The sequence below is a fragment of the Mastigoproctus giganteus genome, chromosome 6, assembly GCF_048544385.1.
Source record: "Mastigoproctus giganteus isolate SK-2022 chromosome 6, ASM4854438v1, whole genome shotgun sequence".
In the NCBI taxonomy this organism is placed as follows: Eukaryota; Metazoa; Arthropoda; class Arachnida; order Uropygi; family Thelyphonidae; genus Mastigoproctus; species Mastigoproctus giganteus.
The window spans coordinates 172,253,029-172,385,734 of record NC_143580.1 but is presented as its reverse complement, the minus strand read 5'-3'; the positions used below and the strand labels follow the sequence as shown (position 1 = coordinate 172,385,734).

Sequence of the window (132,706 nt, the reverse complement as noted above, 5' to 3'; positions counted from 1 at the left end):
AAGCGGTTGTCCTACTCATAGCTTTCACGGCTATAACGTCATCATATTTTTTTAATTTTCGTCCGGTAAAGGAAATATAAGTTTTGGGGGGAAGATTCAGCGAATAAAGTGGGCGCAGCAGCAATTCACACTCATACTAATGCATTTCAGTCATTGCGATGATTTTTGAACGGAAGCATTGTCTTAACGAAACGACACTCTTTGTCAAATGTCAACATTACTTTTCTTTTAGACTTGATATCATCTCTTAATTGGCGTTACATGAGTAGTATACTCCTGATACAATTTGACTTTTCAAAACATACTCTGCTATTATTATTATTCCTTTGGAATCCCAAAAGTTTGCCATCACCCTTCCAGCAGATGGATCTGTTTCTCTCTTCTTTGGAGGCGGCGAACTCGGATGTTTCCATTTCGTACCAGTTCGTACTGGTACTTTGACACAGGCTGAGAGTAGTATATCCGCGCCTTCTTCATGGTTAGAAATCTTGCATAAATATTCTGGATCTGCTTTTTCAGCCCGCATGGGTAGCACAGTAGCTATAATAACCGTCCTCTCCATACCGAGTGGAAAATGTCTGGGTTCGAATCCCGTCACACCTGAGACCGACTAACTCAGCCACAGCTGAGTTAGTCGGTGTCAGGCGTAGATAGCAAGGTACTCCCCTCGCACGGAAACTCGGGTTTTTCGTCAGGCAAATCGACCAAAGAATACACACGATTTATGGACATTACACGTGGGCAGATGAGGTCGTTCTCGGATGGCTATAAATTGAGTTTTTTCTTCCCTATCTCTCTCTCTCTCTCTCTCTCTCTCTCTCTCTCTCTCTCTCTCTCTCTCTCTCCATTCCGTGTGAATTCTGCTGCCTAATTTTCACCATAGCATATGATGGAGCAGATATACCAACCAGTGTTTTCCAAGCAGAGAGCCGGAACTCTAATCTCTTCTTCCTACAAAATGTCCAGTTCGGTTCCAGGCATTGCCCTGCCAAACCCTCTCCCCAAATTAAAGAAAACATTATGATTGCTCGGATTATTCGTCCTTATTGGGGTTTAAAGGTTGAGCCCCTCAAAAGTAGAATGCTAATAAGTGAACTTTAACTTTAGCTGAGAATGCAACAAAGGTGGAAGTATATGTGTACAGAAGTTATGGGCAATAGTTTTCGGAAGATAACAGAAGGCTCAAATGCCACTTGGACAAGAAGCACGTTTTTTTTTTTCTTTCTGTTTATGGTCATTTGCTGATTAAAAATATTTGTACCCGATGGGTGCACTTTTTTATTATGCCAATCGTATAAATTGGTATAATCAATGTCCTCCCCACACCGCGTGGCAAAACCTTGAGTTCGAATCCCGCCAATGATGTCAGGAATTTTTATGGGTCGTTTTCATAATGTGGCATAATTTAGGATGAAAAACCCTTAAACTCGGGTTTTCATACAGAAAATAGCAAATCCCCTACAGAACACACTCAATTTACAGACATATATGTATATATATATATATGTCTGTAAATATGGCCTAAGTTGCTGATGCGTCTAGAACTCTACAATAACAAAACAGATGGCGGCCAAAGATAAACGTAAGGCTAGAGTGCTCGGCATTGCTCTGTCTACGGAACAGATGCGTCGATTTGAACAAGAGATAGACACATTTCACAGCTAATAATAGCTTGTGAACAACAAGCCGAACCATTTATTTTTTAATAAACTTTTTTGAAAAATTAGGAGTTTTATTTTTTTTTATTCCTAGTAATTACGACTAGTAACAAGCCTTTGTGCCTGATGGTGAAATTTTCCACCTGGGAAAGTCCTATCTAGATTGCACAGCCATAAAAGATTATCCAAGAAATTAAAAGTTCCGCTAATTTAATAAAGTTCTGTTTTTTACCATCAGCTAAGCCATCTGAATACATTGCAACCAATGGAATGCAGATAGGCCCAATCAAATCCACCACAGATGGACTTCTCCCAGAGACGATGCTAAAGTATGATCTGTCCATCGCTGGGTGGCATACCCATCTACCTAGCTGAATAACACAGTGATTTAGGAACTGTTTTTGACAGAAAGTTCACATTTAATAATCACTAAGATTTCGTCCCAGAACGAATGTAAAAGCTGAAATGGAAAGCAAAGCAACACCTGTTACATACGGATGTCTCTTGCATAACCAAGCGCCATATTTACACCATTATTTACTCCTCCATTCTATGTGGAATGGAACTTGGAGATTTGCCACTTCCACCATTCTGAAAAACAGGGGTTTCAGAATGGCGGAGTAGCAAATCCCCATAGTTTTGCAAGTGGGAGGTATTCGACCTCTTTTGCGGATTGCACGAACTGAGATCAATTACCTTCCAGGGCTCGTCGTAGCACTACTGATCTAGCAACCAGAATCAAAATCCATGACTGTCAACTACTCCTGGAATAAGAGACAGCTACTGTGAAACTTCTTGCTGGTACTATTGATGTACCCCAGGCATGGGACCTCTGCGACTGGAGGTCCCATTTATAGCCTAAAGTCATTCAGCCCTAATAGTCCACACAGATGGCACATTGGTTTTATCACCGTGTTTTTTTCATGGGGTGGAAAGCGCCTAGGTTCGAATCAAGTCAATGACGCGAGGAAATTTAAGGGACACTTTCAATTAGTCGGTTTAAGGCGTAGACAGCAAGGTTTTTCGTTCAGAAAAACAAACAAATCGATCAGAGAACACATGCAGATTAAATAGTTCTCGGGTGCCTTAAGATGACACTTTCCTTTCGTTAACCACATTTTTGCGCCCTAATAAACACTGACTGAATCTCACAGATAGGATTTAACTAATATGCTAAGTATGGTCCAACAACCAGATTTTCCATATCGCCTAGGTATCGCAAAAGCACCCTCGATCATTTCAAACATTAAACTCATCCACGAACTCAACATTTTGCCATATCCGCTATGCAAATTTCCCGGATGACTGCAACTTGTCACTTTACTGGTGAGGAAAATGTACGAGTTTAGTTAATATTATTATTATTATTAGCCATATGGTGCAAGGAAGCCTGAGGCTTATGCTGCAGCAGGAAAAAAAAAGTTCCTGAGTTACCCTGAGAGAGAGAGTCAAAAGTAGAAGGGAATCACCAAGGAAGAGAAGAATGATGATATCCAGCTCGGGACCCTGGGTGTGCCAAGCCCAAACTCACCAGATGTGAGCCCCCGGGGTTAAATATATTATACACAGATGAGCCAAAACCTTATGACTGCCTACCTAATACACCGATGAGTTAAAACATTACGACCAGCGAGTCGTTATGCAAATCGAAGCAACTGCAGGTGAACTACGGCGCGGGTCGGGACACAGTATAAAAAACACCTGATACTGAACTCCGTAAAGCAGTGTTACTCTTGTCCTTCAAATGGGAAAGGCAGCGGACTTAGCGAGTTTGACAAAGGCTAAATTGTAATGGCCAGACGACTGGGTCAAAGCATATCCGAAACAGCACGGCTGGTGGAGTGCTCACGGTCAGCCGTGGTTAGTACCTACCGAGAGTGGTCCGAAGATGGAAAACCCATCCTCGGACCACTCTCGGTAGGTACTAACCGCAGGCAAGGTGTTGGACGACCACGGCCCATTAATGCTCAAGGTGGGCATAGGCTCTCCCGGATTGTACGTGGCAACAGAAGAGCGACTGTGCAACTCACTGGTAATTTGAATTCTGGTGACGGGGAGTAATGTGTCACAACACACAGTACATCGAACCCTACTGAAAATGGGGCTGCGTAGCCGCAGGCTGCTCTGGGTGCCCATGCTAACCACGGTTGACCGGCGACAGCGCCTACAATGGGCACGTGAGCATCAAAACTGGACCTTGAGTGATTGGAAGAAAGTCGTCTGGTATGATGAATCAGATTTCCTGTTGCACCATGTGAACGGCCGGGTACGTGTGCATCGTTTACCTGGGAAAATGATGTCGCCTGGATGCACTATGTGGACGGCCGGGTAGGTGTGCGTCATTTACCTAAGGAAATGATGTTGCCTGGATTCGACAAACTCGGATCTAACCAATGGACCTGACTCAAGAAGACATGCAGCTGTCAGGCCATACGGCGACCTGTGCCGGCTCCCTTGCCGGGCACACTTTCCTCCCTCCCCTGGCAGAGGGAGAGGCGACAGTCTCCTTGTTGCCTCCCCCCTGCCATCCCACGTCTTTCTCTCTGATGGGGCATGGGCATGCCCCACTGGCACATGCTGGGGTCGTCTACTCTATTGACCCCAGTCTTTCCTAGCTATTCCCCCCCAGCTTTCAGTCTTCTCCACTCTCTATCTGTACACCAGCGCATGACCCACACCAAAATTCTAGCTTCTTTAAATTATTTCGCCCTCTCCTCGGCCATTAAATTCTCAAACGCAACCCCTTCAAATCAGGAAACATGTATGTGATCAAAATCCAATGTGCAAAAATAATTTTATTTTATTTTTTTTTCCATTTATTTATTTTATATTATTATTATTATTTTTAGGTTCTTGCCACTGAAATCTCAGGAAAATAGTTGGCAGGACCTGCCAGGGTAAATGGAAATTACTAGGTAGCTGGTCTGCCTCCATGGGGCGAAAGTGGGGCAACGTCAGGCCTCAGCAGGGGCCTGGCGGCTAAATGGCCAGAAGAACAACAGTACATGACACCACACATTTCAAGATCCATACACTTTTAAATCTCTGGTCTTTACAGTGAACTGTATCACCACACAAAGTAAACTACGTGGAGATGGGGGAAACCCCTGGTGCCGTTTAACCCTAGATACACTTTACACTTTACCCCGGTGGGACATGGGCATGCCCCACTGACATCTGTGATTGGGGTCGTTTTCAACATTGACTCCATCTTTCCCTTTCTCCCCCCCCCCAGCTTCAGTCTCCCTCCCCTCTCTACCTTCACGCTAGTGTACGCCCCATACATCAAAATCTAACTTTGTCCAAATTACTTTTTTCTCACATTTTGGCCTCTCAGAGTTCAAGCGCTCTCCCCACGCAATCGATTATTAAATGATCACTATATGTATATATAGATTTATTTATTTTTATTTATTTATTATTTTTTTTATTTATTTATTATTATTTTTTTTAAATTTACTTTTTTTTTTTCTCAAGGTCCTAGCCACTGAAATCTCAGGAATTTAGGTGACAGCACCTGCCAGAGTAAATACAAACTATTAGGTATCTGGTCTGCCTCCACGGGGCTAAGTGCGGGCAACGTCGAGCTTCAGTAGAGGTCTGGCGGCTAAATGGTCAGAAGAACAACGGTACATGACACCACACATTCCAAGATCCACACACTTTTAAATCTCTGGCCTTTACAGCGAACTGTATCACACCACAATGCAAACTACGCGATGGGGGGAAATCCCTGGTGCCATCTGACTCTAAATACACTTTACATTTACACTTACCTAAACATCATTTTCTAAACACCACCTACCTAAACATTCATTTTTAAATGCTTGTGAGTATGCCGCTTTCGTTTAGTCTTCATTGCTTAGAGCCCTCAGTTGTGCCTCAAGACAAGTTAAGAGGCGAGTTGTTAATTGGTGGTATGCGGAATTATCCAGGTTAAGGAAAGAAGTATTTTTATGTAGGAAGGCATATCAGAGGTATAGGCGGTGGGGGCTGAATGAGGCTAAATTTTATTATGCATGTTATAGGAATAAAAAGAAAATTTATTATAGGGCTATGTATGAGAGTAAATTAAAGGCTTGGAGAAGTCTAGTTACTAGTGTGGGCAATACAGATCCTTGGGGATTAATTTATAAACTAAGTATGAATAAAGTAAGACCTGCAGAAATAATAAATACAGTAATCGTTAATGGTGTGGAAACAACTGATTGGATTACAACGGTGCAGGCAATAACATCTGAGTTGTTTCTTCATGAGGAAGGAGAAGTGGAGGGGACAACAGAGCAAGAAGGTATCAGGGATTCTAATGTAACATACCTTGGGTCTGTCGATATTGGCTTATTTATTTTAGAGGAATTGAGAGCCATTTCTAAGCAAATTAACATTTCCAAAGCTCTGGGGATCGATTTAGTAGAGAATATCGCTGTTCTTAAAGTGATTGAGCTTTATCCTAACATCTTGTTAAACATATATAATAAATGCTTACTTCAAGGTACCTTTCCTGGGATCTGGAAAGTTGGTTTGATTAAGCTGTTAGTTAAGCGGGGTAAAAAATCAAATGACCCAAGAGGGTATAGACCAAATTCGTTATTGGCCAATCTTGCCAAAATTTTTGAAAGATTGTTATTTTTAAGACTGAACTAAGTCATGGATAAAAATGGTTCGACCCTGCCTTATCAGTATGGTTTCAAGAGAGGGCATTCTACGGAGGATGCTATTAATGATCTCATGAATTTCACCAACCAGGCAGAGGATAAATATGTGTTAGCCATCTTTATAGATTTTACTGCCGACTGGGCTAGCCGGGTGGGTAAAGTGCCTGCCTGGCAACCCAAGGTCGCGGGTTCGAATACCGCCTCGGGCTTGGATATCACGATGGTGCCGCACTATCCGGTTGGATCTCACGGCCACGATACACAAAGGAAGCAGGAAAAAACTGATTCCTTCTTGTATTACTCACATCATTCGTGTATTACTCACATAGCACTCTTGACAGTACTCGGCAAACTGCTGGAACACCTGCTAAAAATAGGATAGAAAACCACTGTCCAAATACAGGACTAGAGTCTTCGAATCACTTCGGCTTCCAGAAAGGAGAAAAAAACCCAAACTATTATTTTTAGGCCACCCGAATAATTAAATTCATCTGCCGTTCTGTGTCTTATGTCTGTTAATAGTATTTGTGTTCTATGGTCAATTTGTCTGTTTGCTGGGCGAAAAATCCCAGTTTCTGGGGAAAAAACCTTGCTATCTACTCCTGAGACAGACTAACTCAGCCACTGAGTGAAAAAAGCCATTAAAGTTCCTCGCGTCATCGACGAGGTTTGAATCCGGTGTGAGAAGGACGGTGACGCTACCACTGTGCTACCCACGCCGTCCGGAAAGGACATGTAGATATGTACAGCAGCTAGAAAAGTGTAGTGTTATGTTTGTGTATATTATGTGTTATTTAGTTGTTTTTGGTCTCTTTGCCACCGGGCAGGCGATCTCCTGGAAAACGTGCCGGTGCCCGTCTACACCACGAGGAGGTGGGCTCTGTTCTGTGCCCACTTCTTTGGAACGTGGTCCTGAACGGATTTCTAAATATCAATCTCAGAAATGTCATGCCTATGCAGACGACCTCATTTTGATGCTGGCTGAGGAGAGCAGAGCAAATTTGAAAATTACAGCAAACCGGGCACTTGCCACCCTCCAATGGGCTGATAGAAACAACCTAGAAATGTGTTCAGCAAAAACAAGCTCGCTCCTACTCCGGGGGACTCTGAACATCAGGAGACCACCTCCAAATCAAAGTAAATGGGACTACTATCAAGCTCACAACATAAATGAAGAACCTCGGTGTCATTCTAGACAGAAATTTATCCTTCACCTCCCCCTATATAAATTACCTCTGGAACAAAATTAGAAATTTCTTCTCTCTCTTTGCAAGAATCACCCGTAAGGACTGGGGTCTGAGGAAAAAGACCTTCGCCCCCTTCCACAAAACTGTCTTTCTGCCAGTCATCCTGTATGCGTCGGGAGTCTGGCACAAAAAAGCGACAAATGCAACAAACAGAAGATCTTGAAACTGTACAGAGATACATGCTGCTCACGATCTCCCGAGCCTGCAGCACAGTCAGCACCCATGCGCTCCAGGTACTTATGGGAGTCCTCCCCCACACCTCGAGATAGTTCGCTGTGGCCTCCTCTACAACCTTTCCAAAGGCAAAGCCGCTTCCTGTCAAGATTTCACACTGGACTTAACCAATGACCCCAAAATAGAGAAATTCGCCTTACATCTTCAACAAATCTGGCAAACACGCTGGGAGAACTCGTCAAAAGGACAAATTACACGAAAATTCGTGCCAACAATGCAAGTCGTCTACTTCCAATATCCGCACTTGTTCTCCACAGGACTGCTGGTTATGTACCTTCTTACCAGTCACAGCGCCATCAGACATAAACTATCAAATATTGGACTCAGTGACAACCCCCAATGCTATTGTGGAATGATATAAACATGGGGGGAGCATTTATGCACCACTGTCATTTATACGACGACTTTGATGCCACATTATCACTGAAATCCGATATGTATTACAGAACCAAAAGGACCGTATACTGGAGGAGGAGGGTAGTTACAGGGCACTAACAAAATATGCACAGGACCTCTTTGACAGAAGACGAACCTTCCCTGTGGCACAATCCCAGCAACCACAACCAACGTAAACCCTGGCTAACCCTCAATGAAACCACCAAAGATCAACGGAATCTACAGAACCTGATCATGAATAACCTGGCCATGTAAACCACTACACAATGTCCATGGACGGACACTCAGCCGACTGAACCAAACTACTTAGGATGGGACCACATCCCATGAAAGATAAACACTAATTGGGCTGGACCAGATGCTGGATGTGAAAACCACAGACAAGACCCATGGACTCGACCCAAGGAACTGACCCAAAGCAGACATATTGCTACTACGTGACCATCACGGACTGTACCAAACAACTCGATGTGATAACCACGAACTTGACCCACGGACTCGACCCAAAGAATTGACCAAATAACAAGCATATTGTCACCAAGCCTTATTGGCGATCTGTGCCAGCTCCCTTGCCTGTCCCACTTTAGCCTCCCTGGTGGGGGAGGAGAGTTGACGGTCCTCCTGTGCTCTCCTCGGAACCCCTCATTTTGGCCTCTCAGACTTCAAGCGCTCTCATCACGCAATCGATCAATTATTAAATAATAATTATATGTATACTGTATATAGATTTATTTTTTATTTTTTTATTGTTTTTATTTTATTTATTTATTTATTTTCTTATTTATTTTATTTTATTTATTTATTTATTTTCTTATTTATTTTATTTATTTATTTTCTTATTTATTTTATTTTATTTACTTATTTATTTTCTTATTTATTTTATTTATTTATTTATTTATTTTATTTATTTATTTATTTTCTTATTTATTTTATTTTTTATTTATTATTATTTTTATTTTATTTTTTATTTTCTTATTTATTTTATTTTTTATTTATTATTATTTTTATTATTTTTTTAAAGGTTCTAGCCACTGAAATCTCAGGAAATTAGGTGGCAGGACCTGCCAGAGTAAATGCAAACTATTAGGTACCTGGTCTGCCTCCACAGGGCGAAGTGCGGGCAAAGTCGGGTCTCAGTAGAGGTCTGGCGGCTAAATGGCCAGAAGAACAACAATACATGACACCAAATATTCCAAAATCCACACACTTTTAAATCTCTTTCCTTTACAGCGAATTGTATCACACCACAATGTAAATTACACGGAAATGAGTTAAACCCCTGGTACCGTCTGACCCTAAATAAACTTTACCTAAACGTCATAGCTGACCAGGAACACCCATTCATGGCAATGGTCTTCCCTTCTGGCGGTGCCGTCTTTCAGCAGGATAATGCGCCATGCAACACCGCCCGGATTGTTCGAGACTGGTTCTCAGAACATGAGGAAGACTTCCAGGTATTGCTCTGGCCTCCAAATTCCACAGACATCAATCCCATCGAGCATCTGTGGTTTGTGTTGGAACAGCAACTCCGATGTGCGGCGTCTCAAACACGGACCTTACAGAAGTTAAAGGATCTGCTAGTTACGTATTGGTACCCGATACCACAAAACACATTCAGAAATCTTGTAGCGTCCATGCCTCGCCGGGTACGAGCTGTTTTGGCTCCACGTGGAAGGCCAACATCATATTAGGTAGGTGGTCATAATGTTTTGGCTCATACCCAGTACTGACATACACAAGAAATCAGTCGATCCGGAAGTCCCACAATTAGAACCCCAGGAACAGGAAACATCCACAACTACTGGTACAACAAGTGGAGATTAGGTTAGGTTCAATTTGCATACACAAGCACATAGTGGAGAAGTTCACCTTGATAAACAACCATGACACAATCCCAGAATCTCTGACTCAAGGAAACACCTATTTGAAGCCTAAGGACAAAGACACCACAAAGCAAACTACAGACCAATCAAATGTCTTACAACAATGTATAACTAAGCTGCATAACTAAGAAGATGCCTGACTATTTGAGAAGACAGAATATCATGTACGAGCAGCAGATGGGGGATGTAAGCAGATGAGGAAAGGATGGAAAGGGAAATTGACCTTTGACACTGCCATTACAAGAAGCAGTGCAACCTACACAGCCAACATTGATTATAGCAAATGCCTTTCACTCTGTCCACTATAGCTGGCTGACAGAGACATTGAAGATCCACAGTTAACTCAACAGTGACACACTTCCTAGAAGCAAACATGGCGAAATCGAGGACCACCATTAAGAAAGAAAACGTCAAGACTAAACTGATCAGTATCAGCAGAAGACTATTTCAGGGAGATGCTTTAGCCCACTGTTGTTCTTTCTAGCACTGAACCCACTGTCCACCATGCTCAATAACAGCAAGTACGAATATACCCTAAAAGAAGGGAGGAAGAACCGGTACAACCTGTCTCACCTGATATACACGGATGGCAATGCCACAACCGAGAATCAATTCCAACAGCTACTTCCTGACCACTAAAGGGTTTAGCGCTGAGATCTAAATGCAGTTTGACTTAGACAAATGCAAGACCTATAGATTCAATCAAGGACATCCAAACAGCTGAAACTACCGGCTGAAGACTGGAAAAGAGATTGAAGTTATGAAGAATGGAAAGACCTACATATATCTGAAGATGATGCAGCCTCAGCAGTTAGAACATGAGGATATTAAGTTCCATCTGACTGAAAAATACTATCAGAGACTGAGAACCTTGTTGAAAGCAAAGCTGAATGATGGGAACATGGTCGAAGCTATAAATGTTTAAGCAGTCCCAGTACTGGCATACTCTTTTGGGATCATTGATTGGACCAACATAGAGATTGAGGAGATTATGAGAGTCACCATTATAATGACAACCAAGAGCCACCAACACCACCCAAAGTCAGCCATCGAAGGACTGACTACAGTCTGGGAAGAAGGAGGGAGGGGTTTGAAATAACTCATTGAACAACATACGAAGGCAATTAAGAGCCCGAGGGAGTACTTACAGAAAAACTATAAAAAGGTCTACCAAGCCATAAGGAAGATGAAAAATTGGCATAAGGCGTTCAACCTCAACAAAGCCAGCAGCTCACGTCCGGTGAGTATGTGCTTGGCACACCCACGGTCCTGAGCTGAATATCATCATTCTCATTCTTCTCTTCCTTGGTAATTTTCTCTCTCTCTCTCTCTCTCTCTCTCTCTCTCTCTCTCTCTCTCTCTCTCTCTCTCTCTCTCTCTCTCAGGGTAACTCAGAAATTTTCCTCATGCTTCCTGTACCATATGGCTTATAATAATAATAATAATAATAATAATAATGGAAGACAGCGATAGTTAACTTGAAGGATTACTTCCAGAAACACACAGCAGCATTCCCCCAGGCCATAAAGAAGGTAGACAAGCGGTATACCCCACTCAACGTAAGCGAGGAGTCCCCCCCCCAACCATGAGGCACAAACGAAGCTAGAAATATGGTCAGAGAAGACACTACAATGATCTCCATCAAGATCACATAGATAAAACTGCTTCCAATGCATGGCTCACGAGCGGACGCTCTACACAGAGGCTCAAGGATCCATGCTCGCCATCCAAGACCAGGTAATCAACACCAGAAATTATAGAAAATACATCGCCAAGGGGTCGGGAGTATCCGATGATACATGTCGACGATGCCACCTGGCCTCAGAAACGATCCAACACATCACCGGGCCTGCCAGGTGATCACCCAGACTGAGTACACTCATAGACACGACCCGGTAGCAAGGATAATACATCAGAAGCTAGCGAGGAAATTCCAGTTGATCAAAGAAAGTGTACCGTACTACAAGTACGAACCTCAGGCAGTACTAGAGACCTCAACCCACAAGCTGTACTGGGACCGCTCCATAATAACGGATAGGACAATCCCGCACAACAGACCGGAATAACCCTTGTAGACAAGAAGGAAAAGGCTACCTATCTGATTGATATAGCGGTACCCAACACTGGTAACCTGCAGAAAACCCATGGGGAGAAAATCAGGAAGTACACGAACCTAAGACGGGAGATCAAAGAGATGTGGCATATGCAACAAGTAACGACCATCCCGATCATCGTGTCAACCACAGGTATGGTGCCAAAGACCCTATATAACAGCCTAGCAACATCTCCCAGCGAACGCTTACAAAGAACTCCAGAAAGTCGTAATCCTGAACACCTGTAGGGTAGCCATATAGTTCTTCGACCAACAGTAACAGCAGACATAATAACAACCACCCTGTGTACTTAGTAGCAATACCCGTCACGAGGTGGAACTCCAATCAGGGAGAAATAATGTAAGAGCAATAATAATAATAATAATAATAATAATAATAATAATAAGTTTAGTTTAGTTTAATATGTTTACTGTCAGCTTAAAAGTAAGAAATATAGTGGAGGTGGTGTCGAATAATTAAACATTCTGGGTCGCGTGTGTGTCGAAATATTTGGCACGGTGAAGAGTGGACAAATTAATGGAAGCACCTGATATGAAAGTAATAGTTTCTGTGGTGGCCGCATAACGTATTTATGAATATGTAGTGATGATTTTTCTTTTTTTTTTTTTTTTGTTTCTTGCAGGTAGTATGTGAAGGAAAGAAGATAAAACTAATATATACAGGGTTATTCAAAATGAAGTCCGGGGTTTCAGAATTTTTTTTTTGGGAGAGCGCCTGTGTCATAATCATTTGTAGCCACCTCGAAAGAACGCATAATATCTCAAGTTTCGTTCCCACGTTCGCGATGTTCGGTATGCTGCACGGCTAACCACCAGATGGCGTTGGACGCATACCGCCGTGCAGTCGTTCGTTTGCCAGTGATGACAGTTCTGCTCTGTTGCGACATAGCTTCAGAATGTAACGAGAAAGCTTTTACTGTGTTGGAGTTTCATGTAAGTAAATCTGTTACCGTTGTGCAACGCCCATTTGCTGACAGAGTAATTTTTTCTGATGAATCGACCTTCCATTTGTCGGGGAAAGTGAATAAGCAGAATGTGCGATTTCACTAAAGGCTCTCATATTGAACATTTATGAGGTATGTAAAAAAACTTCATTACTATACTTGCATTCTGGAAATATTTCTTTCTTCCTATGTCTGCTCATGTGTGTACAGGAATTGTTTGAAACCCCGGACTTCATTTTGAATAACCCTGTATTTAGAGGTCATATAAAATAGAGAACATAAATAAAATGATTAACCTGTCTGAATTCTATAGAGATCACTTTTTAGGTGGAGGAGAACGTTTCGCAGGAGCATCGGTGACTAAAACTGCTTATTTGTATCCAGAGCAACTGTATCGAATGTGATGTCTGTATTTACCAAGAATTGAAAAGCAAGACTGATAGGGCGAATTGTGGCAGAAAATCGAAGCTAACTGAAAGACAAAGCCAGACACTAAAAGGAGAACCCCGATAACATAAAACTTCTGGCTCAAAAATAGCTGCAGAACTGAATGTGGGTCTCAACAATCCACTTTCCAGCAAAGCAGTAAGGCAAGAACTTAATAAAAGTAAAATTTATGGCAAAGCCGGTATTGGCAAGCCATTCATTATTCATAATAATGCTAGCAAAAGGATGCAATGGTGTAAGGATCACAAAAACGGGACACTTGATAATTGGAATAATGCCATATTCATCATTCATACCTTTTTCCAACATCCCGGAGAATTTATGATTGACGAATGCCAAAGGAAGCCATAGGCTTCTACTGCACCAGGCAAAACAAAAAAAAAAAAAAGTAATCAAGAAATTCTCTATTTCTGTATAGTCATGCATCAGTCTTATGAATTTCCCCGAGCTGTCAGCCTCAACTACCATGGTGGTAACGTCATCTAGTAAATAACAGCTCACCAGTTGGAACAAAACTTCTTCGTAATCTGTTTTGTGACTCATTATGCTGATGACAGGAGGCCTCATTTCAAGAAGGATGTAGAGCTGCTGGAATGAGTACTGAGAAGGGCAACAAGATTAGTGAATGGAACAAAGGGGTGCTCTTACAAAGAAAGGCTTAAGTTTTGCAAATTACAGTGTCTGGAGACTAGGCACCAGCGAGGTGATCTGATAGAGGTGTATAAAGCCTTGAATGGTTTGAGCATGCTCAATGCTGATGGGATTCTTCCTCTTGCTCAGAATAATCACCTGAGAGGGCATAAATTCAAATTGAGGAAAGACAGATGTAGGATAGATGTGCGGAAGTTTGCCTTTAGTCAGCGGGTGGAACAGTTGGTTGGTGGAACAGACTTCCATCCCTTGTCATGGAAGTTGATAGCCTAAATAAGTTTAAGGCTCAGCTGGACAGGTATTTCGAACGAACAGAGGGGTGAAGTGGAAGTGTTATTTTTTATTTATTTATTTATTTATTTTATTTTATTATTATTATTTTTTTTGGCTAATGCTGCATAAGCTTGCTTTCTTGCATCAGATCTCTCTATTAATGCTAATGACGTGTGCCGTCCATCAAACATAGAGGAGGATCAACAATCGTGTGGGTACCAATATCGTGGTATTCTTTAGGTCCTATCATCACCCGAAATGAGGGAATTACTGCCTCCAATTACTTTGCTATTCTGAGTAAATATCAAGTTCATCCCATGGTGCAAACATTTCTTCTCACAAATAGTGCCATGTTTCATGATGATAATGCTCTAATCGCAACCAGATGTGTCCAATCTTGGCTTTGGGAGCATGGAACTAAGGCTAAGTCTCCCATGGCCTGCAGAATCAGCAGATTTAAACATCTGGTGATTCTGCAGGCCACTGTGGGCATATTTCTAAAGGAGAATGAGAAACAGATTACCTCCAACTTCCTCACGCAAGGAGCTTGAAACGTTCCTCTATGAAGAATTGTCCAATGTTCCTCTTAAGTCATTTCAAGATTTATTTCAATCTATTCCACGTAGAATACAAGCTATTTTATAATAAATGTGTGGCCTAATACCATATTAGTGCACACCTGTAGCTCTTATCGCAGTTGTTTCAGTTATTTTGTCCATTGCCTTGTATACAGTCTGTTATCCTCAAAAATATTTTTAAAGCACCGGGCTAGATACTGTTATTTCATACTTAACGTTTGCGGGATGGAAAACCAGAATAACTGGTATATGTGAAAAGCAATGCAATTATCTCCGGAGAATTGATAACTACAACACCGTGTGGAAAAAGAAAATTAAATATAAACCCATGGTTAAGGCGGTAATCAAACTGAGGACATTTTTTACAAAATGTGGAAGAACAGAAGCAGCGATTACTGTGTTAGCCGTAAGGTAACTCTGTCGTAGTTAATTGTGAAACGGAGTCCTTTGGCGAGTTTTAGGCTCAGTTTCAAAGAAATATCCAAGTACCATCCAAGTACCTGGTTTCTTAGAAACGGTAGTGAGAGTAGTTTGTAATGTGTCACCATTTTATCGGTGAAAGTGTATTTTACGATTATACGTCACTCCGCTACGCTTTTCGTTCGATTGATTCATTGTTGTGAGTTTTTTGTAAGTAAAAATCATGAAATTTGGGACGTATTTAAAAATTAATACTTTGTATACAAATTTATTATTAGTGCTAAGGTGAATGCATCAAAATATTAACGATGGTAAATAAATTTTATCAGATGCATCATTTTCTATTGAAAGACTACGGATGTAACTTAGAGTTTGCAAAGACTGACTCTAAATAATGATGTCTTCCTTGGCAGTGCTGGGATCGGAAAAAAGTATAAAACATTTTTCAATGAAGGGAGAGATATATGAACCGGATAGCAAAATTACGCCATAATGTGTTATATATACACACACACACTAACGATATGAAATATGACTTATGAGTATTATTTCAGTAAAAATAATAAAGATCAAGCGTCTGTGATATATGAGGAGGTATCAAAAAGTTCATAACCTGCCCTAGATTATCTCCAGGTTTTATTTACTTTTAGCTTCAACAATTTCTCTTCTATTTTCATCTCAGTCATCACAAAATCATTCAGCTTACAATTATACTTCTGCTTTTGCCATCCATAAAAACTTCACTCATTAATTGGCCCGACCCTTTTTAATGTAGTACAAAATATTTATGATCAGAAGTTATCCCATTCATATCCAGTCAGTTCATGTGGTTTATCCCTTTCCTTTTAGTGTTAACATTAGCATTAGTAGAGACATCATCAGCCATTTTCCATCCACTGCAGGATTGAAGGGCCAACCGGGCTAGCTGGGCGAGTAAAATGCCTACCTGGCAACACAAAGCTCGTGGGTTCCAATCCCGTATTGGATCAGAGTACTTCAAAAACCTTGGGAGGTGCATTATGGCCACAGAAGCTGATGCGCCAACGACTAACAAAAATAAACAAGCAGGATGAAGGCCTCTCCAGCAACTTTCTGGTTCTTTCTGTTTTGTGCAGTGGCCATCCATTTACTACCCACAAACTCATGAATTTCATCTATCCATCTCCGTCGTTTTCTTCTAGCTCCTCTTGGGTACCATTCTGTTATTTTATTAGTCCATCTGCCATCATGTCTTCGAGTTGTGTGTCCTCCCCAAGACCATTTTAGTTCTTTATTTTTGAAAAGAATGTTCTTTATTTTTGAAAAGAATGTTCTTTATTTGAGTTTGCTGCCTAATCCATGTGTTTCTCTTCTTTTCTAAGAGTCTGATTCCCAATATAATTTGTTCCATTCTTCGCTATGTAGTTCTCAGCTTCTCTTCCATTCTTTTAGTGAGTGCCCAAGTTTAACTTCCATAAGTCATGGTGGGGAGTATACATTGGTTCATTATTTTACGTTTCAGACAAACTGGGATATTGCTCCTCAGTATTATTATTATTAGCCATATGGTGCAAGGAAGCCTGAGGCTTATGATGCACCAGCCAAAAAAAAAAAAAAAATCCCCAAGTTATCCGCGACAGAGAGAGTCAGAAGTAGAAGGCAATCACCAAGAAAGAGAAGAATGATGATATCCAGCTCAGGACCCTGGGTTTGCCAAGCCCATACTCACCAGATGTGAGCCCCTGGGGTTGTATGTGATTATAATTCCTGAATGCTATCCATCCAAAATTTATTCTTCTGTTTTCCAGCCATTTATCATTATTACAACTAATAACTTGTTCCAGATAAGTGTATGACTCCACCTGTTCAATTACTGCTCCTTCAATCATTATGTACCTTTCTGTGGCATACTTGTTCATCATTACTTTTGTTTTAGCCATATTCATCTTTAGTCCAAAATCCTTAATAACTATGCATAAGTGGAACAGGACCAGGGTATGTCTGCCAGGGGCAAAAAGCTACTAAAAGTTTCATACCTATTAAGAAATATTGTTCACGGTTTAGGCCTAAATGGTTAACTAATGGGACTCGTAATAGAGAAGAAACATGCATGGGATGCATATAAATTATCAAGCGACTCAGAAGCCTATGGCAGATATAAGCTAGTCTGTAATCAGGTGACAAAGGAGGTTAGGCAGGCGAAGGCAGATTACGAGAAATCCTTGACAAAAGATGCTAAGAAAAACAGCAAGGATTTCTTTACTTATATAAACTCTAAAAGGAAGGGGATGAATCTGATTGGTCCACTTGACATCGATGGATCGACTGTTGATGATCCTGCTCAGATAGCAAACAAACTGAATGAGTATTTTGCATCTACATTCACACATGAGGAGTTATTAAGGTTTGAAAATGGCAGAAGGTTATCAAATTGTAGCAGGATACTTAATGATTTTGGAATAACTGAAAACAAAGTGGAGGAGAAATTGTTGAAGTTAAACATAAGAAAAGCACCTGGGATGGATGGGATCTATCCAGTTATATTAAAGGAGGCGGCAAAGCAACTAAGCAAACCCTTAGCCATAATTATGAGAGCGTCCTTGGACTCAGGGGAGGTTCCCATGGATTGGAGATGTGCAAATGTATCCCCAATTCACAAAGGGGGATCGAAGGGTGACACGAGTAATTACAGATCTGTTAGTTTAACTTCTGTTCCGGGTAAAATAATGGAGTCACTGGTTAAAGATGCATTGCAGGATCATCTAGACAAGACTGCAGTAATAATTCAGACACAGCATGGGTTTGTTAAGGGAAAGTCTTGTCTGACCAATTTGATAGGATATTATGATGTGGTTACAAAGGAACTGGATGCAAAAAATAATTTTGATATCATATATTTGGATTTCAGGAAAGCTTTAGACACTGTTGTGCATGGAAGACTATTGTACAAATTGGAGCAGAATGGTATTAAGTTGCTACAATGGATAAAAGGATGGTTAAGTGGGAGAAGACAGAGGGTGGTAATCAGTGGGTGCTGATCTTCGTAGACTAATGTTATTAGTGGAGTCCCACAGGGTTCGGTGTTAGGTACACTGTTGTTTTGTATATTTATCAATGATATTGAAGAAGGTATATCAGGCTTAATGTCGAAGTTTGCAGATGATACAAAGGTTGGCAGGGTTGTTAATGACAGTAATGGCAGTGTGCTACTGCAACAGGATCTAGATAATTTGGGCAGATGGGCTAAGAAGTGGCAACTGAAGTTTAACCTTGACAAATGCAAAGTACTGCATACCCCAGAGAAACGTACCAACTGTGTGCTACTACACTTAAGGTGGTAGAAAATGAAAAAGACCTGGGAGTAATTGTGCAGTCAGATATGAAGTTTTCTGAGCAATGCAGACAGGCGCCGACCGGGCTAGCCAGGTGGGTAAAGTGCCAGCCTGGCAACCCAAAGGTCGTGGGTTCGAATCCCGCCTCGGGCTTGGATCAAAGTACTGCAAAATCCTTGGGAGGTGCAGTATGGTCACAGAAGCCGATGCGCCAACAACTACCAAAAAAAAAAAAAAAAAAAAAAAGCAGACAGGCTGCCAGGGCATGTCATGGGGTTTTGTCAGTGATATATAGGAATTTTGCTAGCAGGGAAAAGGAGGTGATTATCCCTCTGTATAAGGCAATGGTCAGACCATGCCTTGAGTACTGCGTACAGGTCTGGAGGCCTCATTTTAGGAAGGATGTAGATTTACTTGAGCGTGTATAGAGAAGGGCAACAAGATTTGTGAGGGGAATGAAGGGATCCTCTTACCAGGAGAGGCTTAAGTTCTGCAAATTGCAGTGGCTGGAGACTAGGCACCTGCGCGGTGATCTGATTGAGGTATATAACGCCTTGAATGGGTTGAGCACACTGAATTCTGATGGGATCCTTCCACTTATTCAGATTACGAACCTAAGGAGGCATAAATTCAAATTAAGAAGAGACAGATGTAGAATAGATGTGTGGAAATTTGCCCTTAGCCAGCGGGTGGTTAATTGCTGGAACAAACTTCCATCTGTTGTTGTGGAAGTTAATAGGTTGAATAAATTTAAGGAGGAACTGGACAGGCATTTGGAGGCAATGATGTGATTTTTTTTTTTTTTTGGCTGATGCTGCATAAGCTCATACACTTGCTTTCTTGCATCACATGCCACTACTACTACTACATAGAGCAGATATCATCTTTTCAGGGTACAAATGGTGATATTGTTGTACTCGTTGGAACTAATGACATTCAGTGTAAGAGATCTGCAGATTTACTCAACAAGTACAGGTCAATGTTGAAAAAAAGTCGCGAGTTAGGGTTGAAAGTGAAAGTTTCGCAATTCTGCCCAGACACGATAGGAGGGAGTATATGATGAGCGCCTTGTCAATCAATTTGGCCCTGAAGAGATTGTGCAAGGCTCAAGGGGTAGAAATTTTTTCAGCTTGGTCTGTGCTTGTTGACAGGAGAGACTGCTGCAGGGATGGGATACACTTAAATAGAAAGGGAGCAAGAATATTTGCTGATGCTATCAAGGCAGTGTTAGGATTGTTGGAAAACTGCTAGCGTGGGGGGATATACAGACTAAAAGGGTAACAGTGATCCTTGCACTGCTATTAGAATGAGCAGCAGACTGGAAAGCAAGGTAATGGACATTTCCAAAACTGCTGGGGGTCATAGTGGAACAAATAAAAAATGGTCTTTGGTAGGGTGGCTAGGAGCAGGAACAGGTGCATGTATACTTGCATGTACACCAATGCTAGGAGCATAGTTAATAAATTTGATGAGCTTGAAATGCGAGTCAAGACATCAAAGGCAGATATTGTTGGGATATCACAGACGTGGTGTCACGCATATATAGGCAGTGCAGAGTTGGAATTTGGGGAGTACAATGTGTATAGGAAGGGAGGAGTTATGCTGTTAGTTAAGAAACATAAAATCTAAGATAGTGCATCCAATTAATGCTGGTGGACAATGCAGTGTTGAGTCTTTTTGGTGTGAAATAAGCACTGGGAAAGGAAAAATGAGAGTAGGTGTGTGTTATAGGCCTAATGAATCTGATGAGTATAATGAGCAATTGTGCAGAGAAATAGAGCGGGCCAGTAAATCAGAATGTCTTATATTGGGAGACTTTAACTTTCCAGATATTGACTGGAACTTATGGGTTAGCATTAGTAGAGGCATATGATGCAAGAAAGCAATCAGCCAAAAAAAAAAAAAAAAAAAAAACCCACTCCCATAAGAGCAGCAGTGTTATTGGTGGAGTCCCATAGGACCCAATACCGAACTCTGTGGGACTCCACTAATAACATTGCTGCTGTTTGTGGACTAATGTTATTGCTGGAGTCCCACAGGGTTCGGTGTTGGGTCCACTGTTGTTTTGTATATTTATCAATGATATTGATGAAGAAATATAAGCCTTAGTATCGATGATACAAAGGCTTATATTCCTTTGTACAGATGATGCAAAGGTTGGCAGGGTTGTTAATGACAGTAATGGCAGTGTGTTACTGCAACAGGATCAAGAAAATTTGGGCAGATGGGCTGAGAAGTGGCAACTGAAGTTTAACATAGAAAAATGCAAAGTATTGCATATGGGTAGAAGTAATCCCAGAAAAATGTACCAACTGTGTGGTACTACACTTAAGGTGGTAGAAAATGAAAAGACCTGGGAGTAATTGTGCAGTCAGATATTAAGTTTTCTGAGCAGTGCAGACAGGCTGCCAGGGTGGGCCATGGGGTGTTGTCAATGAAATACAGGAATTTTGCTAGCAGGGAAAAGGAGGTGGTTGTCCCTCTGTATAAGGCAATGGTCAGGCCACGCCTTGAGTACTGTGTGCAGGTCTGGAGGCCTCATTCTAGGAAGGATGTAGATTTGCTTGAACGTGTACAGAGAAGGGCAACAAGATTGATGAGGGGAATGAAGGGATCCTCTTACATGAAGAGGATCCTGGTTCTGCAAATTGCAGCAGCTGGAGACTAGACACCTGCAAAGTGATGTGATTGAGGTGTATAAGGCCTTGAATGGCGTGAGTATGCTGAATTCTGATGGGATTCTTCCACTTGTTCAGATTACGAAACTAAGGGGGCATAAATTGAAATTGAGGAAGGACAGATGTAGAATAGATGTGCGGAAATTTGCCTTTAGCCAGCAGGTGGTTAATTAGCATTAGCATTAGTAGAGGCATATGATGCAAGAAAGCAAGCTTATTCAGCATCAGCCAAAAAAAAAAAAAAAAACAACCCTCTCCCATTTCACCCCTCCGTTCGTTCGAAATACCTGTCCAGTTGAGCTTTAAATTTGTTTAGGCTATCAACTTCAACAACAAGTGATGGAAGTCGGTTCCACCAACCAACCAACCACCCGCTGGCCAAAGGCAAATTTCCGCACATCTATCCGACATCCGTCCTTCCTCAATTTGAATTTATGCCCTCTGAGGTGATTATTCTGAGAAAGATGAAGAATCCCATTGGCATTGAGCATGCTCAAACCATTCAAAGCCTTATACACCTCTATCAGATCACCTCGCCGGTGCCTAGTCTCCAGACTCTGTAATTTGCAAAACTTAAGCCTTTCTTCGTAAGAGCAACCCTTTGTTCCATTTACTAATCTTGTTGCCCTTCTCTGTACCCGTTCCAGCAGCTCTACATCCTTCTTGAAATGAGGCCTCCAGACCTGTATACAGTACTCAAGATGTGGCCTAACCATTGCCTTATACAAGGGAATAATCACCTCCTTATCCCTGCTAGAAAAATTCCTGTATATCATTGACAAGACACCATGAGCTACTCTTGCAGCTTGTCTGCACTGCTCAGAGAACTTCATATCTGCCTGCACAATTACCCCCAGGTCCTTTTCATTCTCCACCACTGTCAGTGTAGTACCGCAGAGTTGATACATTGCTCTGGGGTTACTGTTACCCATATGTAGTACTTTACATTTGTCAATGTTAAACTTCATTTGCCACCTCTCAGCCCATCTGTTCAACCTTTCCAGATCCTGTTGCAGCAGCATAGCGTCAGTAGTGTCCTTAACGACTCTGCCAACCTTTGTATCATCTGCAAACTTAGACATTAAACTTGATATCCCATCATCAATATCATTCATAAACACCGAAAACAACAATGGACCCAACACTGAACCTTGAGGAACTCCACTAATAACATTAGTCCACGTTGAGCAGTGTCCATTGATTACCACTCTCTGTCTTCTGCCACTCAACCATCCCCTTATCCATAGCAGCAATTTGCCTCCAATGCCACACTGCTCCAATTTGTGCAGCAGTCTTCCATGTGCAACAGTATCAAAAGCCTTTCTAAGATCCAAATATATAATATCAAAGTTATTCCCTGCATCCAGTTCTTTTGTGACTACATCATAGTATCCAATCAAATTGGTCAGGCAAGACCTGCCCTTAACAAAACCATGCTGCGTCTGAGCTATAACTGAATTCTTGTCTAGATGATCCTGCAGTGCTTCTTTAACCAGTGCCTCCATTAATTTACCTGGAACAGAAGTTAAACTAACAGGTCTATAATTACTTGTGTCAGCCTTTGATCCTCCTTTGTGAATTGGGGTTACATTTGCACATCTCCAGTCTATGGGTACCTCCCCTGAGTCCAAAGAAGCTCTCATAATTATGGCTAGGGGTTTGCATACTTCCTTTGCTGCCTCCTTTAATATAACTGGATAGATCCCATCCACCCCAGGTGCCTTTTTTATGTTTATCCTCAACAATCTCTCCTCCACTTTCCTCTCAGTTATTACAAAATCATCCAGCTCACTGCCAATGTTTACTTTACCTACATCATTCTCCTTCCTGAATAACTCCTCATGCGTGAATGTAGATGCAAAATACTCGTTTAGATTGTTAGCCACCTGAGCAGGATCCTCAACTGTTGAACCATCAATATCCAGTGGACCAATCTGATTCATCCCTTTCCTTCTCGAGTTCAAGTATGTAAAGAACTCCTTTCTGTTTTTCTTTGCATCCTTTGCCAAGGATTTTTCGTAGTCTGCCTTTGCCTGCCTAATCTCCTTTGTGACTTGGTTACAGACCAACTTATATCTATCATAGGCTTCCATGTCACCCATTAATTTGTATGTATCCCATGCATTTTTCTTCTCTGCCACATGTCTCATTAGTCCATCTGACAACCATTTAGGCCTAAACCTTGAACAATATTTCTTAGTTGGTATGTAAAGCCTGGTAGCCACCAATATTAGTTCCTTGAATGCTTCCCATTTTGAGTTTGCTGTTGGTAACATCATCAGTTGGTCCCACTGTACAGAATTTAAATACTGTCTCAGACCATCATAGTCGCCTTTACGAAAACAAAAACCCTTCCCTTTACCTCTGATGGTAGTTACCTCCTTGAGTAAATCCCACTTCAACACACTGTGATCACTGCCACCTAGTGGTTCATTTATCTGCAGGTTCTTAATGCATGAAGAATCACTACTGATAATCAGATCAAGAGTATTGCTCCCTCTTGTTGCCTCACGAACATGCTGATGTAGAAAACAATCATCCAATAAATCCACAAAAGCCTTGCTAGTGTGCGAGTGACCAACCCACAAATTCCAGTCAATATCTAGGTAATTAAAATCCCCCATTATAAGACTCTCTGATTTACTGGCCCACTCTATTTCCCTGTACAATATATTATTATACTCACCAGAGTCATTAGGCCTATAGCACACTCCTACTCTCAATTTTGATTTCCCTATGCTTATGTCACACCAAACTGACTCGACACTGCCCTGTCCATCGATGTCAACTGGCTTCACTTCCTTTGACTTTATGTGTTTCTTAATTAATAGCATAACCCCTCCTCCCCTCCTGTCCTGTCTATCCTTTCTGTATACATTGTATTCCCCAAATTCCAGTTCCGCATTACTTATATCTGTGTGACACCACGTCTCTGATATCCCAGCAATATCTGCCTTTGATGTTTTGAGCAATACCTCAAATTCATCAAATTTATTTACGAAACTCCTAGCATTGGTGTACACGCAGGTATACATGCACCTGTTCCTATTCTTAGCTACCCTAACACAACCCATGTGTTTACTTGTAACGCAATGACTACCAGCAGTCTCTGAAATATCCTGCATCTTGTTTTTCAGACTTCTGCTCATTTGAATAGAAGCAGTGCAAGAATCACTTCCACCTCTGCCAGTGGCTACTGTTAATCTATTAGTCGTTGTATCCCCCCCAACTAGCAGTTTTCCGACCCACCTAACACTGCCTCGACAGCATCAGCAAAAATTCTTGCACCCTTTCTATTTAAGTGTATCCCATCCCTGTAGAAGCAATCTCTCCTGTTAACAAGTACAGTCCAGGCTGAAAAAAATTCTACCCCTTGAGCCTTGCACAATCCCTCCAGGGCCGAATTGATCGACAGGGCTCTCATCATATACTCCCTCCTATCGTGTCTGGGCAGAATTGCAGACACTTTCAAGTTCAACCCTAATTCACGGCTTTTTTTCAACAGTGACCTGTACTTGCTAAGTAATTCCGCCGGTCTCCTACTCTTAATATCATTAGTGCCAACGTGTACAACTATATCACCCTTTGTGCCCTTAAAAGATGATATCCGCTCTACAACGTCATCAACCTTTGCCCCTGGCAGACATACCCTTATCCTATTCCACCTATCCTTTTTACAATGTATGTTCCCCGTTTCCCTGACAATAGAGTCACCAACAACTACTAGTTCCTGTGGGACCAGTGCATTCTGCCTAGGGGGCTGCCCCTGTGTTGCCTGATGACCAAGTGCAAGCTCTGGCGTTGATGTGGGCAGCTGAGAGCTTGATGGGCCCCTCAATTTATTTCCTTCGAGGGCATCCACCCTCTCCTTCAAGGTCTCATAAAGGCCCATAACAACGCTGAGTATCGCCTGATTTCCTTGCACTCCTTACATCGTGCACACACAAAGACATCCCCCTTGGCAGTATCATGTCCCGTACCCGACTGCTCCGCAAACATCAAGCAAACAGTGCATTTTAATAGACTGTGATTCAGAGGGCAACTGCCCCCCTCAGTTCTCCCCTGAACCACAGCACTCCCATTAGCTTGAGCCTTTTGCATTGCTGCTCTGGTCAGAGTCATGATTCCAATTTAATTCAATAAAATTTAAAACAAAAATTAAATCCTTAAGTTATATCCCAAAACAGTTATGTTATATATATATATATATATATATATATATATATATATATATATATATATATATGTTTTTTTTTTTTTTTTTCTCGGTATCTAGTGTTCCCTTTATACAACTTCCGTATCACGTGTACCACTATAGTTATGTATTAATTATTTGTTACGATTAAGTCGTTATATATATTTATAGAGTTAAAAATACAATTTAATTGACAATAAAGTTTATCAAGATTAATAGATTTACTGATTAATTGACAATATTATATTATGCAGTATACTACACTAAGCTTATGCTATCGTGTAAAAATGGCGGGAAATCACGAACGGTATTTCTACGGACTCGTAAGTATTGATTAGCTTCGAAATCTCGCTATCTCAATTTAGACTAAACTAAGGATCCTGACTAGGTCTATAATCTACTTATAGAAGATAATTTGATATAACAATTGGTTAATAAATCGACTAAATTTGGTTAAAAGACCTCTCGTTCAATTTGTGACACGTGGATTTGATACCGTTACCGATACTAAGTAATATCTACGAAATCTCTGTCTAAGTTAAACTTTAAACTAAGTATCGTAACTAGGAATATAAAGCTACTCTAGAAAAAAGTTAATATGACAATTTAAACTAATAAAGCAGAAAATAAATCAGGAAAAACTTCTCTGTTTGAAGAGCTTTAAGGAGCAATGTCTGCACAGGCTAACCTCGCACCCAGAATTGCTGGAACAAACTTCCATCTGTCGTTGTGGAAGTTGATAGGTTAAATAAATTTAAGGAGGAGCTGGACAAATATTTAGAGGGGATTGTTTTGTAATTTTTTTTTTTTTTGCTGATGCTGCATACACTTGCTTTCTTGCATCACATGCCACTACTACTAGTACTATTTCACCCCTCCGTTCGTTCCAAATACCTGTCCAGCTTAGCCTTAAATTTATTTAGACTATCAACTTCCACAGCAAAAGATGGAAGTCTGTTCCATCACTCAACTGTCTGCTGGCTGAAGGCAAACTTTCGTACATTTATCCTACAACTGTCTTTCCTCAGTTTGAATTTATGCCCTCTCAGGTGATTATTCTGAGCAAGAGGAAGAAACCCATCAGAATTGAGTCTTTATTCAAGTCTTTATACACCTCAATCAGTTCACCTTGCAGGTGCCTAGTCTCCAAACACTGTAATTTGCAACATTTAACCCTTTATTCATAAGAGCAACCCTTTGTTCCATTCACTAATCTTGTTGCCCTTTTCTGTACTCGTTCCAACAACTCTACATCCTTCTTAAAATGAGGCCTCCAGACCTGTATACAGTACTCAAGGTGTGGTCTGACCATTGCCTTATACAAGGGGATAATCACCTCCTTATCCCTCCTGGAAAAATTCCTGTATATCATTGACAAGGCACTATGAGCTACTCTTGCAGACAGTGTGCACTGCTCAGAAAACTTCATATCTGCCTGCACAATTACCTCCAGGTTTTTTCTATGATATACAGGAACTTTGCTAGCAGAGATAAGGAAGTGATTATCCCATTGTATAAGGTAATGGTTAGGCGTATCTCAAGTATTGCATATAGGACTGGAGGCCTCATTTTGGGAAGGATGTAGATCTGTTGAAATGGGTGTAGAAAAGAGCAAAGAGATTATTGAGTGCAATAAAAGGGTGCTTTTACCAGAAAAGGCTTCAGGTCCTTTGAGAAGATCTGATTTAGGCATTCAGGGCTTTAAATGGACTGAGTAAATTCAATACTGATGGCATTGTGTCTCTTGTGTAGTCTGCACGCAGAGGCATCAGTTCAAATTGAAGGATTGTTGTAGGATGGATGTGAAAAGTTTCCTTCAAACAGCTGGTGGTTGATTGTAAGAACAAATTTCCATTTGGTGTTGTGGAAGTGGATAGTTTGAATAAATTTAACAAAAAAGGAGACTGTTAGTGGGGATGGACAGGTGATATGGAATGTTTTTTTTTTTTTTTTTGGTTGATGTGTAAGCTGTGTATGTTTGCATTCTGAAATTATTTTGCTACTAATAATACTAGTCTCTGCTCTTGTTTGCTTGTTATACTATACTGAAAGGCAGAAATTTTGAGTTAATTACTGTTTCATATCAAGGGGACATCAAAGAAAAACCTGTTTTGACTAATTTATATGATACCTGTGTTTCAGAATGACTAAAAATTAATGTAACCCAGTTGCTGAAACTGAAAAATTCAGCTGGCAGCCCAGAATTTATAGTGGGGGGATGGAAGTTTTATTATATTATTTTATTTTTCTTTATTTTATTATTCGCAATTTTGCAATTTTCTTCTTTACTTAACTAAATTTGAAATTCGCTGAACACCCTACTGACGTCTGTATCACCCCCACATACGCAAATCTGACTACAATTTTCTTGTGTAAAATGTAAACAATGTACACAAAAAAGACAATAGGATTAACAGAATTTAATTATATACATTTTTATCTATACTTTTTCTGTAAAAGAACTAGCACAACAGACAGATAATTTTTATTTTATATTTGCCTTTATACAGGTTACCCTTGTATAACACAATAGTTTGCTTCCTACAAAATCTCGTGTAATGAGAAACCGTGTTATATGGGACCAAGAACCAGTACAAAAAGGGGGGGAGGGTTACGTTCCAAAAGCTAACAAAAATACACTTTTTTTTTTTTTTAATAACTATCGAAAACTTAATTTTTATGCTAGTAATAACTTAATATTTTAACTTCATTTTTATAATAGTAGTAACTTAAATAGTAATAACTGAACAAATGTCTTACCATGCAAAATGTGATACTTTTATGTCAGATAATCTGCATTCCTTTAATTTTCTTCCTCTTCATTGCTGCTAAGCACAATCTCTTTTGCAGCGTCTAGATTTTGTGTACCTTCTGGATGCTTCGAAGTCACAATTTTTTATAGTCTTGAACAAGCACAGTTCACTAGCACAGAACCTAGCCTAGGGATCTCCCAACAAAATACAGTGGACCCCCTGCTTAGATATGAAGCACAAATTTAACTTTATTACCTTACTAATTAATAAAGTTAAATGATACTTGAAAATCAGAAGAATATTTTCCAATTAACAAATTAAAAATAAATTTATGCTTGAATTCAGAGCTTATTTAATATGTACTGTAATATGTATATACTAACTAATTGATATTTCTGCTCACTGACTTTTTTTTTTTATGTACAATTTAAAACAGTAAAAATTAATAACAAAGAACACGGCAGATACAAGTGAGATGTGGAGTAATGAGTTTCTGAAAACTTATTTATGTTTTTTATATGATTGAATATTTCATAGGAGAAGAAACACATTTCACCACAATAATGTGAAAACCCACAGAATTGTGGGTTTTCACATTATTGAATTTCACATTTCAGAATTGTTGGTATTATAGCAAATGCAAGATCAAGTTTACTTCCTGTTTAAAATTGATTACACTAACAGAAAAGACGAATAAACCAGAAACTGCAAATTGTTTTTATTGTTTAATGGTTGTGACCTCCAGAAATGTGCTTTGGAAAAATATCATGACGGTGATAACGACTAGCGAGTCAACAGCGAGGATTCACAAAAAGAAATGGAAACGTTGAAAATTACATCTAACATAATAGCAGGGTTTTTCCATCACAGAAGCTCAAAAATACTGTGTTATGTGAGATTTCCCACAATTCTCAAACCGTGTTAAAGCGAAACCATGTTATATAAGTACCATGTTGTGCAAGGATTGCCCCAATTCTCAAACTGTGTTGTAGAAGTACTGTGTTATACAGGAGTTACCTGTATAATAGTTGTCACCACCAGATCGACATCTTTGGGAATTTATTCCTTGAGCAATAAATTACAACATGTGGCAATAAAATTCCTGGGCTGGTGGTGTTGCGGTCAGTTTTGATAAGCTTCAAGATAAATTGAAGTGGTATGTGGTAGTTCACACTTTCTCCAAAGTTTGTTGCACAAAGGTTGTCCAGTAGGCTGACAGGTTGTAGGTAACAATCAGTTTCTTAGTAGCATTAATATTCTGTGTCACGATTTTACAATGGAGTAACAAACGATTATCAAATTTTCCTTTAAACTGGGAAAATCTGCAACAGAACTGTAGGAAATGTTAAAAACTGTTTATGGTGATGAATTGTTAAGTTGTGCCAGTGTGCTTGAATGGTATACGTTCAAAGACTGAATTGAGAATATTTGTGATGACCTAAGATCTGTGCAAAATTTGTGCCTCACTGATGAGGAGAAGCAATGAAGAGTGTTATCATTCAGACTTCATCCAGACTTATCAAGACAATCCTAATTTCCTCACTATTTTCACTGGAGATAAGTGTTGGCCGTTTGAGTATGACCCAGAGACGAAGGGTCACATGTAGCTTGCAATAGACTTCAAAATCATCATCAATGTCCAAAAAGTTTAATTTACAAAAGTCCAGGATCAATACGATGCTCGTGTTTTTTGACAAGTGGTGTGATTTACAAGGAATTTGTACCTGAAGGAGAGATAGTGAGTGCTACATTCTATGTGCAGGCACTTTAAAGTGTACTGAAACTCATTTCCTGCGTGAGGCTGTAACTTTGAGAAAAGGCAGCTGGTTCTTGTTGTACAACAATGCCCATTCACCCATTCCACACTTGTAAGATGTTTCTGATGAAACATGGCATTGTACAGGTCAACCATTCACCCTACTCTCCCGATCTAGGACTAATGGACTTCCTCTTTCCCAATTTGAAAACTTCCATCAAAGAAGAGATTTCAGAATGTTGAAGACATAAATAAAAAATATATAAATAAATAAAAAAAACATAACTACCGAACTGAGCATCATTCCTGTGGATGCATATTCTGACTCTTCATAAACTTTTAGAGTGTAATAAGTGCATTCAGTTAGGGAGTGATTACTCTGAATAAAAATAAAATTATTTTTGAGCCCCTTCACTTTTTGTTCTTTTTATTGCCACACCTCCTATGTTATTTTGTTTGGTTAATGCAAAGCTTGGTATAATCCCAGTTGAATAAAGTTTAATTTATTCCCAAACCAGGTTTCTGTTCCAGGAGAATTGTGCAGTGGCAGCAGATTAATTAAAGAAGCCATTATCTGTTTGGTGCAAAGCAGATGGCTGCACAAAACTGCACCCATTTGTGATTGGCAAATTTTCCAAGCCAAGATGGCTTAAAGTAGTTAATCTGACTTTAGGAATTTTTGTGAGAGTAAGGCCAATAGAAGTGGACTTGCAGTCAGAATTTTTTAGTCTTGGTTATTGGAAGTGTCCAGACAAATGGCTATAGAAAATAGGAATGTATTGATAACTCTGGATCATTGCACAGCATAATCTGTTGAGATAACATGAAAAACATATCTCTTAATAACACCAGTTTTATAGACTAATTTTATTATTGGAGTCTCCCATGGTTCAATGCTGGACCCATTGTTGTTTTCAATATTTGTTTATGCTATTGATGATGGTAACAGGCTTAATGTCTAAGTTTGCAGATGATACAAAGATTGGCACTGTGGTTAATGACAGTAATCAAGTTAAGCTACTGCAACAAGATCAAGAAAAATCAGGCCAGTGGACTGAGAAGTGGCAGTTGAAGTTTAACATTGACAAATGCTGGGATTACTGTACAGTAACTCCCCGACTTACGTAATACTTGACTTCGGAAATTCGACTTTACGTAAGTTTTTGCCGGCCGGTGCAAATTTAAAAAAATCGTGGAAACATATTTTGCATCCCGTAGGAATAAATGGAGATATCATGAAAATATTGTAATGTGAACCCAATAATATATATATATATATATATTTTTTTCTTGTAATTCATTCCAAGTCCTTGGAAATTGAAAATTTTGCTATATTACTAAACTATTTATCTCTCTAAAAGGTAATATTTATAATTGAAATTTCACTACCTTGCACTTTCTGTGGTTTATTGGGCTTTCTGTTAGTGCATCTAATTATAAACTGTAGTAAACTCGATCTTATTGCATTTGCGAATAACTGCAATTGTGTGGGTTTTTACGCTATTATGGTGAAATGTGTTCCCCTTCACTGAAATCTTCAATCATATAAAAACCAAATTTTCAGAAACTTCTCTTCATTCCTATTTACTTATTACAATGATGAAGGGAAAGCGATGAACAAAAAGTGCAAGTGGTGGTAGTGCCAGGAAACGAAACAAAATTGATTTAGAAATGAAGGTGAAAATGATTAAGAAGTATGAAGCAGGACAAAGTATGTCATCTATTGAAAGGGAATTAGGTCTCACTGCTTCAACATTGAATACTATTTTAAGGGACAGTGCACGTATAAAAGAACATGTTAAAGGATCAACACATTTAAGATCAACGGTGATCACAAAACAGCATTCAGGTACTATATCGAAGATGGAAAAGCTATTAATAATATGGATGGAAAATCAGATTCAGAAGCAAGTGCTCCGAGTCTTATGACCATTCAAGCAAAAGCAACAAGTATTTATAAAGATATTAAGAATAAGTACAGCGAACCCCAACCCAAGTTCGTGGCAAGCAACAGGTGGTTTAATAGGTTCAAGCATCGCGTTGGTTTTCGCAATGTTAAAGTATGCGGTGAAGTCGCCTGTGCCGATTCTGCAGCTGCAGAGAAATTGTGATGTATTGGAAAAAATTATTGATGAAGGTGGCTATTGAACGCAGCAAATTTTTAACGTTGACGAGACTGCTCTGTATTGGAAAAAAATGCCGGATCGAACATACATTGCCAAAGAGGAAAATACAATGCCAAGTTTCAAGGCATCAAGAGATAGGGCCACACTCTTGCTTGGGGCTAATGCAGCGGGGATTAGAGATTAAAACTACTGCTTGTGTACCATTCTGGAAATTCTCGTGCATTTAAGGGCTTCAATAAAGCCACCCTACCTGTGGATTTCTGATTGAACCAAAGAGAATGGATAACAATATCTCTCTTTGAGGATTGGTTTAAATGCTGCTTCATTCCCGAAGTTAAAAAATATTGTAAAGACAACAATGTTCCTTTCAAGATTTTGCTTCTATTAGATAATGCTCCTGGACAACTAATTAATTAAATTTATTGATCTTATTAATTTAAAATATCATGTCCCAGACTAGAGCAGCAAAGCAACGGGCACAAAGTGGCAGGAGTGCTGTGACTCGGGGGAGAACTGAGGGGGAGCAATTCTCCAACACATCACAACCTAAAAAAATGTGCAACTTGTGAAATGTTTGCCGAACTCTGGAACAGAACATGATCTAGCCAAGGAGGATGTCTTTGTGTGTGCCAGGTGCAGTGTACCTAGAAATTAGGCATCAACTTAGCGTTCTACTGGATGTCTATGAGAGCTTAAGGTGTGGGGTAGATGCTCTTGAAGAAATTAATATGAGGGGCCCCGTCAAGCTCTCAGTTGCCCAACTCAATGCCAGAGCTCATTCCTCGGCATCAGGTAACACAGGCAATCTCCAAGGCAGAATGCGCTGGTCCCAAAGGAACTAGTTATTGTTGGTGACTCAATTGTCAGGGAGACGGGGAATATATTGTGTAAAAAGGATAGATGGAACAGGACCGGGGTATGTCTGCCAGGGGCAAAAGTTGATGACGTTGTAAAGCATATATCATCTTTTAAGGGCACAAAAGGTGATATTGTTGTACATGTTGGCCCCAACGACGTTAAGAGTAGGAGATCTGCAGATTTACTTAACAAGTACAGGTCAATGTTGCAAAAAAGTCGCGAGTCAGGGTTAAATTTGAAAGTGTCTGCAATTCTGCCCAGACACGATAGGAGGGAATACATGATGAGAGCCTTGTCAATCAATTCGGCCCTGGAGGGAATGTGCAAGGCTCAATTGGTGGAATTTTTTTCAGCGTGGTCTGAGCTTGTTAACAGGAGAGACTGCTTCTACAGGGATGGGATACACTTAAATAGAAAGGGTGCAAGAATATTTGCTGATACTATCGAGGCAGTGTTAGGTGGGTCGGAAAACTGCCAGCTTGGGGGGGGGGGATTCACAGACTAAAAGTTTAAAAGTAGCCGCAGGCAGAGTTGAAGGTGATTCTTGCGCAACTTCTGTTAGAATAAGTAGCGACCTGGAGCGAGGGGTTTCAGGGATGGATGGCAGTCATCGTAAAATAGGTGGGTATATGGGATGTGTCAGGGTGAATTGGAATAGGTGCATGTATGCTTGCATGTACACCAATGCTAGAAGTATAGTAAATAAATTTGATGAATTTTAAGTGTTGGTCAAGACATCAAAGGCAGATATTGTTGGGAAATCAGAGACGTGGTGTCACACTGATATTAAGAATGTAGAATTGGAATTTCTGGAATACAATGTGTACAGAAAGGATAGACAGGATAGGAAGGGAGGAGGTATCATGCTGTTAATTAAGAAAAACATAAAATCAAAAGAAGTGCATCCAGTTGATATAGATGAACAGTGCACTGTTGAGTCAGTTTTGTGTGACATAAGCACTGCGAAAGCAAAAATAAAAGTAAAAATAAGTGTGTTATAGGCCTATTGACTCGAATGAGTACAATGAACAATTGTACAGAGAAATAGAGTGGGCTAGTAAATCAGATTGTCTTATAATGGAGGATTTTAACTTCCCAGGTATTGACTGGAACTTGTGGGTTGGTCACTCACACACGAGTAAGACTTTTGTGGATTTATTGGATGATTGTTTTCTGCAGCAGCATGTTTGAGAGGCAACCAGAGAGGGTAATACTCTTGATCTGGTTATCATCTGTGATCATTCCTGTATTCAGAATTTGGAGATAAAGAAACCACTAGGTGGCAGTGATCACAGAGTACTGATGTGGGATTTACCTAAAGATATAATTACCATCAGGGGTAAAGGAAAGGGTTTTTGCTTCCGTAAAGGTGAGTACAGTGGTCTCAAACAGTTTTTAAATTCTGTACAGTGGGATCAACAGATGATGTTACTAACAGTAAATTCTAAGTGGGAAGCATTCAAGGAATTAATTGTGGATGCTACTAAAAGTTTCATACCTATTAAGAAATATTGTTTAAGATTTAGGCCTAAATGGTTATCAAATGAACTAATGAAACTCGTGACAGAGAAGAAAAATGCATGGGATGCATATATATTATCAAGCGACTCAGAAGCCTATGGCAGATATAAGCTAGTCTGTAATCAGGTCACAAAGAGGTTAGGCAGGCGAAGGCGAATTACGACAAATCTTTGGCAAAAGATGCTAAGAAAAACAGCAAGGATTTCTTTACTTATATAAACTCTAAAAGGAAGGCGATGAATCTGATTTTTCCACTTGATATCAATGGTTCGACTGTTGATGATCCTGCCCAGATAGCAAACAAACTGAATGAGTATTTTGCATCTACATTCACACATGAGGAGTTATTAAGGTTTGAAAATGCAGAAAGTTATCAAATTGTAGCAGGATACTTAATGATTTTGTAATAACTGAGAGCAAAGTGGAGAAATTGTTGAAGTTAAACATAAGAAAGGCACCTGGGGTGGATGGGATCTATCCAGTTATATTAAAGGAGACGGCAAAGCAACTAAGCAAACCCTTAGCCATAATTATGAGAGCATCCTTGGACTCAGGGAGGTTCCCACGGACTGGAGATGTGCAAATGTATCCCCATTTCAAAAAGGGGGATCGAAGGGTGACACGAGTAATTACAGACCAGTTAGTTTATCTTCTGTTCTGGGTAAAATAATGGAGTCACTGGTTAAAGATGCATTGCAGGATCATCTAGACAAGACTGCAGTAATAATTCAGACACAGCATGGGTTTGTTAAGGAAAGTCTTGTCTGACCAATTTGATTGGATATTATGATGTGGTTACAAAGGAACTGGATGCAAAAAATAATTTTGATATCATATATTTGGATTTCAGGAAAGCTTTAGACACTGTTGCACATGGAAGACTATTGTACAAATTGGAGCAGAATGGTATTAAGGGTAAGTTGCTACAATGGATAAAAGGATGGTTGAGTGGGAGGAGACAGAGGGTGGTAATTAATGGGTGCTGCTCTTCGTAGACTAATGTTATTAGTGGAGTCCCACAGGGTTCTGTGTTGGGTCCTCTGTTGTTTTGTATATTTATCAATGATATTGATGAAGGTATATCAGGCTTAGTGTCGAAATTTGCAGATGATACAAAGGTTGGCAGGGTTGTTAATGACAGTAATGGCAGTGTGCTACTGCAACATGATCTAGAAAATTTGGACAGATTGCTAAGAAGTGGCAACTGAAGTTTAACCTTGACAAATGCAAAGTACTACATATGGGTAGAAGTAACCCCAGAGAAACATACCAACTGTGTGGTACTACACTTAAGGTGGTAGAAAATGAAAAAGACCTGGGAGTAATTGTGCAGTCAGATATGAAGTTTTCTGAGCAATGCAGACAGGCTGCCAGTGCAGGTCATGGGGTTTTGTCAGTTATATATAGGAATTTTGCTAGCAGGGAAAAGGAGGTGATTGTCTCTCTGTATAAGGCAATGGACAGGCCATGCCTTGAGTACTGCGTACAGGTCTGGAGGCCTCATTTTAGGAAGGATGTAGATTTGCTTGAACGTGTACAGAGAAGGGCAACAAGATTTGTGAGTGGAATGAAGGGATCCTCTTACCAAGAGAGGCTTAAGTTCTGCAAATTGCAGTGGGTGGAGACTAGGCACCTGCGCAGTGATCTGATTGAGGTGTATAAGGCCTTGAATGGGTTGAGCACGCTGAATTCTGATGGGATCCTTCCACTTGTTCAGATTACAAATCTAAGGGGCCATAAATTAAAATGAAGAAAAGACAGGTGTAGAATAGATGTGCGGAAAATTGCCTTTAACCAACAGGTGGTTAATTGCTGGAACAAACTTCCATCTGTCATGGAAGTTTGTTGTGATAGGTTAAATAAATTTAAAGAGGAACTGGACAGGCATTTGGAGGGAATGGTGTGATTTTTTTTTTTTTTTGGCCGATGCTTCATAAGCTCATACACTTGCTTTCTTGCATCACATTTCACTACTACTACTGAGATTCTGTCAGAAAAAGTACATGGGGTTTGGTAGACTGCAAGCGGAAATGGACATTGTTGAGATTGGAATTGAGACCACATGTATTTGTGAAATGAATTAGGAAGTGTTTGGGAGGTTTAGATCTTTTCGTGGATAAGCTTGCTCTATTAGTTTGACAATTCGTGGTGTATTCAATAGTAAGAAAAAGTGGGGGTGAGGACATGCTGTATGAAGTAATGAAATTTATGGAGACACATGGTAAGAATATACCCAGATCCTTGACATAACGTGGCCTTGACAGTGCCCACCATCTGCATACACATTACTCGGACTACGTCCAGTTACTATCTGGCAGAGTAGAGGTAGCAAGATTATACACTAGCTGATCTGGAAGCCTCCTAGAGAGTTACCAATAGGTTCGGTCTAGTGTACTAACTAGCGGCTGGCCTGTGAACACCGTTTTAGAGCTGTACCCTCGAAATGTAAGGAATATTGGATCTTGCCACGATGTTCATCATAACCTCAAAAGTCATCAATCATACTGCATGATGAAAGAGATAGGGAAGGGTTGACCGGAACTTGGCTCTATAGACTAAACATGGGTTCCACCACTTCAAGCCTCCAATAAGCAAATTGGTGGAACTGGTAACATAGAGGGGTGGCATTCCTCCATGTGGTGTGGATGCCACACCTCGACCCCTACTTACATTGGTTCGCACCTGGGTGGTCACCCATCATGTACTTGTGCATGGAGGTTATACTCAGGATTACTAACAGTCCCACCATCGTGAAGGTGCAAGCAGAGGATTTGGCTGTCACAGACCATCCGGACTTCACTGAAATTGGGTCCACTTGTTTTGAATGTCACCCGAATATCAGTTCCAACACCGTTTTAGACTCCCAGGTACCAAGTACAGCTTGTCTGGCATATCTAAGAGAATGTCTGTGACAACCTCAAGGACCTCCATGATTTTTCCTACTACTGAAGTTAGACTGGCCGGTCAGTAATTTCTCGTTACACTCCTAGAACCGCCTTTATGTTCCAGTTTACACCAATCCAATGGAATCTCTCCTGTCCAGTGATGCTCTCATAACTAGCCTTAATGGTTCAATGCACTCACTTGCCGCCTCCTTTAAGATTATAGGGTATATGCCATCAACCACAGGAGCCTTACTCGCCTGTAGGTGCAAAGGTTCTCATTAAATAATCATTTGAAATTTCAACATCATTAATTACATTTTTTTCAACTTGACTTTCATAATATCTCATTGACACAAGGGTTTTTTATGTAAATATCAATACAAAGTAACTGTTGAGTTCATCTGCAACTTCAGCTATGTTATCTAATACTGTCCCACATTCATTACATAAGGGTCCAGTCTGATTTGTCCTTCTGTTCTTTGCATTTATATATGAAGAATTCCTTAACTGCACTCGTTGCTTTCTGCCAGACTCAGTAAAGATACTATAATGAAAATTATACTTCGCTTAATAAAACGTCTTTCTCCTTCAGAAAATGAACATAATTCAACCATGGAAGACCAACATGGAACAGTACATCAGTGTTCCGCAAATTATTTCCAGAATAAGAAATTGCCTGACTCCAATGAGATTTTAAAAGATGAACTTGAGTTGGAAATTAATGAAATACTTTTAACTATTTTTGCTAAAAAAGTTCAAAGCCTATAAAATATGGACCGAGATCGTCTACAATTATCTCAGTACAATAGTACCAGAATAGAAACTGAAAGGGCGTTTTCTGCCACTAATCAAATATGTACCAAAATTAGATCCATTTTAAACGTTCATACTGTTGATTACTTATGTTTCTTAAGAGCTCACTTTATTCGGAGAGATGTTGCGAATGCTTAAACATGACTAAACTTTGCAGTAACAATATGTATTTTTGTTTTTAGAATAACTATATTTTAATGCTTTTTTTCAGAATATTTACTATTGCAATAAAAGTTTATTTAAAACATGAATAATTCAAGTAATTACAGTACTTGTTTTTTTTTTTACTTTATTGAGCCCAATTGTCATCAAAATTTATTGAGAAAAATGTTTGTTTTTGGAATACCAGTATTAATACCGGTATCCCTGTTTCATAAATTTCATAAATACCGGTATTAAGATTTTGACTGGTATTGTAAGCCCAAATCAGGGCGTTATTTCGAATTTAAAAACATACTATTTACGCACAAAATTTGCTCAGGCACTGTCTGCAGTAGACGATGAGAAAAATTTTATGTTAAGAGACTTTTGGAAATCTTACAATATTTACCACACCACCTTAAACATTAATAAGGCCTAGCCGGAAATTACTAAAAGTTGTTTAAATGGCACATGGAAGAAAATATGCCCATGGCACGTAAAAGGTTTCAAAGGATTTGAAAAATACAAATCATACGAAGAGGTTACATATAAGATTGTAAAGGTTGCAGAGCTACTTCAGATGTGCCACCTCCGTAGCCAAGTGGAAAGGAGCAGCAGTGCGTAGCACATGCTTCTTGATTAGACCGGGGTTCGAGCCCATCACCACCAAATACGGAGGATGCGGAAAGGTCAGGGAATGACCACCGCATATGCCGTAGCAATATGGCCTTAGTTGCTAATGCTCTTAAAAACCAAATAACAAACAATAACACAACAAACTTCAGATGTGGAGGAGTTAAGAGAAGGAAGAAAATGCTGAGTCAGTTTTGTGTGACATAAGCATTGGGAGATCAAAATTGAGAGTAGAAGTGTGTTATAGGCATAATGACTCTGATCAATATAATAAGAAACTGTACAAGGAAATAGAGTGGGCCAGCAAATCAGAGAGTCTTATAATGGGAGATTTTAATTTCCCGGATATTGACTGGAATTTGTGGATTGGTCACTCACACACTAGCAAGGCTTTTGTGGATTTATTGAATGACTGTTTTCTACAGCAACATGTTCGAGAGGCAACCAGAGGGAATAATACTCTTGATCTGATTATCAGTAGTGATTCGTCATGCATTAAGCATCTGCAGATAAAGGAACCACTGGGCGACAGTGATTACAATGTATTGATGTGGGAATTATTTATAGATGTAACTACCATCAAGGCTAAAGGGAAGGGATTTTGCTTTCGTAAAGGTGACCACAGAGGTCTCAGACAGTTTTTAAATTCTGTACAGTGGGATCAACTGATGATGTTACCAACAGTGAATTCTAAATGGGAAGCCTTCAGAGACTTAATTTTGGAGGCTACTAGGCTTTTCATTCCAACTAAGAAATACTGTTCAAGGTTTAGGCCTAAATGGATGTCAGATGAATTAATGAGGCTAGTGGCAGAGAAGAAGAATGTATGGGATGCATATAAAGTATCAGGCGGCACAAAAGCCTATGGCAGGTATAAACTAGTCTGTAATCAAGTCACAAAGAAGGTGAGGCAGGCAAAGGCAGATTATGAGAAATCTTTGGCAAAGGATGCAAAGAAAAACAGCAAGGAGTTCTTTACTTATGTAAACTCCAGAAGGAAAGGGATGAATCATATTGGACCACTTAGCATGGATGGGTTGACTATTGATGATCATGCTTAGGTAGCTTATAAACTGAATGAGTATTTTGCCTCTACATTCACACATGAGAAGTTATTCAGTGAGGGGAATGCCAGAAGTTTATCAAACTCTAACAGGGAGCTAAGTGATTTTGTAATAACTGGGAGCAAAGTGGAGGAGAAATTGTTGAAGTTAAACATAAGGAAGGCACCTGGGGTGGACAGGATCTATCCAGTTATATTAAAGGAGGCAACAAAGGATGTAAGCAAACCCTTAGCCATAATTATGAAAGCTTCCTTGGACTCGGGGGAAGTCGCCCATGGACTGGAGGTGTGTAAATGTATTACCAATTCACAAAGGGGGTTCAAAAGGTGACACAAGTAACTATAAACCTGTTAGTTTAACTTGTGTTCCAGGGAAAATGGAGTCACTGGTTAAAGAAGCTTTGCAGGATCATCTAGACAAGACTGCAGTAATATTAGCATTAGCATTAGCATTATTAGAGGCATTTGATGCAAGAAAGCAAGCTTATGCAGCATCAGCCAAAAAAAAAAAAAAAAAACACCACTTCCACTTCACCCCTCTGTTCGTTCAAAATACCTGTCCAGCTGAGCCTTAAACTTATTTAGGCTATCAACCTCCACCACAAGGGATGGAAGTCTGTTCCACCAACCAACCACCCGCTGGCTAAAGGCAAATTTCCGCACGTCTATCCTACATCTGTCTTTCCTCAATTTGAATTTATGCCCTCTCAGGTGATTATTCTGAGCTAGAGGAAGAATCCCATCAGCATTGAGCATGCTTAAACCATTCAAGGCTTTATACACCTCTATCAGATCACCTCGCTGGTGCCTAGTCTCCAGACACTGTAATTTGCAAAACTTAAGCCTTTCTTTGTAAGAGCACCCCTTTGTTCCATTCACTAATCTTGTTGCCCTTCTGTGTACTCGTTCCAGCAGCTCTACATCCTTCTTGAAATGAGGCCTCCAGACCTGTATACAGTACTCTAGGTGTGGCCTGACCATCGCCTTATACAATGGAATAATCACCTCCTTATCCCTGCTGGAAAAATTCCTGTATATCATTGACAATACTCCATGAGCTACTCTTGCAGCCCGTCTGCACTGCTCAGAGAACTTCATATCTGCCTGCACAACCACCCCCAAGTCCCTTTCATTCTCTACCACTGTCAGTGTTGTACCACAGAGTTGATACGTTGCTCTGGGGTTGCTGTTTCCCATGTGTAGTACTTTACATTTATCAATGTTAAACTTCATTTGCCACCTCTCAGCCCATCTGCTCAACCTTTCCAGATCCTGTTGCAGCAGCATAGTGTCAGTAGTGTCCTTGACAACCCTGCCAACCTTTGTATCGTCTGCAAACTTGGACATTAATCCCGATATACCATCATCAATATCATTTATAAATACAGAAAACAATAATGGACCCAACACTGAGCCCTGAGGGACTCCACTAATAACATCAGTCCATGATGAGCAGTGTCCATTGATTACCACTCTCTGTCTTCTCCCCCTCAACCACCCCTTTATCCATAGCAGCAATTTGCCTCCAATGTCACACTGCTCCAATTTGTGTAGCAGTCTTCCATGTGCAACAGTATCAAAAGCCTTTCTAAGATCCAAGTATATAATATCAAAGTTATTCCCTGCATCCAGTTCTTTTGTGACTGCATCATAGTATCCAATCAAGTTGGTCAGGCAAGACTTCCCCTTAACAAAACCATGCTGTGTCTGAGCTATAACTGAAGTCTTGTCTAAATGATCCTGCAGTGCTTCTTTAACCAGTGCCTCCATTAATTTTCCTGGAACAGAAGTTAAGCTCACAGGTCTATAATTACTTGTGTCAGCCTTTGATCCTCCTTTGTGAATTGGGGTCACATTTGCACATTTCCAGTCTATGGGTACCTCCCCAAGTTATATAGTTCAAGACAGCATGGGTTTATTAAAGAGAGGTCTTGTCTGACCAATTTGATTGGATACTATGATGTGGCCACAAGGTGCCTCCGTAGCCAGGTGGGCAGGAGCAGCAGTGCGTAGCACACGCTTTCTGATTAGACCGGGGTTTGAGCCCGTGACCACCAAATACGGAGGATGCGGAAAGGTCAGGGAAAGGGTTGGCGTCAGGAAGCGCATCCAGCCGTAAAAAGATTTCATGCCAAAACAGTAAAAACGCTGACCTCATATATAATGGGAAAAAGGCGAGGACAAAAAAAAAAAAACTATGATGTGGCCACAAAGGAACTGAATGTCAAAAATAATTTTAATATCGTATACTTGATTTTCAGGAAAGCTTTTGATACTGTTGCACATGGAAGACTTTTGTACAAAGTGGAGAGGCATTAAGGGTAATTTGCTACAATGGATAAATGAATGGTTGAGTGGGAGACGACAGAGAGTGGTAATCAGTGGATACTGCTATTCATGTACAAATGTTATTAGTGGAGTTCCCCAGGGTTCGGTGCTGGGCCCATTGTTGTTTTTTGTATTCATCAGTGGTATTGATGAGGGTATATCTGGATTAATGTCCAAGTTTGAAGATGATACAAAGGTTGGCAGGGTTGTTAGCGACAGTAAAGACAGAATGCTACTCCAACTGCATCTAGATAAGTTGGGCAGATGGGCTGAGAAGTGGCAGCTGAAGTTTAACACTGAAAAATGCAAAGTACTGCATATGGGTAGCAATAACCGAAGAGAAATGTACCAACTCTCTGGTATTACACTCAGAGAAGTGGAAAGTGAAAAAGACTTGGCGATAATTGTGCAGTCACATATGAAGTTTGTTGAGCAGTGCAGACAGGTGCCAGGGCAGGTCATGGAGTCTTGTCAATGATATATAGGAATTTTGCTAGCAGGGGCAGGGTGGTGATTATCCCGTTGTATAAGGCAATGGTCAGAACACACCTAGAGTACTCTGGAGGCCTCATTTCAGGAAGGATGTAGAGTTTGCTAGAACGAGCACAAAGAAGGGCAACAAGATTAGTGAGGGGAACAAAGGGGTGCTCTTACCAAGAAAGGCTTAAGTTCTGAAAATTAGCGCCCAGAGAGTAGGCACCTACGAGGTGATCTGCTTGAGGCATATAAGGCCTTGAATTGGGTTGAGCAAGCTTGAATGCTGATGATATTCTTCCTCTTGCTCAGATTAAGAACCTGAGGGGGTATGGATTTAAATTGAGGAAAGACAGTTGTAGAATGGATGTTTGCCTTTAACCAGCGGGTGGTTGATTGGTGGAACAGACCCATCTTTTGTTGTGGAAGTTGATAGCCTAAATAAATTTAAGGCCGAGCTGGTTAGGGGTAAAATGGGAGTGGTTTTTTTTTTTTGGCTGATGCTGCGTAGGCTTGCTTTCTTGCATTGTATGCCTCTACTAATGCTAATAAGTGCCAGAAAATTTAAACATTGCATATATTTCAGCTTATGTATATAAATAAAAAAAATCAAAGAACATTTATGTATATTCGATACTATTAGTTATTATTATTATTAGCCATATGGTGCAAGGAAGCCTGAAGCTTAATGCTGCTCAATAACCAAGAAAGAGAAGAATGATTTTATGTCCAGCTCGGAGCCTGGGTTTGCCAAGCCCATATTCACCAGATATGAGCCCCTGAGGTTAAGTTATTTCTGTTTTCAGGTTTATTTCAAAATTTAATTTATTTTGAATTTGGCACACTTCCCACAGTGTGGCATATCTCTTGAATATCAGGTTTCATGTTCTCATTTTTACTCTGTGAAAACAATAATAAATCTTTCAAATAGGGTAAGACTAGATATTTATTGAATGAGTGGGAGAATCAAAATATGCAACTTGAAACTATAAACAAACGGAGCATTGGCCTTGTCCAGTAGCATTCCATTTTCAAATAAAAAACCAAATACCTGACATGATGGTGGCAGGTCACCTGACAGTTTCTCATATGAAGTTCCTGTACAAAGAGTAAAAGAAATCACTTCGGAAACTGTTGCAGTAAAAATTGTGACTGTATTTAGGAAAGTAGAAAAAATTTCAGATTTTTAATTGTTGATGAATGGTTAGTGTGGGAATGTTATTTTTGAGGAAGCCTATTAAAAAATAACAAAAATATTTTTGTTATTTTTTAATAGGTGACTCACCACCACTGCAAGGTTAAGTATAAGCTAATGTGTGTGTTTTGAGCAAGTGGAGAGTCTTGTCAAGGTGGCTGCTAGATAGTGAATGGGGAAGAAAAAACCAGAGCTCATCAAAGAAATATGAAGAACTAAACATGAATAAAATGTGGATTTGTTTTTAATAAGAGTTAAGTTATTATTACTCACTTGGTAATAATGCAAATAACACATTACAGTTGTAGAAGTAGGATTTTTTTGTATACATAGAAAAATTATTATTGTCATCTAGTTTAAATATGTATGGCCAATGAACAGTAGTTGAATTAAAGCCAGTCTTAATCAAAAAAGAAATGCATAGTAAAGTGAGAGTGAAAGTTGAAATCCATTCTGAATTGATGAGTATTTTACAGTTGTAGGTAAATAGGGCAATTTATAGAATGAATTGTCTTATGCTATTGTTAATAGTGACCTGTGTCTGACATCGCTGCATTCAGGAATAGTATGCTTGAATACATTATTCATTTAAAACTCAAAGGCACTGCAGTGACTACTTTCAGAGTTATTGGCTTCTCATCAGATATCGGGTAACTTATTGTTTTCAGTAGGAAATTTTTATTCCGCACCCCACTTTGCTGTTTGTTTAAACAATATATTATTTACTGTAGCCGACCGGGCTAGCCGGGTGGGTAAAGTACCTGCCTGGCAACCCAAAGGTCGCGGGTTTGATTCCCGCCTCGGGCTTGGATCAAAGTACTGCAAAAACCTTGGGAGGTGCATTATGGCCACAGAAGCCTATGCGCCAACAACTACCAAAAAAAAAAAAAAAAAAAAACTATTGTTGTTGTTATTTGGTTTTTAGGAGCATTAGCAACTAAGGCCATATTGCTCCTGGGATATGTGGTGGACATTCCCTAACCTTTCCACATCCTCCGTGCTTGGTGGTCACAGGCTCGAACCCTGGCCTAATTAAGAAGCGTGTGCTACGCATGCTTCTCATGCCCACCTGGCTACGGAGATGCCATATTATTATTATTATTTACTGTTCATTCAATATAAGGGTACTAATTAAGGCTGCTTGCTATCTGATGAGGAGCCAATATCCCCAGAACTGATTGCAGTGGTGCCTATAATGAAAAACAAATTTGCCTATTTTGGTAATGTTATTCATTGAAAAACAGTATTAGTAATTTTAAGTTGGGATTGTGGTTAGTGATTGCCATATTTAAAGTAAACGTAAACTGAAGTCTGTTGCTGGAGGGAACAAAGTGACTTCAAGATAGTGAGTTAAATATACAAGATAGAGAAGCATTTATTATTAGATTTTTTTAACATCTGCATGAAATATGATCCCATTTCTTTACTAAAACTTTTGACATTTGATTAATTGGGGTGCGAGACTAAATATTTGGTTAAAAAATTAATGCAAATGGCTGAAAATGTTTGCAAGCAATAATTCTTCTTTTTTCTTAATACTGAATTTATTTTATTTTTTGTAGGTTATATTTCAGTAAGAAATGAGTGCTGACCTTGAAGATATTTTTGATCAGGAAGCTGATTTGAGTCACTTGGATGAGCTTTCATGGAATAAATTAAAAGAAGCAAGACTAAAGGTATGTATTAGAGAAAAAAAAACATTTGTATTTTCCAAGAAATAGCATAGCAAGTACTATGCTTATAAATGATTCTAGAACTAGGGACCATAATTTCAAGTTACTGGGGGAAGATGTTTAGACTGGATTGCAGGAAGTTTTATCTTAGCCAGTTAGTTATAAATTACTGGAATAGGTTACCTACACGGGTGGTAGAGGCTGACAGTTTGGGAAAATTCAGGGGTCATCTGGATGATTACCTATGGGAGGAGGGAAATGCATAGGTTGTCATTTTCTTTTCTCTTATTAATTATTTATTTTTTTTTTAATTTTCTTCTTATTGTTATTTTATTTTATTTTTATTTTTTTATTTTTTGGCTGAAGCAGCATAAACCCTAGACTTCCTTGCAACATGTGGTCATTGCTAATACTAATACTATTTTTCAGATTTGTTTTATTAATATTCCCTTGCCTGTTTAGATAATGAACAATTTATATTACCAAGCTATTACAGCTATGAAACCATTTATTTAGTGAGTTTGGGATAAGACAATCCAGTTTGCAGAATTTTTCAAACAATATTTTAACCTTGTAATGTACCATCAGCCTGCTGCACTTTCTGGAAATCATTGAGACAGAATACTATTCTCCAAAGCTGTGCAAGTGAAACATACTACTTATGAGAATGTAAAAGAGCTATATTAGCATTACCATTAGTAGAGGCATACGATGCAAGAAAGCAAGCTTATGCAGCATCAGCCAAAAAAAAAACACCCACTCCCATTTCACCCCTCCGTTCGTTCCAAATACCTGTCCAGCTCAGCCTTAAATTTATTTAGGCTATCAACTTCCACAACAAAAGATGGAAGTCTGTTCCATCAATCAACTGCCTGCTGGCTAAAGGCAAACTTTCGTACATCTATCGTACAACTGTCTTTCCTCAATTTGAATTTATGACCTCTCAGGTGATTATTCTGAGCAAGAGGAAGAATCCCATCAGCATTGAGCATGATCAAACCATTCAAGGCTTTATACACCTCGCAGGTGCCTAGTCTCCAGACACTGTAATCTGCAAAACTTAAGCTTTTCTTCATAAGAGCAACCCTTTGTTCTATTCACCAATCTTGTTGCCCTTCTCTGTACTTGAGAGGCAACCAGAGGGAATAATACTCTTGATTTGATTATCAGTAGTGATTTTTCATGCATTAAGAATCTGCAGATAAAGGAACCACTGGGCGACAGTGATCACAGTGTATTGATGTGGAAATTATTTAAAGATGTAAATACCATAAAGGCTAAAGGGAAGGGTTTTGCTTTCCTAAAGGTGACTACAACCCTTCACAAAAATTAAAGCTGTTGGAAAATTAATTTCCAACAGCTCTACATCCTTCTTAAAATGAGGCCTCTAGACCTGTATACAGTACTCAAGGTGTGGCCTGACCATTGCCTTATACAGGGGGATAATCACCTCCTTATCCCTGCTAGAAAAATTCCTGTATATCATTGACAAGACACCACAAGCCACTCTTGCAGACCGTCTCCACTGCTCAGAAATCTTCATATCTGCCTGTACAGTTACCCCCAGGTCCTTTTCATTCTCTACTACTGTCAGTGTAGTATTTCAGAGTTGATACATTACTCTGGGGTTACTGCTTCCCAAATGTAGTACAGTCAGTCCTCGTATAGCATGATAGTTGTGTTCCTAGAAACCCTCGTGCAATGCAAAGTCGTGCAATATGAACAACAGGCCCTATGGGAAAAATAGGGTTAGGTGCCGACCACCCAAGATTGAACACACATTTGTAACCAAAACATTACCAAACACAATAAATAATCGTAATAAAATACTTACGTATTTTATTACGACTATTACGTAATAAAATATTGCTAATGCTTTTGCTTCTATCTTAAGCAAACTTGTTTTTTGTTTGATTTTCTATCCAAACAGATGACAGCCGTTCCATCTCTTCCAATTCTTTCTGTCTTAATCTAATGGGTTTTAATTACACTTTGAGTTTTTCCTGCTATGGAAGTTGTTTTTATTTTCTCTGCATTCTTTGTAACTCGGCGTTGCCTCATTTAGGTCTGTAGCACGTGTAATATCACATGGTCTTTCATTTCGCTCAAAGCGTTTCACAATTTCATATTTTTTCTCTATCGACAGAGGCGGACTGGCCATAAGCCTTACCGGGGAAACCCCGGTGGGCCGGTGTGATTTTGGCCATAAACGCTAGTATGAGGCCACTATAAATTTTCCCGGGTAAGAATTTTTGATCCAGTCCGCCTCTGTTTATCGATATTGCTTTTCTTTTTCTCTCTGAATCTGTAGTGTCTTCACCAGGATGCTTCCTTTTCACACATTTTAAGTATTTTACTCATTTTTAGGGAATAAAGCAAAATTACAAAACGAGGAGGCACGCTTGATACACATAAACAAAGCTACGTGCGTGTAGCAACTGAATAATCAGATCAAGAGTATTACTCCCTCCAGTTGCCTTCCGAACATGCTGATGTAGAAAACAATTATCCAATAAATCCACAAAAGACTTGCTAGTGTGTGAATGGTACTTAACTCTTTGAGTAAATCCCACTTCAGCACACTGTGATCACTGCCACCTAGTGGTTCATTTATCTGCTGATTCTTAATGCATGAAGAATCACTGCTGATAATCAAATCAAGAATATTCTTCCCTCTAGTTGCCTCCCGAACATGCTGATGTAGAAAACAGTCATCCAATTAATCCACAAAAGCCTTGCTAGTGTGTGAGTGACCAACCCACAAATTCCAGTCAATATCCGGAAAATTAAAATTCCCCATTATAAGACTCTCTGATTTACTCGCTCACTCTATTTCCCTGTTCAGTTTTTTATTATATACTCATCAGAGTCATTAGGCCTATAACACACTCCTACTCTCAATTTTGATCTCCCAATGCTTATGTCACACCAAACTGACTCAACACTGCACTGTCCAGCGATGTCCACTGGCTTCACTTCCTTGGATTTTATGTATTTCTTAACTAATAGCATAACCCCTCCTCCCTTCCTATCCAGTATATCCTTTCTGTAGACATTGTACTCCCCAAATTCCAGTTCTGCAATCCTTATATCTGTGTGACACCACGTTTCTGATATCCCAACAATATCTGCCTTTGATATTTTGAGCAATACCTCAAATTTATTTACTAAACTCCTAGCATTGGTGTACACACAAGTATACATGCACCTATTTCTATTCTTAGCTACCCTAACACAACCCATGTGTTCACTTGTACCGCAAAGACTCCCGGCAGTCTCTGAAATATCCTGCATCTTGTTTTTCAGGCTTCTGCTCATTCCAATAGAAGCAGTGCAAGAATCTCTTTCACCTCTGCCAGTGGCTACCGTTAATCTATTCGTCTTTGTCTCCCTCCAAGCTAGCAGTTTTCCGACCCACCTAACACTGCCTCGATAGCATCAGCAAATATTCTCGCACCCTTTCTATTTAAGTGTATCCCATCCCTATAGAAGCAATCTCTCCTGTTAACAGGTACAGTCGAGGCTGAAAAAAATTCTACCCCTTGAGCCTTGCACAATCTTTCCAGGGCCGAATTGATCGACAAGGCTCTCATCATATACTCCCTCCTATCGTGTCTGGGCAGAATTGCAGACACTTTCAAATTCAACCCTATTTCACGGCTTTTTTTCAACAGTGACCTGTACTTGTTACGCAATTCTGCCGGTCTCCTACTCTTGATATCATTAGTGCCAACGTGTACAACTATATCACATTTTGTGCCCTTAAAAGATGATATCTGCTCTACAACGTCACCAACCTTTGCCCCTGGCAGACATACCCTGGTCCTGTTCCACCTATCCTTTTTACAAAGCATGTTCCCCATTTCCCTAACAATAGAGTCACCAACAACTACTAGTTCCTTTGGGACCAGCGCATTCTGCCTTGGGGGTTGCCGCTGTGTTGCGCGACGACCAATTGCAAGCTCTGGTGTTGATGTGGGCAGCTGAGAGCTTGATGGGCCCCTCAATTTAGTTCCTTCGCGGGAATCCACCCTGTCCTTCAAGCTCTCATATAGGCCCATAAGAATGTTGAGTTGTTGCCTGATTTCGATACACTTTTTGCATCGCGCACACACAAAGACATCCCCCATGGCAATATCATGTCCCGTACCTGAATGCTCCACAAACATCATGCAAGCTGTGCATTTTAGAAGGCTGTGATTCAGAAGGCAACTGCTCCCCTCAGTTCTCCTCTGAGCCACAGCACTTCCATTAGCTTGCGCCCTTTGTTTTGCTGCTCTGGTCTGAGTCATGTTTCTTTTAATTTAAATAAAATTTCAATTTCAATTTATAACCCTAAATTATCTCCCAACACAGTTATAACGGGATATATATTTTTTAGTGTCAAGTATTAATTATCTCCGAGTTCCCTTTATATAACTTCCATATCAGTTATGTATTAATTAATTATGTTACGTTTGTAATCTAAGTCGGTATATGTATTTAATTAAAAGTACAATTTAAATGCCAACGAAGTTCAAGAAATTTAATAGATTTTACTGATCACTGAAAATATTATAACCTATACTATACTAACGCTATCTAGGTTCTCGATATATGATGATCATATGACAAAGACAAAGGCGGAAGTTACGAACGGTAATCTATGGACACTTAAGTATTAATTAACTTTCAAATCTCGCTGTCTCAATTCAGAATAAACTAACGATCTTTACTAGGTCTATAAGCTACTTACAAAAAATAATTTGATGTAAAAAATATTCAATAAGCGGCTAAATATGGCTAAAAAAAAAAACTTCTCGTTCAGCGGAGTTGCTACTTGTAACACGTGTATACTCTTACCAATACTTTTATGCAATTGCAAGGCCGAGTAAAAAATAAATACACCAAATTAATCAGAAAATCTCAAAATAATGCTATACTGCTAAATTTAAATCAAAAGTTTTAGAAAAACAATAATTTGAAATCAATAAATAAGAAAAATCCACTTAGCGGCTTTGAACACGTCTGGCCCCTACAAAACAGATTGTGTAAAGGTTTTTCCAAAGATAGAATATGAAAAAATTTCCATGGTATAATTCATGTCAGGTGCAGACTGGCTAGGGACCCTGGGTGCTAAGTTATCCTGTGTGCCTATGTCTGAACATCACCTAGAACACCCCCCCCCCCCCATTTCAATTTCTGTCATTAAAAGAAATCTTAATTACTATTTTTACCATGTCCCCTCTTTATGGAGATATGCCCCTGAAAAAAAAATTTTTTCCCACTCTGCTTCTGATCCATGTAGTGCTACCCAGGAGTTATGGAAATCAAAACAAACAGAAATATAATTTTATAATGTTAGTAGACTGTGTATTTACTATGTTCAATACACTTTGCCATTTTATGCAAACAGTTAAACAGTTTGAATAAAGAGTTAATTTGTTCTAGGATGGATACAGGGATGGTCTCGCTGAAGGGAAGCAGAAAAACTTGCAAGATGGGTTTAATCTTGGTTATGCAGATGGTTATCAATATAACTTTCCTATTGCCATGGTGAGAGGAATTATGGGGTATGTAAAGATATTTATATAAATTAGTTAAGCTAGTGTTAATTTTAATTCTGTATATATTCAGAAATAGCCTCTTGTATGGTGAAAAATATATAAAATATGAAAGTTGTTTCAGCTTTCTTTCTATGATCAGTATATGTTACAGATAATAAGAAATCAAATACACCACTGCTGCTATGACAGTCTTTTATCAGGTAGCAGGTGGTAGTGACAACAATCGGACAAAATGGATAGCATTAAAGCTCTGATTTTGTATACTACATGGTAACCCATGTAGTGTACAAAATCAACCTCTTTACCATTGTGTCGTCTGAATTTTATTCCCAGATACACTTCCTGCTATCTGATGAGGGACTAGTTAGTTCTGAAATAGGTTGTCATGGCAGCATCTCATCTTTTAAACAGATGGCCAGTTAACATTTTTGTGAGGTCATATGTTTGAAGGTAGTGCAATACAGGGCAACTCATTGTAGAGGTGCCAAGTTTGTTCTTCTGTAAGAATTAAGACCATTGCATTATCTCTTGCTTCAAAAAACTGATGAAAGAACAAGACAGCCCTACAAACATGTTATGAAGAAATGTCACCCTTTGCGTGAATTCTTAAAAGACAAATGTAATTATTGATATGAGTGCCAGATTGCTTCTGAATTGTAAAACGTTGATTTTTTTTTGTAAAATGCACTAGATTTTTAAAAATTCCAGGTTCTACAGAGTTTACTGCGGCGCTGTCAGCACTACTTTTAATTGATTTTTTTCCAACATTGTTTTAGATAAACAGGTTTTGTTGCTGTCAGTGCAAATTTCAAAATGTTCTTGGAACATAGTCAGGGTCTCAACAGGCTCAGAGAGAAAGTTTGCTCACCTGAATATGCAAAAAAAGGGGAAAAAAAGTAAATTTTTTTTTACCTCACATACCTGTTCAAAGGGTTGAGAATGAACATAAAGATTGCATTGTCCTATTTCGAAGTTGACAGATATTTTTTATATATTGAAAATTTATTACAGAAACTAATAACACACCACATAACACTTTGTTTGATCTGTTATCGTCAAAATGGCATTTTTAGTACATTAATTTTTCACAGAAAATTTTAAATTAGCTGGATGCACGGTAAGTTTTATTGTATTTTAATTTATTACACAATTGAGCAGACCACTATAAGCTCAAAGATTCGTCAGTCTATTTGAGCTTTTATTCGTAAGCTGGTTTGCTGGGATGATAAACCTGGGAATATCTCACGAGGCAAATCCGTTGCTTCTGTCAGATTGGCTAATAAACATTGCCTGAACTTTTAGATGGTCTTCCAATCATTTACAGGATTTGAGTTCAGATCTTTCTAAATGAGTGGCAACTGTGAAACCACTGTGTGTGTGTGTGTTGCGGCTGGATGGTATTTAACTGTACAGTAGGTGCACTGTACATGTTGCTAACTTCATCACCCCTAACTTTGGATACAGTGGACCTCCCGCTTTACGATGGTTCACTTTACGATGGACTCTCCATAAAATACCATTCACTATATGATATGTAGTAAGTGCCAGTCATTGTGATCGCATTTGCGAATTGAATTTTAATTCTATTAAATGGCGATTCTAATAAGCAAAAATAGGAGGAATATTATATTAAGCACAAATTTATACTTTATTACCTTATCAATTAACAAAATTAAATGATACCTGAAAATCAGAAGAATATTTTCCACAGGTTAGCAAAATAAAAATAAATTTACGCTTACGTACATAGCTTAATTAAAACTGTAATATGTACACATTAACTAATTGTTATTTCTGTTCACTGACTTTTTTTTTTTTCTGGGTTGTAAAATTTAAAACAGTAAAAAAGATAAGCAATCAATAACAAAGAACACGATACATGTAAGTGAGATAAGCTTAAAAAATAGGAATGAAGAGAAGCTAATGAAAATTTATCTATGTTTTTTATATGATTATTGAAGATTTCATGGAAGGGGGAAATGCATTTCACCATAATAATGTAAAAACTCACAGAATTCCAGCTATCGGTATTATCGCAATGCAATAAGATCATGTTGACTACCTGTTAATACTATACTGTACCTATAATAGATTGCACTAACAGAAAAGCCAAATAAACTGGAAACTGCATATTGTTTTATGGTAGTGACCTCCAGAAATGTGCTTCAGAAAAATATCACAAAGGCATTCAAAATTTATTCTTACACTGGTGTGCAAAACTTAAGGACCAACACTATTTCTAAAGGTTACAACCACAAAATCTTCGTAGGGTACTCTTTACTGATTAGAGTAGATTCAGTCTCAGCAGCAATTCTGGACGTCAGCTAATCTGGTGAGAGGTTGACACGCAGTATCACCCCGCAAACATCACTGAAAGGGATCGATGTGGTGGTCGAGGTATTCTTGTCTGGGAGGCGTTATCTTGGATGGATATACACAACTCCAGATACTGGAAGGCGGTACTGTAACGAACCGGTGCATGCTACTGTACTGAAGTAATCCTTCCCCATGTGCATCTGTTCCGAGGTGCCATTGGCCCCGAGTTCGTGTTTATGGATGATAATGCCATACCCCATCGCACTGCAGCTATGATATGCTTTTGGAAAGTGAGGACATTGTTCATATGGATTGGCCTGCCCGTTTTCTCCGATCTAAATCCCATCAAACACATATGGGACGCTCTGGGGAGATGCCTAGTGGCACACCCATCAGAAAATGTTCACTAGCTGAAGATGGCACTGACAGAGGAATGGACATGTTACCACAAGAACTTATCAACAACATTGTTAAACATGGACAGGCGATGCAAAGCTTGTATCGTTGTTAGAGGGTTGCCATATCTCCTACTTAGGACCACCTCTTCCCTTTGTTCCGTCTTTGGCAGTGATGCATCTGTATCATGGCAGCCAGTGCTATGTTGCCATTTTTGAATAAAGTCCCTCTGTACCATTTTGTTTCTGTTGTTGTGTCGGTGTTGTTTCCTTCATCATTTCTGTACCTCACGAGGTTCCTTTGGTATTCTTTTCCCATATCCAGACCACTCCTATGAGAAGCTACAGGTGAAAACCTGACTGGTCCTTTAATTTTGCACACCGATATATAACCAAACATATGATAATGATGAAAGCATAGTGCATTTTAATGATTTGAATTGGTTTTTTGAAATTTGATTCTATAAAGCGGCTGATTCTACTAACCAGTGGTCATTTTAACCTGTGCCTACTTAATGTGTTATTGGGTTCACATTATGATATTTTCATGATACGATGGTATCTCTGGAATGGATTAATATCATAAAGTAGGGTTCCACTGAAATTCTTAAAAGTATGAATTTTAATGTGCCCAGTAATCTTTTCAGTTTTGATCAGTATCAGTTATTACTTTCTAATTGTTTTTTTTTTTTTTTTTTTTTTTTTATGAGAACCCCAAACACGAGAGGCATTATAACCTATAGTACTTAGTACCGTGCTTGGGTTGGAGGTTGAGAAGACGAAAGAAGATATTTGTTGATATTGGACTTGAACTTCTGTAGATTGTAATTTTCAGGAAATACGTATGAAGGAAGGTTGTTCCAGAAAACGGCAGTTGAATGAATAAATGAGGAAGATGAAAAGTTGGTTCTGTGGGTTTGAAGCTGGACAGTAAATGGATGTTGGCTGGTGGCGGCACGTGTTCGGACTGTTTTGAAAGAGAGAGCGGGAATTATAGAAGCCAATTCAGAAGAACAGTGCCCATGGAAGTATCTGTAGAAGAGGCATGCAGCAGAAACAGTGCATCTATGAGACAGCGAGTGGAGAGACTCTGTTAGAGATGAATCATTAATTAACCTAACTGCCCTCTTCTGAATGGAATCAAGAAGCCTGAGAGAGGTTTTGGGGGCACCACCCCAGATGTGAGAACAATATTCCATGGCAGGGCGGATTTGCGATTTATACAGAGTGAGCAGCTGTTTGGGAGAAAAGTAACGCCGAGAGCGAAAGAGAAAACCAAGTTTTTTAGATGCAGAGGAAGCAATATTTGTAATGTGCTTGTGCCAAGAGAGATTAGAAGTCAGGGTAATCCCCAAAAGAGATATATCATTTTGCCTAGAAATCGGAGTGCCACTAAAGATAAGCATAGGAGCAGAAGAATCCTTTTTGCGAGATATAAGACAAGATTGAATTTTAGAAGGGTTGAAATCAACTAAGTTGTCTTTGCCCCACTGGAGAATTACCTGAAGATCGGCATTTAAGGAATTGGCAGCAGATTTTCGAGAACTTGAAGCTGATTGAGCTGGACAAGGTTTCTCAAAATGGAAAGTTGAATGCAATGTGCTATCATCGGCAAAACTATGGATAGGATTTCCAGTCAATGGAAGAAGGTCATTGATATACAAGAGGAAAAGAGTGGGGGAAAGAACTGAACCTTGGGGGACACCGGCATTAGTGGAGAAGTTAGAAGACAGAGAGCCATCTACCATCACCCTCAGTGAGCGATCAGAGAGAAAACTGGATAACCAATTACTAAAAACAGTTGGCAAACCATAAGATGGAAGCTTGTTTAGAAGACCTTTATGCCAAACACGATCAAAAGCCTTTGAGATGTCTAGAGCAACTACTTGTGTTTCACCGAACCTTTCCATTGAATTAGTCCATAAATGGGTAACATAAGCCAGAATATCACCAGTGGATCGACACTGACGGAATCCATACTGGCGATCGTTGATCAGACGGAAGGTTTCTAGGTAGTTTAAGAGTTGGCGGTTAATTGATTTCTCCATTACTTTAGAAAGAGTAGAAGTAATTGCAATGGGACGATAATTGGATGGGCGGGATTTGTCACCCTTTTTAGGAACTGGCTGGATATGAGCAAATTTCCAAGCAGAAGGAAAAACACCTTTGGAATAAGAAAGTGAAAAAAGGCGGCAAAGAATAGGAGTAAGTTCAGGAGCACAGCTTTTGAGAACAAGAGGAGAAATACCATCAGGACCTGGAGCTTTCTTAGCATCAAGATTCATCAAAATCCTTCTGATATCCTTTTGACGGAAGACCACAGGAGGCATTGAATGGAGCGTGTTAGGAATGGTGGGAGGTGTTTTACCAAGATCATTAATACATGAGTTGGAAGAAAAATGGGATGCTAGCAGGTCAGCTTTATCCTTGGCTGAAGTGACAACAGAACCATCTGGTTTGGACAGAGGTGGGAGCAGAGATGGGCAAAAGTTGCGGCCAATAGCTTTGGCAAGAGACCAGAATGCTCGGCTACCATTAGGGCAAGAAGCAAGTTTTCTACTCTTAGCCTGTTCAAACTCTAGTTTCGACTGTTTAATAACTGCTTTACAATTGTTGCGAGCTTTGGTGTACGCAGAAAATGAAACTGAAGAATTAGAAACAAGCCAACTACGATATGCAACGTTCTTCTCTTGGACAGCCTTAGCACATTTATTGGAAAACCAAGGTTTAGATAAAAGACGAGATTTTAAAGTGGAGTGTGGGATAAAGGATTCCATTCCTGCAAGAATAATTTCACTGACACGATCTGAGCAAACGTTGACATCAGAAGTTTTGAAACAGTAATCAGACCAAGGAAAAGAAGTCTCGCAGGTCATCCCATTTTGCATTCTTGTAATGCCAAACAATACGAGGTTGGGAATAGCCATGAGATAAAGGTTCCATTGGAGAAGAGGCAATCACCAAGTTGTGATCTGAAGTGCCTAAAGGACCTCTCACTTCAACCTTGTACTTAGAAGGGTTGTTTGTGAGAAAAAGATCAAGCGTATTGGCTGTATGATTGGGATTGTCCGGTATTCTTGTAGGTAAATGAACAATCTGTGCTAGGTCATTAGTAATTGCAAAAGCCTCAGCATCTCGACCTGCTCAGTCGGTGTGACTAGAAAACGGAAGCCAGCTGGAGTTGTGAACGTTAAAATCACCAAGGAAAATTACCTCACTGTTAGGAAAGTTGGACTGGAGAAAGTCAAGTTGCAAAGAGAGGAAGTCAAAGAGCTCCAAGTGATTAGTGGAGTTGGGAGAACGGTAGAGACAACAGATGAATTTTACACAATGAGGTAGAGAGATTTTAAGCCAGAGAAGATCAAAGAGAGGAGATTCCAAATTGCCAAGTCTCTGACAGGGAATATCAGAACGGACATATGCACAAGTACCACCTTTGAGGCGAAAGGAATCATACAGCAAATAATTTGGACATCTGAGATGAGCAGTAGTTGAATCAACTGATAACTGAGATTCAGTCAGAAAAAGTACATGGGGTTTGGAAGACTGCAAGTGGAAATGGACATCGTTGAGATTAGAATTGAGACCACGTATATTTGTGAAATGAATTAGGAAGTCCTTGGGATGTTTAGATCTTTTCGCAGATAAGCTTGCTCTATTATTTTGACAATTCATGGTGTATTCAATAGTAAGAAAAAGTGGGTGGGACATGCTGTATGAAGTAATGAAATATTTGGATATGGCGTACATGTGGTAAGAATATACCCAGATCCTTGACATAACGTGGCCTCGACAGTGCTCCCTGCATACACACTACTCGGGCTCCCTCCAGTCACTATCTGGCAGAGTAGAGGTAGCAAGATTATACACTAGCTGATCCGGAAGCTTCCTAGAGAGTTACCAATAGGTTCAGTCCGGTGTACTAACTAGCGGCCGGCCTGCGAACACCGTTTTAGAGCTGTACCCTCGAAATGTAAGGAATATTGGATCTCGCCACAACATTCATCATAACCTCAAAAATCATCACTCATACTGCATGATGGAAGAGATAGGGAAGGGTTGGCCGGAACTTAGCTCTAGAGACTAAACATGGGTTCCACCACTTCAAGCCTCCAATAAGCAAAGTGGTGGTATTTCACCGGTTGATGAGAGTCATCTACCACCTAGTACTGCCTGGTAACATAGAGGGGCGGCGTTCCTCCATGTGGTGTGGGTGCCACACCTCGACCCCTGCTTACGTTGGTTCACACCTGGGTGGTCACCCACCATATACTTGTGCATGAAGGTTATACCCAGGATTACTAACAGTCCCACCATCGTGAAGGTGCAAGCAGAGGATTTGGCTGTCATAGACCGTCCGGACTTCACCGAAATTGGGTCCACTTTGGCTTGAGTGTCACCCGAATATCAGTTCCATCAGCGTTTTAGACTCCCAGGTAGCAAGAACAGCTTGTCTGGCATATCCGAGAGAATGTCTGTGACAACCTCAAGGACCAAGACTACCTGTAAAATGAGGCCTCTGTAGCCGAGTGGTCAGGAGCGGGAGTGCAGTAGCACACACTGGCTTCCATCCTGCAGTGGGTTTATAATGGTTACAGTTTACCTTTTTTTTTTTTTTTACCTATAAAAAATTCCTTTTTGGTGTACATGTGCTGTTATGCACCTACCCATGTGTAATTATCCTGTAGAGTTTGGTTTTTGCTTTGATTCTGCTTACTCCAAAACTGTGTTGGAAGTCATATTTGCAAAATAACTTATTTGGATAACAAGACTACTGTTTCTAAAGATTATTATTACTGGTTGGCAAAAAAAAAAAATTTTTTTTTCGCTCTGTTAAAATTTAGGGTGATTCTTGTAGATTTGACATTGCATCCGAATATGGTAACCATATTGCTGTAACACCCACCAATTTTAAGGGAGAAGGGATTAAAGTCAAAAAGTTTCTAATAAAAAAGATTTCATATATTTTAAGAAAATGTTACATACAGTACTAAATATTGAATGGGTCTATTAAACTTATTCTATTTACAAAAATGTTTATCTGAAAACAAAATGCACTTATTTTGTTGTATTTTGCTTTTTATAATCGTCTTTTGGTATCCCCTGTACAAGATTCCAACAGCAGTCTGCCAACATATTTGGCTTTAGACTCCATTTTTCCTGGTATCTTTTTTCCATTTGAAAAAATTTTCACTGTGTTCATTGGAGACTGATTCTGAAGTGTTCGAGAAAAAAAGTCTAAATGGGAATATAGGAAATAAAGCTTTAATGACAGCTCTTGGTTTTTGGTCATTAAGTTATTAACCTATGATATTTAAAAACTGAGGGTTGATGAGAACTTTTTAAGCACATATTTTTGAGTTTTTGAACATATTTCCTATGAGAATCTGTTGAAATTATTTCAGGGAGGAAATTGATGCTGCCCACTGTTATTTGTTCTTATTATCCATTAGAGCAGCGTTTCCCAAACTTTTTTAGTCATGGAACACTTACGAAACACAGGTTTAGCAGGAGCCAAAGAACTGTTTGCTAATATTTTATTACATAAGATGCACTGTGCATCAGGAGCATTTTTATTTCCAACACATGTAAAGCGGAATTCAAATAACTGTCATCATACTTTTGTTTTGGTCTTTTATTGGTTGGTTCCTGTTTTTTCACTCCTGATTTTTGGAGAACAAAATTCCCTGTGATTGTTCATCCTCACTTTGAAGTGTAATAATATTGTATTCATTTTCGTCAACTACAGTTGTAATACTAGAAGTACTTGCTTCTCGTTTTAAAGTTCTTTTTTTTAACCACAAATCCATTTATTTTAATAATAATATTTCTAAATACTGATAATTATCAAAATAAATTTATACAAGGAAGTGAGTTTAGTTATGATATCGGTTCGTTCCCCCCCTCTATCAATCCATGTACTCCAGGCTAAATCACATACGAATGTCATATTAGACCACTACATTGCTATTTTTTTTGTAGATGTCATTACCTCTTTGCATGTTTCTCTATGCCAAGCCTACCAACATAGTGTTCCGTGGTCTATTTGATTATTAGTCTATGCCACTATATTAATAGCTGAAAAAAAATTTTTTTAATATTTATAATGATACAAAAGTGGTGTACGCTATAAATGTGCAAAGGGTATTTATTTTGTTATTTTTTTAATTATTACAATTTTTCACGGAACACTAGTGTTCCGTGAAAAATTTGGATGAATAATAATAGTGGATGAATAAAAAGTATTTTATTAACAATTGAAAATCGTTAATAAAATACTTTTTATTCATCCACTCAAGTTCAAATAAATTTTTTTAAACTTGTAGTGGATGACACTTGATGTTAATACAGTTTTTTCAAATATTAATTCATTAATTAAATTTAATTAATTAATTTTAGTTTTATATGGGAGAAAAAAATTTCTCTTATATAAGATATTTAGCAGGATATAAATTTAGGAATAAATACCGTCAGTGGCGAAGCGTGTAGATCGCTGGAAAAAAATTTCTTTTTCAGATTTTTTTTTCATTCTGGGTTCTAGTCTGAGTCAAGGAGGGAACAAAATGGAAAATGAAACATGTGAATAAAAATAATAGTCCAACACCATATATAGAAAGGAAAATGGAAAATTGCAAGGAAATTTGCTTTCTATTTTGCCACTTAATATTGTGATTCTGTCATATGTATATACATATTTATATTAATTGTAGTTATTTAATAAAAAATAACTAAGATAAAATTTTTCTTTGTTGACCTAAGTAGGAATTGACTTTAAAAAATTTTTTTTTATATTACTTGTTTAATGTCAACAGTTCACCCTGAATTTTCATGATCCACTTTGAAAAAAATTTTTTTTTCCACTTAATGCTCATTGTCATTAAATCCCCCCCTTCCCCCTCTTTTCTTTTACACACATACACAGGCACAAGGTTTGATAACAACCAGTGTTATTTGTTCTTATTATCCAGTAGAATGTTAAAAGTAATTTTTAAGTTATGCAGTTTAAAGGATGTTTCTTGCCTTTTTTTTCCCCCCCAAAAATAGTGTTGCATTGTGCACCTGCTCATGTTCCTTTTTTTGTCACAGATAATAGTGTGGACTTGTCAGCTTACCTGAGTTTTGGTTTTTTGTGTTGTAGAAAAATAATTTTATTTAATGATCAGTGTTTGTTCTTCAATAGTATTAGTTAAATAACTGCAGTGCAAGAAATTTTTTTCACTATGTGAGAAAACAGATAATAGTTAAAATGTCTATTTGCTCCTGGGTGGTATTTACAGTGGCTAACAACTGAGCGACCTCCAAGTAATTGTTATGATATCTGCACACATTTTGTTTAATTTCATGTTTTAATTGTTGAACTTGGGCTGATTTTTTACTTCACACTAATGCTTCAGGTAATCCAAAGTAGAAATCGAGTGGGATTAAATTAGACGAATATGGAGGATATTTGACACTTCCTCATTGGCTTATCCCACCAGTCTGTGAAATGATTATCAAGGTAGGTCCTAACATTGCAGTAATAGTGTTGTGGAGTGCCCCATCATGTCGTTAGTAAATGACTTCATTCCCCCACACAGCTCATAAAAGGTAGGTGTGATGTACACATTAATGTGCAAGGAGGTACATATCACCAGTAATTTTCCCTTCACAAAAATAAGTTCCAGCGATTCTCCTGAATGAGACACCACACCAGATTAACTCCTTGGAAAGAGATTCACTGCCTTCTCTACACAAAAACCTGGATTATAAAAGGACCAGTAAAAAAAAAAATGTCAGTTTACTATACCACTGAACTTGCACATCACCTTGCCTGACCAAATGGTTTTGCATCCTTGTCCATTTTTGCATTAGCTCCATTCACAAAACATCTCAGTGATTGGAATGATCTTCATTCATATTGTGTAGCAATCTTGGCACTTAGATTGATTTCCATTTAGACCTTGCCTGACCAAATGGTTTTGCATCCTTGTCCATTTTTGCATTAGCTCCATTCACAAAACATCTCAGTGATTGGGATGATCTTCATTCATATTGTGTAGCAATCTTGGCACTTAGATTGATTTCCATTTAGAGCTGTTTTGAGAATGTAGTATACACTTGCTCTGCTGATTTTAGTCTCACAAGCAACTTGCCTTACCGATTTCTATGATGATTTTGGGGATCACTGTAATATCATATCAGGATTTTCCTCAGTGTTGATGAGTGAGCTTCTCGGGTCATTGTTTGCTCACATCTTGCATAGTATTGTGTGTGTGTCAAATTTATCACAGATTTTTGAAATTGATCTTCATGATGATGGTTTTGTAGTAAATTAGCATTGTTTTGGAACTTCACATTCTCAATTCCCAGGAACACTTAAAATTGCTTTATGTTGTTCATGTGTCTGACCGGCATATTTATGTTTTGCATTATTGGTATAATTTTGCTTTTGTTTTAGCAACTAATGCATCTTTTATCAGTAATACATGCTAATTAGAGATGACAAAATTTAAGTTCAACTCTAAATATGCGATTAAATATTTATAATGAAAATGTGTAATAATGTACGCCTTTTTGAGTCATCCAAAAATGATGTATATATGTTATGGACAAAGTGATTAATTGGGCATTATTCATACTGGCACTATATATAAGGACTGGAGATATTGGTCAGAGTGATAAAAATGTGTTAATTTATTACTTTGACCGGGCATTATAAATAATGTTTCCTGATCTACTGGCAATGTGATATCCTATGAAGTTACAAAATATTTTTAAATGATTTTAACTTACTATGTTGGTCTGAAGGTTTTGTTGCCTTCAGGAAAGGTTATGCGTGCTAATTAACAATGAAACAAACTATAAACTCTTAAAGTATTAAACAGTTATTTGTAAATTACCTGGTTAAAAATTTAAAAAATTCAAGTATGATATTTCGAATATTCAAACACAAAAAAAACAACACATTCTAATCCAGTATTTTTTTTTTTTTTTATATATAGAATTTGTTTTAGAAAATTGATATAAATAAAACACTATCCTAACATTTAAATTAACAAGTCTTCTTAAAATGAACACAAAAATAATACATAACAGTATTGAACAAAATAGCTTTAGTTACAAACAAAAAATCGAAAGCAAAATGAATTAAAAACAAATAAAGCTAATTTTTATTTTTAATGAATCGAGAAATTTGTAATATTTTTTTTCTATTTATTTGAACAATTGAGACTTTGGTGGCATTTGGAATTACATATGTTTTTTATCTTTCCGACATTTACATCTATCAGAATTACAGCCACCTTTGCAGTTGCATTTATTGTAACCTTGCCCTCCTGAAACCAACAACATTCTTGAGCATTCTCTCAGCAAAATTTCCATATCTGGTACATCTTCAATGGCCAAGAAATTTTCTTTGCAAATAGTAAATTCGTTTCTAGAATTTACTATTTGCAAAGATGATACAGTGTGCTTAATTTTCCATATTTGGTGCCCAATTTATAGAAATTTTGATTAGAAATTTCCAGAACAACAGCTAAAATATTTCTTCTATCACTGCATGCTCGGTCTACATCTGGTACCCGAATCCATAGTTTCACAAACATTTGCAGGAGGATATTTTGAATATGAGATGTTTAGCATTTTCTTTGATTATTTTTTAGATTTGAAAGAGCAGATTTTCTAGTTACAGATATATTTATCATTTTTTCTTCTATTTTTGAATCTTGAATTTCATTTTTGTCTTCATTATTCGTGACCTCTTCACTAGTCGCCAAATAATTTTTTAAAGATGAAATTTCATCCAAAGATGACGTTTGGGGGTGTTCAGCCGCACCATCAGTCGAGTGTAGCATTTCTAGACCTACGTCATTTGTTGCAGTATTGACTTCTTTAATATTACCTTCACTTTCCTCTGGATCATTCTGATTTCCATGATTTTCGTTACTGTTTAATAGTACCTCCAAATCCTCATCTGTTCTTATGTCATTCAATAATTCGGAAGGTAAGGAAGTTTTTAAGCCAATTTTCAACTATGTATAAGTATAGTGCGAAAGCATCAATAATACATAGCCAAATCTGAATGAACAGAATATTAGCAAAGCGGCATCGTTTTAAGTTATATCTCATTTTGTGAATACCTTCACAACGAGTTGCAATGATATTGCAACGAGTTTCAAAATCATGGCAACTCGTTGTGAAGGTATTCACAATATGAGATACCACCAAATACGGAGGATGCGGAAAGGTCAGAGAATGACCACCGCATATCCCCAGAGCAATATGGCCTTAGTTGCTAATGCTCCTAAAAACCAAATAACAACAACAACAGTATGAGATATAACTTAAAACGATGCCGCTTTGCTAATATTCTGTTCATTCAGATTTGACTATGTATTATTATTGATGCTTTCACACTATACTTATACATAGTCTAGACTTTTCCATAGCTTGAGTCTTACGCCCTAAACGCTTTATAGCCCAATTCTCAACTTACAACCAAACATGGCTTTGTAGGGACTGCAGTTAATACCAGTATGATTAGCTCAATTTTTCATGATTTGTACAAACTTTAAGCCTTCCAACCATTTGGTGGTATTTGTTAGTCTCTAGCCAAGAACTGGGGATGTTCTCGATATCTTGATTTGCCCTTTCTACTGAACCCTGACTCTGTGAATGTCTAGGTTTTCCATGAACCATTATATATATCTATATAAGTTTTAAGTTTCGTTTAAGTTTGTCCTACATACTGCACATTTCCTCAATAATTTTGTTTCAAAATTCCTTACCATTGTCATCACTCTGTAAAATATTTGGCGCTCCAAAAATTGTGAATATGTCTAAGAGAACATATGCTACTTCTTCAGCCCTTTTTGTTTTTAAAGGACTAAGCTGTACAAATTTTGTGAGATGATCCTGATAAACGAGAATAAATTTATATTCTCCATCTTCTTGACTTTGCATGTCTATCAGGTCAACTTGACATGTGGAATTCATTTCATTGCAGATAATTGACCTTACTACTAAAACCTTTTTGGAAACCTTCTGTTTCTTTCGACAAATTTCGCATAAATTTAGGTAAATCACAATCATTTCCCGCATTATGTTTTTATACTTTTTATTTAGTTGCAGTTAGAGTTCACATTGTTGGTATTGTTCCATGCGATTTCTACCACCATGACTGATCGAAATATGAGTTTCGTGAAGTATTTGAAATGCCTCATCTATATGCGCATAATATTTAATAGAAGAATTACCTTCCTTCACTGGAACAATCAACTTTTCCAAGTCTCCTATAGAAACAACGTCATATCTATGCAAACGTTGGTGTTCTTCGGGTGACTTTGATGATTTTTTCATTTTTGCCTCTAGCTTTTTTTGACGAGATTAAAGTATTTGGCTTTGGTGAGAATTTGGGTGTTGTAGTGTTTATTCGCTAACGACTCGTATAATCGGTTATTGAATCGGTTTTTCGTATCACTTGCAGAAAGCTCCATATCTCTAAAATTTTGAGGGTATTCGTCAAAAATTTAAATATTATTTCATGACAAAACAAAATCATGAGCAAAAATGCACACTAATTATGAGTTCATACTGACTGACACATGCATTTAAACAGACATCTCACTCCTACTACACAGAACTACACACATTGCCTGGAGATCATGAAACATTATTTATAATGCCCGGTCAAAGTAGTAAATTAATACATTATTATCACTGCCCAATATCTCCAGCCCTTATATATAGTGCCCGGCAGTATGACTAATGCCCAATTAATCACTTCATCCATAATATATACACTACTTGTGTGTGTGCGACATGCAGTCTATATGAAGTACTTGATCAACATAGGCATCTGATGGACTTTGAAAAAGGGATGATTGTTGGGTACTACTTGAAAGATGGCAGAATTATGGAAACTGCAAACCTTGTGGGCTGTTTCTGGAGTAAGGTGTTCCAAGAGTGGACAGAGCACAAGAAACTGGGCCAACGGTGGATGCCCACACCTCATTGATAGTTGTAGTGAATGTAGGCTGTCCTGCCTTGTGCAAGCCTGTAGATGGGAAAACTGTTGAGTGGCTGACCAGGAAAGTTGAGTGATGTTTCTAAGACCAGAAGCCAACAAACCTTTCTCCGTATGGGCCACTGGAGTAGGTGTATAGTCAAGGTACCCATGCTTATGGCCACCTATCACCAACAATGTCTAAAGTTTTGTATTTGAACAACATCATTAGACCATTGATAACTGGGAAAATGTTGCCTTTTCTGATGAATCATGTTTTATGTAGCGTACAATGACAGAACAGAAAGGAATCACCCCATTGCCCTAGTCCAACAGAAACAAGCAGGCGCCAACAGTGTTTTTGGTATGGAGAATGTTTTCTTGAGAATCTCTTGGATGCCTCATATTCCTGAACTGCACTCTGAATGCTGAAAACTATCTATCCATTGTGGCTGATCAGGTACACACCTTCATGGAGTGGCTCTCTTCTCAAACGGCACATGTGCGTTTCAGCAGGATATTCCACTCTGTTACATTGTTGGTATTGTTCATGAGTGGTTTGCCGAATGCAGAAGTGACTTCCAGGTGCTACCTTTGGCTGCTGAATTTGCCAGATGTGAATTCCATAGAACCTCTCTGGGATCACATGGATTGACAGATCTGGCATTTGGATCCTCCACCACAGTCTTTCCCAGATCTGTGGGATGCAATACTGGCAGCATGGTACAACATGCCTCCTGCAATGTTCAGAAGCCTTTTAGAATCCATGCCTCATCATGTGGCAGCAATATTGGTGACAAGAGGAAGACGTACCCACCATTAGATAAATGATTATAATGTTTTGACTGGGCAGTGTATATATATATATATATATATATATATATATATATATATAAATAGCAAACTCTAACTCTCGAAGTTGAAGGGAGACAAAAAAAAAACATCTTCAGTCATTGAAAATTTGACTTATTGAATTTTAATCTCTTATATTTAAAATAACTTGTGTATAAATAAAATTTATTGATACAGTTTTTTCAAAGAAATTTTAAATAAATTTTGTAACTGAACTATACTGTAATTTAAAGAACTATATTAAAAAATGCATACATAAACTTACTCTCTGTATTTAAAATATTTAGTAAGAAATCTGCTGCTGTTTCTTCAATTTTTATTCATAATATCCTTAGTATGATTTATTACAGTGAGATTTATTCTGATGCACCTGTGAAAAAAAAAAAAAAAAAATTCTTGTTTATACTCTGGAATGGTCGCTATGTCAGAGTAGATTACAATTTTGACATTGAATACATCATTAACTATATTTAACAGGCAAACATGTGTGCATCCGTTCACTCCCTTGCTTCACTTGGCTACAACACACTACATCTAACAGGTTCTCCCCCAGAAAATTTTGCGAGCCGGGTAGGGAAGTGTATTACTTTGCAATATTATAAAATTTTCTGTTATTTATTAATGTGACATAAGCAATCCAGAGCAAAAATTAATTACATAATTTAACATTATATGCTCCTATCACATTGACCTCGATTGCATAGTATGTTTGAATTAATATTTATTGAGATCAGTGAGTAGTATCAATATTCCATATATTGACTGGAATTTGGGGGGTGGTCACACACTAGCAAGGCTTTTGTGGATTTATTGGATGATTGTTTTCTACATCAGCATGTTCAGGAGGCAACTAGAGGGAGGAATACTCTTGATTTGATTATCAGCAGTGATTCTTCATGCATTAAGAATCTGCAGATAATGAACCACTAGGTGGCAGTGATCACAGTGTGCTGAAGTGGGATTTACTCAAAGAGGTAACTACCATCAGGGGTAAAGGGAAGGGTTATTGCTTTCGTAAAGGCGACTACGATGGACTGAGACAGTATTTAAATTCTATACAGTGGGACCAACTGATGATGTTACCAGCAGCAAATGCAAAATGGGAAGCATTCAAAGAACTTATCTTGGAAGCTACTAGGCTTTACATACCAACTAAGAAATATTGTCCAAGGTTTAGGCCTAAATGGATGTCAGATGAACTGATGAGGCATATGGCAGAGAAGAAACATGCATGGGATACATACAAATTAACACATGACACAGAAGCCTATGATAGATACAAGTTGATCTGTAACCAAGTTACAAAGGAGGTTAGGCAGGCGAAGGCAGATTACGAGAAATCTTTGGCAAGGGATGCAAAGAAAAACAGCAAAGAGTTCTTTACTTATGTAAACTCTAGAAGGAAGGGGATGAATCAGATTGGTCCACTTGATATCGATGGGTCAACTGTTGATGATCCTGCTCAGGTAGCTAACAAACTAAATGAATATTTTGCATCGACATTCACACATGAGGAGTTATTTAGCGAGGGGAAAGCCAGAGGTGTATTCAACTCTAGCAGTAAGCTAGAGAATCTTGTAATAACCAAGAGTAAAGTGGAGGAGAAATTGTTGAAGATAAACACAAGAAAGGCACCCGGGGTGGATGGGATCTATCCAGTTATATTAAAGGAGGCAGCAAAGGAAGTAAGCAAACCCTTGGCCATAATTATGAGAGGTTCCTTGGACTCAGGGGAGGTACCCACAGACTGGAGATGTGCAAATGTCACCCCAATTCACAAAGGAGGATCAAAGGCTGACACAAGTAATTATAGACCTGTGAGGTTAACTTCTGTTCCAGGAAAATTAATGGAGGCACTAGTTAAAGAAGCACTGCAGGATCATTTAGACAAGACTTCAGCTATAGCTCGGACACAGCATGGTTTTGTTAAGGGGAAGTCTTGCCTGACCCGGAGCAATATGGCCTTAGTTGCTAATGCTCCTAAAAACCAAATAACAACTTGCCTGACCAATTTGATTGGATACTATGATGCAGTCACAAAGGAACTGAGATGCAGGGAATAACTTTGATATTATATACTTGGATCTTAGAAAGGCTTTTGATACTGTTGCATATGGAAGACTGCTGCACAAATTGGAGCAGTGTGGCATTGGAGTCAAATTGCTGCTGTGGATAAAGGGGTGGCTGAGGGGGAGAAGACAGAGAGTGGTAATCAATGGACACTGCTCGTCGTGGACTAATGTTATTAGTGGAGTCCCTCAGGGCTCAGTGTTGGGTCCATTATTGTTTTCTGTATTCATAAATGATATTGATGAGGGTTATCAAGCTTAATGTCGAAGTTTGCAGCGATACAAAGGTAGGCAGGGTTGTCAAGGACACTACTGACACTATGCTGCTGCAACAGGATCTGGAAAGGTTGAGCAGATGGGCTGAGAGGTGTCAAATGAAGTTTAACATTGACAAATGTAAAGTACTACACATGGGAAACAGCAACCCCAGAGCAACGTATCAACTCTGTGGTACTACACTGACAGTGGTAGAGAATGAAAGGGACCTGGGTGTGGTTGTGCAGGCAGATATGAAGTTCTCTGAGCAGAGCAGACGGGCTGCAAGAATAGCTCATGGTGTATTGTCAATGATATATAGGAATTTTTCTATCAGGGATAAGGAGGTGATTATTCCCTTGTATAAGGCAATGGTCAGGCCACACCTAGAGTACTGTATACAGGTCTGAAGGCCTCATTTCAAGAAGGATGTAGAGCTGCTGGAACGAGTACAGAGAAGGGCAACAAGATTAGTGAATGGAACAAAGGGGTGCTCTTACGAAGAAAGGCTTAAGTTTTGCAAATTACAGTGTCTGGAGACTAGGCACCAGCGAGATGATCTGATAGAGGTGTATAAAGCCTTGAATGGTTTGAGCATGCTCAATGCTGATGGGATTCTTCCTCTCGCTCAGAATAATCACCTGAGAGGGCATAAATTCAAATTGAGGAAAGACAGATGTAGGATAGACGTGCGGAAATTTGCCTTTAGCCAGCGGGTTGTTGGTTGATGGAACAGACTTCCATCCCTTGTCGTGGAAGTTGATAGCCTAAATAAATTTAAGGCTCAGCTGGACAGGTATTTTGAACGAACAGAGGGGTGAAGTGGAAGTGGTGTTTTTTTTTTTTTTTTTTTTTTTTTTGGCTGATGCTGCATAAGCTTGCTTTCTTGCATCAAATGCCTCTACTAATGCTAGTACTATACAGTACCGCGAGAGTTGCTTAAATTTTAGCCCGGCGGTCAGTTAAATTCACTGGACGGTGTGCCCATTCAATAGGAGAGAACACTGTTTACATACACTCCAGACTTTCTGGCAGGTAGGTACATTAATTTCTTCTTCTTCTTCTTCATCTACCATTTAACCTGGCACCTCCGTAGCCAGGTGGGAAGGAGCAGCAGTGCATAGCACACCCTTCTTGATTAGACCGGGGTTTGAGCCCGTCACCACCAAATACGCAGGATGCGGAAAGGTCAGGGAATGACCACAGCATATCCCGGAGCAATATGGCCTTAGTTGCTAATGCTCCTAAAAACCAAATAACAAAAAAAAAAAAAAAAAACAAAACAACCATTTCACCTCCTTTTTCTTTTTGTTTGTATTCTGGGAATCTATCCCCATATCAGTTAAATGCAGTTCACTAATTTCAGTATTCACTATCATGGTTTACAAAATCATCAAATGAAACTGCCGCAGTTATTTGTTACACCCAAAAAACCTAAAATAATATATGTTTGTCTAGGTCTGGATAGCCTGTACATGTCATTCGTTTCTTATTGCTGAGGTTGATCTATTGTTTCTGTTGTTAAGTATGATCTGCTTGCATCTAAATTTCATCCTTATTTGCTAGGTAAGTTGAGAGTATATTAGGTAGAATCCCAAATTATTTTCGTTGACCTGACTGATTTTAATTGCCATTAACAGTCTTTAGCTTTCTCTTCGGTGCCGTCTGGCACAGTGCACTTTCACTTAAGCTGTGCGTGTGCATGCGTGCTCCAAAAATGAATAAAGCAGAAAGTGCCTCAGCAGCACTCATCACAACCATTCACATAAAACCATAAACCATATTATTTTCTCTTGTTCATATACGGTATTATACTCATCTGGATCTGACATAAAACTTGGAAACTGAACATGAACCAGAAACTGATGAAACATTATTCATTCTAAATACTGAATTATCACAGCTAAGTACATTTTATGCCAGATTTATTCACAGAAAATCATGTAATTTTTTTATCCACCATGATTATTATCATTAGTAAATTGTTTAGCATATTTAAATTTGTTTATTTATTCCTGACTGTTAGGATGCAATTAATTGTTGTTGTTTCCACATGAATTTGCTTTCACTATCTATTGATTTCATCAATTCATGAATATAATACAATGCCCATAAAATGAATGAATTAGTTTTCATATTGAATATATAATCTTTCTCTGATTAAGTTCCAGAAAATAAAGTTTCTTCTTCTTTTCCCATTAAGCATGTTTCTTGTTGGGTTAGGATAGATCATTCTTCCATCTTCTTGGCCTTCATCTACTTTATTTGCCAATGGGCCCCCATTTCTTTAATATTTTTGCCCACCTGTCATTATCCATCCTATTTATTTATTTATTTTTTCTCATTCTTTTTGTCTATTATATATATAATAGACAAAAAGGAAAGAGGTTTGATGTTATTTGGTTTTTAGGAGCATTAGCAACTAAGGCCATATTGCTCCGGGATATGCGGTTGGTCATTCTCTGACTGGAAAGAGGTTGGAGGTTGAGAAGACGAAAGAAGATATTTGTTGACATTAGACTTGAACTTCTGTAGACTGTAATTTTCAGGAAATGAAGGAAGATTGTTTCAGAAAACAGCAGTTGAATGAATAAACGAGGAAGTTGAAAAGTTGGTTCTGTGAGTTGGACAGTAAATGGATGTTGACTGGTGGCGGCACGTGTTCAGACTGTTTTGAAAGAGAGAGCGGGAATTATAAAAGCCAATTCAGAAGAACAGTGCCTATGGAAGTAAGTATCTGTAGAAAAGGGAAGCAGCAGAAACAGAACGGCTATGAGACAAAGAGTGGAGAGACTCTGTTAGAGAGGAGTCATTAATTAACTAACTGCCCTCTTCTGAATGGAATCTAGAAGCCTGAGAGAGAGATTTCGGGGGCACTACCCCAGATGTGGGAACAATATTCCATGGTAGGGCAGATTTGCAATTTGTACAGAGTGAACAGCTGTTTGGAAGAAAAGTAACACCAAGAGTGAAAGAGAAAACCAAGTTTTTTAGATGCAGAGGAAGCAATATTTGTAATGTGCTTGTGCCAAGAGAGATTAGAAATCAGGGTAATCCCCAAAAGAGATATATCATTTTGCCGAGAAATCAGAGTGTCACCAAAGGTAAGCATAGGAGCAGAAGAATCCTTTTTGCGAGATATAAGACAAGACTGAGTTTTAGAAGGATTGAAATCAACTAAGTTGTCTTTGCCCCACTGGAGAATTACCTGGAGATCGGCATTTAAGGAATCTGTAGTGGATATTCGAGAAGTTGAAGCTGATTGAGCAAGGGCAATGTTTTTCAAAATGGAAAGTGGAATGCAATGTGCTATCATTGGCAAAACTATGGATAGGATTTCCAGTCAATGGGAAAAGGTCATTAATATACATGAGGAAAGAACTGAACCTTGAGGGACACCAGCATTAGTGGAGAAGTAAGAAGACAGAGAGCTATCTACCATCACACTCAGTGAGTGATCAGAGAGAAAACTGGATAACCAATTACAAAAAACAGTTGGCAAACCATAAAATGGATCTCATTTAGAAGACCTTTATGCCAAACATGATCGAAAGCCTTTGAGATGTCAAGAGCAACTGCTTGTGTTTCACCAAACTTTTCCATTGAATTTGTCCATAAATGGGTAACATAAGCCAGAATATCACCAGTGGATCGCCACTGACGGAATCCATACTGGCGATCGTTGATCAGATGGAAGGTTTCTAGGTAGTTTAAGAGCTGGCGGTTAATTGATTTCTCCATTACTTTAGAAAGAGTAGAAGTAATTGCAATGGGACGATAATTGGATGGGAGGGACTTGTCACCTTTTTTAGGAACTGGCTGGATATGAGCAAATTTCCAAGAAGAAGGAAAAACACCTTTGGAATAAGAAACTGAAAAAAGGCGGCAAAGGAGTAAGTTCAGGAGCACAGGTTTTGAGAACAAATGAAGAAATACCATCAGGACCTGGACCTTTCTTAGCATCAAGATTCATCAAAATCCTTCTGACATCCTTTTGACGGAAGACCACAGGAGGCATAGAATGGAGCAAGTTGGGATTGGCGGGAGGTGTTTTACCAAGATCATTAATACATGAGTTGGAAGAAAAATGGGATGTTAGTAGGTCAGCTTTATTCTTGGCTGAAGTGACAACAGAACCATCTGGTTTTAACAGAGGTGGGAGCAGAGATGGGAAAAAGTTGCGGCCAATAGCTTTCCCAAGATACCAGAATGCTCGGCTACCATTAGGGCAAGAAGGAAGTTTTCTGCTCTTAGCCTGTTCAAAATCTAGTTTGGACTGATTAATGTCTGCTTTACAATTGTTGCGAGCTTTGGTGTAGGCAGAAAATGAAACGGAAGAATTGGAAACAAGCCAATTACGATATGCAACATTCTTCTCTTGAACAGCCTTAGCACATTTATTGTAGAACCAAGGTTTAGATAAAGGACAAGATTTTAAAGGGTAGTGTGGAATAAAGGATTTCATTCCTGCAAGAATAATTTCACTGACACGATCTGAGCAAACGTTGACGTTTTGAAACAGTAGTCCGACCAAGGAAAAGAAGAAAAGAAATCTCGCAGGTCATCCCATTTTGCATTCTTGTAATGCCAAACAATACGAGGTTGGGAATAGCCATGAGATAAAGGCTCCATTGGAGAAGAGACAATCACCAAGTTGTGATCTGAGGTACCTAAAGGACCACTCACTTTGACCGTGTACTTAGGAGAAAAAGATCAAGCATGTTGGCTGTATGGTTAGGATTGTCCGGTATTCTTGTAGGTAAATGAACAATCTGTGCAAGGTCATTAGAAATTGCAAAAAGCATCTTGACCAGCTGGGTCAGTGTGACTAGAAAACGGAAGCCAAATGGAGTTGTGAACATTAAAATTTCCAAGGAAAATTACCTCACTGTTAGGAAAGTTGGACTGGAGAAAGTCACATTGCAAAGAGAGGAAATCAAACAGCTCCAAGTTATTAGTGGAGTTGGGAGAATGGTAGAGACAACAGATGGATTTGACACAATGAGGTAGAGAGAGATTTTAAGCCAGAGAAAATCAAAGAGAGGAGATTACAAATTGCAATGTTTCTGACAGGGAATATCAGAACGGACATATGCACAAGTACCACCTTTGAGGCGAAAGGAATCATACAGCGAATAATTTGGGGATATGAGATGAGCAGTAATTGAATCAACCGATAACTGAGATTCTGTCAGAAAAAGTACATGTGGTTTGGCAGACTGCAAGTGGAAATGGACATCATTGAGATTAGAATTCAGACCACGTATATTTGTGAAATGAACTAGGAAATGTTTGGGAGGTTTAGATCTTTTCGCAGATAAGCTTACTCTATTAATTTGACAGTTCATGGTGTATTCAATAGTAAGGAAAAGTGGGGGGAGGGACATGCTGTATGAAGTAATGAAATTTATGGATATGGCATACACGTGGTAAGAATATACCCAGATCCTCCTCAAGTCACTATCTGGCAGAGTATAGGTAGCAAGATTATACACTAGCTGATCCAGAAGCCTCCTAAGAGTTACCAATACGTTCGGTCCGGTGTGTACTAACTAGTGGTTGGCTTGCGAACACCGTTTTAGAGCTGTACCCTCAAAATGTAAGGAAGAATGGATCTCGCCATGATGTTCGTCATAACCTCAAAAGTCATCAGTCATACTGCATGATGGAAGAGATGGGTTGACTGGAACTTAGCTCTGGAGACTAAACACTTCAAGCCTCCAATAAGCAAAGTTTTTATGGTGGTATTGCACCAGTTGATGAGTCATCTACCACCTAGTATTGCCTGGTAACACAGAGGGGCGGCATTCCTCCATGTGGTGTGGGTTCCACATTTAGGAATGCCAAGTCCATGCTCACCAGAGAAAGAAAGAAAGAAAGAGAGAGTATTTCATGAGTTGACGCAATTAAACATGTCACTGACATGCTTTCTGAACACTTGTGCTTTGATTCAGCTATATATTTGTTAATTGAGAGGCCGTATTTTACATGTAACCTTGATGTATAATCTACACATTGCTATTGTAATATATAATATAATATATATAATCTTGGTGTTATTGTTTAGTTTATTCAAAGTGATTCAGTTTTATTATTATTATTATTATTAGCCATATGATGCAAGGAAGCCTGAGGTTTTTGCTGCACCAGCCAAAAAAAAAAAAAAAAAATTCCCCCGTTACAGAGAGAGAGAAGGGAATCAGCAAGAAAGAAAAAGAATGATATTATCTAGCTCAGGATTTTGGGTTTGCCAAGTCCATACTCGCCAGAGAGAGTGAGAGTGAGTGTGCTGATGATGCAATAAACATGTCACTGACATGCTTCCTGAACACTTCTGCTTTCATTCAGCCCACACAGAAATATTTTGTTTACCTAGTTTTACAATACCAAATCACAAAATATATAAATTTCTGTATATTTATTCCTGATTTATAGGAAGCAAATAAATGTTAAATTTGCTTTTACTTTCACTATCCTGTTTATTTCATCAATTTATGAATATTATGCAGTACACATAAAGTGAATGAAACTTAGTTTTCACACCATGTATATAGTCTTTCTATGACAAAATTTAAGTTCCAGAAAATAAATTTCAGAGAAAATATAATCTTGGTGTTAATGTTTAACTTATTTTTGTTATATTCTTTAGTTAGACTTATTGCTATCATTATGGAGTCATTTAATGCATTTTAACTAGTATGTGAAATGTTTTCAGAGCTTTGAGAAGTTATTTGAAGAAACAGGATATGCCTGATGACAGAAGAATTAGTGTTATCACTAATGATCTTGCAGAATTTGAAAAGAAGGTTGTTGAAATTAGGAAATCTATAGCAGAAGGAAAGAAAATCAGAGAAGCTGCTGAAAATACAAGAAAACCAGTTGCTGCACTGAAAACCACTGATTGTTCTGTAAAAACCAATATTCAAGATGATGAAAATATGAGAGAAAATTGTGATAGCATGAGAGAATGTAGTCTCTCCCCAAAAGAAAAACGTATTGAAACACACGTTGCTGAAGTAGCTTGGCAGTGTAAAATGCTGGTTGATCAATTTCGCTCTATTAAGGAAAATTCCATGGTTGTTCTTGACGAATTTGGGTTAACCAAATTGTCAGAAGTTATTGCAGAGGTGTCTTGCAGTATATAAATTTCAACAAGTTTGCAAGCCTCTTTAAAAAGCCATTTGCTCAGCTGCTAGCATTATTTTTATTGAATTAATTTGTATTATCTACAACTGCTGGACAGTTGTATAAGTAGTTTTTAGTCATTCCTTTAATTAAATTAACTTTCATGTCTTCAGTTATGAATGTTATGAATTTCTGGTGAGCATTTTTATTTTACCATATGTTGATTTATTTGTTGTATGTCATAATGTGTTCCATCTCTTTCTGTACAGATTTAGAAATGTGAACGTTGAATTGTAGCATACATACTGGATAAAAATCAGTTTTAGTTCCAGAAAAGTTATAATACGTATACATAAAATTCTTAACTGGTATATAATATTTTTAAATTTGTGGTGGGGAGAGACCAAAATCATTCTTTTAAGTTAACTGTGATTCACTTGTCTTTTGCTTCTGTAATCATTTCTGACCACAGACTTAAGTGTTAATTAACAGTGAAGTAAGATTTAGTTTTTCTCTGGAAATATGCATGCACCATATATGAGAAGTTCTTAACCAAAGTTAAAACTGAAGTGAAAGAACTGTTTTAATTTTGTAAAAACAAAAAATGGAAAAAATTCCAGAATATAAAATTGCAGTCCAAGTATTAATTTTAAAATGTTATTTGTATCGAACTATCAAGAACTTGTATATAAAATTCACTCTACCTTTCTATTGAGAGAAGCTATTCTAAATTGCTGACTTATTCAGAGCTTTAAATTGTTCTGTCTCGTGACTTTGTTATAATTTTGAATATTTGTTTTTCAGTATGTTGAAGGAGTTTTATGATCATTAATCATATCTTTAAATGTGATTCACTTCATGCATTAGATCCATTCAGGAATATTATATAAAACATATATACACCACAGTAATGTAAATTTGGTTTATTTTGTTATCTACTGTTAAGTTTATTGTATGTGCTTTATAGAAATAAGTATCAGAACATAGGAACTTTCTCAATCCTCCCTAACTTACATGTGCACAAAGCAAACTGAATCACAACTTTGTATTCTTGATTTATTATCCTGTGGATAGTATACTGCCTGGATTCAATTTGTTTTCTGTATGTGAACAGAGGCCTGACTAAAGGTTGTACTGTGATGTTTTTTTCTTGATTGTAAAATGCAAAATAAACCTAATGTGTTATTGTAGTGCCTCTAATTTCTGCACTATTTCTGAGAAATAGTGCAGAAGGAAAATTTATTTCTAATTCTCTTTTATGATCAAAAAGAATTAGAAATAAATTACTTTTAGAACATTAGCATAGATCGGAGGTTCCCAAACTTTCTCGGTTCATGGCACCCTTAGTGTCTCTAATTTCTTTTGGCCCAGGGGACCTGGGCCAAAAGAAATACCTAACGTAGTGGTTTTCAACCTTTTAATAATCCGATTCTCTCTGTGTGTATATATAAAATTAAAAAAATATATATTATATGATAGTTATTATAATAATATAATTATAAAAAAATTACAATTCATAATACAAATTATATATAGTTATATAATAATTTTATTCTTTCTATAGAGGTCCTAAATAAATATCAGTTATAGATCACTACAAAATTAAAAAGATATGGTACAGTGAATACCATACACCTTTTTATAATGAAATAAATATATAAATTTCAAAAAACAAAAAGGGTTTAAGTAACTTAAACCCAAATTACATGGCACCTCTGGTGTGTTGTTGGGGGCACCCTGGTTAAAAACCACTGGCATAGATAATGGAACTGAGTGAATTTGGAGCAACCCCCCCCCTCCCCTAACACCAGTGACTGTCTCTGGTAAGTGTTATGCATTTCCAAAATAAGAACATTTGAATTTATTTAAAAGTTTATTATATAAAGGAATTTCTGAATAATGGAATGCATGTCATCAGAAAGGTAAAAAAGGAAAAGTTTCTTTGTATTTCGGCAGTTATTACTTGTAAAGAGACATATTATTACTTGGTATTTTAAGTAGCAGGAACTGTTTTAACATGAATAATTATTATTAAAGCATGCCCACTGTAGAGTATAATTAATTCACAGTTTTTAGTGTAACATCATAATATTGCATATATATTGGTCTCAAGTTTTTTTTTTTTTTTTTAACCCAGTGAAAAATCATGAAAATCTCCAAATAAAATAATGTTTTTTGATCATTTTGTATATATTTTGCATATATTTGTGTGTGTGTATTCTGTTGAATGTTTTGCATATTAACATGCAAAATGATCAACAGATTGATATTCTCATTCATTGTCCTTTCAGCTTATCAGTGCCCAACAGAAAAATTATTCCAAAATTCATGTGGAACTTCCCTTTCTTTTGTTTTTTCATCATATTCTTATGATAAAAAAATAGTTTTTTGTTACAAAAAGCTTTTCCATTAATTTTATAAATATTTGATTTTGTATGTAAATAAGGCATTATTGGACATCATCAGACACCTATATTTTCTGATGTCCTCTGATTCCACAAAAATCTTTCAGGTTCTGGAAATTATTTGTAATGTTTTATTATTGATTTTTTATTTTGTGTGTGTGTGAGAGAACCATGATTGCACTTCTTGAGCTACTGAATAAAGCATGTGCAGTGGCTTTATATATCTGTATAAACAACAGAAATTACATTGTTTATCCATCATTTTATTTGTACAGAAAAAAATGGAAACTTGTAGTATGTTGTTTTCACGAAGAATGTCATAGAGCCAAAGAATTAATTACATTCATAGATTATTTTTTTTTAATCTTTATTTGATCATAAAAATAGCAAACTTTAGTGAAAATATGTACATTTATATGGAAATCTGTTCATCTATTCTACCATTACATATAGTCAAATATTTGCTATAGTTTAAAGTGATAGTTTAAGTGTAGATTTATTGTCTTTCAATTATTACTATTTATCTGCATGCAGAAAGTCATATAGAAGTGTGATTAACTGTTGGATTTTACTATCTTTAAATTGTTACTGTTTATCTGCATGCAGAAAGTTGTTTAGATAAGTTTTGTGTCCTTCAGTAGTCAGTTCTGTCAATATTGTTATAGACAACAGAATTATTAAAATGGAAATGAGTGCTGTTAGTGGTATATTTAGCAGTTATAATAGTACCTTATATATTTAACCACTTTTTAAAGACTAGTATATCTTTCTAAGAATTGATACTGTTAGCTGTTGGGTATTGACTTAAACTGTCTTGTTACATGTTACTGTTAAATGTTTTATACTGAAAAGACCATGTTTTATTGAAGTACACTGAAAGCCGTTAAGGGAGTTGTAACCTTAACAACTGTTGAGCAAATTCATATTTTATGGGAAAATAATTATAAAGAAAAACTGGGTGTAAAACTCATATTTATATGGTTACAGTAGTGTGTGATATTAGTGCCAAAATATTCTTCTTTTACATTATGGTACATATTTTTTTATTAATTTCATCCCTTTTTTTTATATAATGATATTTTTGTCTTGATTCTCTTTATTTATTCAGAGATATAAAGTATGTTGGAAGATATTTTGAAATTTTCAGTGAAACTGTCATCATATGTAATCATAATAAAATATATGGTGTTCATTTGTGCTGTTTAGAAAGGATGAAAGCAGCTATCCTTTGATATTTTTAATTCATATGAGTCTTTTATTAGTGAGTGATTTGTGCATAATAATTCTCATTTTATTTCTCTGCTTTCATCCATTGCATTTATAAGAAATTCATATAAATGCTTTTTTACCCTTATGCATGAGATATTTCCCAGTTATTTTTCTTAGACATAATGAAAATAGCTTGCTGTAAAAGCAAGCACCAAGGAAATACTGCTCAATGGATGTATATTTCTCTAGTTTACACTGTTTTTATTCCAAACTAAGATAAGGAGAAATTTCTGCAATGAGAACTTCATTTAAAGTGTATCTCATGGTAGAAAGAGCAATACACCATGATGCATAAAACATTTTCATCACAAGCAATCATAAAAGTTAATTTTTTTTTATGAACAGCTGTTGAGCCATTTATTTATTTATTTTTATTATTGTTTTAACTTTGAATGTATCTTAATTCCCAATTTCTCACTCAGTCATGCTGCCTCTTGATTTGCAGTTTTTTCCAGGGTGTGGGGAACCAGGAATGAAGAAAATATGTGCTTTAAAATGAAATATCACAGTAATAAATTAAATGTTGTGGCTAAGTAATATATTGTTCTTTTTTTATATAAAATGACAAAATTATGTATAAAATCTTAATAATAATTTAAATTACCTTTAACTTTATAGAAAAAAAGCTCTTTTTTTTTTTTTTTTCACTTTATAGAGAAAAGCTCTGTTGTACTCATATTTTACTAATACACTAACTCATTTTATGAAACCTAAAATATTTTTTCATAACTATGTACATGTTATATTCTCTATGTACATGTTATTTTTTCAGTTGAGAAAATAACATGTATATAATGCAAACCTCAAGATTTACCTGATGTGGATTAATTGCTTGGTGAGGTAAGGTCTGTAAGGTTGTATATATTTGTCTGTATTACATTCTGGCAAATTTAAGTTATAGTTTTTTTATGTTAGTTGTTAAATCTGTGAAATTGCCTCAGATGTTATTTCAGTGGTTTTAACAGTTAAAAAAAAAAAAAAAACCTTGAAATTATGTTAAATGAGCAAATAATTATTACATTTGTCTCGTTAAATTTATTTTCTTCATTGTTATGGATACTCTCTGTACATATATATAGTGATTTGCGACATTAAACATACGTGTCACCATGAAATGGTGACATGCACATTTTCATACGTGTCAAAATGTCTCAAATCACTGTTTTATTAAATCTAAAGCAGTAATGTGATTTGCCAACACCCTGGTCCTTAGAAAAACTTGGGCATGACAAACATAATAAATTTAACCACTGTAGAGGTCATTTATTGCTTTTAAATGATGTACCAGGAAATTTTCAATTAAACTGTCAACATATGTAATCATAATAAAATATATGGTTTTCATTTTTGCTGTTTAGAAAGAAAGAAAGCAGCTATCCTTTGATATTTTTTACCCATATGAGTCCTATTAGTGGGTGATTTGCACATAATCATTTCTCCTCATTTTACTTTTCTGCTTTCATCCACTGAGTGTAAGAAATTCCAGTAAATGCTCTTTACCCTTATTCTGTTTTGGTAACGACTGCAACAGAGGTCCTCATTAATTGAACTGCACAGTGCTGTTCTTCTGAGTTGCATTGTGTCTTCTATTAGTAATGCAAATGAGAGAATGAAGCAAGCTTATATAGCATGAGTTACAAAACAAACAACTACCTATCTCATCTGTTCATCCTCTCTAATAATTTTTCTAATTCTTCCTTAAATTTATTTGAATTATCCACATACCAGAAGTTTGTTCCAACAGTTGATCAATCTGCCCAAAAGCAATTTTCACTCATATATCCTGCAATCATCCTTTTTCAAAGTATATTTATGTCCTCTTATGTATGTCATCTGAGCAAGAGTTAGGATGCCATCTGCATTTAATTTCCTCAATTCATTTAAGGCCTTACACATCAATTAGGTCTCCTTGCAGGTGCGAAGTTTCCAGACACCGCAGTTTTCAGAACTGAACTCTTTTATGCAGGCCCGTGCAAAGCTGGTAATAGGCCCAGGCCAAATGGGAAATGTAGGCTCCATTTCAAACTGCTCATTAAGTATTTTTGTAATCAGTGCTTAAATACAGATGATTTGTGTATGGGTATATACATGTACATGTAGTGTACATGATGTACTTACAAGTAACAGAACAGAATAAAAGAACCAGAACGATTTATAAAAAAGTAATGGCAAGCAATTTTATTCAAAATGTATATAAGACAGTAGAGTACAGTACGGTAATAAGAAGCAGTAAATACAATAGTACATCATGTTTATTCTGTATTCAGAATTTCAGATCAGAAATGGTCATCACTTCTTCACATTCAGAAATGCTTTCCATGCTTTTCTTTGGGCAAATTCATCTATTACACCAGAAAAATCAAGCAACTTTGCCTTGTCACTGTTGATGGTTGATATGCAAAATTGACAAAACGAATTAAATCATACTTGACTGAAAGTATGATTTAATTCGTTTTAAGACATTGAAGCTCCTCTTATTAGAGGCCACTGTTGCTGGCAATGACAGAAAAATGTGCAGCGTGATGAGGACATTTGGGAAAACATTGCTGAATCTCGAGTTCAATATTTGACCATAAATTTTCTTTGGTAACACAGTATCGAATTTGAAATTTACATCAAAAATTCTTTTAAAAGACGTGCTTCACTCTGATTATCACTTGAAATATGACTTGGATATCATAGCTGAAACTGTTTAGTTTTTTCTAACAACTCATTCTCATCTAACTGCTTAAAGTGCCACAAAAAGTGGCGCCTCCGTAGCCAGGTGGGAAGGAGCAGCAGTGAGTAGCACACGCTTCTTAATTAGACAGGGGTTCGAGCCCATCACCACCAAATACAGAAGATGCGGAAAGGTCAGGAATGACCACCGCATGTTCACGGAGCAATATGGCCTTAGTTGCTAATGCTCCTAAAAACCAAATAACAACAGCCACAAAAAGTCAAATGTCCCTGAGAAAAGTGGCATGAAAGGCCATCGATAACAAAGCCAATTATAGTGAAGAACACATTCACCCTGCAGTAATTTTCGGCATCCTTTTGAGTTGGGTACCCCGTGTGAGTAGCAAATCTATCTGGCACACCAATATTGATTGACACATGCCGTGCTTCTTTAAGTATATCATTCGATTTCTCTCTTAGTTTCAGGATATCTGCCCATAGTTGATCAATGTTGTCCCTTTGTAGAAAGTACTACTACTACTACTTTCTACATCTAATGTGGCATCATGAGATTCTATTACCAAGTTGACTTCATGGATCATTGTGAGAACTTTAATCCAAATGGCTGACATCATTACACATTCAAAGGTATCCAAGTATTTTTTTATACCCCAAAGATCAGGCTTACACTCTGCTGTCAAATTAGTAACTTTACTCAGCTCTTCCACTGCATTTCTAACACTATCCAAATGCTGTGCAATTGGTCTTACCCAGTCAGTTCTCACTGATCATCTTGTTTTTGACATTTTATGCAGTGAGACAGGAAGGTGTTCTTTCAGTATCTCCCACCGCTGAGGACTTGAACCGAAGACATTGAACATTTTCTTTATTGATTCCAAAGAATGTTATAGCTTCACTGCAGGCTTCAGCACAATCCGTACCGAGATTCAGAGTATGATTTGCACAATTGGAGAAAATGCAGTTCTCATTCTTCTCCTTTAAGATAGCCTGTGCATCACTGTACTTTCCTGCCATATTGGAGCCATTGTCATGTGTGCTTGACCCACACAGTCTTCAAAGTTCAGATTGAGACTTACTAATAAGTCTAAGATTTTCTCTGCAATTTCTTCACCCTTATTTTTGGAAAATTCATGAAATGCATGAGTTCTTCAATAGAAAAACTGGTATCTTCCCTCTTCACATATCTGATGATGAATGATAGCTGTTCTTTGTGAGAACAATCAGGCATTCCATCAACAGCAATTGCAAAATACTTTGCAGCTTTTATTTCTTCAATAATGCTCTTTTGCACAAATGATCCACAGATTTCAGTAAACTCATTTTGTATTTTATTTGATAGGTAGTGTACCTGGAGCAGTGTTTCATTCTCCTGTGCATTTCGTACACATGCTGCAACATGTTTGGCTAATACTGAATCACGTTTGCTCAGAAGCTCAACAATATTCCAAAAATTTCCATTATGGCTATCGTCAATTTGTTCAGAAGAACCACGGAAAGCAAGCCCCCTCTCTGACAAAAATAGGATGGTATCAAGAATGCGATGAAGAATTTTCTTCCATTTATTACTTTGAGCCTTGAGCTGGTCAATAATATAATTGTAAGTTGAAGTTGAAGCACCACTCATTGCTGCCTTACTTGCTTCTTTCCATGCAATATAGTTTTCCTTGTGTAAGTTAGAATTTTCATGACTTGGAATGTGATCCTTTAATTTTCTCCACCCTTTCTCAATACTCCATCCTGAATGACTGGTTAATACACTCACATTAGCAGAGACATCTCCCTTGGTAAACACAAAAAACAAGGTGCACAATACAGTGATTGCTTTGCTTGACTACACAGCCAGTCTCCTTTATATTTCTCTCCATTTGTCAATGTTACTGTAAAATGGCAAGTTGGAAATGAGTGATTATCCTTATCCTTGGGAACATCAGTTGGTACTTTAAAGTCCTGAACTTTTAGAAATGATTCAGTGTCAATTCTATTCCTCTTATCAATAAGTCCAATGTCGATTTGTGATGTGGAGGCTTTTACAGCTCCAGACCCTTTTTCGTTATTATCAGCATCAGCTTTATAAAAAAAAAGACAAAGTTGGTAATTGTGGTTACACTGTTTGCTCTTATCAGTTTATCATCAGTTTCTTTGGGAGTTTTACCTTCTGTATATGTAACTGGTCCTGGTCCAACAGCTTGGTTATCAAGATCAGTGTGGTCATTCTCTGATTCACATTGATGGTGATGTCTATTACAAAGTCAGTAATTGATTTGGATTTTTTGACAGCAGCTTCTTGCAATATGGCACGCTTTCTCTTTGCTGCACCACTTTCATATTTTTTCATTGTCCCACAAAACTGATATGAAGTGAAAAAAAAAAATGATATTAAGTAACACATCTTAATTTTATTCACCCTACCAGGGAGAGTAGGCCCCTCAAAATCATAGGGCCATGCCACCTGTCCCCCCCTAATATGGCCTGCTTTTATCGTAAGAGTACCCTTTGTGTTCTTGACTAATTTTGTTGACTAATCTCTGCCCTGTGTGAGGCAGTGCTCAAGGTGCTGCTTAACGTTGCCTTGTACAACAGGACAGTCACCCCCCGCTGTCTATTGTGCACAGACCTTGTTTGTTCTTGATATATCCCCCCATAAAAAATAATTACTTGTTTTTACAAAAATCGGCTGCGGGATGACTATGAATGGCTGCAGCAGTGGGCTTGAGGAAATCTGTGTGAGATTAAAAAATCCTGACGTCTCTTGGAGAATAACCAATACAGTTCTGCTAGTGCAGTGTCACCTGTTTTGCATAAACTGTTGCAATGTTTAAACCCTTTGTTCATTTCAAAAGCTTTAAGCAAAAGGAAAAATTCATTTCTCAGCATTTTGAGACATCTTGCATTCATTGCCATTCCAAAGAATATGAGACCAGTTAACCCATGTTATTATTTCTTATGGGAGGCTACATCAAGAAGTAGGTTTTTGCACATCAACTACAAGATACAATGCAATTCACAAAGAATTATGAAACTACTGGTCCATTAATGTTGATATTTGTCTCACAATTGTTACCAATCTGGTATGTTGTTTGCAAACTGTGCAGGATATCAGTGGTGACCACGTTGAAGATGTTTTTCATGTCTGAGTATTTCCTAAGGACCAGAGCTTTGGCAAATTCTATTGCTAATTTAATAAACTTGTCATTGTGACATCAAACAAATGTCATCATTCTGTGACTCATCCCTGTACACATACTCAAGGTGAGGCAGTAAAGTTCCTGGACTGGTGCAATAAAAAGAACACAAAGTTGAAGGAGCTCAAAAATTTTTTATTTTTTTTTTATTTAAAGTAATCACTATAATTGAATGTACTTATTACGCCATTCTGAAAGATTCTGTGAAGAGAGTCAGTGAAGGTGTCGAAACAGATGATGTTCAGTTTAGTGGTTACTTATTTCTTTACGGCCTCAACATCCTGAAATCTCTTTCTTTTGAGGGGCAGTTTCCATTTTGGGAAAGAGGAAGATGTCTGCTGGGGCTGGGTTGGGAGAGTAGAGTGGATGGTTGATCTGTACAATGCCATTTCATCAGAAATATCTTCACAGCAAGTGCAGAATGTGCAGGGGGCACTGTCATACAAGAACCAGCTACCTTCTCTTGAAATTGAGGCCTCACCTGGGAAATGTATTTCAGTTCTTTGAAGCACCTGTACATAAAACACATCAACCGTCTGAAAATTTCCCTAACTTTTGCAACTCTGTCCGCATTTCAAGAGGTTGATGGATGCCCACTTCTTGGGCCATCATGAACATCCCACATCCATCTTTGAAGTGCTTATACCATTCAAACACACTGGTATGACAACATTTTGTCGCCATAAACAGTTTTTAACATTATATACATTTTTGTTTCAGCTTTTCCTAGTTTAAAAACAAAATTTGATATTCATTCATTGCTCCATTTCAAAGTCATGACATGGAACATTAACACTACTAATAAAACTGTTACTTGCAATTTGCAACCTGTCAGCGTACTGGACAGTCTCTGTACCACCTCTGTTGGAGAAAGTTTGGGCTACAATACCATTTCCATTTATTTTCAGACTCATCAAACATGGCTGAAACAGCACTAGTTCAGAAACTTTATTGCCATACTTTGTATATAAATAAATAAATAAATTTGATATATTATAAACAAAATAGTTTGATTTAGATAAATATTATCTATTAATGAAACAAACTGGTGGTGATAATAATAGGCTTATAAAAGAAACAAGAATATTATCTGCTGTGGCATATTATAGCTAAAAAAAAAAAGTTAAACAAATTCTAAAAATGTTATTTATACAGCCACATATCATCATAGCTTGTCTTTTTCATGATTGATAAAGATAAGGTGTATGAGATGGTTTAAAGAGGTATTTTTATAATTTGGGTAAGGTGGCCCAACCCCTTCTTCTCCACAGCTGAAAACAATCTTGTTTTATAAGCCTGTGAGTAACATAATTGTCCAACACCATTTCATTTTATTGATAGATAATATTTACCTGAATCCAGCTATTTTGAATATAGGTTATTAATTTTATATAAATGGCTTATGTGATGTTCAGTTATACATCCATGGCATTGATTGGTCACACACCAAATTTAAATTATGAATTTATGCCATTTTATTCATAGTTATTATATATGTTGTGCAATATCAGTTCTCTGATTATGTTATTTTCATTAAAAATATTTTCTTTTGCAGTTGAAAATATTGATTGGTAAGTTGATTTCTAATATTCCAATATTAGAAATTTGCTAACATAATATTCCAATATTTTGTTTAGTTTGTGATACTTAACAGTAAATTTAAAAATAAATGCCATTACTAAATTTTTGTATCTTTGCTAATTGTTTCATATTTATGCAATTTTAGCAAGATTGTATAGCAGTAATGTTTTAATAATCGTAAAATCAGGTATGTAAATATGATAAGGCAGCTGTGAATTTATATACATCACTACACACATAAACAAAGAGAATAAAAAGAATAGAGTAGGAAATTATAACATAGTATTTAATAATAGTATATGGCATAGAAATACTAAGGAAGTTTGTATTAGTAGTGGCAAGTGATGCAAAAAAGCAGGCTTACACAGCATCAGCCAGAAAAAGAAAAGCATGCCCTAACACAAATATATACAAAAACAAAAAGATGAGTGAGTTTTGTTATATGTACAAATGTAGTTATATAGTGTGTAGATATTTGTGGTACTTACATTGTTGTACACATTTTTGTTTACTTACAAGCAGCCTTCAGTAGTGCCCTTAATTTTGTAAGGAACATTTATCTTTATTGTATTATTTTATCAACATTAGTTGGAAATTATATAATATTAAAGTGATATGCTTGTGCATGTGTGTAAATTAAATAGTAATATATAAAATTACCAATGGTGTCCTCAAAAATTGCATAAGAAATTTAAAAATTTTAAAGCGTAGTGAATAACTTTATGCTAAAAATGAAATAACTGCTGTAACAAGCACTTGTCAGACATCTAAATCAGAACAAATGGGTCAAAGGACAGTCTCTCCCCGAATTGCTATTAGAACTAGCATTCATTAAAACTATCCAATCCCAGGTTGCTAGACCTAAACTTTCATGACTGTTATCAAGGCAATTGGAAAAAAGGAATGATAGAATGCAAACATTACTGAAGAATCCATTGCCACTGGAGGAGCAATCAACTTATAAAAAAAAAAAAAAAAGGGCCTATTATTAACATTTAACTTCTGTTCATCAGAAATTGTATATGCATGTCTCACCATCTTAAATATTAGTATTTTAAGAAATTTAGGTTATTAATCTGAGATGGTATGTATACATGTGCAGTTTAATTCTATTAATCTACAAAAGTCAGTCACAGTTTTTGACGCTAGAACTTAACATTTGCTGCTTCACAGTAATGGGCGGCTTATTATATTGTTTTTATTTCATGTCATTAACCTTTTTTTTGCCAGTTTACTTGACAGTGCCCCCAAAAAGAAGTCCACTTTCAGGATTGCTAGTTCTATTGCTATTGGTATAAAACAATGTATACTGGAGATTAAATTTTTTTTTTTTTTTCTTTTTGGAGGGGAGTGTTTAATGGGTGTTTTAGTCTGCTCATTTTGACTCGCATGTTTTATAGTTGCTTGTTTACAGCGGGTTCTTGATTTTTATCTTCAGGTTCTTCACTATGTATTTTTAAATTTCTAAAACAATGATTGTAATTTTTGGCCACTTGAAATGATTATCTGTTGTAATGGAGAACAAAAGTAGCATGGATAATTAAAAACAATGGCTAATGCAAATATCTGGAAATATCTACTATCCATGCTGTGAAGTAGCATGAAAACCTTGAAAATTACTTAATTATTAATTTGAAATAATTCTTTAAACTTGAATTTTTCTGGCTGTTTTCCCAGTCTCTTTTATTTCACCGATTTTCATTGACTTAGATTAATTGCACGCTTAACACAAATATATACAAAAACAAAAATAAACAAAAGTTGATGTGCTTAAAAGTATTTGTTATAGACTTTTGTTTCAAAGACATTCTTTCTTCTTTATTGCCATTCTCATGCGTAATAGCAGCCTATTAAAAGGAAATGTGTCATTTTGTTGTTCCATGTAACTCAGCCCATTCAAGAGCAAATGTACTGCTGATATTCTCTTTTGAAATTAGTTCTACTGTATTTCATCTTCACTGTCATCTGGTTCAGTTGCCTACTCTTGTGCCTTTGTAAAAATTTCACTATCACTCAGCAATTCGTAACAGAGTTTAATACAATTAGCATCAGATCACTATGCAGTGTTTTCACTAAACTTTTTCATAGCATCCTGTGTTTTGCAAAATAGCAGCTAACTCAGTAACTGAAATGTCTTCCTCTTTAAACCCTATACACTTTCATGATCTGGAAGTTTTTGTAACGCATTTCTCTAATTTCCTCTTTGAATTGTGGCAGCCACTCCCTAATCCACTTGTTGAATCAGGGCAGTCATATTGGTAGCAGATATTTCATTAATTTGTCTATCTGATTTCAGAAGGTTTATACTCAAATGCACAGGGTATTTGCATGCATTTTATGATTAAAAATGTGATAGGCATATTTGCACTTTTCGTTTCTTTGAAGTAATGTTTTTTTCCTTCTACTGACTACGTGATGATTAATTTTATTTCAAGGTGGTAGCATTAGCACAAAACATCACAGTAATTCTCATTCATTGTTTAAGTTTTATTTATGCTGAGATGTGCACGTTCAGATTGAAATGCCTTTGACTTTATTGAGTACAACAGACAAGTCTCACTGGTATTGTGTGCTCAGGGCATAGATTTTTTTTTTTTTTATGAAGTTTTCAAAATCACTTTGAATTAAATACATTTACAGCTGATTCATAAACCTTTAATTTTTCTCACTCTGACATCTCTGAAATGGCACAGTGAATTGTATTACTCATTCTGAAGAAGCATGGAAATCTTCCATTCTTAATTCATTTAAAAAAAAAAAAAAATCTATATATCTCAGATTATTCTGGAACCAGTCACCTAGTGCTGTTCACCATTTTAACCTAACTTTATTGAGTTCTTCATAAGTTGATATGCTTTGATAAACTGCTAGATTAATTTTGTAAACTCCCTGGGTGAATACACTCGAGAATTAAATCAATCTTTTTTTATTATTTTAATTTTCTTTCTGACATAGTAGACCACAATAATAATTTAATATATTATGACTATAAAATGACTACTTCAAAACAAAATTTTATTTATTTAGATTTTCTTTGTTAACAAAAATTATCATGGCACAGATTTTGTTTGTAATTTTTAGGAACTTGGCATATCAGCCACCAAAATTCTTTTTCAGAAAAACACTATCACTGATACCTTAGATCAGCATTTCCCAAACGGTGTTCCGTGAAAAATCGTAATTAATAATTTAAAAAAATAAAACAAAATAAATAAATTTTGCATATTTGTAGCGAACACTGCTTTTGTATCATTATAATATTTAACATAATTTTTTTTTCAGTTATTAATATACTGGCATAGACTAATAATCAAACAGACCGCTGAACACTATTTTGGCAGGCTTTTGCATAGAGAAGTATGCATAGAGGTAATGACATCTACGAAAAAGTAGTAATGTAGTGATCCCATTCATATGCGATTTAGCCTAGAGTACATAGGTTTTGAAGGAGAGGAGGAAGTGAGCCGATATCATAACTGAACTCACTTCCTTGTATAATTTTTTTTTTTTTTTTTGAAAATTATTAGTATTTTGAAATATTATTATTAAAATATATGACCATGGATTTGTGGTTGAAAAAAGAAACTTTAAAATGAGAAGCAAATTACTTCTAGTAGTGCAACTGTGGTTGATGAAAACGAACACAGCATTGTCACACTTCAAAGTGAGGATGAACAGTTGCAGCCTTTTGTGTGGTGCCTCCGTAGCCAGGTGGGCAGGAGCGGCAGTGCATAGCACATGCTTCTTGATTAGACCGGGGTTCGAGCCCGTGACCACCAAATACGGAGGATGCGGAAAGGTCAGGGAATGACCACCGCATATTCTCGGAGCAATATGGCCTTAGTTGCTAATGCTCCTAAAAACCAAATAACAACAGCAGCCTTTTGTTCCCCAAAAATTCAAAGTGAAAACAAGAAACAAGAACTAACTAATAAAAGACCAAAACGAAAGTATGATGACAATTATTTGAATTTCGGTTTTACATGTGTTTAAAATAAAGATGCTCCTGATGCACAGTGCATCATATGTAATAAAATATTAGCAAACAGTTCTTTGGCTCCCTCTAAACTTGTATTTCGTTAGGGTTCTATGAATATGTGAGGCGAAAAGTGTTCCTTGACTAAAAAAAGTTTGGGAAACGCTGCCTTAGATACATTAAATTTATGCATATGTTTATGCCCGAGATCATTACCCAGCTGATCTACAAACAGATGTGTGAGTGATGAATAAAAAGGAGAAAATATTTTAAAAAATTCTGTAATAAATTAGTTCACAAATTTTACATTTTAGTATATTAATAATTTATATTATCTCTTAAATGCTGAGATGTTGGAATGTTAAATATCAACAAACAAAGGTTTATTATACACATTGTCTGAAAACTACAAAAATTCTAAAAAATAAATAAATGTTCAGAATTTATTAAGAAAATCATTCATAGAATTCTTCACTTATTACACCTTTTATTTGTTGAAAGCATTATTGAAATTCATCCAAAGTTATCTCATTGACATGAACTTCCTTTTGTATAGAGTGAAATCATTTCCTTTTCATCTTCAGTTTTAATTTCAGAAAGAGAAAAGTCACTAGGAGACAAATCTGGTGAACGAAGGGGGTGAAGTTTGTCTAAGTAACTCCTTCTTGTGAAAGAGGAGTTACCTAGACCAATCTTCTGACAGTTAACACAGAATGCACATATGCATTTAATGCAGCAAGAACCAGTTCTTGTTTTCATTAAAGTCTGGTCTGTCCTTAAATTCTCTGTATTGATCATATTTGGAAGTAATGAAACAATTGTTGCAACCAATTTGACAAGTCAGAACATACTTTTCTGGAATATGCACAAAAAAATTATGAAAAAAAAGTATATTTAGTTAAATATTCAGCACAAAAAATTAAAACCTTTTCTACTTATGAATAATGACCAACATAAGTGGCACAAACTGTACTGCATAGAAATCACTAAGAGGCATTGTTCAGAGATGTAAAAAATTATATGTATGCACCATTGCAAGGTTTCACATAAGGCATCTTTTCTGTTAAGGATGTGAATAGTTAAAATCACAAAATTAGTATAAAATCATACATTTTACCAAGCTAGGGTAAAATTCCCAACATCATTTAGTTATAAAAAAGATGTATTTGTTTTAATATATTTTATCAAGATAAGTCGGTTAATGTAAAGTTAAACTCATCTTTGTATCTTGATATTAAGAACTATAACCCAATGGTTTCGAACTTTTAGATATCCAAACTAGTAAAATTCCAACAAAAATTTCAGATCTCAAGACTAATATTTTTAAATATAGTGCTACCTGATATATATATTTCTTCAATATTTGCAGATCCGACAGAATTTAAATCGTGGGCCAGTGATTGGAAACCACTTAATTATAAATTGATGGGCTTTTTTGTTAATAAAAGATATTCAAATTTCAAAGCAGTCATAGACTTTCCAGTGAGTTTATTTTTATATTCCTCTTTTGTTTTTGTTTATAGAAAAAGAATAAACAAACAAACAAAAGAAAAGAATTTACAAGAATAAACTTTTGAAGAATGTTCTTGTTCTCTAGTTATCTATCAAATTGTGTTGCACTGATTGTTAGAAAAACTGATGCCGAACATTTGGTTTTTTTCAAGTCTTCTGTGATCATTTTCCCCTCCTGTAGTGATCAATATAATTTTTACAGATGTTGAGTGATATATTTTAGCTTTCACTGTTGTGGATGGCATTTGGTTTTTTTATTATATTTTCAATTTAATTATCATTGATCCTGCACATGCACACCATTTCTTTCAGTGATATCTGCCTTTTTCTTAATTTGTTATTTTCAAAAACCACTTTTTTTTATCCTTTTGTGAGCAGCAATATACCATTTCAATTAAGCATATAGTTATAATGTCTATATCTGTGTAATTTTTTCTTATGAGAATATTTCCTCCTCTTACCAATTTTTCTCCCCAATAACTAGGTGACATTTTAACTAACACATGGTTGAAGCATTGATAACCATTATTGGTTGCCAAACTAAAATTATATTTTACGTTTAAAAATTAATTTTAAGAAATATTTTTAAGTACATTATTGTTCTGTTTTGTTGTCTTTAAGTAAAATAAATTGCAAAATGCATTTTAAATGTATATTGTCTTTATTTATAGTTTTCAAAGTTGTAACCAGCTAACAGTCTTGAAAGTAGAAAACATGTAAGAGAATGCCAGAACCCTCTCACTACTGACATAACGAAAGACCCTTTTACACTTGCTTCAATCTTGGGTAATAAAATCAACTTAGATAAAAAAATGACACACCCTGTAAGTAATGTTTTCCATCGCTGCCTTAGGTGTTTATGAGCAATCTTGTTGACCCTTACTGGAAAGGGATCCAAGTTCAGGGGAGAAACACAAATTATCTCACTTCCAACAAATGAACAGGTGACAAGTAATACAATACTACAACATATGCTGTGTATAAAGATTTATTTTAAGGAAAGGAAAACAAAAACAGTAATTCCTCTTAATTTTCATTCATATTAAAACACTGCCTTGTCTGGTAAACTAACCAGAAATTTTGGTTTATTAAATAGTGTATAATCAAAAAAAAATTTTCAACATTACCTGCATTCTTCACTCTGTTTTTGGTTAATTACACAAATTTTCGAGGCGCAATATGGTCATAGCAGCCCTTGCGCCAATAAATCCCACTCCAACAACTCCAACAACAAATTTTCGAGGTTATCTTATTTCTAACATGTTTTTATTGTATTCTCTTGACAATTGCACATATTCATGAATCTTTTCTTCTATTACAAAGCTATGGCCATTACTAATTCTCTGATTTAGTAAGGAAATTATTTTTTCCCTCTTGTTCTCAGTGCCACATGTTTTTAGTCTGTTGCCTCTAGCTATTTTATTATTTTGGAGAGCTCTATCTGCTACTGTTTATAGCTTGTAAATGTGAGGGTCATTCAAACAAGTTTATAGTTTGGGTATGTGAGAGAGAGAGAGAGAGAGAGAGAGCGCATATGTATCTAATGAATATTTTTTACCTTTCAGTAAATTTCAGGATATAATCAAAGAGATTTCCCCATGGCTCTGAAATCAAGTAGTGCCATTAGGGTTTAGAGAGGCTTATATTTATTCTAGAGAATTTTTATAAAATACGTAATGAGATTATATTGTACACTGTTATTCTAACCTCCATATGTATCTTCTCTGTATTTTTTGAATGATGAACAATTCATAATTAAGATTGGTGGCAGCTAATGACAGTGATTACTGTAATTATAAATTTAGAGTTTAAATGAAAAAGTATCCTGTTTTATTATCATACATAAGTGTGCATATTTGAAGTCGAGAAAGTGCTCAACTTTTTTCTGCCTAGTTTATTGGTTGGTAAAACAATTTTTTTTAAATAAGAGTAAATAAGTGTACATAAATTTATAAAAGTAAATGCAAAAAGAACTTATTTCTTTAATATATTTCAAATTGAATTTTGTTTCCTCGATAGCTAAAAAGTATTCATGGTGTTTAAAGCACAGATTTACTGTGGGGCAAAATTTGTGTACAGTCTAATTCAAAAAACAATTCTTCACCTTGTGATTGACTTCAAGAATATTGCCTTTTTTTTTTTTTTTTTTTTTTTTTTATAATACTGTTTACTATTTAATCATATTCTTAGAAATATGCATTTTTTATGTGCATATTTAGTGTGCATTGAGTCTTTGTAGAATCTCCCTTTACCACTCTCGTACACTAGTTTTATATTTTAGTTTTCTATATTTCTAACTATAAAAGCACCAGTTTCCTCTTTCTTAGATTTTCGATTTGGAAGACATATACAATGTTTGAAAGAAACTTCAAAGTGCGAATTTTTATTGCACTTTTTTTTTAAAATTGAAACCTAAACAATTAGTAGACATGTATTTGGGTATGGTCAAAGTTTTAAAGATTTTGTATAAATTTTTCTTGATAGAAATGACATTTATTTGTGGCTTTATGTAATATGCTTTAAGTAAAAAAAAATTTAAAAATATAAAAAAAAACAAAAAAACATTGGAAATTTTATGATTTAACTGTTGAAGGGTAAATACAGGATAGTTCACAAACATTACTTTTATTGTAGGAACAAAATGAAACTTTAATTTCAATTTACTGTAAGTTAATATAAATTATGAACTCTGCATTTATTTCAGCATGTTTACCTCTATTGCATATCTGTAATTAAAAATTTTTTTGAGCAACCCTCATACTTGATGCAGTTTACCAATAGTTGAAGTGGATTTAGTTATTTGGAAGTCATACAAAAGTTGCAGATAAAAGATGAACCTCTAAAGGATTTCTGTATAAGTAAAGGGAACTATTAAGGTTAAAGCATACATAACATTTTTTTCTTATGTGCTTATTAGCTAATGGTCTGCACCACCAAACTTTATCTTAATGACAATGTGAATAAACCTCTGAGAAGATATGGTGTGATTACATGAAATTTTTTAAGAGTTTTACCTCTTTTTGTAGACAATATTGTTTTGATATTTTTTTTATAATAAAAAGCTTGATAATTTTGTGGTTGTATTTATATTGGCACCTCGAACAACATTTTGGTACATTGACTCTTTAATCCCATATAGCACATACCTGGGTACAAGATTGATATTCTATTTAGATAAAAGGAGTGCTGTGACATGTTTGAATGTGTTTGTCAGGCCTGAAAATTTGCCAGTAACTTAAAAGTATAAAGAATATTATTATCAAAGCCTCACTATATAAATATCCTTGAATTTCAGTTAACTTTTAGTGATTGAGAGACATACTCCACAGTGTAGAATATAGTCCTCTTTGTTTTGTTAAAGTGGTAAGTTTACATCAATAAAATGCCCCATTTGTTCCAAATCCAGCAGATTCTTAACATAAACATACAAGTACCTGCACCTGGCCAGATAAGATATATTTTAATTACAGCAAATATACTGCTGTTATTAAAAACTTTAGATTTTAATAATGAGGTGGTTTTATGCTTCCAGTGATGAGTGAAACCAAGTGACTGTCTCATCTCACATTTAAAATTGTTTTAAGAAAATATTCTTTGTGTGTTTGATTCTCATTTATGGGGAGATTTTTTCATTGAAGCTGATACACAGTACAACTCATATAAGGCTAATGGATTACACTGTCAAAAAAAATCATACCTCTAGATATATTGCAGATTCTAAAGGAAATTGGTCCACTGATTTCAAAAATACCAAAATTGTCTCTATCACATTCCCATTAAAAGATATACTGAAAGTTTAGTAACTTAACTAGCAGTGGTGGAATGTAACCTGACAGGCTCCTTTCAAAAATAAAGCTCCTGTGCTATCCTTTAATTAATGATTTTTTAAAAAAAATTTAGTTTTCTAAATATAGTCAAAGTTTTTCCTGTGAATAGTGTTACTGAGTTAAACCCAAGTATCTGCCAGGTATTGTTTAATTTACACTGTGCTATTTATGTGACATTTTCCATTTGTGTGAATAGTATTACTAAGTGGGAACTGACTGTTACAAAGTTTCAAATTTCGATTAAGATTGCATTCCCATAAGTATCTACAGTGACATGGGTTGTTTTTGAGTGATTGTTTTCATAAAAAATACAACACTGTTCATTCAAGATGAATGCTGCTCTGCAAGAAGTGGGATAAGTAGGTATTGTAACACCAAATTTGAAATAAAATTCCGAAAAAAATATGAAAATCGAAGTTATTCAAAAGGGTTTCAAACAATTCCTGTACATACATGAGCAGACATAGGAAGAAAGAAATATTTCCCGAATGCAAGTATAGTAATGAAGTTTTTTTACATACCTCAAAAATGTTCAATATGAGAGCCTTTAGTGAAATTGCCCAAAATCACACATTCTGCTGATTCACTTTCCCCGACAAATGGAAGGTCGATTCATCAGAAAAAATCACTGTCGGCAAAGTGGCGCACAATGGTAACAGATTTACTTACACGAAACTCCAACACAGTAAAAGCTTTCTCATTACATTCCTAAGCCACGTCTCAACAGAGTAGAACTAGCATTACAGGCAAACGAACGGCGGCATGAGTAACGCCATCCGGTGGTTAACTGTGCAGCATACTGAACATTTGCGAGCGTGGGAACGAAACATCGAGATATGCGTTCTTTCTAGATATCTACAAATGATTATGACACATGTACCTTGCCAAAAAAAAATTCTGAAACCCTGGACTTCATTTTGAATAACCCTGTATTTCTGCTTATCCCATAAGCAGGGGTGGGCAACGTCTGGTGCATGATCTGGCCTGCAGTTGTTTTTGAAATATATGTAATAAATGGCCTGCTGTTTATTATATATATTTTTGAATTAATGGAATTTCTGACTTAAATTTAGAAAATACTGTGCATTGCTATGACAAATATCGATTCACTTTAAAAAAAAAAAAAATGAACTATGAAATCTCATTAAATATAACAAAATATTGCCAATTTTTGTTACTGGAATTGTATTTTTATAATTTTATTTTAAATTTTTATTTTGTTTTTCTTATTAATAAAATTATATGTAGTGCACGTATAAATATTACAATAAATAATGAAACTTTATAATTTTTTCATTACACACCATTTTAATAATCCTAAAAACCGCGGAAAGATAAATTTGTCCGCATGCAACTCAGACATTTTATTGGGCCTGCCATTTTTAAAAATCTTAAAACTTTGCACGTTTAGAATTTCATGTGCTTAAAGGGCTTTTCAGCTGAAAAATGGATCAGAATAGTGTAGAATATGTAATTTTTCATGGTGTTTTTTTTTTTTTTAAATTTTCTTTTAATTAAAAAAAATCTTAATTTTTTTTAAATTTTATTTTTAAAATAATTAAAAATAAAAAGATGTAGTGAGTGTTGCAATCTTTTAAGGAAAGATGAAATATTGGTATAATCCGGAATATACAAAAGTAAAAAAAAAAAAAAAAAACCACTTGTCAGGTGACACGCCACAGTTTGCGTAATAAAACTCGCATCACCACTGCCAAATTAATGATCAATCAATTTCAAATATACAATAATACATGCTCTTAAAAATCAGTTTTATTCATTTTAAAATACTTCAAATGTAGCCGAGTGGACTGGGGTTCAAGCCAGTGACTGCTAAATATGATTAACGTTTGTATTGACTTATTGTAAACTCCCTGCAGGTTGTGCCGGAGTATCAACAAGAGCATAATGTACTACAACTATCTCCTTAGAATTGTTTGCCACTCAGTTTTTCTTAAGTTTTGCAGTAATTTCCCATCATGGCAGTATTCCAGTGACCTTGGTACCACTTTTCCATCACGGATATGTATGTCCTGATGAAAGCATTCCCCTTGCTCATCACTTACATTTCCTAAATTTTAAGTTAAACTGAGGTGGGAAGAAAATGAATTTTCAAATATATTTGGCAGCAAATATCTTGGACATTTGCAATAAATTTGACACTAAAGATCCATAATTATCTTCTTTCCTACCAAGCAATCCATGCACAACTGCTTTAAATTATAGCCAAGCTCTAGTTCAATATCGTGCAGCTTTTTTTGAAATACACCACCTTTGTGGAGCTTATTTAAAGCCCAACGAAAATTCCTTCTTTAAATTTTGCATCTGTTAAAGAAACACTTCCTTTATGATACAGAGCCTTAGTAACATTCTTCATTAATCGAAGCTTTATACACAAAGATGGAGGAACCTTTTGGTTAAACCAGTGGAACATATTTTATATTACTTCTCCCTGCTAAAAATTCTTCACTTTTCCCATTGCTGCACAATATGTTTTTCTGTTGCACAGCTGTCCTACAAACAGAAAACAGTATTTTGTGAAATCTCCCTGAACACCAGTGAGTAATCCAGTTACCTTACAATCACTACAGACATTCCAAGCAGTCAGTACATTATTGCACTCAGGATCTTGGATGTACAGCAGACTCGATTTAAATGTTTAGTTTGTGAGTTGTGTAGATTGTTGTGTTCCCATCCACTGCAAAAGGATGTTATGTCAGGAATGTCGATTTTTTTATAGTAGCTTTTTTTTTTATATATATATATATTTAGAAATCGCAAAAATGATGGGCAAACACAAGTGTTGTGCTTTCAATTAAACGAAAATTTGATATTCAAAATTTTGAAAATGATAAATCCGTTAAATCTCTAATAAACCATTAAAATGTTGGTGACCAAACCATACGCAACACTAAAAAATAGAGGGAAGCATCGTATTGAACAAAAGAATAGCATGCAAGTTTTTATTTTTCATTTTTTATATATCGCCATACTTTTTTACGTAGGTTGCTGAACATTTTTTGATACAGTAAGTCCAATTACTTAGCTTTGGACTTGCGTTATTATTTTTTTTTTTATATGACTGAAGATTTCAGTGAAGGGGACACACATTTCACTATAATAACTTAAAAATCCACAGAATTCCAGCTATCGGCATTATCGCAAATTCAATAAGATAGAGTTTACTACCCATTTATAATGAATTGCACTAACAGAAAAGCCTAGTAACCCAGAAAGTGCAAATTGTTTTTATTGTTTTATGGTAGTGACCTCCAGAAATGTGCTTTAGTAAAATGTGAGCTCGTATGGGGTGATAACAATGAGTTTTTGCGGTAACCCTGTGAAGTTCTTTTCAGAAAATTTAATTCTGACTTATCGTGGTGCTGACTAAGAGAATAAGTGACAGTGGTACTAATCAATCAAGAAAAGGAAAGCAATCAAGTTGGATCAGAATTTTAAAATAACGATATATGAAAATGGCCAAACATTAACAAGTATTGTGCAGAATTCAGATTGTCAGTGGCAACGGTGAACAAAACAATAAAAGAAAATACGAGAAGCGGTGAAGGGATTGGCACCAATGAAGTCAACTGTAATAACCAAGGCTATAAAATATCAGTTTTTTACAGTTCATGTGTTTTTTTTCTTTTATGTTTTCTTATGTGCTACTTCGTTGCTGTCCCCAGATAAAGTTTTTAATGACCTAATTAAAAATGTATAACTTTTTCTTCATTCTTCTGAGGATATGTGGTTTTTGTAATTTTGGCATATCAAGGATATAGTAGCAATATTTTATTTGGTCATTCTCAAGTTTGTAAAACTCGACTTACGTAAGAAGTCCTGGAACGTATTTCTTACATATGTCAGGGACTTACTGTATTTTTGGATTAACTGGGAAATTGATTATCCAGGAATTTTTTTTTTTTTTTTTTACTGTCTATCCCGGAAAATCGAGTCTACTGTACTTTCATATGTTTCTATCAAGCCAACAGTATAAAGTAGAGGAATTGATGGGAATGCATTTCCACTGTGTAGCAAAAACTGCTTTTAAACTTAATTTTGAGGTAGCCATAAATTCATTAGGATTGTATTCAATGCCCAGCTTGTTCAGATATCTCTACAGAAACACATAACTGCCTTCCATAATGAAATATTTTGAAAACACTGACATTTTTGATATACTGTAATTTTAGTTCCTACTTCAGTGTATCTGCACGGCTTCATGTGGAACAGGCTCTAATGTACATGGTATGTTAGTATAATTGATGCTATTCCTGTTTTTCTGGACATTGCTGATATTTTTGTCATGCAGAAATAGCAATCATCAATGTGGTTGCACTTGTTACACTACGGACCACAAAAGCATACTTTAATTTTTCCAGTCAGCCACATCCTTAGATTTGCACAGATACAATAGGCATGCATGTGGAACCAAAATTTTGTTCTCATCACCAATCTTGCAGGCAAAGTGGTGCAAGAATATATATGTTCAGTAACACTAGATTTTCTTTCTGTTGTAAACTGTCCATATTAAGAGTTACTATATTTATAAAACTGCTCTGGCTCCATCTGTACAGAATATAAATGTAAATTTGTTTATTACGTTGAGACATACTTTGTCTAACAAAAACAGAATGATCAGTTTTAGGAGAAAAAAATTTTTTTTTTCAGTGACCACAAGCAAACAGTTATTGGAACCTATAGTGTTTTAGCACCATGATGGAGTTGAGGGTTGCGAAACCATAAGAAACATATACACGGTGCGGCAATTAGCAAATGAGACATGCTAGAAAAAATAATGATCCCATGTATGAGTAAACTAACTTTGGTTTATTCAAAGAACTTCCACGCACTGCATACAATGATCACAAAGCAACTGGTAGGAGGCCATGACTGGTATATTGTTCACCGTTCTCATCACAGCTCTTTGAGCTTCAGGAACAAAAAAAAGACATTAACGAATGTGTAACAAACTGCACACAGAACTTCAAATCCTGAGTTATTATGCTGAATGGTTTCCTTATGAATGCAAAGATCTGAAATCAATCAGAGCATTGCACATTGGTAATGATTTCCCACATCTTTTCATTCAACTGTTGTGTTCAAACTGCTTTTGCTGGGCATGAATGTTGTCTTCTAGTGATTCTCTTCCATGGGCAAACATTTATGCCACTTGCACAAGACAATTCTCCGTACACTTGCTTCACATGAAACATTTCTGTGGCGCTTTTTCTCAGTTGAACACAACTTGATGTTTGCTCTCTGTTCCATTGTCCCTCCACAACACGAGTACAGGAGATGTGCAGTTCAGCTTGCACTATATTTTGAAATGGCAGCAATTTCCGATGACCTGTACTGCGGTGATTGAGGAACAATTGCCTGTTTCATGTTTACTTCTAGTAGATGGCAGCACCAGCACTCGCCTCGTAACATCAGTCTCGTTTTCTAGTTGCCACATTGTGTATACAGAGTGTTTCAATTATAAGATGCCAGGTGTATTGAATGTATTTTCAAGTTTAGGTTATTTGTCATGTAGACCTTTTTGTCATATTTGGGCTGCAATTTTTGAAATTTCTGTTAGCCCCACTAGTATGATGTTTGGGGGTTTTGACCATTTGATTATGTATCTTATTTCTTACCATATGTATTTGTTTTTTGACCAGTAATGGGAATTATACAGGACATTACACTTAAAATGCATTTGAGTCTATCTTTCTTATTTTCCGATTTCAGCTATTTATCACCTGAACATATTTGGACTGAAATTTTTGTATTTGATGCCACAACTGAACTCAGTATTACTGTTCAGATTTTACAATTTATAAATTTAAAATGTTCCCGTCAACTGCTTTTTTCTCTCAGTGGTGAAGTTGTTTGCTATCTTTGGCACAATCTAAAAACATTAGTGTAAAATGTTTGAATGAACTGATAAACTGATTTTATTTGAAGAAAAAGAAAAAAACAGAACAAATGCATCTCTTCATGATTACAAATGGTTATAATTATGAAGAGATGTGACACAACTATCCTTGTACAGCATGTAAGTGTGCATGTTCTAAAAAGTGAACATCACATACTACCATTATTTTTTACTATTTTTTTTCTTCAGTAAAATCCATTTGTGTTAATTTCAGAAGTACATTTTGATGTTTTCAGAATAAACTATGGGGTAGAACAACTTTTTCATCAAGAAAAAAGCAGTTGATAAGGCAAAATTTAAATTTCTCATCAAATTCAAAAATTTCAGCACAAACAGGTCCAGATGACAAAAGCCTAAATCTAAAAATAAGCAAGATAGACTCTAGTGCATTTTAATTGTGATGCCCTGTAGAGGGGGGAAAAATTATATATCAAGAAATAAGATACATAAAATCAAAAGGCAAACCTAAATATTATACTAGCAGAGCTAATAGAAAAATACCGAAATATCATTAATTACAGAATCATTTAACTCCCTGTTAGCTTTGATAAACACTATAATAAACTATAATACACACTATAAAAAACCTGATAAACTGGTCCTCTCCTCCTTGAATAACTCCTCATGTGTGAATGTAGATGCAAAATACTCATTTAGTTTGGCAGCTATCTAAGAATGATCATCTACAGTCAAACCATTGATATCAAGTGGACCAATCTGATTCATCCCCTTCCTTTTAGAGTTTATATAAGAAAAGAAGTCTTTGCTGTTTTTCTTTGCATCCTTTGATCTCTTCTTTGAAAGCGAAGGCAGATTATGAGAAAAAGATTTCTCATAATCTGCCTTTGCGACTTGATTACAGACTAGCTTGTATCTACCATAGGCTTCTGTGTTGCCTGATAATTTATATGCATCCCATGCATTTTTTTTCTCTGCCACAAGCCTCATTAGTTCATCTGACATCCATTTGGCCCTAAACATAGAACAGTATTTTTGGAAACAAAAAGCCTAGTAGCTTCCAAAATTACTTTCTTGAATGCTTCCTGTTTAGAATTTGCTGTTAGTAACATCATCAGTCGGTCCCACTGTGTAGAACTTAAAAAAAAAATCTCTAAGACCACTGTAGTCACCTTTATGAAAGCAAAAACCCTTCCCTTTACCCCTAAAGGTAGTTACATCTTTAAGTAAATCCCACATCAGCACACTGTGATCACTGCCACCTAGTGGTTCCTTTATCTGTACATACTTAATGCATGAATAATCACTGCTGAAAATCAGATCAAGAGTTACTCCAGCTTGTTGCCTCTCTAACGTGCTGCTGTAGAAAACAATCATCCAATAAATCTACAAGCCTTGCTAGTGTGCAAGGGACCAACCCACAAGTTCCAGTCTATATCTAGGAAGTAAAAATCCCCCATTATAAGACACTGAGTTACTGGCCCACACTATTTCTCTGAAAAATTGTTCATTGTACTCATCAGAGTCATTAGGCCTATAACAAACTCCTACCCTCATTTTTGCTTTCCCAGTGCTTATGTCACACCAAACTGACTCAACATTGCACTGTCCATCTATGTCAACTGGATGCACTTCCTTATATTTTATGTGTTTATTAACTAACAGCATAACCCCTCCTCCCTTCCTATCCTGTCTATCCTTTCTGTACACATTGTACTCTGCAAATTCCAATTCTGCATTCCTTATATCTGTGTGACACGAAGTCTCTGATATCCCAACAATATCCACTTTTGATGTCTTGACCAACACTTCAAATCTATTATACTCCTCGCATTGGTGTACATGCAAATATATATGCATCTGCTCTTACTCTTAATTACTCTAACACAGCCCATGTATTTACTTGTTTCATGATTCCCAGCAGTTTCTGAAATCCCCAGCGACTTGCTTTCCAGGGTGCTGCTCATTCCAATAGAAGCAGTACAAGAATCATTTCCACCTCTGCTTGCAGCTACTGTTAATCTATTAGTCTGTCAATCCTCCCAAGCTAGCAGTTTTCCAACTCACCTAACATTACCTCGATGGCATCAGCAAATATTCTTACACCCTTCTTATTTAAATGTATTCCATCCCTGTAGAAGCAGTCTCTCCTGTTGACAAGCACAGACCACGCTGAGAAAAATTCTACCCCATGAGCCCTATACAATCTCTCCAGGGCAGAATTGTTGACAAGGCTCTTATCATATACTCCATGCTATCATGTCTGGGCAGGATTGTAGACACTTTCAAATTTAACCCTAACCAGCGATTTTTTTTCAACATTGACCTGTACTTACTAAGTAAATCGGCAGATCTCCTACACTTAATGTCACTAGTGCCAACATGTACAATGATATCATCTTCTGTGCCCTTAAAAGCCTTGCCAGATTTATCACTTTTGCTCTACACCATCATTTTCCTCTGGCATCATCAACTTTCCCCTGGTCCTAATCCACAAAATTTGCGGCAATCCTCAGGGCAGAATGACCAGCGCATTCTGCTCAGAATCTCTATATAAGTTCAAAATAAACTAAATATCATAACTAGGAATATAAAGCTACTTCTAGAAAATAAATTAATATGCCAATTAAGTCAATAAAATGGTAAAAAATTAAGAAAAACTTCTCTATTAGCTGGAGCCGTAAAAACTTTGCCTGCACAGAGCTAATCTCATGAATTCAGGTCTTCCTGGTTATCCTCACTGAGAGAACAACCATGACTAACCTTAGGAGTGGTAAGAAGTCACTGTACAATTCTAAAAGACAAAGAGTCATACTTAGTCATATTTTTGCTTTGTGCCCATTCTTTGAATTTTAAAGGATATGGTACCAAAGAGTTTCTGTTGCCTACTGTTGAGAAGTAAGTACACAATACCACTTCCTATTCACAGTATTACTATGTATCAATTGTGACAAAGGGAATGTCTGTTATATTGAAGATTTTCACAAAAAAGATAGCCCAGTTCATAAGAATCTGGTTTTTAAAAAAAAATTGTAAAAAAAAAAATAGTTTGCATTTTTAGCAAATGTAAAAGTAATGAAAATGTAATAAATAAAGAATAAAACTGCTATCAGGTTTATCATAACTTTTAAAATTCGCCTTTCAACAAATTTGAACTTTTATTTAAGAGCTTAAATTATTGCATCTAGGAGCCATGACTTTTATTTACATATCTAACTATACATTTAAAAGAGATCTATTATTTATGTATAAATAAAACTAATTATCTTCACTTTTTTTTTTGACATTACTATGCCATTTCTTATAAAGTTCAGCAAAAGGATGACCTTTCCTTTCCCCTTTTGGTACGAAGAGTTCATTTTCTTGTAGCTTTGACCACGACACGTGGATACCAATGATCAAAGGTATAAACACAATAAATACCAGGTGTTTGTTGACAAATTCTTTCACACCCATTTCTGTTCTGGAAAAAAAAAATAATAAAAGACAATAAAAATAAGGATTCTTGATTAAAATATATATCCTGCTATAAAATGGAACTGTGCTTTCACTAAATTAGTAATTATTCAAATACTACTGCAGCTCATAACTAATGTATATCATAACTAATGTATGTAGTATTGTTTTTATTACACAAATTTCAATCACTGTGTGCTGCACTACCTTAATGAGCAATGTCCTCATGTAATGCATGCATGTAGCAAACAGTATGGCAGGTTATCTGAGTTAATACTCAAGGTATATGGTCATTTGCATACCCATTCTTTGAATTTTAACAGAATACAGTAAACCCTCGCTATTCGCGGGTGTTACGTTCCTGAGAAATTCCGCGAATACTGAGTTATGGCTCCCATAGTAATAAAGGGGTTCCGTTCCAAAGTATGAAATATATAAGAAAAACTAGTCTAAAATTTTGTCTATGTATGTATTATATATACCTTCATAATATGACTATGTACATAGACAGTACATAGTGACATGCAAGCATATGGCATCAAAATGAAAATAAGAAACAATTTAATATTAAATGTAATATTTATTAGAAATTTCAAACAAATCTTTCAAACCAGCATCTTTGCTAGCTAAAAAACTTATCCCGCCAGTGCTATCACCAGTTTCGCTAAAGTGTTGGTAAAGGTGTTTTGCCTTTTCACGAATGATGAGTGAACTTAACGGAATTTCATTTTGAGTTCGGTCTTCTATCCACAGATTTAAAGCTTTTTCCATTTTTTCTAATTTAACATCACGAGTTACAGAGCAAATTTTTGAAGCAATTAGCGCGTTTTCACGGACACTATGGCAGATTTTTTCTTCCGATTTTTTGATTGATCGTACCGCTGACACATTGATTTTATAATGTTTTGCCACTGAGGAGACACAGTCACCATTAGAAATTTTGTCTAATAACTCAATTTTATTTGCTAATGTCATCGCCTTCTTTGATCTTTTCACATTTCCCTGGTTTTTGTATGGGTTAGAAAGAACTTGTCCACAATAAGTCACTTTCTTCCTACCATTGAAAAATGGTAGATTTATCACTTTTGTAAGCATATCAATTTATAAATTGATAAATTTATTCAATTTATAAGCATATAAATTAAAAGCAAACGACGAAACCTTCCATGACAAGCGCATAACACATACTGAACAAGGATTAGCGAGAAACATCCACGCTCGCGATTTTGTCACCCCCCCCCACCCATTGAGCGCTTTTTTGGCCGGGAAAGATAATTTTAGCCATGTCCACGTTTTTTTTATGGCGGAAAATGTTCATGGCGTTTTAAAATTCACATTTTTTTAGGTTTCATTTTATACTGATTCAGCGACCGTGAATACAGATACCACAAATAGCGGGGGTTTACTGTTGTTGTTTTTGTTATTTGGTTTTTAGGAGCATTAGCAATAAGGCCATATTGCTCCGGGATATGCGGTGGACATTCCCTGAACTTTCCGCATCCTCCGTATTTGGTGGGGTTTACTGTACTACCATTGTGAGAATGATAGACCATGCACTGCTTTATTTACATTCTTAAGCAACAAGTAATAATTATAGTTTCTGCAATAAAATAAATGCATACTGAATATTTTCACAAATCAGATAGATAGTGCAATTCAGGAGCTAGGAACATTTTTTGAGCAAAGAACCAAATCAGCAAAAACTAAACAAAAAAAGACAAATTTAGGAAGCCACAACACATGCAGAATTATTCAAAAAGAAGTAAACACATCAGAAGATACTTAGTATCATATACATATCACTTGTCAATTATATCAGTGGCAGAGAAAATATCTGTTTTTTTTTTTTTTTTATGTACAAAATGAGAGCTGTGGGTCCCCAATCACTAGCCCAATTTATAAAACATTATTGATAATTAGAGAAGAAAAATGAATGCAATTCTAGAGTCAGGCAATTCTACTAATTCCATGCTAAAAGATATTAAAACAAGTTAACTAATGTATGCAGTGTATTATATTTCAGATGTAATGCGCTCTATGACTGTCGTGATCACACACACACACACACACACACACACACACACACACACACACACACACACACACACACACACACACACACACACCTAGTGAAACTGTTTTACATAATGGTATTTAAGTGCAAACCAAGACCATTTTGTTTCCGTACATCTGCCACACTGCACAATCATTCCTGCAATCAACACACGGCAACAAACAAAATATCCAATGCTTCAGCTCCAATATACGGTTTATGGACGGTATATGTGATTGTACGGAAAAAAAAATAATAATAATTGTCAAATTTTTACCAGTCTGATTTTAATGAAATCTGAGGAATGCGCAGACAGAGCTATTGGTCCAATTTCAATTCAATTCAGGATGGCTTGAACAGTCTTTCTAAACGGTCCAAAAGTAAAATTTCATAAAAATTCATCCACAGGGAGTCCAGTTACTATGTGTGGAAAGATGGACAAAAAATAATAATTAATGGATTAACTGGTCCGATTTTAATAAAATTTGGGATGGCTCAGTAAATATTTCTAAAAGAGCAAAATATAAAATTTTATAAAAGCCATCCAACAGGAGTTCAGTTGTTATGTGTGTGTGTGTGGATGGATGGATGGATGGATGGACATGGTGAAAACAATAGGCACTTTATGTATATACTCCATTATATTTATTATATTTACTGTCAATGCTTTTGTAATGCATTTACTTATTTTCTTCTGTGTTTTAATAACAATTGAAATAATACATATTTTAACATTTCTTAATATAATAAGCAAATAGTAATAATTCGTGATTTATGTATTTAGCACACAGATAACAAAAATAATTAGCAAAAGCAACAACTTTTATACATAAACCAAGAACTGAGAATATTTACTTTCTGTACATTTGCCATATTGCCCATTCATTTCTCCAATCAGCATATGGCAACAAACATAATATCCAGCGCTTCAGTTACAATATACAGTATACCGATGAGCCAAAACATTATGACCACTTGCCTAATATGATGTTGGTCCACCATGTGCAGCCAAAACAGCTTGTAGCTAGCGAGGCCTGGATGCCACAAGATTTCTAAATGTGTCTTGTGGTATCTGGTACCAACACGTAACCAGCAGATCCTTTAACTCCAGTAAGGTCTGTGGTTGAGATGCCACAGATCAGAGTTGCTGTTCCAACACAAACCACAGATGCTCGATGGGATTGATGTCTGGGGAATTTGGAGGCCAGGGCAATACCTGGAATCCTTCCTCGTGTTCTGCAAACCAGTCTCGAACAATCCAGGCATTGTGGCATGGCACATTATCCTCCTGAAATATGGCACCTCCAGAGGGGAAGACCGTTGCCATGAAAGGGTGTACCTGATCAGCAATGATGTTTTATGTAGGCGGTAGACATTAGAGTGCCCGGCACATGGATGACTGGACCCAGGGTATCTCAGCAGAACATCATCCAAAGCATGACACCACTGCCACTGGCTTGTTTTTGTCCCACGGTGCATCCAGGCACCATCATTTCCCTAGGTAAACGACACACACGAACCCGGCCGTCGACATAGTGCAACAGGAAACGTGATTCATTCTTCCAATCACTCAAGGTTCAGTTTCAATGCTTGCATGCCAATTGTAGGTGCTGTCGCTGGTGAACCATAGTTAGCGTGGGCACTCGGAGCAGCCCCATTTTCAGCAGGATTCGATGTACTGTGTGTGTTGTGGCACATTACTCCCATCACCAGTATTCTAATTACCAGCAAGTTGCCCCAGAGCCACCCTTCTGTTGCCACGTACCATCCGAGAGCCTCCACTCACCTCGAGCATCGATGAGCTGTGGTCGTCCAACACTTCACCGATGGTTCGTGGGTTTTCCCTCCTCGGACCTCTTTTGGTAGTTACTAACCATTCACAGGGCAACTCGGGAATTTTTTTTGGCTGGTGCAGCATAAGCCTCAGGCTTTCTTGCACCATATGGCTAATAATAATAATAATAATAATAATAACCATAGCTGACTGTGAGCATCCCCACCAGCTGTGCCATTTCGGATATGCTCTGACCCAGTCATCTGGCCATTACAATTTGGCCTTTGTCAAACTCGCTTAAGTCCGCTGCCTTTCTCATCTGAAGAACAAGAGTAACGCTGATTAACAGAGCTTTGTATCAGGTGTTTTTTATACCGTGTCCGGACCTGCACGCACGCTGTAGTTCACCTGCAGTTGCTTTGATTTGCATAACGACTTGCTGGTCATAATGTTTTGGCTCATCAGTGTATGTATGGAAAAAAATAAATAACAAAAATAAAAAAAAATTAATAATAATAATTGTTAGATTGGTTTGATTTTAATAAAATTTGGAAAGGCTTAAAATATCTTCCTAAAAGAATTGTTAACTATAAAATTTCATGAAAATCCATCCACTGCGAGTGAAGTAATTACATGGAAGAATGGGCAGATTTAGTGAAGACAAAAGTACTTTACATATATATGCAGCTAACATAGAAAAATGGGGGAGGGGAAAAGTGATAATGCTAAAAAATTTGATAAATTGTACTTCATGTTATACTCAAGTACTTGATTGCAAATACTTGAGTATAACATAAAAAAATAATTTCTAATCAGTATTTCAGCATTAGTATGAAAATGGCTGTCAGGAGTGGCCAATCTGTGGTGCATGTCACAAGTAGTATGCCTCACAATGTGGAAAAAATAATGTAAAATCTCACACAAACTGATTTCAAAATTATAACCTGGGTGGGTGTCAGCATAACAGGAATCAACATTCATATTTACCATTTTTTTTTCATTAATTTAATGCAGGTAATTAGGGGAATTAATGAGTTCCTCATGACACCCATTCTGTGAAGACAAACATTTATCTAACCTATACCTATCTAAAAATTTTGATAGGTACAGGTTAGCTAAAAATTTTATCTAAAAATTAACCTATACTAAATTTATTTTATAAATGTAAAATTGTTTTAATTTTTTTCAAGCATTAGCACAAAATTCATTTACATAATTAGCAAAACTTTTGGTGGCACCAGGTATTGATTCCAGTAACTACTGAATCTGCCCCTAGGTGGTATGCAACACATTTACAATGTAATATGTAGAATTCTATGGACTTCCCCTGGATTATATGATGCAAGAAAGGACCTCTTTTCACCTGCCAAAAATAAATTTAAAAAAAAAGTCACTCACACTTTTCCCACTGCCAAAAAATGATCCTCCAATTCCACTTCGAACTCTTTATTACATGCTCCGATTTGACCTCCTGAGCAGTAATTTATTCTAATAATACTATGATCAAATACTTTGCTAAAGTTAAAGTAGTAGTAGTAATAGCAGTAGTAGTGGAATGTGATGCAAGAAAGCAAGTGTATTTGCTCATGCAGCATCAGCCAAACAAAAAAAAAATTTTTCACACAACCATTCCCGCTAAATGTTTGTCCAGTTCCTCAAATTTATTTAACCTATCAACTTCCACAAAATTTGTGGAAGTTGATAGGTTAAATCAACTTCCACAAATTTTCCACAAACTTCCACAAAAAGATGGAAGTTTGTTCCAGCAATTAACCACCCGCTGGCTAAAGGCAAATTTACGCACATCTATTCTACATGTCTTTTCTTAATTTGAATTTATGCCCACTTCGGTTCGTAATCTGAACAAGTGGAAGAATCCCATCAGAATTCAGTGTGCTCAACCCATTCAAGTCCTTATACACCTCAATCAGATCACCGCACAGGTGCCTAGTCTCCAGCCATTGCAATTTGCAGAACTTAAGCCTCTCTTGGTAAGAGGATCCCTTCATTACCCTCGCCAATCTTGTTGCCCTTCTCTGTACATGCTCAAGCAAATCTACATCCTTCCTAAAATGAGGCCTCCAGACCTGTACGCAGTATTCAAGGCATGGCCTGACCATTGCCTTATACAGAGGGACAATCACCTCCTTTTCCCTGCTAGCAAAATTCCTATATATCATTGACAAAACCCCATGACCTGCCCTGGCAGCCTGTCTGCATTGCTCAGAAAACTTCATATCTCACTGCACAATTACTCCCAGGTCTTTTTCATTTTCTACCACCTTAAGTGTAGTACTACACAGTTGGTACGTTTCTCTGCGGTTACTTCTACCCATATGCAGTACTTTGCATTTGTCAAGGTTAAACTTCAGTTGCCACTTCTCAGCCCATCTGCCCAAATTTTTTAGATCCTGTTGCAGTAGCACACTGCCATTACTGTCATTAACAATCCTGCCAACCTTTGTATCATCTGCAAACTTTGACACTAAGCCTGATATACCCTCATCAATATCATTGATAAATATACAAAACAACAGTGGACCCAACACCGAACCCTGTGGGACTCCACTAATAACATTAGTCCACGAAGAGCAGCACCCATTGATTACCAACCTTTGTCTTCTCCCACTCAACCATCCTTTTATCCATTGTAGCAATTTACCTTAATACATTCTGCTCCAATTTGTATACAGTAGTCTTCCATGCGCAACAGTGAAATCCAAGTATATGAAATCAAAATTATTTTTTGCATCCAGTTCCTTTGTAACTACATCATAATAACCAATCAAATTTGTCAGAGAAGACTTTCCCTTAACAAACTTAGACTTTAGCAAACACTTGATGTGGTTTCAAATGGGAGGTTGTTGTATACATGCTGGAGTCTATTGAGATCATAAGCAAGGTCCTAGGTTGGACTGAGGGATGGCTTAGCCCATAACTGGTTGCACTAGGGTTTTTGAAGTACCACACATGTACTCAATTAAACAAGGTAAAAAAAAACTATCCCATTTATAAACTTAAAAATCGACAAGGAATAATTCCAAATTATTCATTTCTTGATACCACCTTTATTTTATATCTATTATGAACTAAACTGTGAAAAATCCATTTCTAGGGACATTAGCATACATGCATAAAGTACCTATTGTCTTCACATTTGTCCATCCATCTGCATGTAATATCTCAACTCCCAGTGGATGGATTTTCATGAAATTGTATGTTTGTCTGTTTTAAAAAATTTGTTGAGCGTTCCCATATTTTATTAAAATCAGACCAAAAAAAAATCTGGCAATTATTTCTTTGTCCATCCATCAGTCCTCATGTAATAATTCAACTTCCAGTGGATAGATTTTCATGAAATTTTATATTTAGCACTTTTAAAATGATTGGTCAAGCCTTCCCAAATATAACTGAAATTGGAACAATAAAAATCCTTAATCATTATTTCTTTATTTTCTTTTTTTCTCCATACATATCACATAGGCTATCCATATACTAAATATTGTAGCCAAAGAACTGATATATGCTGATTGGCAGAATGAAAGAAACAAAATGTTCTTCGTTCATACATAAAAGCCATTTGCTTTCTGCTCATTTTTTATCACAGTTATCAGTTTACTAAATACACTGTGATCTATAATATAATCATGAATTATTACCAGTGGTTTCCTCCCCACTCAGTGCTTTGAATTGAGGCCAAAAAAATTAAGGCTGAGCTGGACAGGCATTTGGAACAAATGGAGGCGTGAATTTTTTTTTTTTTTTGGCTGATGCTGCATAAGCTTGCTTTCTTGCATCATATGCCTCTACTAATGCTAAATGGAGCACTAAATTAATCTGAAGTCAGGGAGACTTATCCATAGGAAATAATGTAAATAATTTTTGCTAGTTGGCATGACCACTGTTTCTAGCTGATTTTAAGGCACCAATTCTCTATAATAATATTAAATATAGCAGAAGCATATTTTATCACAGTTATCAGTTTACTAAATACACTGTGATCTATAATATAATCATGAATTATTACCAGTGGTTTCCTCCAGTGGTTGAAACAAATTTCAATAAATACAGTATGTATTCAAGAAAATGCAAGAAAACTTACTTTAAAATTATGGAACCTTATTTACAATAACAGCTTGCAAAACTGTTAATTTTCAGATTGCTCAAAACCACCAAATGTGTGTAAATATATAGTTTTTTTTGTCCAATTTAGTTTCCAATCATGTTTCATCAACAGTTTTTCATCTTCTTCTATTAGCACTAGTTGACTCACTTGGTCTCTTTGAAACCATTTTAAAAAATAGAAAGTTGAAACTAACTACCAAAATGTAAGCTAAATTAAAATAGATGTATAGTGATGGGTGAAACTGAGAAATCATAACTGATTAGTCTAATTATACTCCTATCATTTGAATGATTAATTTTATTATGTCATTTGAATGATATAATCAAATGATTAGTAGTTATTACTTATCATCTAATTATGCCCATCACTGCTGAACATTGTTCATCTAAAAGCAACTTCCTGTACAGGAAAACTCTGTCAGGAAAGGATAGTTCCTAAAGATAAGTTTTATAAATGACACTTCAATAAACTTCAGTTAATTAGTACCCCAGAAGTCGGTGATCCCTTTCCCATAACCTTTCACTCCTAGGCAGGAGGATGTATAGTGTGTATATTTTTGTAATATGCAAGAAATGGTAAACATGATTGCTAATACAGTGACTGTAGCATTTTAATAGACCTGGACACATGAATCTTTTGAAAACAGCTAGAGAAAATTAACACAAAGATGTAAATTTCTCATAGACAGGAAAAATAACTTTTGGGACAATAAAAAAATACCTTTCAAAGTTTCTCCTTGTCATTAATTGGAAATGTTTTGCATCATTTCCAGTTTGGCAGGCAATTCAGTCATTGTTAATACAGTATCAGTTAAAGGACAACTTTTAAAATTGAAATCAAAGAATACACCTTTGAAAGTATGCACTGTGAATTACAGTTGGTTGGAAAATCATACTGAAGAGCATTAAAGTTTTTTTTTGATGAGCCTCAAGCACCCAAACACCTACTAATGGGTAGCTCCTCTCAAGGCATTTTGAGTGAATAGTGCCATTCTGGGAGAAGAGTGCAACTCCAGGCAAGAATATCAAAACAGGCAGAGCACAATAGCGAACAAGCACTATAGCAGGGGAATAACTGTATTTGTTTTTATATAAATTACAGCAGAAGCATTAAATACATGTTATATTTCAAATGTTATTAAATTATTAAAATCCAGGAAAAAATAAGTAAACTGTATTACTAAAGCATTGCTATGATTTTTAATTTATGAAATCACAGTACCTATAATATGTGCTACATTTCACATCCTGTTAATTGCAAGAAAACATGGAATGAATATTATTTTGGATTATGTTTCAGTGAAGTGAAAACAATTATTTTTATATATTATTAGTTAATCAATTAGTAATTAATTGGTAACAAGATAATTAGCTATTCACTTTTCATCTCCATTAAACACAGGAAAATAAAAATTTAATTAATTTAAGAAATAAAGTTCTAATGCACCTGAAATGCAATACACTACATACATCAACCAATTTGTTTTATGTTAAAATATGTACTGTATTTCCAATTATTTTTTGAAAATAAAAGAACCTCTACAGCACTTCAGACATTTTCTATCACCTTTCTTATTCAAGATGAATATTATCTCCCTTATTACCTTGATTGACAGTAGACTGAAATGTTGATTGAAAAACCCATGATTCTAAATTGATGCCAGCTAGATTCAGCCATGATGCAAAACCAACAAATGTAACAACTGTATACACTTCCATAAAATGTAAAGAGCATACACTTCAATAATTGGATGCAACAGATACTGCTAATTTTAAACTGTTTATCAGCACATGCATATAATTATTGAAAATAGGTAGGCTTAACTTGATTCTGCATTTCTTGTATTTTCAATGGAGAAATTAAACAAAACAGTTGTTGAGAGGTGTTGGGAGCTTTAGCTGTGTGGACTGAGTAGACGAAGACATGAAACTGCTGAAAGAGGACAAGAGGCAGAGGGTTGTTACAAATGGCCATTTTTCAGAGTTGGACAGAGTTATAAGTGTAGGTCCCTCAACGTTTGGCGATAGGGCTACTCTTGTTTATAATCTTCTTGAGTAACACAGATGATGGAATAAAGAGCATGATGTTTATATATGAAGATAGGGCCATTCTTGTTTCTAATCTTATTGAATGATACGGATGATGGAATAAAGGGTATAAGAGTATAATGTTTAAATTTGCAGGTGATATAAAGGTTACAAGGGTAGTTAACAATGAAAGTTAGCTGAGCTTCTTTATAATGATTCTGCATTACTCTGACACCATTTGAATTGGATGGTTTAGGAAATAACTCAAATAACATATGGGATAGAGCTAAAGATAGTAAATGAGTAGAAACATGGCCGTTTTGAACTATAGATACAATGAGTCATGAAAGTTAATATGCAATATAAGCAGGCAACCAGGAAGGTATACAGTATCTTTTCAATGATTTACCTTACTTTTATATATAGAAAGATTACAGTTTCCATTATACAAGTCAATGGTGAAACAGAATTTGGAATATTATTTAGGTTTGAAGGCTACCTTTAAGTAAAGATACTGCACTTCTTGCAACGATCCAAATATGAGACACTCATCTGGTAAGAATGGCGAAGGGGCATCCATACGAGGATGGATGTCCCTTTGCCAGCTTAAAAACAAAGCATCTTGGGAGATGGGGAAGGATTTGATTGAGGTGTACAAGACACTAAGAGGGGAGAGAAACTGAACAATGGTGGAATTTTCACACTGAAATTAAACAGAAGTAGGAGGATACGAAAAAAACTACTGGGGGAAAACTAATGGGCTGAACATCAGAAGTTTACATTTTGTCAGTGCATTAATTGACTGCTGAAATAAACTGCCTTCCTGAATGAAAATTAAGATAGACAGTCTGATGAAATTTACAGGGCAATAGGTACATTCTGGCAATGGAAAGATATATATATATATATTTTTTTTTTTTTGGCTGATGTAGCAAAAGCCTAGCTTCCTTGTATCATTTGGCATTTCTAACATCCTGTCTGAAAGTAAAGACTTCACGAGATGAAGTCTTCTGTTACTGTCCAAGGTTTTATATTTGTGTTCCCCTAGTTCTTGTGTCTCCTATCAATTAGAATATATCTCCTTTGTTCATATCATTAATTTATACACCTTGAGCAGCTCCTCCACCCCTATTCATTAAGAAGTCTGGTTGCCAAGCTAGCTTTGTAGCTTGCACCTACTAAATCATTCATTCTGCATATGTACATCAATTAGTACTTCTTGCCTATCCAATTCTCATTCTCTGAATCCTTGCTGAAAGCTCTTATGTCATTTTTAGATGCTGTTTCCACACTTGAATATGATATTCCATATGTAGTCGCCCCATCATTTATATTCATGGAGCTGAAATACAATGAAAGAATAGGGAATTCCAAAGAAAATCACTTGTACATAAGCAAGTATGTATTTGTAAATCTTTAAAGGTGAGTGAAAAGAGATGTAAATGAGCATCCATAAAAATTCTGACAGAACAGTCAGACTCCCTCGTGCTCTAGTTCTTTTTATACAGTTACAGAAAATGTTGTAAGAAAATTTACAAAACTCTGTTATTACTTCATCGAATATTTCACTGGATCCAATACAGTGAAAATTTCTAAAATTTGTTAAACAGAAAAAAGTTTGCTGCAATAAAATATGAAAAAAACATGGAATTATTACTAACAGAACTTGAAAAGCAACAAAATTTTTTGAAAACACACACACAGAATATTTTAATTAAAGGAGAAGATGCATGCAAAGAACATATTCCAAAAACTTTGTTATATTTCTGATATAAACATAAAGTAATCTTATTTGAATTAAAAACAAAAAAAAAAAAAAAAAAAAAACACAGCAGTTATAGTACACAGAGATGCAACACAAACTGCCAAATGATAGAGTGAGCACCACAAAACTGTTGTGATTTTTTTTTTTTTTTTATTCAAATAGAATTACTTCAGAAATATGTTTTTAGACTAAATCAAACATAGGGAAACAACTTTCCCAACTGAGTAGGCAAAATTTTAATTTTGAATTGTTAAATTGAAATGGTAACACTTAGTCAGTGTTACCACTTTGCCACTTAGTAAACACTTAGCCAGTGTTTGGAATTTTTGAATTTTGTTAAAATTCAAAAATTCCAAATCCAAAAATCTCAACCCAAATAAAAAAATAAAAACAAAAGCAAGACAACGAATTGACTAAACCTAAAAATAAGAGAAAGGGACACAGAACTGATTGCGTGCACATAGAACTGATTTAACCCCCAAACAATATTTCAGAAATTTGTGCTCTCTCTCTCTCTTTTTTTATGAAACCCCAAACACAAAAGGTATTAGAACAAATAGTACTTAGTGCCATGTGTGGGATGAAGGTTGGGAAAACAGAACAAGATGCTTGTTGACATCAGACTTGAACTTCTGCAGATTGTAATTTTCAGGAAATACCTATGAAGGGAGGTTGTTCCAAAAGATGGAAGTGAAGGGATAAATGGGGAAAAGTTGGTTCTGTCAGTTTGAAGTTGGATAGTAAATGGATGCTAACTATTTGCAGCACATGTTTGCACTGACTTGGGAGAGAGAGAGAGAGAGAGAGAGAGAGAGAGAGAGAGAGAGAGAGAGAGAGAGAGAGAGAGAGAGAGAGAGAGAGAGAGAGGGGGGGGGGGGGAACTTACAAAAGCCAATTCAGATGAGCAGTGCCCATAGAAGTATCTACATAAAGGCATGCAACAGAATGTCCAAGGGTGCGCTGTCCCGAAGGTACAAGGGGTGCACTGCATCGGGCCACCAATGTTCAAGGGGTGCTTGAAAACATGAAACTTACATACACATATGAAGAAAATTTTAAACGGGGGGACCACATACCCTAGGAATGCCCCTGAGAATGCCTATGAGACAGAGAATGGAGAGACTTTGTAAGGGATGGGTCATTAATTAAGCTGACTGTCCTCTTTTGAATGGAGTCCAGAAGCCTAAGAAAGGTTTTGGGGATGCCACCACAGATGTGGGAACAATATTCCATGGTAGAGCAGATTTGAGATTTGTAGAGAGTAAGCAGTTGTTTAGAAGAAAAGTAACATCGGGAGCAAAAAAGAAGACCCAGTTGTTTAGATGCAGAGGAAGCAATATTTGTGATGTGCTTATTCCAAGAGACATTAGAATCCAGGGTAATCTATAATAGAGATATGTGACCTTGTCTAAAAATCTGAAATGAAAGAAATTTGTTATCAAAGATAGGCATTAGAATCATTTTTGTAAGATATAAGAAGCGACTGAGTTTTAAAAGGATTAAAATTAACTAAGTAATCTTTGCCCATTGGAGATTTACCTGGAGACCAATGTTAAGGAGTCGGTGGTGGATATTTGAGAAGTTGAAGGCTGTTTGGGCAGGGCCAGGTTTTTTAAACTGGAAGATGGAATGCAACGTAACATCGTCAACAAAACTATGGATAGGATTTCCAGTCAGTGGAAGAAGGTCATTAATATACAAGAGGAAAAGAGTGGAAGAAAGAACTGAACTTTGGGGAACACCAAAACTGGAAACAAAACTGCAGCAAACAGTCAACAATTGATAAGATGGAAGTGTGCTTAGAAGACCTTGAGGCCAACCATGTTCAAAAGTCTTAGAAATGTCAAGAGCAACTACTTGAGTTTCATCACACTTTTCCACTGAATTTGTCCACAGATGAGCAACATATGCCAAAATATCACCAGTGGATCTACACTGACAGAATCCATATTGGTGATCATTGATCAGATGGAAGATTTTGAGGTAGTTTAGGAGTTGGCAGTTAATGGATTTCTCCATTACTTTGGAAAGAGGGAAAAGCAAAGGGATGATAACTGGATGGAAGGACTTTGTCACCCTTTTTATGAACTGGCTGGATATGAGCACATTTCTAAGCATAAGGAAAAACACCAATGAAATAGACAAGTGTAAATGTGCACTTGAGCTTACTCCTGTTCTGTGTCACAGAACAGGAGTAAGCTCAGGTGCAGAGGTTTTGAGAACAAGTGGAAAAATACCAACAGAACTGGGAGCTTTCTTGGCATCGAGGTTGTTTAAAAATTTTCTAATGTCCTTTTGATGGAGGACCACAGGAAGCACTGAATGAAATGTATTGGGAATGGTATGAGTTGGTTTACCTATATTGTCAATACATGAATTAGAAGAAAAGTAGGATGCTAGTAAGTCAGCTTTATCTTTAACTGAGAAGACAATAGAACCATCAGGTTTTAACAGAGGTGGGAGTATATATGGGCAAAGGTTGTGGCCAACAGCTCTGGCAAGAGACCAGAACACTTGATTACTACTTGGATAAGAAGCAAGTTTTCTATTCTTTGCTTGTTCAAATTCATTTGGACTAATTAATAACTGCTTTACAATTGTTGTTGTCTTTAGTGTAAGGCAGAATGATACCACCTGGTGTGCAACATTCTTTTCATGAACACCTTAGCACATTTTATTGGAAAACAGATGTTTAGGTAAAGGATGAGATTTATGGTGGAGTGGGGAATAAAGGATTTCATCCCTACAAGAATAATTTCACTGACACAATCTGAACAATCATTAACTTCACAGGATTTAAAATAGTAAACCAACTAAGGAAATGAAGAATAGAAATCTCGGAGATCATTCCACTTTGCAATCTTGTAATGCCAACTAACAGGAGGCTGAAAATGCCCATGAGAGAAAGGTTCCATGGTAGAAGAGACTTTGAGGGTTTGTTTGTGAAAAAAGATCAAGAGTGTTGGGTATGTGTTGTACACATTGGCACTAATGATATTAAGAATAAGAGACCAGCAGAATTACTTAACAAGTAGGTCACTGTTGAAAAAAAGCCATGAATTAGGGTTGAATTTGAAAGTGTCAGCAGTGGAGAGATTGTGAAAGGCTCCAGGGGTAGAATTTTTTTCAGCCTGGTCTGTGCTTGGTAACAGGAGAGACTGCTTCTCTTAAACAGAAGGGTGCAAGAATATTTGCTGATGCTCTCGAGGCAGTGTTAGGTGGGTCGGAAAACTGCTAGCTTGGAGGTATACAGGGACTAATAGATTAACAGTAGCCACTGGCAGAGGTGAAAGTCATTTTTGCACTGCTTCTATTGGAATGAGCAGCAGCCTGGAAAACAAGATGCAGGGGATTTCAGAGATTGCTGGGAGTCATTGGGGTACAAGGAAACACATGAGTTCTGTTAGGGTACCTAAAAAAGAAACAGGTGCATGTATACTTGCGTGTACACCAATGCTAGGAGTTTGGTAAATAAATTTGATGAATTTTAGGTGTTGGTCAAAACATCAAAGGCAGATATTGTTGGGATATCAGAGATGTGGTGTCACACAGATATAAGGAATGCAGAACTGGAATTTGGGGAGTACAATGTGTACAGCAAGGATACACAGGATAGAAAGAGAGGAGGGGTTATGCTATTAGTAAAGAAACACAAAATCCAAGGAAGTGCAGCAAATCGACATTGCTGGACAGTGTAGTGTCAAGTCAGTTTAGTGTGACATAAGCACTGGGAAAACAAAATTGAGAGTAGGAGTGTGTTATAGGCCTAATGACTCTGATGAGTATAATAAAAAACTGAACAGGGAAATAGAGTGGGCCAGTAAATCAGAGAGTCTTATAATGGGGAATTTTAATTTTCCGGATATTGACTGGAATTTGTGGGTTGGTCACTCACACACTAGCAAGGCTTTTGTGGATTAATTGGATGATTGTTTTCTACATCAGCATGTTCGGGAGGCAACCAGAGGGGGTAATACTCTTGAGCTGATTATCAGTAGTGATTCTTCATGCATTAAGAATCTGCAGATAAAGGAACCACTCGGTGGCAGTGATCACAGTGTGCTGAAGTGGGATTTACTCAAAGAGGTAACTACCATCAAAGGTAAAGGGAAGGGTTTTTGCTTTCGTAAAGGCAACTACAGAGGTCTGAGACAGTATTTAAATTCTATACGGTGGGACCAACTGATGATGTTACCAACACCAAATTCAAAATGGGATGCATTCAAAGAATTAATCTTGGAAGCTACTAGGCTTTACATACCAACTAAGAAATATTGTTCAAGGTTTAGGCCTAAATGGATGTCAGATGAACTAATGAGACATGTGGCAGAGAAGAAAAATGTATGAGATACATATAAATTAATGGGTGACATAGAAGCCTACGACAGATATAAGCTGGTCTGTAACTAAGTCACAAAGGAGGTTAGGCAGGCAAAGGCAGATTATGAGAAATCTTTGGCAAAGGATGCAAAGAAAAACGCCAAACAATTCTTTATGTATGTAAACTCTAGAAGGAAAGGAATGAATCAGATTGGTCCACTGGATATCGATGGTTCAACTGTTGATCATCCTGCTCAGGTGGCTAACAAACTAAATAAGTATTTTGCATCTACATTCACACATGAGGAGTTATTCAGGGAGAGGAATGCCAGAGGTGAAGTAAACTCTGGCAGTGAGCTAGATGATTTTGTAATAACTGAGAGGGAAGTGGAGGAGAAATTGTTGAAGATAAACATAAGAAAGGTTTATAAACATAGGAAAGGTATATGGCATCTATCCAGTTATATTAAAGGAGGCAGCACAGGAAGTAAGCAAAACCTTAGCCATAATTATGAGAGCTTCCTTGGACTCAGGGGAGGTACCCATGGTCTGGATATGTGCAAATATGACCTAAAATTTGCAAAGGAGGATCAAAGGGCGACACAAGTAATTATAGACATGTTAGTTTAACTTCTGTTCCAGGGAAATTAATGGAGGCACTGGTTAAAGAAGCACTGCAGGATCATCTAGACAAGACTTCAGTTATAGCTCGGACACAGCAGATTTGTTAAGAGGAAGTCTTGTCTGAAAAATTTGATTGAATACTATGATGTGGTCACAAAGCAACTGGATGTATGGAATAACTTTGATATCATATATTTGGATCTTAGAAAGGCTTTTGATACTGTCGCACATGGAAGACTGCTGCACAAATTGGAGCAGTGCGGCATTGGAGGCAAATTGCTGTTATGGATAAAGGGATGATTGAGTGGAAGAAGACAGAGAGTGGTAATCAATGGACACTGCTCTTTGTGGACTAATGTTATTAGTGGAGTCCCTCAGGGTTCAGTGTTGGGTCCATTGTTGTTTTCTCTATTTATAAATGATAATGATGATGGTATATCAGGCTTAATGTCCAAGTTTGCAGATGATACAAAGGTTGGCAGGGTTGTTAAAGGGCAACAGGATCTAGAAAAGTTGAGCAGATGGGCTGAGAGGTGGCAAATAAAGTTTAACATTGACAAATGTAAAGTACTACATATGGGAAGCAGTAACCCCAGAGTAACGTATCAACTCTGTGGTAATACACTGAGAGTGGTAGAGAATAAAAAGGGCCTGGAGTAATTGTGCAGGCAGATATGAAGTTTTCTGAGCAGTGCAGACGATCTGCAAGAGTAGCTCATGGTGTCTTGTCAATGATATACAGGAATTTTTCTAGAAGGGATAAGGAGGTGATTATCCTCTTGTATAAGGCGATGATCAGGCCACACCTTGAGTACTGTATACAGGTCTGGAGGCCTCATTTTAAAAAGGATGTAGAGCTGTTGGACCGAGTACAGAGAAGGGCAACAAGATTAGTTAATGGAATGAAGGGTTGCTCTTATGAAGAAAGGCTTAAGTTTTGCAGATTACAGTGTTTGGAGACTAGGCACCTGTGAGGGTGATCTGATTGAGGTGTATAAAGCCTTGAATGGTTTGAGCATGCTCAGTGCTGATGGGATTCTTCCTCTTGCTCAGAATAATCATCTGAGAGGGCATAAATTCAAATTGAGGAAAGGCAGTTGTAGGATAGATATGTGGAAGTTTGCCTTTAGCCAGTGGGTAGTTGATAGTAGTAGTAGTAGTAGTAGTGGCACTTGATGCAAGAAAGCAAGTGTAGGAGCTTATGCAGCATCAGCCAAAAAAAAAAAAAATCACACCATACCCTCCAATTGCCTGTCCAGTTCCTCCTTAAATTTATTTAACCTATCAACTTCCACAACGACAGATGGAAGTTTGTTCCAGCAATTAACCACCCGCTGGCTAAAGGCAAATTTCCGCACATCTATTCTACATCTATCCTTTCTTAATTTGAACTTATGTCCCCGTAGGTTCGTATTCTGAACAAGTGGGAGGATCCCATCAGAATTCAGCGTGCTCAACCCATTCAAGGCCTTATAGACCTCAATCAGATCACCGCGCAGGTGCCTAGTCTCCAGCCACTGCAATTTGCAGAACTTAAGCCTCTCTTGGTAAGAGGATCCCTTCATTCCCCTCACCAATCGTGTTGCTCTTCTCTGTACACGCTCAAGCAAATCTACATCCTTCCTAAAATGAGGCCTCCAGACCTGTACGCAGTACTCAAGGCGTGGCCTGACCATTGCCTTATACAGAGGGACAATCACCTCCTTTTCCCTGCTAGCAAAATTCCTATATATCATTGACAAAACCCCATGACCTGCCCTAGCAGCCTGTCTACATTTCTCAGAAAACTTCATATCTGACTGCACAATTACTCCCAGGTCTTTTTCATTTTCTACCACCTTAAGTGTAGTACCACACAGTTGGTACGTTTCTCTGGGGTTACTTCTACCCATATGCAGTACTTTGCATTTGTCAAGGTTAAACTTCAGTTGCCACTTCTTAGCCCATCTGCCCAAATTATCTAGATCCTGTTGCAGTAGCACAATGCCATTACTGTCATTAACAACCATGCCAACCTTCGTGTCATCTGCAAACTTCGACATTAAGCCTGATATACCTTCATCAATATCATTGATAAATATACAAAACAACAGTGGACCCAACACCGAACCCTGTGGGACTCCACTAATAACATTAGTCCACGAAGAGCAGCACCCATTGATTACCACCCTCTGTCTTCTCCCACTTAACCATCCTTTTATCCATTGTAGCAACTTACCCTTAATACCATTCTGCTCCAATTTGTACAGTAGTCTTCCATGCGCAGCAGTGTCAAAAGCTTTCCTGAAATCCAAGTATATGATATCAAAATTATTTTTTGCATCCAGTTCCTTTGTGACCACATCATAATAACCAATCAAATTTGTCAGACAAGACTTTCCCTTAACAAACCCATGCTGTGTCTGAATTATTGCTGCAGTCTTGTCTAGATGATCCTGCAATGCATCTTTAACCAGCGACTCCATTATTTTACCCGGAACAGAAGTTAAACTAACTGGTCTGTAATTATTCGTGTCACCCTTCGAACCTCCTTTGTGAATTGGGGATACATTTGCACATCTCCAGTCCGTGGGAACCTCCCCTGAATCCAAGGATGCTCTCATAATTATGGCTAAGGGTTTCCTTAGTTGCTTTGCCGCCTCCTTTAATATAACTGGATAGATCCCATCCGCCCCAGGTGCCTTTCTTATGTTTAACTTCAACAATTTCTCCTCCACTTTGCTCTCAGTTATTACAAAATCATTAAGCACACTGCTACAATTTGATAACCTTCTTCCATTTTCAAACTGTAATGATTCCTCACGTGTGAATGTAGATGCAAAATACTCATTCAGTTTGTTTGCTATCTGAGCAGGATCATCAACAGTCGAACCATCGATGTCAAGTGGACCAATCATATTCAGCCCCTTCCTTTTAGAGTTTATATAAGTAAAGAAATCCTTGCTGTTTTTCTTAGCATCTTTTGCCAAAGATTTCTCGTAATCCGCCTTTGCCTGCCGAACCTCCTTTGTGACCTGATTACAGACTAGCTTATATCTGCTACAGGCTTCTGCGTCGCCTGATAATTTATATGCATCCCATGCATTTTTCTTCTCTGTCACGAGTCTCATTAGTTCATTTGATAACCATTTAGGCCTAAACCTTGAACAATATTTCTTCATCGGTATGAAAAGTCTAGTAGCTTCCACGATTAATTCCTTGAATGCTTCCCACTTAGAATTTACTGTTTGTAACATCGTCAGTCGATCCCACTGTACAGAATTTAAAAACTGTCTGAGACCACTGTACTCCCCTTTACGGAAGCAAAAACCCTTTCCTTTACCCCTGACGGTAGTTACCTCTTTGAGTAAATCCCACTTCAGCACACTGTGATCACTGCCACCTAGTGGTTCCTTTATCTGCAAATTCTTAATACACGAATGATCACTGCTGATAACCAGATCAAGAGTATTACTTTCTCTGGTTGCCTCTCGAACATGCTGCTGCAGAAAACAATCATCCAATAAATCCACAAAAGTCTGACTAGTGTGTGAGTGACCAACCCACAAGTTCCAGTCAATATCTGGGAAGTTAAAATCCCCCATTATAAGACATTCTGATTTACTGGCCCACTCTATTTCTCTGTACAATTGTTCATTGTACTCATTCGAGTCATTAGGCCTATAACACACTCCTACTCTTATCTTTGCTTTTGCAGTGCTTATGTCACACCAAACTGACTCAACAGTGCACTGTCCATCTACATCAACTGGATGCACTTCTTTGGATTTTATGTTTTTCTTAATTAACAGCATAACACCTCCTCCCTTTCTGTCCTGTCTATCCTTTCTGTACACATTGTACTCCCCAAATTCCAGTTGTGCATTCCTTATATCTTTGTGACACCACGTCTCTGCTATCCCAACAATATCCGCCTTTGATGTCTTGACCAACACTTCAAATTCATCAAATTTATTTACTATACTTCTAGCATTGGTATACATGCAAGCATACATGCTCCTGATTGGTGGAACAGACTTCCATCTTTTGTTGTAGAAGCTGATAGCCTAAATAAATTTAAGGCTGAGCTGGACAGGTGTTTGGAACGAATGAAGGGGTGAAATCGGAACTTTTTTTTTGGCTGATGCTGTATTAGCTTGCTTTCTTGCATTGTATGCCTCTACTAATGCTAATGTGGTTATGACTGTCTGGTATTCTGGTAGGTAAATTAACAATATGATGTGCAAAGTCATTGGTAACTGAAAGGCCTTAGAATCTCAACCAGCTGACTCCCAATGACTAGAAAATGGAAGCCAGCTGGAGTTGTGTACGTTAAAATCACCAAGGAAAATTACCTCAATTGTTAGGCAAGTTATTGAAGTTGAGAGAAAGATAGAGGCAGCAGATGAATTTGACAGAATGAGGTAGTGGGATTTTAAGCCAGAGAAGATCAAACAAGAGGAGATTCTAAATTGTACTCTGTTCACACAGCTGAAATTTCTAATATATCTTTTTGAAAATGTTTCTTTTAATTTCTCCACTGAAATTCCAGAAATGCCTTAATTACTGTACAATTACGAAAACTTCATTCTAATTATATGCAAATATTGATTGGCATCTGTCATCTACAGTTATTGATAGTAAGCTAGCTTTATTATTGCATGGTTTCCTCCAATCAGTAATGCTTTCTAGTTTTGTGACATGTACGCAACATCTGGAATCTAACTGTTGACGTGCACTTCACATTTTATGAAGAGGACACTCCTGTTACTGACAAGTTGGTGTCCAATTGCAGGCACTGATTAAACTATGTGGTTTTTAAATTTGCATTTTGCTCACTAACAGGTAAAAAAAAAAAAAAAAAAAAAAAAGTCTAAAGGGCATTTTCATTTCAAAAATTAAATAATGCTGATTTTTCAAATATAAACACATAGGGTCTAAGTGATCCCACGTGATTAGAGGAAGAACAATCCTTTTTGCATGTATTGATAATTAAAACACCCTATATATACATATGCATATGCATATGAATCCTTAGGAGCTCACATCTGGTGAGCATGGGCTTGGCACACCCAGGGTCCTGAGCTGGATATCATCATTTTTTTTCTTTCCTGGTGATTTCCTTCTACTTTTGCCTCTCTCTCTCTCAGAATTTTTTTTTTTTTTGGATGGTGCAGCATAAGCCTCAGGCTTCCTTGCACCATATAGCTAATAATACCAATAATAATAATATTGAAAAATATGAAAGGCTATATACTCACAATTCTCAATCAAGCAAATTCGTATTTATGCGAGGCACTGTTCAATAATAACCATCAATTATCTTAAAGGCAGTCATCTAAATGGAACACTGCTAAACTTATAAAAATCAATTTTGCAAATCTTCATTCTAGAATAATAATAAATAAAATAAGATAAGTATGGTAGTCGTTATTATCTAAAATTTAATACCTTAAAATAAAAAGGATGATTGCCACTAAACTTAATGGAGTTTTTCCCAATGTCACAACACACCAGTATTGGGCCACACTGGTTGGGAAACCACTGCCCTGGAGTAGTGATTTTCAAAGTATGGTCCATGGACCCCTGGTACTTTGCAGATCTCAGAGGTTCTGAAAATGTCCCATTAAATGTTTTATCATTATTTTTTTTAAATTTAGTTTGTATATGAGTAACTGTTTTTTAATTTGTTGTCAATAACTGTTTTAACGGTATAGGGGTTCTGTGGAAGACTGGAAAAAAAAAAAAAAAAAAACACTGCTGTGTAGTATAGTTCCAACCACACAACTAAAATTATAATTACAGTTTAATTGAGTGACACTTTTAAGCATCTGCATCCTCTGTGCAAGTGTCCATGCCTTTCTCTCCATTTTTTCTCTTTAGCTTAAAAAGTGTTTTGTCCTAATGTCATCCTTTCATCACACTTTTATTTTTCTATTGTAACCAAATATCATGCCAACCAGCCATTTACAACTCTTCTGATTTTCCATTTTTGCAAGGCAGAATAAAACACTAGATAAAAAATCAAAAGAGATGAAAATTGCTATTGGGTGTGATACCAAGTTATAGCAGAAGCTAAAATCTGATGAAAGAATAAGTGTGGCAAAATATCGTTTAAATTATGCTTTGGGGCCAAAAGAAAGAACACTGTGTTCATAATGTCCTATCCTAGATTCATGATGTGGGACAGGGAAGAACAGTTGTTGTTGTTGTTTATGGGGTTTTAAGTGCAATGGCTACTTAGGCCATATTGCACTTAGAAAAGTGGTTCATACTGCCTGTGTTGGTTCATGTAGAAGCAGTTAGAAACGGTTATACAGTCCTATTCGTTTTAGGAAGGAGAAGAATTCTGCGAGATTTGATTTTTCGCCTATGATATGGGTAAGTGACAAAGGTACCTTTAAACTTGCTAGAGAACTGAATGACACTAGGGAAGAACAGTAGATGCCCAGATAGAATTTTTCTTTATGGGTTGACAGCCACAGAGTAGTTTTAACTTTCAGTACTCAATTTAACTTATCTTTAGACTTACCTAACATTGCAATGGTACGATGATTTGTCTTATTCACTGCATTGTATCTGTAGAGAAATAAGAGCAAACGCTTAGCATTACAATTAGTAGTGGCATATGATGCAAGAAAGCAAGCTTATACAGAATCAGCCAAAAATATATATATTTTAACTACTAACACTACTTTCTAGCCGCCATAAATGTTTACAGATGTAAATAAGTTCAGTTTTTAATTTCTAATATCTACTGAGATGATATTTATTTAAATCCAGAAAATTTTAGAAAACGTACTGCAGGTGCATAAATTTGGCACCTGCAGTTTCTTTTCCTTTCTTTCTTTCTTTTTGTTAAATCTGGTCAGACTATATTTTCTCTGCCCTTGTATAATCAACTGCTCTTGGAGAAATATTCCAAAAAGTAATGGTTCCAGATTTTTTAGGTCTAGTGTAATTTTTTTTTTTTGGCTAAAAGTAATTAGCATTAGCAGAGGCATATGATGCAAGAAAAAAAGCTTATGCAGCATCACCCAAAAAAAAAAAAAAAAAACCCCTTCCCATTTCACCCATCTATTCGCTCCAAAAGTTTGTCCAGTTCTTCCTTGAATTTATTTAAGCCGTCAACTTCCACAACAACAGATGGAAATTTGTTCCTGCAGTCAACCACTCACTGGATAAAGGCAAATTTCTGCACATCTATTCTGCAACTGTTTTTTCTCAATTTTAATTTATGCCTCCTCAAGGGCATAATCTAAGCAAGAGGAAGAATCCCATCAGCATTAAGCTTGCACAAACCATTCAAAGTCTTATCGACCTCAATCAGATCACCTTGCACATACCTAGTCTCCAGATGCTGCAATTTGAAGAACTTAAGCCTTTCTCCCATCACTAATCTCGCTGCCCTTCTCTGTACTCATTCCAGTAGCTCTACATCCTTCCTAAAATGAAGCCCCCAAACCTGTATTCAGTAGTCAAGGTGTGGTCTGACCACTGCCTTATACAAAGGGATAATTCCCTCCTTATCCCTGCTAGCAAAGCTCCTGTATATCAATGACAAGACCCCATGAACTAATCTGGCAGCCTGTTTGCACTGCTTTGAAAACTTCATATCTGATTGCCCAATTACCCCCAGGTCTCTTTCATTCTGCACTACCCTGAGTGTAGTAATGCAGAGTTGGTGTGTTACTCTGGGTTACTGTGGCAATATGCAGTACTTTTCATTTGTCAATATTACACTTCAGTTACCACTTCTCAGTCCATCTGCCTAACTTTTCTAGATCCTGTTGCAGCAGCATACTGTCACTTAATTGATTCTTCAACTCCATAAGATTTTGGGAACATCAAACAAACTTTGATCACAAGCTTTGTTTTTTGTATAGCCCCACAGCAAAAGAGAGAGAGAGGGAAAAAAAAATAAATAAAGATGATAAGTACAAATAATTTGTACCAAAGTTTCCTCCCCTATAAAAATGTAATGTGATAAATGCAAATGAAAAACAAAAGTTACAATAACTCATCCAGAATATCTGTACATACATACATGCTTCAGTATTTCGTTATGTGGTAATACCTTTGGGCCTCTTTCTGTGTAATGAACCACTACAATACATTGTGACATGACAGATGTGAGCTTCAAGGTGGCAAATGAAGAGGGAAGTAAAATTTGTGAGCAACAAACAATCAATTTAAATAATTCCTGCATTCTGATGATGAAATGAACTGTGGCCCTATTTTGGTCAAAATCACACCCCAGAAATGTAGCCCTAAGTGTTCCGCATATTGCTTTGTTGTTCAAAAACCAATATTACAATGTATTGATTCTTTAGTTGATCAAATTCACAAAGAAATATAAACAAAACTACTAGTGTGTGTTATAGATACTGCAACTCACATCATAACACATGGTGGGATATTCTGGTACCTTAAAGTACAACTTCTTCTTGCTCTAGAAATTAACATTTTCCATTTTAACACTAGGCGAATATCATATTCATCAAAGATCATAATTTTTTGCAAACTTTCATATGCAGAATTTTTTGAAAACTTCCAGGAAATAGTCACAGGCTTAACATTTTCTCCATTGCTTAATTTATTAACAAATGAAAAGATCTTTGATGATGTAATCTTTCATTGTGTACATGAAGACTCCATGTTCCTGTAAACATTTTAAAGCTTCAATGAATGATGACTCACAGATGCACTCAGGTATGTTGAGAGGAAGTGGATGGGTCAACTGCATTGGGCTCAAACACTGTGGGGAGGGGACTCTGCCAAATCTCATAGAAAAGGAGAATTGGAAGGGTAAAGCAGGACCATTTAGATCCCATGGCTTGAAGACTGCAGTCCAGTAGTGTAGAGTGCCAGCACTCTAACTACTGGACTAATACCAGCACACCATTCTGCTTACTTTAATTAGTCTTCCTGACTTTGGTCTGTCCTTAATAAAACTAAGTTCAAGCAGCTTCTTCTCCCAGTATAATAGCACAATCTTTGTCTGTATTGCTTTATTGAAATTCTTCTGGATGTTTGTCATGATCTTGCCAGTATGTAGCTTTTCATGAGTTCATGTGTTTATCAATATCTTTTTCTCTAACGCATAAGTGAGCCACATAGAGGATCTGCCCTTAAACAGGACCCAGAAAAAAAGGCAGGGCACAGAGTCAAAAAACTGGACTGCACTGTATGTACAGTATTTATACACTACACTACACTGAAATTGAAGTAATATTTTGAAAAGCACTTACAAAAAAACTGCTCACTGTCCTTAACAAGTCCTTACAAAAAATATGTATGCAAAAGGTGACATACACATAATTATAACTATGCATTATATATATAGACTGCATTGGAATTATAAAAAATATTTTAGAAAGAGCTTAAGGAAGGTGCAAAAACAGAAAATTTGTAAAATAAAATCAATCTAAAAAAGAATTAAAAAATATAAAATAGAATTCTCTGCACCTCACTTTCCGGTAGAGTGAAATTTGCAAACTAAAATCCAATAAAAAAAATAATAAAGATATAAATATACAACAGCAAGAATTTGTCCTCAAGGGTTGTATCTCATAAAGAATCAGCAGGTCTCAGCAAATCAAAAAAAAAAACAAATGACACAGCATTTCAATAACACCTAAACCAGCCATTACCATCAATGACATTGTAATAGTAATAGTGGCATGTGATGCAAGAAAGCATGCATATGAGCTTATGTAGCATCAGCCAAAAAAAAATTCATGCAGCCATTCCCTCTAAATGTTTGTCCAGTTCCTCCTTAAATTTATTTAACCTATCGACTCCCACAACGACAGATGGAAGTTTGTTCCAGC

The 132,706-nt window shown here is 36.9% G+C and overlaps 1 protein-coding gene across 1 annotated transcript; it reads left to right on the top strand.

The window, feature by feature from the left end:
* The first annotated feature begins 15,616 nt into the window (after positions 1-15,616).
* On the top strand, positions 15,617-76,463 carry LOC150084749 (uncharacterized). The gene is made up of 4 exons (XM_090376345.1): positions 15,617-15,709; positions 45,792-45,905; positions 51,333-51,454; positions 76,034-76,463. Exons 2-4 carry the CDS (start codon positions 45,810-45,812, stop codon positions 76,461-76,463), a joined length of 648 nt encoding a protein of 215 aa, XP_090232471.1. The 5' UTR covers positions 15,617-15,709; positions 45,792-45,809.
* Positions 76,464-132,706: the final 56,243 nt, after the last annotated feature.

Excerpts from the sequence above, each read along its gene's own strand:
- LOC150084749 (XM_090376345.1), top strand. The coding sequence starts at position 45,810 with ATGAGTGCTGACCTTGAAGATATTTTTGATCAGGAAGCTGATTTGAGT. Across the intron at positions 45,906-51,332 it reads TAAAAGAAGCAAGACTAAAG|GATGGATACAGGGATGGTCT; the intron begins GTATGTATTAGA and ends AATTTGTTCTAG. Across the intron at positions 51,455-76,033 it reads ATGGTGAGAGGAATTATGGG|AGCTTTGAGAAGTTATTTGA; the intron begins GTATGTAAAGAT and ends AAATGTTTTCAG.